The sequence below is a fragment of the Ruditapes philippinarum genome, unplaced genomic scaffold (assembly GCF_026571515.1).
Source record: "Ruditapes philippinarum isolate M1 unplaced genomic scaffold, ASM2657151v2 ctg649_1_1_1_1, whole genome shotgun sequence".
NCBI classification, from domain to species: domain Eukaryota; kingdom Metazoa; phylum Mollusca; class Bivalvia; order Venerida; family Veneridae; genus Ruditapes; species Ruditapes philippinarum.
In genome coordinates, this window is record NW_026852209.1 from 1846 (window position 1) to 146024 (window position 144179).

Here is a 144179-nt window from a genome sequence, read left to right on the forward strand (position 1 = left end):
ATGGTTATTCTCACGTATTTTACAGTTATCACTTTTTTCTTGAATATGCGAAATTTAGCTCGCAACTTCCGAATTAAATACCATTGGTTGCCGACCGCGTTATTGGTTAAAGTCAAAGATTATAAACTCATAACAAGCCTATTGTAAATGTATCTGTGTCGTGTTAGAATTATAATACATATATATCCAGTTTGAGAATCCTTGTTTATTATCAAGAGTTTTCACGTCCCCCAGCCAAGTATAATTTTCAAGGTTGCTCATCTCACGTTATTATATTTAGGATAATGGACCAAACGGCGGGTTAACAGCAACAACTGATTTGATTATACGCGTTAAAGACGTGCAGGATAAACCACCTTTCTTCACTGGTACATATAGAAAAGCTATCAATGGACGTATTACACGTGTATGTAATTCCTTAAAATGTCTTATGTATAACGATGTATTTTAAGACTAGTCTTGCTGTTCTAAATAATTCAGGTGACATAAATTGTGTAAAAAAAACATGCTTGTAAATACATAATTATATTATATATTAAGAAATCCCATTCAGTTCTTTTCGTTAAATGATATACAATATGTATTTCCATGAAAATGTGTATGACGACTCTAGTTGACATAGTTTTCAAAATCTATTATCAATTTCATAATATTATTAATATTGTGGAATGCTTAAAATTGAGTTCATATTAACAGCCCTACTAATAAGGGAATGGCATTGAAAACTGTTATTTCACCGTTCAGCATATTATGTAAATACTTTCCAGCCACTTTCATGGAAAGCTACATGAACTATGATCATTATTTTTAAGTTTGTTTGTTGAAAATAATATTAAAATATAGAATGTGGAGTGAAATAAAAGCAAAACTTCTGAGCGGTAATGTGATAAAATATCTTAATTTTCTGTAAAAATTTGACAATATTATAGGACAGTTGTAATTTTTCAGGGAACTGGTGTAATTCAAGTCAACGCTGTTGATGGTGATTCAGGGATATCTAACGAGATATCTTATTCTGTTCTATGTAAGTCATCAGCTGTTATAATTTTTATGAATTAAGTTTTCATTAGTTTATTGTAGTAATAAACATGAATAACTTTAATGGTTTTATTTATCTTGTTCACGGACAAAATTAAATATTTGATTGCAGAAGTGAAATAAATTGATATAAATGCACTGGTAGAACATAATTTTAACATAAATAGGAGTTTTTTTACCAGTTAGCTACTTTTATGGATTTTTATAAGATTTCCATCCTTCCAAAAACAGCTTTAAGTCATTTTGAATTGTAAAAACAAAATGCAAACATAACAAAATAATACGATAAATTTTATGTTATGTGTTTGTTTTCTATTAAAGCTTTTCATAATTTTACTTTATCATATACACAGATAGCAGTTGTGGAGACTTGTTTGCTATAGACAATCACACCGGTGTCATTTATGCTGCAACGAATGTAGATATAAATACAGGAATAGTCAGCCAACAGTTTGGACTCTGTGTTTTGACCATAGAAGTACGTATATTATAAAACAAAGAATATTTTCTTAGGCATGCACATTTAAAATCAAATAAAAAAACCATTGGTCATGTGATGTCTTGTTTGGAAACATCGAAATCAAGATTTTCATTTGAAAAATTATTTCACGTTTTGTAAATCATCCTAACATGTTTATGTTATAGCCAATTCGCATGGCTTGCTGTACATATTATAATAATGTTGATTTTATTATTGTTCTTCTAGGCAAGTGAAATAGAAATGCCATATCAAAAATATCAAAAACAGTACGGTTATACGACTACACCGACAAATGTTACGTTAATACTGTGGGATGATACAAATAACACACTTCCGAGTGTAGGTCCAACTTGCAATCACACTTGGGCTCAATATACAACTACAAACACATCACCACCTACCAAAAAACCGCTTTCTTGCAAAGGTACTTGTCGCTGAAATAATTGCTATTCGACTTATATCTTGCACAGAAATAAAGTCAAAATTTTAATTATAGTGATAAAGACACGATTACTAGTTTTATTATGAATAAATCTAATCAGAATTGTAACAACCTCCCTGCTTACTTTATGAAGGTACAGTTATCATCAGTATAACAAGTCAATCTATTATAAGGACATCTATAAACTATTCTTTTTTCAAAATGTACATTTAGTATAAAAGTTCCTTTAGTATTATCGCCAAACTTATTTCTGTATTTATTTCTTAGTGCATAAGTGATTGCGTCTTTTTTTTTTTAAATCAATTCCACTCTAATTTTTTTAATTTACATGTAAGATAAAGCTTTGACTCTTGCAGAGGACTGGAACTTTGACAATCCTTGCAATAAAAGCAATGTGCTGAAAGGAGTAACGAAGTTTCCTCACCCTGACTATATCAATAAGTTTTTGATATGTGATGTCTCAGGAAAAACATTTTCGGCACAATGTCCAAAGAATGAGGTAATCATTTCCAATATAAGAAGAACTGTTTTATATTTTATTAATGAAAAAAGAAGTTTTCAGAAGTATGGGAACATTACTAACAAATTTATGCAATCATTTGTTTAAGTATATTTTTTTTGGTATTTTCGATCTATTTAAAATCATAATTTATTTCCGATTTAATGTCTTCCAACAAATATTTTGTTTATTTTTATTCAGGTTTTTCATGCTGATTGCTCTTCGTGTGCATTACCAAACCAAAACTTTTCAAAGTCATGTACGATATCAAACGAGATGTTTAGGAATCCTTGTTCAAAAGAAAATATCATAGCTGGTAAGAGAGAGACGAATTATAAGATAAAACCAATATAAAACAATATAATTTCTTCTGATATAATTTATTGAAATTCACAGTGATTAGGTTTCTGTTCGTTTATTTAATTAAACATAATTAAGCAAATATTTAGTTTCTTTATCGATATCACTCGTATCCTATTAAAGTGAACAATTCAAATATAAAAGCATATTTACTTTACAGGTAATCTTACTTTTCCCCACCCAGACAGCACAAAAAAATATATACGTTGTGATAGTCGAGGAAATGCATGGGAAGAAGAATGTTTCTCCGGCTCCTTCTGGGATCAAACACAGATGATGTGTGTGTTACCTGAAGCTTTCAATCCTTGTCACAGACGTGGCAGCATTGTCCAGACACTTTATCCTCACTACTGTAATCCTCGCTTATATGTCCAGTGTGACAACAACGGCCATCCTTTAGTCCACATGTGTCAGAAGGATTACGTGTTTCTACATTATGATCTTACCTGTTCTCCGCCTGCGTTTCCAGGTACAGAATATCTAAGGTACACGTGTAACTAGGATTTGAAAGAAGTCGCACATGAAAGAAACATTTTCACCACAGAAAGACTTTTGTATTATTAAGATGTATATAAACATATATATAATCATTCCAAAACATGATGTGTTTGTCATTTTTATAAAGGGTAATTGATCAAGACATAAACTTATTGAAATGAAAATTTGAGAACCATTCATGTAATCATTATTTATGAAAGAGCATTTTTATTCCTGTCTTTTGTGAATAGGTCTGAGCCCTTTGAATTTTATATTTTTACGCCGAAATGTCGTTGAATATAGTCATTTATCAAACAGTTAGAATTTAGCTACTTGATAGGGAAAAGGGTTGAAATTATGTGTTGGAAATACCTTTATTAATGATGAAAATATTATCAAATCATCTTTGTCTTCTCATTAACTACAAATTGACAAGTGTGAATTTTCATTTTCTTTTAATAATCAACAGTTAATTCTTCTAAATTTGGATGGCTAAATTCATGTTCATGATTTTTAATCTCAAGAATAAAATACCACGACCAGAAAGATTTGTATCATTCTTTATTTTATTTAAAGATGTTTTAAAGATTTAACATAGACAAACTTGTTCCATAACAAAAAATTGATACAGAAACTAATGGCTAATTAAAGATGCAACCAATTAAGTCTGATACTATCATTGGTGATTGCCTTACGACTCTATGCTGAACTTTATTATTTTTTATTTCATACGATTATATTATGGAAAGCATTACTGAAGTGCTCATAATTTGTAAATCAACCAAGGTGCATCTTTTATTTCAATTTCAACTTCATATTAACTTTTTATCATATCTCTGCTTTATTTAGAGTTTGACAATGTGAGAGCGTGTTTCAACATTGTGCTATTGCTAAGAAGTATTTCATGAGTTTTTTCACTGTTTATTTTATGATCATTGCAATTGTAATAAAATATCTTTGTGCTTACCAACTCTTTAATTAAGTTCAAAGATTTGATAATTGATGCTTCTTATCACGAAGTTTGTGATAAATAGGTTTGTTTGTTTATCTTGTCATCTCTGTTATGTTTCCTGCTTGAACTCTGCATTTCTTTTGTCATAAGAAAAGGTTCATATTACTAATTGTACGTGTGTATTCGTGATTTGAATATATTTGATTAAAATATGAATACTCATTTATCGAGAATATTTAAAAGTATCAAGTATACACTTATAAAGTATCCAAATATAACTGGAATAGATCCTGTTTTCTATAGTCAATCATTGTTTGTGTACAAGGAGAAAACAAAATCGAGTGAATTACTGTGTTAACATATTCAGTGTTTACTTGGCGCCAAATTGTATTATCGTAGTAACGAGTCCTACTATACATCCTTTTAGTACTATCTTCTGTAACATTTAAGCAACGGCCTTAAATTATCCGAAATGCATTGAAAAAGCATAATTATAATATTCTTAGGCTTTATCAGAAAAGCTTACTATTCTGGTAAGAACTGCCATGAAAATATTGATTTAAAATCAGAAGGTTTTACACTTATTTCTTATTAATGGAAAATGTCTTACAAGAATCGTCATCTATCAAAGCTGTAATAACAATGTATTAAAAAAATGAGTCAAAGACAGAAAAAGCCGGGTTGCCTTTATATACCAAATGTCATGAGGTTGTGTGCTATGATTTTTTTCTACCATTTACCATAAATGCCGAAAATTTGTCGAACATTCAACTACGTCGGTAAACAGAAAGTGGATGAGCGGCAGATCTGAAATCGAATACCACAGTATGGGACCACGTTTATGCTGTATACTAACTATCAAGAGGCTGTGATAAGTAGTTGCTGAGAAAAAAGTTACGAAAATTTCCTATCATTTACTATTAATGTCGAAAATAAAACTAAGTCGGTAAATAGAAAGTGGATGAGCGATAGACTTGAAACCGAATCCTACCATGTTAATGTTGTATACCAAATATCAAGACGCTGTGATAATTAGTTGCTGAGAAAACTGTAACGATTTTTTCCCTGCCGTTGACCGCACGCACGCCCGCCCGCCCTTCGCCCAACATTCACCATACTATAACCCGGTTGCACCTGCGCTATCCGGTCGAAAAACAACATATTTGTTCAAGATTATATTTTACTTATATCTGATTTTTGCTTTAATGATATCACTACATAACAATATTTTTTTACAGCATTATTCTCCTCAAAAGAAATGCCAGTCAGTAAAAGCCAACTCCCTACTCCCCCCTTCCCCCCAAAAAAAAAAACAAAAAAAAAAAACTAAAAACCCTAACTGACGCCAGCCATATAATTTAAATTCATTTAAGTAATATCATAAATAACATTTTTTTAAATTAATTTGATTCAAATATTATCAATTCGTAACTAAGATAGTACTAACATATCTTAAACAGTACTAACAGTAAATGTGTATTTCTTTGATAAGCAAATACATGGAAACGGCCAGTTTGTTCATAAAGAAACTTACACCTCTCCCGTTTAACTAACATGCATTCATCTTAATTTACTTGTCATGTAGTCATGCCACTATCACGCCATCTTCTCCTTCTGACACGTCTGCTTGATACATCAGCGTGTCACACAAAATACTTTCTTATGATGTAACTATGAATATTGAAATACGCAGTAACGTCATATTAGATGTTTTGCTTTAAGACGAACAAGAAAAAGCTGAACTGAACCTTGAATTGAGAAAAACTAAAGTATTACAATGAATAAAAAATGACATTTTTTGATGCAGAGAGACAAATGGAGCCTAAATGTCTGACATATAAAACCTTACAGAAAAGTAGTTTTTGCGACAGAATCAATATACACACAGAATATCTAAAGCCCGTCTAAAACGACACAATTAAATTAAAAAAGATTGCGGGCCCAGTTAGTTAAATTAAGCCTGTTCATGGACAGTAATGGTAAAACTGTTGACAATGAGAAGTTAATCTAATACGACTTGAGTCAAAAACATCAGATATATACAAACAAGCTGTAAAATTATAAAACACTTTAACCATCTAGAGTTTTAGCTTCTGATACATATGGAATTTAACTTTACCAGAATTTCATTAAATAATTATTTATGCACAGTTTCTTTTTTTCAAGTAAATTAACTACCGAACAATCTTGATATTCATTTTTTCATACATCAATCATGTACGTTATATTTGCTATCGCGATATGACTTCTTCAATCTCATATTAGTAGTAGGTACTCTTTACCCTCATCGAGATTATTTCCATTTACTCCAAAGTCTGTCCTTTTTAGGAATGTCATATCGTCTTTTGATAATACTTCTAATTGTCCGCAATCAATGAGCAAACCAGTTGTTATTAAACAAAGATTACGTACAATACAAAACACAAATACAAATGCATACATTGCATAAACTATTGAAACAAAACATAACTAACAGAAAAGATATAGAATAGATATTATCATAGTGACATAGTACAGATAACCTCATTTAAATATTTCTTTGCAATAGTATAACTTTGGGACAATAAAAGATCAACAAGGCAAAGGCAACGTTGTCATACACTACATGAGACAGGGAAATAAGACATACGGGTTTAAATAGAAGTAAAATATGCTGTATTTTATTTACAAGATATGAACAGCTCCATGCCTTTTCTTTTACAAAAGTGTAATCCTAATGTTCTGTCAAGAATTAACTTCTAATTAGTAGTAAAAGCCTAATTAGGACTTTGTTACTCCGAACAAGGTCAAAAAGTCTAATCAGGGAAAATAAAAGCTTACTTATTTGGAGCTATAAAGTCTTAATTAAGTTCTTTATTAAAACCCCTTAGGAGGAGCTATTATTTTTAATGAATCATTATGATTTGTTACCAGGACGCTTCCGTATATTCTTAATGCATCATGTTTAAATGAAATGATAAATTTCAGCATAATGCCTAACGCCAACCACCATGATTATAACATACTTTGTAACATTTCAACATAGACATTAATCTCAAATTGCAAAATGTTTTATTTTTTTTTCAATTTTTGTTAGTTTAAACATATTTTATTGCATTCAATACATGTTTACAAATATATCATACAAATAATGAATATATATCAAAATGCAAATGGGTTGGGCAACAAGTTCTTACAACATTAGATAAAGCCCTTCCCAGTCAATTTTTGTTATAGAACTGTATGTAATATACTTTTATTAAACATTTTCAAATAAAATATTTGATAAACAAAACCTCTCTTGCCATGGTAATTTGCATGCTTGAGAATTGTAATTAAATGTTCATTTAAAAATGCGCCCGTGACCGAGTGGTTAAGATCGTTGACACCAAATTAATCTCTTGCTCATCACCGCAGTAGGTTCAAATCCCGGCAGGAACTTTGAATTATGTCATGTAAGTAAGCTAGCTTACAGAACGTCATTGGGTCTACTCCGGTGCCCACTCGTGAATGAAATAATACAAGGAGTGAGCACCTGATGTCTTTCCTTGAAAGTCGCCATATGACCGCTACGGAGTTGGTGGGGTCTAAATTCCATATATGCATTTACCTTTTGTATGTATTCATACATTTCATTTAATCACACGCAAGCTTCGCTCTATATGTGTTAAGTTTAACAAATTAAAAGATAAAGATCTTATTCTCCAAAATTACCGCCAAGTCCGAAAGTCTAAAGCACGCAGCTGAGCGATCAACTAGATTATGACGATATCCGAGTATATGAAGACTATACATTGCATAGTAGTAAAATCAGGTGTCAAGTGCCGTGTGGCAGCCGTAAAAAGTTGCCCCGTACTTAACTTCAATGTTGTTATATTTTCTGGTCCTTCGGGATCATTGATGCCAACACTATAAAGTGTTGAGAATTGAGTACCGCTCAAGCCGGTGCTAGGGGGCGTGAGGGATGTTGCACTTATTCATTATCCCTCATGTACAGACTCAACTAAACCGAGTCTGCAATTCTTATGTTATTTTGTTGTGATTAATGCTTCTGATGGATCACTTTGTTTCCAGAAATTTTTATTCCGTATATCGACATCTCCAAGAAGCAGAACAAAAGATCGTTTATTCGATATGATAAGCTGATTGTGGTCGGTGTACCTTATATCTTTGGCCAAGGTCTGAATAATAAACTGCCACATTTGAATATTGGACATGATGTTACAAATTCTGATTTTGACGTTAATTTTCATGCTATGAAATTAGGTGTGCGGAATATTTCTGGTTTACCATGAAAATTGACTGGAAAAAACGGTTTTTGTGATTCAACAGATTTTGTTGATTATATTAAGTCATTTAGCATTATTGGTTTTGCAGAAACTTGGGCTAAAAATTATGGTGAGTTTTTATAAACTGGTTATACATGTTTTGATGTTATTAGACCTTTAACTAAAAATGCAAAACGAATTTCAGGTGGAATATCTGTTTTTGTAAAAAATATCATATTTCATTATGCAGAAATTAAACATCTAAGATCCTCTAGTCACAATATTTTATGGCTACTTGTTAAATCTAAACATAATATGCTATTTGGTTTTGTTTATATGTTTCCAGAAAATTCGTCCATACATTCGAATGTGCATTGTTTGATATCATCGAAAACGAGCTTGCTATTTTCAAAAGTGACTATCCGGGTCATTCAATTTTTGTTTTAGGTGACTTTAATGCATATACATCCACAAACCCTGATTATATTGCTATGGATGGTGAATATCCATTGTTAAATGATACTTTTTATATTGAAGATACTGTTCCGCTACCTAGAGCTAATTCTGATGGTAAATCTATAAATAATTACGGCCAAAAATTGCTCTAGCTTTGTATTGCTACTGGGATTCGTATATGTAATGGCAGAATCGGTAACGATGCTGGCAAAGGTTGTTGTACATGTTATACTGATTATTCTCCTAGTCTTATTGATTATATTTTGTCTGATATGTCATTATCTGATTTTGTCTTAGATTTTGATGTTGAAAGCCGAATTGAATCTATACACATGCCCGTCTACATTAAAATTAAGTGCTCATCACAATTAGAAGATAATCTTTCTGAACAAGTACTTAGTAATGTCTCTGAAAATCTATATACTAAACTGAAATGGGATGAAAATAATAAACAACAATACATTGAAAAGTTAATTATAGGTCTTGACTCTATGTATGACTATTTTAATACTGCTTTAGATAATAATGATATACATCTAGCTGTACAACGACTAACGGATTGCTTTTACAATGCTGGATCACACATAAATAGAAATAATGTTGTTAATAATCTTAATATAAATCAGAAATGTCAAAATAGTATAATTCTACTTATAAACGACTTCGTACCAATGTACTAAAAATGTTTCTTTAGCAAATATATTTCTTTCTATAACTAGTCAAGATTTAATTACGTTATATTCGACACTTGTTTAACAAAAAATACAGGTTAATTGTTGAACTGTTGGTGCTTCATAAATCATAAATGTATATTCGGACATTCAAAACAATGTACATCAACAGAATGCCGACTCTCATCGCTTTACATTGTACATTGTCTTGAGCCGTAAAATTTGAAATTCTTACGTTGATCTTTTGGAGCACTTTAAATAGAAAGATATGCAAAGTAAACATTTAGATATACATTGAAAATTGAAAATTAAATTGAAAATCTTTTTAAAGCAATTCTTAGCTCAATTTGAGTAAAAGGCGTTGCAACGCTTTTCAATTTTGGCTCATTTGGTACGTTTTCAATAAATATTCTGGAAAAGGGGAGTGAGCGAATGACCTGAAATTTTGCGTACAAGTTATTGGACCTACATCTAAATGTATATTGGACTCGAAAATTTGTTTTTATGTCTGAGACCCTAATGGTGTCCCTTAAAACAAAACATGTGTAATTCTGGGGTACTTAAAACCAGAAAATAGACAAAAGATATGGCCTATATATGAAATATACTCTGTATTAAATTAAAAATTAAAGTGTATTGCAATCTTAAACCCGATTTTAGTTTAAAGTGTTTGAACGCTATTCATGTTAAAGTCATTGTGTGAAATATATTGACTATTCTAGAAAAACGGAGAGAGCACTGGCACTCAATTTATTTGTCCAAACTTACACCAAATTGTTCACAATCCTGTCCTCAGGTGTTTTTCAATAATTTATCAACTGGGAGTAAGTCTATCACGTTCATTTTTGCTAGTTTGTTTCTTTTTTCATTTATTAAATTTTGTCACCAGTATAGAGCCAGGTCAGCTTGCAGTATGACAGGCTCTATGATCCTGATAAGTTAGATAAGTCTATTTAAACTGGTTAATGGTTGTCATTGTCGAAAACATACTCTTCCGACAAAATATGCAAATAATAAATAACATGATTTTAATATAATAATTATTGTGTCATATCATAATATTGTGTTAATCATATTAGCGAAAATAAAATTTAGCATAACTACTTGATAACTTGATGAATTGTACCAAAGTAATGTTGATAAATAAAGATTATGTTTGTTTGTTGCTTTTTTTCCTGTTTTTACGCCGCGTTTAAAACATGTTTTATGTTATATTCCGGTTGTAGATCCCCTTAACTGGCTCTCCTGGATAAATAATTATATAACCAGTAATTATTACCAATTTCTTCGCAAATGACAAACTACTTTTTTCCAAGATTTCTGAATCAGCAATGACCATCAGACTCAATGTTCGATTTGTCTGTTTGCTTAAGTTTTACAGCGGTACTAACACATAACTGCTCATACCGCGCCAAACACTTAAATAAGTAGACCTTAAATAAGTTGAAACAAGTGTGTTAGTAAAATCTTAGAATTCAAGGTAATCGATCAGGGTGTTGGATGGAACTTAGGCAACATGTTCTCTAAGTGAATTGACTCTATGAAATATATCACGACCATGTGTAAGACTATGGCATTCAAGAACGAAATGTTTGACAATAAAATATTCATTGCAAGCTGTACAACTGGAGCATTGTCTCCTGTTAAAAGATAAAAATGTGTCATTCTAGCATGTCCAGTTATGCATAAAAAAGAACAACTTGATTACGACGATTAATGAGAGATAAAAATAATAATTTATCAAGACAAAGATTTATATTATAAAATTTGTTAAATACCCTTTTGCCCAATTTGATCTCTACTCAAGTGAAATTAGTTTACTTATTGAGGGTTTAAAATCATTTTTAGGAAAAAATAAATCTACTGGTTGAGAATTAAAGGATTCTTTAGCCAAAACATATACTTTTTCCTTTTCATTATTCCTACGTGGCTTGGAATCCAACATTATAAGAATGACTCGAAATCGCAAAGTGTTTCTTAATTATAATATCATCAGACCTTAGATGTTTAATCGAAGATAACACGGAGGGTGAATCTAAGAAAACAAATTAATTACCATTATGCTGTGAAATTTATGAAAATGCTAGATCAATAGCTTTCGCTTCTGAACTGAATTAAGATGCATTATCCGGTTTTATCAATACAGAAAGCTGCACTTACATTGCAACCTTTCTTTGAGCTGTCCGTGTAAATTTCTATAAAATGTTCATATTCTGTGAATTTTGAAAAAAAAAATGAGATCTGTTGTCACGGAGAAATGACGTCTCAACCAAAGCATTCCATAAATTACTTATCCGGTTTTCTCTCTTACATTACGTCTTTTTTGTATTTTAAATGTTTAACTGTTCAGGTCAATTTGACAACGAATTTTTTTTATTTTTGTTATGTATACGAAGACACATATTTACGAATTAATGTTTTCAGGTAAAGAAAATACAAAATCACCTTTAAAACATCTGGTAAGAATCTTTAATCAACGAAAATGTTTAAGTGACATTATGCTCATTTTTCCATTGTCAGGTTAAACTGACCTGACTATATAATTCAATATATTGACTGTGATAATGATTGACCAACAGTTGATCCTGGAAATTGGACCTTTGAAAATGGGATACTTTGAAAAATTACGGCAATATCACACTGTATGTATCATTTAACAAAGTATTTTAACAAGTAGAAAGCATCTGTTTCTTTTCTAAACATAAAGCCACAAAATAACATGATTGCGTTATTCGAATGACATGTTGTGTACATCAGCTTAAACTCTCCAAATAGTAATATAAAAAAGGAAGTTAAATAAAACTGTTAGCTTATCAAGTTCCAAAAATGTTTTTGAAATTCGCCCCAATAAATGACCCTGATTAACAAAGTTTTTAAACAAAGTTAGTAGTATCTTAATAAGAAACAAATTTAGTCCACGACATCAAAGGGATCAAAAATAAGTAAAATGCAAACTTTGAGCTGGCTTTGGATTTCGAACTATCTCGAAGATCAAAGTTCTAAATGGTAGGAGTTGTATTTCGATTTTGATCATTTTTAAGAAACATTGTCTTAAGGCTTATTATTCTAAAGTTGAATTTAGTCCTGAATTAGAATTCCAGTAAGCTCTTAGATCGATATTCATTATTTCTTAGCTTACAGTTGCATTTTCAAAACTTCATGTTTAAACCTTAGCTTTGGAACACCAACCAATACTGAGCAATTAGTGTAAAGTTTCTTGCTGAAGGAAACAACGACTTGCCCCTGACGGGGTTTGAACCCATGCGACTAGCGATCATTAGATTACTAGTCCGACGCGTTAACCTCTCGACCATGCCCCACATCAAACCTTAGCTTTTTGATGGTACTTGATATTAAGTTATTTAAACTATAGTTTTAGAGTCCGGGATAAAAAAGGCTTAAATCATGCTTGTATCGAACTATTATAGAACCAGTTCGTACGCCTCGTTTTTTTTTTCAAAACTCTACAAAGTTCTCGACTGATAACTATAAAGGGGGCCTAGATACCCTTTTCAAATCACACACGAAACCTGAACACTGAGACACTCGTAGTACTAAATTATCAACCAAACAAGTGTTTTTGACGACCAATTTTCAGATTTGGCACTCACTTATCTAATGACAAGCTAATACAAAGTTCAATAGGCTTGTCAAGATTTGTAGAGTAAATATAAATTGATAAAATATTTTAGGATCATAATATTGTAAGTGTATGAACAGATCTAAAAAGCTGTATTTGGTGAGTACATTTACGTTTGTGTTCTGTATTAATTTTTTTCAATATTGAGTCACAAATGCTTTTGTTAGTACATTTTTACTGACTCAAATAAATAAAAATCGAAAGAAGTAAAAATACAGTATACAAAATTTGTTTTCTTTGTAAAGTGAAATAATACATATAAAGTTAATCAAAAAATATCCAATGTTTTTTTTATATTAGAACTCAAACTTTTTGTGTTCTATGTGGACATGAGTTCGTAAAAATGCTCATTCTAAAAGTCAACAATTGTAAAACAAACTTTTTAATGTAAATAATTTGCCTCAAAAGGCACACTTTTTTAAATATGACTATTGAATAATCGGTTGGTACATTATTTAAAAAGATTGAAAAACGATAACAGACGTGCAATATTTATTTCTTTTATCAATTGAAAAAAAGATTATATTCTTTCCAAGTTATAAAATAAATAAAATCAAAGTATCATAACAAGATAACTGTGCAAAACAATAGGACTATGATGGCCATGAATAGTTTTACATAATAACTACAGTGACGGCTTGGCCGAGTGGTTAATGCGAACGACTTGTAATTTAAGACTGCTGGTGGCGCGGGTCGGACCATCCGTTGTTTCCGTAAGCAAGAAATTCTTCACTCATTGCTTAGTACTGTTAGTTCCAGGAATATATTCGAGAGTGTTCTAATAAGGTAAGCGTTTCCAACACAATCGAATTGAAATGACTTAAGTATAAACTATGTAAGATTTTTGGCAAGGTTTGTGTGTGTTTTTGTTTTAAGTTCTATTATCCATGATTACGGTACACACCAAAAATATGCAAATTTACAATATATATAATAAAATACACGAACTTATTAAAATAGAAATTTGAAATCCACAAGTTATCATAGTCTAGTGACTGTAAAGAAATTACTTCAACAAATTATTTTTATCAATCTTGTTTAAAATAACTTAACAGTTAAATTCTTCTAAATTTGGATGGCCAAAATAATTCAGATGCTATTCAGGAACAAAAGTCAAGAATAAAATATTCAATAGCAAGACAGGTCTGTATCATTTTGTTTTTATTTGAAGATGTTTTTAAGATTTAACATATACAAACTTACTCTATAACAAAAAAGTACTGACAATGTAAAGACGGTCGAAAATGAAATCTTTTTGCTATTCATTGTTTAAGAAAGTTTACTGCGAACTTTTCAATTTTGATTTAAAATGATCCATGATGCATCAAAAATTAGAAAGGGATAGACTGAAGTGGTCATATTTTGTTAATCAATCAATCTCTTATTTCAATTTCAGTTCATATGTCTTTATTCATACTAAATTTCTTTTTTATCATATCTCTGCTTTATTTCGAGTTTGACAATGTGAGAGCGTGTCGCAACATTGATATTTTATGAGGTTTGTTTGTTTATCTCTATCATTTTATTTTACTTTCTGATTCAACTCGACATTTATTTTGTCATCAGAACGGTTCACATTATCATTTAGTAAAAGAAATGTATACAGGGGTATTCGTGATTTGTATGTATTTCGATTAAATTAGGAATATTTTATCAAGTCCACTTAAAAGTATCAAATATATACTTACAAAGTATCAAAAGACGCCAAGATTTGTGATAAAAAGACTTTAAAATAAACAAAAATTATCTCGATGAATATGTCAAGAGCTCACTGACAATGTATGATTATAGACGGAAGTCGAAAAGAATAGTCGACTTATGGCTTTTGTCCTATCAATTTTTGTCACTCAAATAAAAACACAGGGAGAAAATCATTGTATAAAATCATGCGGGGGCCCTTAAAAGCTTATTAATTAAATATGAAGTAAGATTTTGATCTTTGAATAAATATTTGCGTAATATTTTAAATCGAAAGACATACATTCACTGGTTTCAATCATGGTATAAGATAGGAAGTCCGGACTAAACTTTAAAAAACAAACATATTTATTAATAAGTGCAAAACTTTGACAAAATTCGCAGAACTTGAAAAGGCCTGCGATATGCACAACTGGACTTGCTACTAAACAGCCAATGGTAGGATACCATGTCATCGCGCAACTGCAAAATGCTCCCAATTGGACTGTTATCCCATCGACTCGAATATAAAATGAGCCGCGTCACGACAAAACCAACTTAATAGGTTTGCGACCAGCATGGATCCAGACCAGCTTGCGCGTCTGCGCAGTCTTATCAGGATTTATGTTGTTCGCTATCAGTTACTTCACTTGTTGTAACGATGTTTACAAAAAAGGAAAGTTAAGTTCATGATAAGTTTTATCATTTTAAATTGAATAAATAAGTATAATGCTAATAAATTTCGATCGGTTAAAACACTCTGTTTGTATTCCGTGCTTTGTATGGAAACATGCATGACCAACACTGTTTAATGTATCGTAGACACTGTCAATTTGGGGATGCAATTTATATAAAAAAACGTTATTGGGGACATTTCTCAAATTTTTTTCATTATTCACTTTAACAAAATTAAAAAATTTCACCGCCAAAGATGACTATCACTCTTAAATTTTTTTTGTTTTAGCCCGCCCTTTTTTTTAGCTGTTGAACCCCTCTGATTCAATTACTTTAAAGTGCTTTTTTTTTCCGCACTTCAACCAAAATTGTTAGTTCATCACTGTAAAATATTTAAAACCAAAACCCATTGTATCACTCAAATACGTTTCTAACCCTTTTATTTAAATTTTTTATAAATAAAATTTGAATTATTTTTCCTTCTCTCGTTTAAAAAATTTATTTTTAAAATTTCTATTTAAGAGGGAAATTTTTCAATCCCCGCGTAAACATATATCACCCTTTTACTTAATTTTTGCAAAAAATGGGGAACCCGATTATTTGGAAATTAGTTATAAAAGTTTAATTGCAACACGTGTGTTTAAATAACGTCCTCATCTCTCTTTAAAAGTGGTTTTGTAACACAAATTAAATTTTTTGGTCACACAAATCTGTTGTTAGTGTCCGTACACAGCTATTCCTTTTTTTTAAACTGCACAAACAGTCTTTAAACTGAAAGATTCCCCAAAAAATCAAATTGCCACAGTAAACATCTGGGTTTTACTAAATAAGCAAAACTGCCAGATAGTTGCGCATTTTGGGGTTTCTTAATATGCGTTGTACTGAAAAACTTTACAATTTACTTCTGCCGTCGTTTAAAAAACTTAGTCGATAAAATCAAATCCCAAACACTTGAATTTTTCCATGTCTCCAACCTTTTTCATTTCAGCTCAAACTTTCTTCTCCAACTGGCAAGATCTTGATTCCCAACCAGTTTGGAAACAATTTTAAGTTGTTTTAAATTCATATTTTATGATTTAAGGTATTGTAAAAATAAAATAATCGGTTTACGGGAGGCTGGGCATTGCTTTTCAATAATTCAACTCTAACTATTAAAATTAATTGAATTCGGCCTGTACCCACTGAAGGCAGGCTTAACTGCAGGACAAAGGAGAGACAGTTTTCTTTGGATAAAGATGAGCAAATAGGTCAGCACGCGGGAGGGTAAACCATACGGGGTAAGGAAGAACACCCATGGGGGCTTTAGATAGTGCCCAATTATTTAAACAAATTGGGAGGTTTTTAAGTCCGAAAAAATAAGTTAAAATATTAGGGGAGAGAGGAAGAAAAGGAAAATAAGGCAGGGTTAGAGGTGCTAACCGGACATAACATGGATAAGGTTTATTCAATAACTTTACTTCACCCCTTTTATGTTTTTTTTACCCTTTATTCAAATTTTTCATCCGTCGCCCAATTTGTTTTATACTGTTTGCAATCGTTTTCATTAATTTAAAAATTTAAAAAGATAGAAGGTTTTAAATAAAACCCTTTTGCAGGGATAATTTTTTTAGTAGAAAAAAACCCGAATGAGAAAACACGTCAATAATTTTAAAGGAGCAAAATATTTGGGCTGTCAAAATGTTAATTTGGGTAGGTAGGCCCTTTTAATTAGTTTTTATCTATTACAAAAATTTAATTTCAGATTTGTTTTTTAAAAGAAGCGTTTTCTGTTTTTTGTTTTAAATAATTTTAAACTTTATCCCTTCCCTTTCACCGGCTGTCACACTTTCAAGTTTCGTTTAAAATATAAGGATTACAAAAAAAATGATTCATAGAATCATAGTTCTTGGGTATGCCTTGGGAAAGTTTTTTTGTTTTTTTGTTTTGTTTGTTTAAGATAGGAAAATACAGGGTTTATTACATAGATTTGCATAAAACATATTTACTAAACCTTTTTGAAAAATTTGTTAGATTCATTGTTGGATTCTTTTAGCTTTAGGTTAATGCAAACGCTTGGATCGGCCCTTATCTATAGCTGAATCATCTATCCCCGCAGCTATATTTTCAGCTCAATATGAGAATTTCAGTAAGTTCTGTAATCTTGTTTCAATATAACTTGTGTAGTTTTTATGTCGTTGTGATGAAGTTTAATAATTCATCTGCATACCGGCATTTACTTATGAACATATGAAAAAAAAAGTAAAGTCTTATCATACAACACGATAAGTTGAACCGAGAGTAATTAATTTTACAGTATAATTACACAGATATTAATGAAAGATGCGTATAAAATTGTTGCAAATGTTAGAATTCTTTTTTTTAAATTTATGGTATTGTCAACCGACTAATCTTCCCCTTTCCTTCCCAACAAGGTTTGTTAAAATGAATTAAACTGAATGTATCCAGGAACGCTAGAAAAAGCCAATCAATCATTAGGATGTTACATAAATGAGGGGAAAATTTTCACACCCTCGGGTTTCTAATGATATATGCCTATAAAATTCCAGGTACTTATTAAGAAATAAAAGGGAATAGTTTTAATGAGTTGCCATGCTTTTAACATACTGATTCTTCTTTGTCATAACCCTCTTCTGTGGTCCTCCTGTTTCCATGTTTCATAGTTTAAAAATAGAATATATTACCTATGTCCGCTTAAAAAATGATAATTACAAACAAGTTAAAAAAAAACGATTTTTCAAGTTATAATTGTTTTTCAAATTTTAATATTCGTTTTTATCGACTTTAAATTCATAATGGTGCTTACAGATGGGACTGTTTTTAGGGCTTCACTTATTTTGGGTTTGATGGAAAAAAGCCCCAAACAAAATTAAAACCCGACAGTGACAAAACAAGCATTTATTTCAATTTTGAACCAGAGAAGGGTACAAATGATGTCTGGGTCAATATAACAACAAAAAAAGAGTTAGACAGGGAAACTTTAGTAAGCAAACCGTTTGTTTAGTTTTCAATAATGATAGATATAACAAACTTAGTTTTAGTGCCAAAATAATGTTGTTGTTTTTTTCTTGGAAAAGTCTGAGACTTATGCCTCCTGATTACTGAAAAGGCAGTAAAGGTGTAACTGTGAAATGTGATTCAAAAATGTTTTAAAAGTTTAACACGGTGTTTATTGTTAAAATCATTTCATATAGCATCTTTATAAACATACAGCATTATTCGGTAATTATTCCAGCAAAAACACAAGCTAAGCATTGCCGAAATGCTTAGGTCAGGTATTCCATATGCTTAAAAAAACTAAATACTGTATGCTATGTTATAATCTCACAAAGAAAAATTCTGACAAAAATATCGAATTTTCAAAGTAGAATGTATTTATATCTATAGTTTTATTGTTGTTCCTAGAAGGCAATTTCGGTAGATTTTAAAAACTTCTAATAATTAAAATTGTTTTTATTCAAGTATTTTTAGAATATAGACTTGTGGAGATACGCGCTATTTTTGAAAACAACTTCTAAATACTCGGTTTTGAAAATTCAAAGGAGTATGGTAATACAACTAGTAGAAATAGTCAGAACAAATTATTAACTTTACATAGAAGATTTTCAAAGGATCGACCACTGGTCTGGATTGATCATGCAATTAAAGTTTAGAGTTTGCTTACGAGATTTTTTAAAAGCCTAAAGGGAATTACAAAAAGAAGAACAAATAAAGATATAAAGAAAACAGAATTAAATCTTAATGCAACATGTTTTTACTAAGTCACTTTCTTCTTTCTACTTTAAGGGAAGTACGATAAAGATACAACTTATAATTACTGATGATCAACACAACGAGGTAAGAGTTTTTATGTTCTCTCTCTCTCTCTCTCTCTCTCTCTCTCTCTCTCTCTCTCTCTCTCTCTCTCTCTCTCTCTCTCTCTCTCTTTACAATATTGAAAGATTTGAATCATTTTTTTTATTAATTCAAAACAAATCCAAACATGACAAGACATAAATTCATCTGAAATTATGTCAAAGTGGAAAAATACATTGAAAACGGGAACGATCATTGAAACAAACAGTATATTCTGCTACTTTTGACTTTTGTTAAATTTGTTAGATTGATAACTTTATCATTTACATATGTCACCCGCTTCAAAATTTAAATTATATATTGTTATACTTTCAGATTAAATTTGAACATTTAGTTTATATACTTGATGTTAACGACAATTCACCAGTGTTTCAAAATTTGCCCTACACTTTTGACATAGATGAGGTATAGTATTAAACAAAATTTTCCAATGTGTACCGGAGTATTTTATATTTTTTCAGGACTGGTTATGTTGTTTTAAATATATTTTATAATAAAGAATATATTTAGCAAATGTTAGTTATTAATTTCAATAGCGTAAAGACTGTTTAAGACAAATTTATAGAACATAAGGTTTTTCGCCGTCATATTTGTAATGGTGGTGGTGGTGGTATTTTAAAACATCCGCCTCACGGCAAAAAGACACATTTTATGTACCAGAATCGTATCGTTCATTGGCATGCTGTCAAGCAGAGTTGCCTTCACATTTGTATGGAAATGATAACTTCTGTACATGCCAGAGCAGAGGTACAGTGCGAATGACCGTAGAAAGAGCTTCATGATCAATCACAACAAAAGTGACTGCACCAGTGGGAATCGAACCCTGGTTGCCCGATTCAAAATCTTACGCTTTACCTATTGCGCTAACCGGACTGATTTTTATATCAGTTTATAACTGTTTTACTTTCGCTTTTGATATCGAAATTCGATTTCATTAAATTATATCAATAGCTTCCTTGCAACAAAACGATTGTTTACTCAAACATCAGGGCAACGGACAGAGACAATGGTCAGAATGGAACAGTGACCTTTTTTATGAAGGTAAATAGTCGATTAAGTTCAATTTCGTATGTTAGTATCGTAAAATCGTAAAATATTAAGAAGACCTTTGCAAGAACAGGTGTATTACGGATCACATGTCAAACGTGTGACGCACGCACATATTTCACATTTGGTGTCACCGTTAATCTTCGTGCCGATGTGTTTGTTGTAGCTGTTGATTATGATATAGTGATAAGAAAGTAGTGGTTCTGTAAGTAGAGTTGGTGATGGCTATAAATACTGTTACTGTAACAGTTTAAAGTAAAAGTAGTGTTTTAAGGGAAAGTGTTAGTAATGGTAATTGTAGTGGGTTTATTTCTGAAGCAGTGTGAGTTATGTTATTGGTAAAAATAGTGTAATAACTTGTACTGTTGTTATGATCGTGTCAGTTGTGTTGGAAGTTGCAATGTTAGCCCAGTTATTGATATTGTTACAGCGATAGTTATAATAGTGGTAGTGTAAGTGGTTGTTATGATAATGTAACAGTGGTAAGTAGTGGTCGTCGTTAGCTATTGATACTGTAACAGTGACAGTTGTGTTAGAAATGATAATTGTAACGGTTTTGATATTGTAATAGTAAACCCAAACAAAGGTATCATTATTATAGAAAACGTACATTATCACTACATGTGTAGAAAATAAAACTTGAAATGTAGCTGTATATGAGTAATGAACTTTATTGTGTTGACCAATGATACGTATTGTAGAAAAAAATATTTATCTGTCATTTCTTTTGAGAAACTTGATTCAACTTTTTCCTCAGTTAATTGTACAAGTCTCTATCTTTTTTTTTAATGTAAATGACCGTGTAAACAAAACAGTATCACACCAGTGTGATAAAAAATGTGAAACGTGCCGAATGACCTTGCATCGTTTTGAATATATATGTCGAATTCATTGCAAATTGTTTCTCATACTATTTTGATATATTTTATACGTAATATAATACATCCTTGTAGTTAAAAAGTTTAATATATAAATGTTTCTTTTTTATATTTGCCCTACTGTTAAGTCCAGTGAAATACCTGAGTTAAGAAATTTTTGACGATTTGCCATATACTTTCGTCAATAACGCTTGCTAAATCATTTTTATACATCTATGTAGTTTACGAATAGTAGGTCAATGGTTAAATCAGTTAGCTTTTATAAGTAACAAACTATTAAACAGTGGCGAATGTCGTCACTTCCTTTTTCCAGTTAAGGAATAAACCATTTTTGAAAGGTGATAACAATTATATTGAACATGAAATGAAATGTTTTATCCGAGTTTTATCAAACTATTATATTATTAGAAATAACAAAAATATATATAATAAGAAATAATCGAAATTCTAAACTTATTATTTTTAAGGACTGCATGTTGCTGTTTATCTTTTTATGTACATCTATTTACAATCAACCCACATTAATCAAATTGTTTATTTTTTGTTTTTATTTTTCATTCCATTTCAGCCTAAAACACAGGTAAGAATTTGCTTGTATAGAAAAAATGAAATGAAAAATAATATTTACAAAGTCGTCGTTCTGTTTAGCTAAGTGTCAATTAAGAGCTGTTTTAATCACACAAATAACTTTATTGATGTATGTGCTATAGTTTTTTTTACTTAAAAAATTAATTAAATTATTTTTGGGAAAACATTCTTCTTAAAAGCTGACAGACAGAATGATGAAAATTCAGACGCATTTATCTTTCAGACAGCAGAGTTCAACAATACATTTTCGATGGACTCTACAACTGCGGCTATTTCATTAGTGAAATGTTTATCTTTTGAAAGGAACACTTACTATCATTTTGTGATAACTGCAAAGGTATATTATGATAGATTATAATAATGATAACACAAGTTCTTTAAAGTTGGCGGTCTAGCGGATTGAAGTTGGCGCGAACTTCGTGGCATTGCGAATTTGCAGCATAGTGTTAATGATGGTTAAGTTGGCGGCATGGTGGCATAGTGGCATAAAACTATAAAACTTCTTTCAAAATTATTTTTCTGCTAAAGTATCATTTAAATGGCATGAAAAGTATTTACAACTACTTTAAGGGGCATTTTGTTTTTATGAAATTGCTTTAGAACTTTTGGCCACCATGCAGGCCACGGTCTTCACCAAAGCTTAGAATTTCCTAGGCCGTAAAACTAAGTTAACTTCACGTCGCTAACAACACATGCTATAAAATGTAAAACAAATGATAAAGATTTTTAAAAAATCTTTTTATAATTGTGTTATATTATGTTTAAAAAAATACAAGTATAATTGAAATGGTTCAAAATGATTTTACAACGTTTAAATGTTTTCTCATTTATGCTTTCTGATAAGGTTTTGTTCACAGTAGGTAATCAGAATTTTATGTCATTCGGAAAATGCTGTCTTAAAATAGAAAATTTCGAAACAGGAAGAATGCTCGTCAGTGACATGTTAACGATTGATTTATTTACAATGTCATTCGTGTAGTAAGTCAAATCAGCGCCATGAATCACGAAGAATATGTTGTAGTGTTTTAGTGGTGTCTGATTTCGATTCTACTTGAAAAGCATTCTAAAATATATTTAATGTATGCATACATGTCATAGTAAAATATTATATTCATTGCAATTTATGACATTTTCCGAGGCTATTACACTTACATTCGTTTTAATTTGGTCGGAATGAGATACATGCCTATGATCAATGCATGTACTGTATTATTTCTTGCAAATCCATAATTATAAACTTTACGTATATTGAGATAGATGCAACCATAACAAACTGATTTGACTCACACAAAAAACTTCGGTCTCGTGTGAGTCAGAACCCTCTCATAGTCAGACGATTTCAACATCCAAAGGCAGATTTTGGGGTACTTTTTGTTCTGGGTCGAAATAATGATATCCGTCATAATTATGTTGCAGTTCGGATCGGAATATCCGTTCTGAGAGGGACACACCCAGTGGGCGGTAACGAGGCTTGCTATTGATATTCTCACATAATTATATACGGTCATCACTTTTTATTCCGAAAAATGCGAAATTTAGCCCGCAACATCCGAATTAAATACAATTCGGTTGGCAGCCTTACGTGTTAAATGTCAAAGAGTGTAAACTCATACAAGCCCATTGATTGAAATATTCAGCACTTGAGTTTTAAAACTGCTTTTAAATGTTTGTATAATCCAAGTGTTAGAATAAGAAGATATATATCCAGTTTGAGAAACATAAATAAATAACACATAGGTCTGTGGGTAACAGTAAAGATATCATCCCGAGGAAAATAATGTTACCCGAGGCGCAGCCGAGGGTAACAGTATTTTTACGAGGGATGATAATTTTACTGTTACTGTCCGTTTAGGATAATTATTTAGTGACGCGTCGGTCAAGTCCACTATTACGGTGTAAAACAGTTATTACACTGTATTTGTTATCTGTAGGCAAGCAAAGTAGCGATATAAATTAAAATATCGACAAATTTATCAACTGTCAGCGTAACGCAGTAGGTAAGGATATCGCCTGTTAATTTTCTAGTTAAATATCAATGCAAGACAGTCAGACTTTGATTGTTTTTCTTTTCGCAAAGATTTTTTTTTGTAAAGATTATAAGGGTTGTGTTATTTTCTTATTTCAATCTTTTTTCTTTCTTTCCTTCTTTTCTTCTTTTTTTAATTTTTTTTATATATTTCAATGTTATATTTATATATATAACTAATCAATTTATTTCATAACAATTATTTTCAATTCAGTTCAATATTTTGAAAAACAATACATTAACTTCATTCCGATGATTCCGAGTCCGTCAACACGTCCTCACCCTCCTCCGCCGTGTCAGTTTCCTCGTCACTAGAGTGCAATTCTATTACAATCTTTTCTATTTCGGCATCAACTGCGATGTCTAGCTCCCAGTACTGTTTTTCTATTTTTTGAAATACAGTTCTGCCAAAAGTCAACTGTGATGGATGATAAAGCCTCTTCTGTTTTCTGAAGCAGCGCCGTCATGTTGAAGGTTGTATTTTGTCGCGCAACAGATCCCTTCACACCTGCCCACACAAGCTCTATGGCATTAAGATCAGCATGATATGCTGTAAGTCGTAAAACGTCATGGCCATGACATTTCAACAGGCTGTCAAGTACATACCGGGGCGCTGGTTTGTTACTCTTACATAGCTGCAGTAGCTGGGCCTTCAACATGTTATCTTCAAAAACAATACCATGACGACGTAACCAGTCTTGAATTTCGGCTTTACGGTTGGCTTGAGTAGGACACTTGTCGGTTTGAAGATTATGGTACGGAGCGTTGTCCACTATCAAGACTGACCTTGCTGGCAAATTTGGAACAAGTTTTTCTCTGACCCACTTCAGGAAATTTTCGCCGTTCATTTCACTGTGATAATCTCCGGTAGATGACTTCGATTTAAACAGCAGTGATGATCCTTCAATAAAGCCATTTTCGTTTCCGGCGTGTACCACAATTAAACGATCCCCTTTGTTCAACGGCGATTTAAGTCCAACAAAAGTTGACTGCCAAGATTTCGCAACTGTATGGGAAGTGTGAAGGAATGTCTCGTCTGTATAGACAATGCTTCTGCCTTCATCCCTGTACTTTTTTATTTGTCTCAGGAAGTGAACTCTGGCTGCAACTATATCTGAACGCTCCATTAGTACACTTCTGTTTGACTGTGTCTTTCTCCATACAAAACCTAATTGATGTAGGGTCTTTCGTAGACTCTCTTTTCCGCCCTTGTAGCCGATTTTCTCGTGTAAGGCTTCTTGAAGGGTCTTAATGTTTGGGATGCGTTTCTGTTGCATAAACATTTCTTGCATTGTCCGTCGAATCACACCAAAATCGAAATCATCCAAGATGACTTTGTCTTTTCTAACCTTCCTTTGAGCAGCCGGCTTGCTCATCATATTTTGTATGCGATAAAACGTGGTCTGTGAGACACCGGTCAAGTTTGCAGCCCTTTCCATGGGTGATGACAATGGAATCTGTAATGCACCAGACTGCTTTTCATCTTTACAGACCTGAAATATGGAAACATATGAATGAATATCAAAGATTTAGGCTTACTATGGAAAACCAGCAAAAGAGTATATAAACACACAACATGCCTTTATAACATGATGCAGAATTTTCTTAGACAATTCGTCGTAATTCTGGTAATTACGACCAGAATTCAATGAAGCCATATCTAGCAAGTTAAGCTGGGGCAAACTTACACTGAATACTGAACGGAATGCATAAATATTCAAAAAATGTTTCATCTATAGTTCAGTTGACACGAAATGCTCGTGCACTGTGCAAGTACTATGACTACTATATACAAGACACTACACAGTTTAAAAAGTCATTATTACCACAAATTTACCAGTGTATTTGAATGATTAAATATTAAATATAAAACTACCTTTATATTCCAATTAATTTGCATCTAATGTAAATTAAAAAAAAATATGGAAAGAAAAAAAGAAAAAGTAAAACAACTTTTGGGGCTCGAACTCATGATAAAATTCACGTTTATTCGCATCCCAAGGACTATACTACCTTTGCTATCAAGACATTTCAAATAATACTTCTTATCTTGTATTATATTCGCTTCTAAAAATCCTGTTTTACCTATACAGACAAAGGTTGTAAACCTTTGTATACACAAAAAATGAAACGTCACTCTCATATTATCATAGCGGCACAGTACATACAAACCCATGTGTTATTTATTTTATAATCCCGAACAAATACTGTGATGATCTGAATTTGTCAACTTAATCTAACTGTAACAAAAATAAACCAAGAGTAGCAATAACTAAACTGTCCTTACCTTGCAAGTTTTAAGTGTACTGTAGGCCTACTTGAGAAGCTGTTTTTCTTTTATTATTTAAGCAAGTGATGATATCTACCAGTCATAAACATAAAATAAGCTGTGTTTTATCTAGAAAACAAAACACTAACCCATTTATAAGGTTATGATCTTTGAAATCTGATCCTTCTGTATCCAGAATATAATTTCTTCGCACGGTTTTTGACAAAGTGCATTTACAAAATAACGATGCTATCCTACAGATGTCTGACGGCCAACTCTATCAAATAATCCTTTGTTGCATGCTTTAATCGTCTGCATGTTCCAGTTTGACACAAACTTATTCACATTACAATAACTTCCGTTGAAAACGGATGTTTATTTTTTGACTATTCAACAAAAAGATATTTCATACGCGAAAAGAACTCTAGGGTGCAAAGAACTAAATTTTATGAGAATCATGGTTACTTTGGTGATGCCTTATCGTCGAAAATAAGAATGAATCGAGGGAAAAATGGCGGCCATTTTATTTCATTTTATTTAGAAAAAAGACGACATGACCAGATTTTATACTGTTAAAAATACTGTTACCTATGTAACAGTACAAAATTCTTAGTCACGTGGTACACTTGCATTAACAGTTAGAATAACTGCCAGAGGCCTATGGGAAATTAACATTACGAAAAAAGTGAGGGGTAATAATGTTTATTATCAAGAGTTTTAATGTCCCCAAGCCAAGCATAATTTTCAAGGTTTGCTCATTTTATGTTATTATAAATAGGATGGTGGGCCAAACGGCGGGTTAACATCAACAGCTGATTTGATTATACAAGTTAAAGACGTGCAGAATAAACCACCTTTCTTCACTGGTACATATAGAAAAAATATCGATGGAAGTATTGCACGTGTATGTAATTCTTTAAGATGTGTTATTTATAACGACGTATTTTAAGACTTGTCTTGCTGTTCTAAATAGTTCAGCTGTCATAAATAGTGTAAAAACATCATGCATGTAAATATATATATTATATATTGAGAAATCCCATTCAGTTCAATTCGTTAAATGACATACAATATGTATTTACATTGAAATTTGTATGACGACTCTAGTTGACATAGCTTTCAAAATCTATTATTAATTTCATAGTAATATTAATATTGCAGCATGCTTAAAAGTTGAGTTCATTATAATAGCCTTATAAGGGAATAACATTGAAAACTGTTATTTCACCGTTCATGATAGGATGTGAAATTCTTCCACCCTAATTTCATGGCAAGCTACAAGAGCAATGATCAGTATCATAGGAGTTTGTTTGTTAAAAATATTAAAATATAGAATATTAGAGTGAAATAGAAACAAAACTTAGGCGATAATGTGATGAAATATCTTAATTTTCTGTAAAAAATTGTCAATATTATAGGACAGCTTTAATTTTTTAAGGGAACTGATGTAATTCAAGTCAACGCTGTTGATGGTGATTCAGGGATATCTAACGAGATATCTTATTCTGTTCTATGTAAGTCACCAGCTTTTTAAAATTCTTATAAATTACGCTTTCTATAGTTTATTGTAGTTATAAACATGGATAACTTTAAGTTCATGGTTTTTGTTGTCAATGTATCACCTTGTTCACGGACAAAATAAAATATTTGATTTATTTCAGAAGTGAGATAAATTGATATAAATGCACTGGTGGAACAGAATTTAACATATATAGGAGTTTTTACCAGTTAGTTACTTTTTATGGATTATAATAAGATTTCCTTCCTTCCAAAAACCAGCTTTAAATCATTTTGTATTGTGAAAACAAAATGCAAAAATAACAAAACAATACGTTAAATTTTATGTTATGTGTTTTTTTTCTATTAAAACTGTTCATAATTTTACTTTTTCATATACACAGATAGCAGTTGTGGAGACGTGTTTGCTATAGACAATCACACCGGTGTCATTTATGCTGCAACGAATGTAGATATAAATACAGGACAAGTCAGCCAACAGTTTGGACACTGTGTTTTGACCATAGAAGTACGTATATTATAAAACAAAGAATATTTTCTTAGGCATGCACATTTAAAATCAAATAAAAAAAACATTGGTCATGTCTTGTTTGAAAACATCGAATTTAAGATTTTCATTTGAAACATTGTTTCACGTTTTGTAAATCATCTTAACATGTTTATGTTATAGCCAATTCTCATGGCTTGCTGTACATATTATGTTGATTTTATTATGTTCTTCTAGGCAAGTGAAATAGAAATGCCACACCAAAAACAGTACGGTTACACAACTACATCGACAAATGTTACGTTAATACTGTTGGGTGTTACATACAACACACTTCCGAGTGTCAGTCCAGCCTGCAATAACGCCGGTACTCAATATACAACTACAAACACATCACCCCCTACCAATATACCGCTTTCTTGCAAAGGTACTAAGTCTTGTCGCTAAAATAATTCACATTTCGACTTACATCTTGCACACAAATATCAATATATCACACACGATTACGGGTTTTATTACAAATAAACCTTATGAGAATTGTAACAACCTCCCTGCTTACTTTATGAAGGTACAGTTATCATCAGTATAACACGTCAATCTATTATAAGGATCTATAAACTACTGTATGTGTATTTAAATTCGCGGAAGCAAATTTTCGCGGAAAGGTCCATTTTGGGGGTATATACAAATATTCGCGCTATTTTGAATTCGCGGAGGTGACTGCTGAAAATCATAAATTCGCGTACATCCATCAGGTTAAAAAATAAGCAAAATTACTCTTACACGATTAGGCAAAATGTTTTTCGCAAGCAGCCTTCTTTCATTTTACATTTTACTGTAATCATTGTGGGACTTAACAGTTATTTTCAACACCTGGTGTCAAACAGTACGCTATTGTACAGAACAAAGACATTCAATTTGTCTAGCGGACAGATTATGGCAAACAAAGGAATGTCCGTTAACGTGCATGATTTTTCACAGTTTTAAACAGCACTGAATGCATTATCTTTTCACCGATTTTATTAAAATGTTGACTGAGTAATTGTGTTTTGTTTTCCATGTTTTCATCAGTCAAAATCGTTTGTGTTTGTGTTATTTGTATTGTGTTTTTAGAAAAACAAAATATAATCTGATCAGATGTCAAGACGTTATGACATAGACTATGAAATAAAGAGCATGATGGAATGGTATTGTTCAAACATGTATATACTTATACAAGAATCCGATAATCATATAGATGCGCGAAAATATGGCTATTAAAAAATTATTGGTGTAGAAATATTCGCGCTGAACATTAATTCGCGGATCGAATGTCACCGCGAAGATCGCGAAAATTTGAAGCCCGCGAATATTTCTACACATACAGTATTCTTTTCCAAACAATACCTTTAGTGTTATCGCCAAACTTATTTCTGTATTTATTCTTAGTGCATAAGTGATTGCGTCTTAAAAAATCAATTTACCTCCAAAGAATTCCATAAAGATGAAGCTTTTGGCTCTTGCAGAAGACTGGGGCTTTGACAATCCTTGCAATAAAAGCAGTGTGCTGAAGGGAGTAACGAAGTTTCCTCACCCTGACTCTATTTTTAAGTTTTTGATATGTGATGCCTCGGGAAAAACATTTTCGGCACAATGTCCAAAGGAAGAGGTAATCATTTCCAATATTATAAGAACTGATTAAAATTTATCTTTTTATGAATGAACATAAAAAGTTTTAAGAAGAATGGGAACATTACTAGCAACATTTATGGCAATCATTTGTTTTGGTAGCTCTTATGATATTTTCGATCTATGTGAAATAATAATTTATTTCCGATTTAATGTCTTCAACAATATTTTTTCTATTCAGGTTTTTCATGCTGATTGCTCTTCATGTGCATTACCAAACCAAACTTTTTCAAAGTCTTGTACGATATCTAATGAGATGTTTAGGAAACCTTGTTCAAAAGAAAATATCATAGCTGGTAAGATAAATAGGCGGATTGATAGATGCATGGGTGGATTGGTGGAGAGAGAGGTAGACTACAGTGGAAACGAATTATAACATAAAACCAATATAAAAATCAAAGGGCTACAAGCTCTGTGGTATTTTCTGATTATTGCAACATAAATTGTACTGTATATCTGTATGTATTTTCCTGTATAAGTTTATTTTTATGTACTTTAATTCATCTTGCAGGGTACAGACTGCGTTTAGATATGTTACTATATAACAGCTTTAGTTTGATACATACGGATTTTTGCATGACTAGAGTTGCAACAAAATTCAATATGTTCATTTTTTATGACAGCCACACTTTATCCTTTCATATCGTGGCTACTTCCTTAAAAGACACTTTGAAAAAAAAGTTGCCTCGACTGGGATTTGAATCCCAGGTCCCTCACACCCTGAGCGAGCGCATTACCCCTGCACCACGGGGGTGATAATTTCGGGGTATCTTGTTCACGATAAACCTGTTGTTCAAAACTGATGTAAATAATTTAGCGAAAATCTTTTCCCCAAAACAGTCCGACATGGATATATATATATATAAAAGCATATTTACTTTACAGGTAATCTGACTTTTCCCCACCCAAACAGCACAAATAAATATATACGCTGTGATAGTCGAGGAAATGCATGGGAAGAAGAATGTTTCTCCGGCTCCTTCTGGGATCAAACAAAGATGATTTGTGTGTTACCGGAAGCTTTCAATCCTTGTCACAGGCGTGACAGCATTGTTCAGACACTTTATCCTCACTACTGTAATCCTCGCTTATATGTCCAGTGTGACAACAACGGTCACCCTTTAGTACACATGTGTCAGAAGGATTACGTGTTTCTAAACAATGATCTTACTTGTTCTCCACCTGGATTTCCAGGTACAGAATATCTAAGGTACACGTGTAACTAGGATTTGAAAGAAATCGCATGTGAAAGAAACATTTTCACCACAGAAAGACTTTTGTATTATTCAGATTGATGATTTTTATAATCATATATGATACGATGTATATATGCATATATATAAGCATTCCAAAACATGATGTGTTTGTCATTTTTACAACAAGTAATTGATCAAGACATAAACTAATTGTAATGAAAATTTAAGTATTTTCAAGATCCATTCAGGTACTCATTATTTATCAAAGTGTTTTTATCCCTGTCTTTTGTGAATAGGTCTGGGCCTTTGAATTTTAAAAATTAACACCGAAATGCCCTTATATGTGAATATAGTCATATATCATACAGTTAAAATTTAGCTACTTGATAGGGAAAAGGGTTGAAATTATGTGTTGGAAAATTAACACATTATTTAAGTCAACTTGGTCTGCTTCTGATAACTACAAATTGTCAAGTGTGAATTTTCATTTTTTTAATAAACAACAGTTTAATTATTCGAAATTTGGATGGCTAAATTCATGTTCATGATTTTTAATCTCAAGAATTAAATACCACGGCCAGAAAGATTTGTATCATTGTTTTCGTTATTAAAAGATAAGTTTAAGATTTAACATAGACAAACTTGTACCATTACCAAAAAAAAAACGATACAGAAACTAATGGCTAATTAGAGATGTAACAAATTAAGTCTGATACTATCAATGGTGATTGCCTCATGACTTTATGCTGAACTTTATCATTTTATTTAATAGGATTCTATTATGGATTTGGAATAAGAAAGGCACAAACTTAAGTGCTAATATTTTGTAAATCAACCAAGGCACATCTTTTATTTCAACTTCATATTAATTCTTTATCATTTCTCTGCTTCATATCGAGTTTGACAAATCTATCTGCGTTTTTTTAATTTGATCATGTGAGAGCGTTTCGCAACATTGTGATATTGCTAAGAAGTATTTCAATGAGTGTCTGAGTGTCTTTATTTTATGATCATTGCAATTATAATAAAACATGATTGTGCTTACTACATGTAACTCTTTAATTAAATTCAAAGATTTAATTACTGATGTTTCTTATCACGAAGTTTGTGATAAGGAGGTTTGTTTGTTTATCTTATCATCTTTGTTACGTTTACTGCATTTCTTTTGTCATCAGAAAGGTTCATCTTACTATTTGCACGTGTGTATTCGTGATTTGAATATATTTGATTAAAATAGGAATACTCATTTATCAAGAATATTTAAAAGTATCAAGTATACAAATAGAACTGGAATAGATCCTGTTTTCTATAGCAATATTTTTGTCATTCATTGTTTGTGTACAAGGAGAAAACAAAATCAAGTGAATTACTGTGTCCTGGATGTTAATTAACATATTCAGTGCTTGCTTTGCGCCAAATTGTATTAAAGTTGTAACGAGTCTACTATACTATATCTTCTGTAACATTTAAGCAACGGCCTTAAAATATCTGAAATGCATTGAAAAAGAATGATTAATTCTGAAAGCTTTATCAGAAAAGCTAACTATTCTGGTAAGAACTGCCGCGTCTTAATGCTGTATACCAAATATTGAGCAGTTGCTGAATAAAAAACTGTTATGAAAATTTCCTACCATTGACCATTAATGGCGACAATTTTACTAAGCCGGTAAACAGGAAGTGGATTAGCGCGAATCCCACAGTATGGGACCACATGTAAGCGCTGTATTCCAAATATCAAGAGGCTGTGGTAAGAAGTTGCTGAGAAAACTGTTACGAAAATTTCCTCCCATTCACCATTCATGTCGAAAATTCAACTTAGTCGGTAAACAGGAAGTGGATAAGCAATAGACGTGAAATCGAATCCCAAGGTATGGGACCACGTGTTAATGCTGTATACAAAATATCAATAAACTGTGATAAGTAGTTGCTGTGAAAACTGTTACGAATATATTTTCCCCGACACACCGACCGACATTCATTATTCTATAACCCGGGTTAGCACCTTGGCAACCCGGCCAAAAATGGGTCAAGCACAGATATGCCCTTGTTGCATTTTATACCAAATATTTTTATTTTAATGATATCACTACATTACAATACTTTTACCAATCGCAACTTTTCGGCCCTTTCCATCAGTCAGAACGGGTCATACCTACGCTAAGAAACTAGATATGTAAATAAATAGTAATTTTTGTGCTGAGGGATGTTGACAAATTTGTTTCAAATATATCAAGAAAATGCACACCTATAATAATCTAATTCATAGATACAAAAGGAATCACTACATAATTTGTTTATTTATTATTATGGTTGTAGAAACCAAAAGTACAAAATTCCAACTGTTGACATTTAGTCGCATTTGTTTAAAATTGTACACCAGTGGGCATATTCAAATTAAAAATGGTTGTCAGACATATTTGCAATCATAAATATACCGAAACAGGCTTAAATTTATTTTGGATGTCAATTATATGTACATTCGTTTCTCTTTATGAACCACGTGGTAGAACTACTTTCACTTCGTATTGTTTCCAAGGTTATTTTAGATAATAGCCGAGGACGTTCCGATTGTATTTTCACAAGCATTATTCAACTCAAAGGAATTGTCAGTCAGTAAAAGCCAACCCACCTCCCTAAAAACAACAACAAAACTACCCTGACTGACCTAAGCCATATAATTTAAATTTGTCTGTAAGTCATTACATAAATAACATTTTTTAATTAATTTGATTAAAATATTATCAATTCGTAACTTAAATAGACTTAGTATTAACATAACTGCAATAGTACTAACAGTATATAATTATTTTTGTATTTTTTTGATAAGCAAATATATGGAAACGGCCAGTTTGTTCAGAAAGAAACGTACACGTCTCTTGTTTAACTAACATGCATTCATCTTAATTTACTTGTCATATAGTCATGCCACTATCACGCCATCTTCTCGTTCTGACGCATCTCTTAATACATCGAGCGACTGTTGTATTTTCCGGGAGACATTTGTGTCACATTAATACTTTCTTATGATATAACTATAAATATTGAACTTTGCAGTAACATCATATTAGACTTTTGCTTTAAGAATAAGAAGAAGAAGCTGAACAGGACATTGAATAGAGAAAAGTTTAAGTATTACAATGAATTAACAATGGACATTTTTTTATGCAGCGAGTGAAACGGAGGCATAAATGTCTGACATATAAAACTGTAAAAGAGTAGTTGGTTTTGCGACAAAATGTGTTTCAACAACTAAAATGCAACGAAACACATAATATATAAAGCCCGTCCAAAACGACAGAATAAATAAAGATTGCGGGCTCAGTTAGTTAAATTTAGCCTGTTCACGGACATTTATGGTAAAATTGTTGTCCATGAGAAGTGAATCTAATACGACTTAAGTCAAAAACATCAGATATATACAAACAAGCTGTAAAATTATGAAACACTTTAACCATCTGAAGTTTTAGCTTCTGATAGATATGGAATTTCACTTTACCAGAATTTCATTAAAATATTATTTATGTACAGTTTATTTTTTTTAGTAAATTAAGTCCAGACCCGTCTAGATATTCATATACTTAACTAACATATTTGTTGTGAAAGGCTTTTCAATGTTCGATTGTAAGTCTCTTTTTTCCCCATATCAAATGCAACAGTTTTGTTCATACATCAATCATCTACTTTATATTTGTTATCGCGTTATGACTTCTTCAATCCCATATTATTAGTAGGTACTCTTTACCCTCATCGAGATTATTTCCATTTACTCCAAAGTCTGTCCTTTTCAGGAAAGTCATGGCGTCTTTTGATAATACTTTTAATTGTCCGCAATCAATGAGAAAACCATTTGTTATTAAACATACAATACACACGAATACACATGCTTACATTGCATTGACTATTGATACGAAACATCACTAACAGATATAATCATAGTGACATATAGTACAGATAAACTCATTTAATTTCTTTACAATAGTATAACTTTGGGACAAGTTCCCACGTTGTCATACACAACATGAGAAAAGGAAATAAGACATTCAGTTTTAAATAGAAATAAAAGATGTATTTTATTTTCAAAATATGAACAGCCCCATGCCTTTTCTTTTTACAAAAGCGTAATCCTAATGTTCTGTCAAGAATTAACTTCTAATTAGTAGTAAAAGCCTAATTAGGACTTTGTTACTTCTGACTTGACTATATAATTCAATATATTGACTGTTATAATGATTGACCAACAGTTGATCCTGGAAATTGTTTAGAATGATATCAATTTGCCTAAGATATAAAAGTACTGCCTATGGATATTAACAAAATATTCCTTGGTGCACGTGAAATATTTTTGCGAAGAAATTTATAAAATTTAAAGGAATTATGGCAACAAGTTCTTTTGACTTTTAACTGTTTACTCATTATATACCTTTTGATGGGCATAATATCACTTTAACAGTATTTAGTGGGATTACTCAAATGCCAAGATCTGCTTTATGTTTTTATTACATTTGATGACACGATTGATACATATGGGGGTTAATTACCTTCCATTATATCATATTCATTCTTTAATTACACGCTCTCTTGGACCTTTGAAAATGGTATGCGTTGAAAAATTACGGCAATATCACACTGTACATATCATTTAACAAAGTATTTTATCCAGTAGAAAGCATCTTTGTTTTCTAAACATAAAGTCACAAAATAACATGGTCTTGTCATTCGAATGACATGTTGTGTTCATCAGCTTAAACTTTTTAATGGTATATCGAAACGGAAGTCATTAAACTGTTAGCTTATCAATCCATTTTGAGCACCCCCAGCAATAAATGACATGATCAACAAAGTTTAAACAAGTATTATCCTAATGAGGAGCAACAAGTCACTGACATCAAAGATGAAAAATATGTAAAATGCAAACTTTCACCCGGCTTTGAATTTGAAACAGCTCGAAGATTAAAAGGCAGAATTTTGATTAAGTTGAAAGCAAAATTATCTTAGAATTCCAGCAAGCTCTTAGATCAAAATTCATTATTATTATTTCTAAGCTTACATTTGCATTTTCAAAACTGCGTGTTTAAAACTTAGCTTTGGTTTATCCAAAAATAATTTTAGTTCGATTGTTTAGGACTTTCAAATTTTTGACACACTTTCGAATCCGTGCCTGGAACACCAACAAGTACTGAGTAATGAGTGTAAATTTTCGTGCTAAAGGAAGCAACGACTTGCCCCTGGTGGGGTTTGAACACATGCGGCTAGCGAACATGAGATTACTAGTCCGACGCGTTAAACTCTCGGCCATGCCATCAAACCTTAGCTTTATGATGGTACTTTATATCAAGTTATTTATACTATATTTTTCGAGTCCGAGATTGAAAAAAATATAGGCTTATATCATGCTTGCATCGAACTATTTTAGAACCAGTTCGTAGACTAGGAGTTTTTCTTTTCAAAACTCTACAAAGATCTCGACTGATAACTATAAAGGTGGCCTAGATACCCTTTTCAAATCACGTACGAAAACTGAACAATGAGACACTCGAAGTACTAAATTATCAACCAAACAAGTGTTTTTGACGACCAATTTTCAGATTTGGCCCTCACTTATCTAATGACAAGACAATACAAGTTCAAATAGGCTTGTCAAGATTTGTTAGAGTTAAAATATAAATTTATAAAATATTTTAGGATCATAAATTTTGAGGTTATGAACAGAATCAAAAAGCCCTGTGTTTGGTTGAGTACATTGACGTTATGTGTCTGTATTCCATTTTTTTTTCAATTTATTAAATCACACATGCTTTATTAGTAACATTTTTTAACTATCTCAAATAAACAAAATTCGAAAAGAAGTAAAATACAGTTATACAAAATTTGTTTTCTTTTTTAAAGTGAAAATTAGTAACATAAAAAGTTGATTTAAAAAATATCCAATGGTTTCTGATATTAGAATTATAAGACTTTTTTTGTGTTCTATGTGTGTTCTATTGTGCGACATGAGTTCGAAAAAATGCTTCATCCCTAAAAGTCAAACCAGGTGAAACAAACCTTTTATGTAATAATTTGGCTCAAAGGCTAAATTTTTTTTAAATACAATTTATTGATTATCGGTTGCCGTACATTATTAAAAAATATTGAAAAAAGATAACAGAGGTGCAATATTTATTTCTTTTATCACTTAGAAAAATATATTCTCTCCAAGTTATAAAATGAATAAAATTTAAGAATCTTAACAAGATAATTGTGCAAAACAATAGGACTATGATGACCCTGAATAGTTTTACATAATAATTACAGTGACTGCTTGGCCGAGTGGTAAATGCGTCCGACTTGTAATTTAAGATTGCTGGCGGCGCGGGTCGGGCCAGCCGTTGATTCCGTAAGCAAAGAAAATTTTCACTTATTGTTTAGTACTGTTAGTTCGTTCCAGGAATATATTCGAGAGTGTTCTAATAAGTTAAGCGTTTCCAACACAATCGAACTTGAAATGAAATAAGTATAAACTATGTAAGAATTTTGGCAAGATTTGTGTGTGTTTTTGTTTAAAGTTCCTATTATCCATGATTACGGTACACACCAAAAATATGCAAAATTTACAATATATAATAAAATACACGAACTTATTAAAATAGAAATTTGAAATCCACAAGTTATCATAGTCTAGTGACTGTAAAGAAATTACTTCAACAAATCATTTTATAAATCTTGTTTTAAATAACTTAACAGTTAAATCATTCTATATTTGGATGGCCAAAATGATTCAGATGATATTTCAATAACAAAAGTCAAGAATAAAATATAAAACAGCAAGACAGGTCTGTATCATTCGATGTTTTTAAGATTAAACATAATTATACGAACTTGCTCTATAACAAAAATCGATACAAAAAAGTACTGGCAATGTATAGACGTCGAAAATTAAATCTTATGCTATCAATTGCTTTAAGAGTTTATGCAGAACTTTATCAATTGATTTAACATGACTCCATGATGCATCAAAAATAAGAAAGGGATAGACCGAAGTGGTCATATTTTGTTAATCAATCAAGGCATCTCTTATTTCAATTTTAAATAATATATCTTTTTTCATACTAAATTTATTTTTTATGATGTCTCTGCTTTATTTCGAGTTTAACAATGCGAGAGCCTGTCGCAACATTGTCATTCTATGATAAAGAGGTTTGTTTGTTTATCTCTATCATTTTTGTTAATTTCCTGATTGAACTCGACATTTATTTTGTCATCAGAAAGGTTCACATTATCATTTAGTTAAGGAAATGTATACGTGGGTATTCGTGATTTGTATGTATTTCGATTAGATTAGGAATATTTTATCAAGTACACTTAAAAGTATCAAATATATACCAAAGATTTGTGATAAAAAGACTTTAAAATAAATAGAAATTATCTCGATGACTATGTCAAGAGCTCACTGACAATGCAAGCTTATAGACGGAAGTTGAATAGAAAAGTCAACTTGTGGCTTTTGTCTTATCAATTTTTGTCACTCAAATCAAAACACAGGGAGAAAATCATCGTTATATAACATCATGTATGGGCCCTTAAAAGCTTATTAATTCAATATGAAGTAAGATTTTGATCTTTGAATAAATATTTGCGCAATATTTTAAATCGAAAGACATATATTCACTGGTTTCAATCATGGTATATGAGAGAAAGTCCGGACTAAACTTTAAAAAAAAAATATTAATAAGGGCAAAACTTTGACAAAATTCACAAAACTCGAAAAGGCCTGCGATATGCACAACTGAACCTGCTATAACATGATAGGATATCACGTCATCGCACACCTGCAAAATGCTCCCATCGGACTCTTATCCCGTCGACTCGAAGATAAAATATGTTTCTATTCTAAAAAAAATCGTAAGAATATAAAAAAAATAATGAACGATTATCAAAACAAATAATGTAGCGCACCAAAGATTGGATTTAGTACTTGGTGAAATTTTAACTAAAACTTTTAAAGTTTTACTGTCTGGTTTAATAATGAAAACGGGATAAGATTTGTTTGGGAGTCCAAGTGGGAGCATTTAGGAAATCAAAATGGAAATAAACTTTATCCCGTGTTCAGGACTAAACTGGGCAGTAAAACTTTATAAGTTTATCAAAAATTACATCAAGTACTAAGACAAATATTTGGTTCATTATTGTTTGATATTCTAACGATGTTTACAAAAAAAGAAAAGTTAAGTTAATGATAAGTTTTATCATTTTAAATGAAATGAATTTTTATAATACAGATAAATTTCGATGGGCTTAAGCAAGTACGTGCTTTGTATGGAAACATGCATGAACAACACTGTTTTATGCATCATATACTGTTAATTTGGCATGCGCATTTATATAAAATAACGTTGCGTTTTTTACTTTATGGCACATTTCTCGTTATAAATAATAAATTCACTTTAACAGTTAAAAAATACACCGCAATGAGGACTGTAATACTCTAATTCCTTTTGTTCGAGTAGGTTTCAAGTAGCTGTTGAACATCTGACGCCATCTTCTGAAAGTGCGGCTTTTCCAGCGCTTCAACGAAAGTATATCACATGGATATAATTAAGTGACCGATTGTATCACTCTAATACGGGCTACTAGTATTTATATATTGGTAACTAATTTTGGTGACTTTACCTTCCCGCATTACAAGTATCAATTTATACTTATGATTAAGAGAATAGGCAACTCTTGCAATCCATGCGTACGAATTCATCACCATTTTCACTATTATTATGCATTGAATATGGCACTGATTATTTGGAATCAGTTATAATTTAGTTAATTGCAACACGTGTGCTTAATAACGTCTTATCCTTAAAATGGTTTTAGTTCCACATATTATTGTATGGTACACACACTTTGTTACTCAGTGTCCATACAATGCTATTCTTTTTTGCATGACAGCTTAGAATTGAAGATTACAAAACCATTGCCACAGTAACACATTTGTGGTCGTTACAAAATACAGCATAACTTCATAATGCTCGTTGGGGGTTCTGTACGGTGACACACTGGGGGTTCTGTACGGTGACACAAAGGTGACATGTGTGTGTTTATATTAAACTCGTGGCCACGAGATACTATGTCGTGGCCACGCGTTACTAAGTCGTGGTCACGAGATACTATGTCGTGGCCACGAGTTACTAATCGTGGCCATGAGTTAGCTAAGTCGTGGCCACGAGATACTATGTCTTGGCCACGAGTTACTAAGTCGTAGCCACGAGATAGCTAAGTCGTGGCCACGAGATAGCTATGTCGTGGCCACGAGATAAATAACCAATCAAATTACATCATTTATATGAATTTGCCTAATTAACTAGACATGTGTTTTTGTAGAAGGATGTCCCTACTTCAAGAGCCTCTAAAAGTTCCTTTTATACAACTTATTGACTGGTCAATAATTTTACATTTAGCGTCACTATGACCCAGATTTTTGACCCAATGACCTCGAAATTATTATATGTCATCTACTGATCAGGTGCAATAATCTTCCTGGGTTATATAAGCCATGGCTTATCCCTTCTAAATTATTCATCAGACAAGAATTTACCTTATAGGCTATGTACTGTCCATGGGCAATGTCCCTTCCAAAAAAATAAACCAGGACTTATTCCTTCTCATGTTATCGTATAAACAAGGTTAACAGGCAGTAGTACGTACAAACTGACCAATTCGATCACAAAATTGTCCCAACAAAGAGCTATAGCCAAAATTAATGTCTGATGGGCCTTGGAAGGTGACTTTCTAATATGATCCTAAAGACACGTTCAAAGAGAATATCTTCAGTATTTTCTAAGATAAATGTTGAATGTAAAAGTAAGTTATAAAGTTAAAAAAAATTCATAATATAAATTTAGTGTATTCTGATTGGTTAATTATTTCATGGCCACGACTTAGCTATCTCGTGGCCACGACATAGTATCTCGTGGCCATGGCATAGCTATCTCGTGGCCACGACTTAGTAACTCGTGGCCACGACATAGTATCTCGTGGCCACGACATAGTATCTCGTGGCCACGACTTAGCTATCTCGTGGCCACGACTTAGTAACTCGTGGCCACGACATAGTATCTCGTGGCCACGACATAGTATCTCGTGGCCACGACTTAGTAACTCGTGGTCACGACTTAGAGATAATCAAAAACACACACATGTCACCTTTGTGGCACCGTTGTTCTGAATATGCGGGCAGTTAAACTTGCATTTACTCCTGTCGTCCACTTACTTGGTAAATAAAACTAAGTCTCCAAAACTTGAATTTTCCAAATCTGCCGACCTATTCAGTGTCAGTTAACATTCTTCTTTACTAAGCTTCTTCTCCAACTGTCAGATCTGGATCCGACCAGTCTGGAACAAAATTAAGTGTTTATACAGGTTATAATTGTCTTGTCGGGAATGTTAAAATGATGTTCATCGGTTACAGGAGGTATCGCATTGTCTTTTCGATAATTTAACTTTAAGCTACATAGTCATCGAATTGAGGCCTGTATCTCACTGAAGCAGGCTTACTGCAGACAAAGGAGAAAATTGTCTTGACTAAAGAGTGAGCAAAAGGTCAGGATGGAAGGGTAACCAAACGGGTAGGGACACACCCATGGGACTGAGGTAGTGGTAATTATCAAATAAATGGGAGTTAAATTCCAACCATAAGTTAAAAAATTGTAGGGATGGGAGATGTGTTGAAGGAAAATAAGGAAGGAGAAGGGGTAATGGGGCTAACCGGACATACATCGAATAATGTTAATTCAATGACTTTACTTCACACTTTCGTGTTGTCAAAGTTTTATTCATGTAATCATGCTGTTGCAATCGTTTTCTCACTGTCGCAATCGTTTTCATAATAAAACTTAAATGATTACACTAAATGACAAACATGCACGTTTTCCTTTCCTGTATTCCAACGTGGCTTTGCGTCCAACATAATTATACTAACTTAGGTCTTTACAATATCATGAAAAAGGAGTTTCTAAATTATAAAAGTTTGTTTTTTTCTTTTTAAATCTACAAGGTGTTTGACTGATAACTATAAGGTGGGCAAGATAACGTACGAAAAATGAGCAATGAGACACTCGTAGTGCAAAATTATCAATCAAACAAGTGTTTTTGACGACCAAATTTTAGATTTGGCTATCACTAATTTAATGACAAGCCAATACAAGTACAAACGGGCTTCTAAATATAACTTGTTAAAAAACTTAGGATCATAATATTTTAATTGTTCGAACAGATCTAAAAAGCTGTGTTTGGTGAGTACTTTCACGTTATATGTTCTCTATTCATTTTTTCAACATTTAGTCACAAATGCTTTTGTTAGTACATTTTTAACTGTCTCAAATAAATAAATTCAAACAAGTAAAACGCAGTATACAAAATTTGTTTTCTTTGTTAAGTAAAACATACATAAAAAGTTGATTAAAAATATCCAATGTTTCTTGATATTAGAATATAAACTTTTTGTGTTCTATGTGGACATGAGTTCGTAAAAATGCTCTCTTAAAAGTCAACATGTAAAACAACCATATATGTAATAATTTGCCCAAAAGGCACATTTTTTTTAAATAAGGCTATTGATAATCGTTGAACATTTAAAAAAAAAAGATTGAAAATAATAAAATTTAATTTTATTTCTTTTAAAATTTAAAAAAAATTTTTTTTTGCAATTTAAAAATAAAAAAATTTAATTCTTAAAAGAAAATTGGTGAAAAAAATAGACACTGAGGCCCCTAAACGTTTTACAAAAAATACAAGGGCGTTTTCCCCGAGGGGTTTGCCCCCGATTTTGAAATATAAAATTTTTGGCGGGCGGGTAAAAAACCGTAAAAGGGCCCCTTGTTTCCAAAAACAGAAATTTTTTACTCATTGATATATTTTAGTTGGGAATATATTGGGGGTTTTTAAATAATTTAGATTTTCCAAAAAATCGATTGAAAATTGATATTTGAAATTTGAAATCCAAAATTATCTTTTTATAATGATTTTTCTGACTGAAAAAATTTTTCAAAAAATCATCAAATCTTTTTTTTAACTAATTAACATTTTAAATTTCTAAATTTGGATGCCAAAAAAAATTAAATAAATTTTCAATAAATAAAAAAATAAAAAAATTAAAATAGAAAAAAGGTTTGATCATTTTTTTTTTTTGAAAGGGGTTTTTAAATTTAACTATAAAAATTGCTCTTTAAACAAAATTCAATATAAAAAGTACTGAAATAAAAATTTAAATTTTTGCTGTCTTTGTTTTAAGATTTTATGCGTTTTTATTTTTGATTAAATACCCAAAAGGCATCAAAATAAGAAAGTTTAAAAAACTAAAGGGGTTCAATTTTTTAAATCAATCTCTCTTCTTAATTTATTCAATATCTTTTTATACAAATTTTTTTTTAATATTTCTGTTTTATTTGATTGAAAATGTGGAGCGTTCGCAACATTGGGCTTTAGAAAAGGGGTTTGTTTGTTTATCCATATTTTTTTTTGTTTCCCTATTGAACTGACTTTTTTTTGTCATAAAAAGGTTCCCTTTATTTTTAAAATGAGAAAATGTATAGTTCTAGATTTTTGATTTGAATATATTTGTTTAAATTTTTAAATATCTTCAATACACTTAAAAGAAAATTTGCTTTTCAAAATTAAAAGGAACCGGATTCGTGATAAAAGATTTTAAAATGAATAAAAATTTTCTATAAATATGAAAAGAGCTCATAACAATGAAAGATTAAGGGGAAGCAAAAGTAAAATTTAGGGCTTTTCTGAATAAAATTTGTCACTCAAACAAAGCAAGGGGAAAAATCATCGTTTTTAAAATCATTTTTTGGACTCTTAAGTCTCATTAATCAAACATAAAATAAATTTTATTTTGTAAAAATTTTTTTTAATTTTTTTAAATATCACATAATTCACGGGTTTAAATCAAGAAATTTGAGGGGAAGTCTGATTTAATTAAAAAAAACAAAACTTTATCGAAAAGGAAAAACTCTAAAAAATCAAAAATCGAAAAGGCCTCGTTGCACAATTGATTTGCTTCTACTGGTAGAAAAGTCTACTTTTTGGCCCCCTGAAAAAATGCCCCCAATGGGAATGTTATCCGGCTGAAGATAAGATTTTATATTCTAAAGAATGGAAAATAAAAAACAAAAGAAAAAAATATAAAAAAAAAAAAAGTGCCGCCCCAAAAGAGGGTTTGTATTATTAATTTTAAAATCGTTTAATGTTTTACTGTCGGGAAGGAAAATTTGATTGAGTTTAGAGGGGGGGCATTAGGAAAATTAAACCCGTTAAGGCCCCCACAGACGTAATTTTGAATACAAACCCAAATTAAATAAGATGCCAACAAAAACTTAAGTAAAGGAGTCAAATTTCAATGAAAAAACCAAAAAGAATTTTTCTAAAAATTTAACCTTTTTTAACACTTCGTGATTTTAATTTTGGGAAACATTAGTCCAAAAAATTGTTTTTTAAAAAGTTTTAAAAAGTTTCCTATACTTTTTTTTTTGCTATTCGCCTAATGTCTTTTGATAAAACCCCCCCGCCCCTTTGGCTATGAGGGAAAATCGATTCCATATATCGTGAATTACAGGTCATACTGGCCCTACTTTCGAAACAATGACAATACCCTACATCTTTTTGATATCTAAAAATTTGGCCTTTTTATAAAAAAAATGTCCCAATGTACGTAACATAAAAAATTGAAAAATAAATAAAAAAGTAGCGGAAATGCACGACACGGGGGCGATTTAAAAAAGAGTTGCTAAAATTTCCATAAAGTGTGAAAAAATTTTTTTCTGCCCTAACTGATTATATAAATTTAGGGTTAACTTTTTACAATTCAAAGGGTTATTTCATTAACCTCGTTTTCTAACAATGTGAAGTAAAAAAAAAAAAAGACAACATTTTTTTTGTAAAAGCCTATTAATGCTTGGTAAGGGTCCCTGCAAATTTTAAACCATTTAGTTGTCTAAGGATGATTATTTTATAAAAAAAGTGTTAAAAAATTTCCAGTGAAAAAAAATTTTTCGCCCAATAAAACGCACTACTAAAAACTGGGAAAAAGTATAAATTTTTGCTTCCCGGGGAATGATTTATGCGTTAATGATATTTAAAAAAAGAAGTCAAGAAAGGCCCAAAATAATGATCGGTAATACCTTTTTTTTTATAAAAAATTTGAAGCATCATAAAATTTTGGGTTTGCAAAAATATATAATATCCGTTCTTATTTGTACATTTACCATGACTTTAATAGACTGTCAAAAAGCTCATTTTTTTGTTTTTTTATTTATATTTTAACAGAATTTTCATACACGATACAACAGGCAGAGTGACACTTGTAAAACAATAAAATGCTGATGATAATAATAATAAACTTCAAAAAGGAAACAATTTAATTAATACCCAGCTAGCGGTGCGCAAATGCGTTCCATTCCCCCCACTAGTGCCTCAAATTTTACACGATAGTCACGTGACATGTGCGACAATACCAGACGGATCGTAATCAGCGTTAAGAATTTGAAGAAATTTCGGCTATAAACTGATATTAATCAGCAGCTTTTAATGGTCAGATGTCACTGGGTCATAAAATGTTGTTAGAGTATGTTACCACAACTTGTGACGCCTCTCTGGTGCGATATTTGTGTATTAAATGCAATTATTTAGCGTGAAACGTAGGGGTCCGAGAGAGAACAGCCGATTTATGACACTTGTTGATGCGGGTCGGACTAACTTTGAATCGGCATAACTTTTTATAATCAAGCAATTAACATGCGGTTTTAAAAGCACATGAAAGGAAATTCATTTTACGGAGGGAACAGTGTCACGGGATTTTTGTTTGCTTAATCAGGGAGACTTAATTATCTTTAATTACGTAATATGTATGGTGAAAAAAGCCGCATAAAATGGTTTGACGTTACGTAATATTTTTTTGAGAAAAGATAGAAAAAATTTATGACACGGTTTACCCCAGATAATATAAGTATGGATTATTTTCAAAAGTTTTGATGACAAAAAAAATTAAAATGGATTAAATATGACGTTTTAAATTTTAGGATTTTATTCAAAATCAATCATTTACAAAGGCATTTTTTTTTAAATATGTTATTTTTTTATGATGATCAACGACATTTAATGCCACAAAGATTAAATAAATAACAATTATTACTAAAATAACTTGTTTAAATGACATATTTGTGAGTACCACGGAAAGTGTCTGTTTTCACCTTAATGTGTGAAGGCTACTATTTCTTGATTTCGTAAGATGTAAGGGATAGGACATGTTCTATTTTGAAAATCTTGTCGTACAGATTTCTGCAGACCTCCCACAATGACAAGTAACATGTTGCCAAATTATCTCCAGATAATGGGTGTAATGAATGAAATTCCAGAACAATTAGGGCTAAAAAGTAAACATAGTAGTAAGATTGGGTAAAATGATGTTGAAAAACTCTTCAGGAGACCCAAATTTGTGGGTATGTTCGAATCCCAAATTTTTCCGAAAATGATTATGTCATGGTATTGAACTGTTCTCTAATCAGGGGAGGTAGTTTGTCGGCGGCCGGATAGCTCAGTCAGTAGAACCGCAGTACTGTATTCCGAGATTCCCAGGTTTGAGTCTCGGTCAGGCTGTACATTAAAATAAAATTAATATTTTTTATTTAAAAAAAATGAAGGTGTTTCAATCATTACTCATGGAGAAAAAAATATGTAGTGAGTAAAGTATGTAAGGATCAATTGGGAGGGAACTTTTTTTGAGGGAAACTTGAGATGATTCCTACAAAAAATAAAGAATTATCGTCTAATGCAAGTGTTGTATTGCTTTGAAAATTGTGCATCTTATCTCTAATTAGTGTTGTACATCCAATCTTACCGTTTGTTAAAGCCTTTATCAGGACTAAACTAGGCAGTAAAACTTTAATCATTTTTTAAAATTTATATCAAGTACTAAGGCCAATTTTTTGGTGCTCTACATTATTTTTTGATATTCTAACGATGTTTACAAAAAAGTAAAGTTAAGTTCATGATAAGTTTTATCATTTTAAATGAAATGAATTATTATTATTCAAGTAAATTTCATAACAAATATCAATTTATACTAATACTTTAGAAAATTGGCAACTCCTGCAATCCATGCATACGCATTCATCATCATTTTCTCTGTAATTATGCATTGAATATGGCACTGATTATTTGGAACTAGTTATAATTAAGTTAATTACAACAGGTGTGCTTAATAACGTCTTATCCCCCTTAAAATATTTTTGTTCCACAAATTATTTTAGGGTACACACCCTTTGTTACGCATTGTCCATACACTGCTATTCTTTTTTTATAAAATGCACGACAGTCTAAAACTGAAGATTCAAAAATCATTGCCACAGTAACACATCGGTGGTTGTAATTTAATAGAGCAAAACTGCATAATGCGCATTGGGGTTCTTAATATGCGTGTACTGAAATTTACATTTACTTCTGCAGTCCACTTAGTTATTTGATAAAATCAAATCTCCAAATAGATAAAATACAAAATCCCTAAAGAAAGCCCAACACGGCAAAATTGAAAATGTTGCAGGCTCGGTTTGATTGAGCCTGTTCATGGACGGTACTGGAAAGTGCAAGTTACCGCCCACGCCCCCTAGCCACCGCTTAAGCAGAATTCAACATTTAAACATGAATTAGTAAAAATTTTGAATTTAGATACATCCGCAGATGTGTTCATACGGCGGTTATCATGGAACCTTCAAATGTGACACTTCCGTGCCATTTCCCCATGAAAAGCGGCGTATGGTCCCCAAGTAAATAAAAAGCGTGTGCCCTAAACGAAGAAAACAATGGGCGGAACTAAATAAAATGGAATTTTGAAAGGGGATCAGAGGTTATGAAGCCTGCGTATCACAGATAAGACGTCAAAAGACAAATTTAAAAAGCAGGCAACATATCCTAAGGGTGATTCAACATCATTCAAGTAGGAATAGTGGAACCACCCAACTAGAAAATGCCGAAAAGTTGAAACTAAAAATACCACAAGCACAACAATAATGTCGTGCTGAACGATCTTCAACACTTGAATTTTCCATGTCTGCCAACCTTTTCAGTTTCAGCTCAAACTTCTTCTCCAACTGGCAGATCTTGATCCAACCAGTTTGGAAGACAATGAAGTGTATTTATTCATTTTATGATTGTCGGGTATGTAAAAATGATGTTTATCGGTTAAGGGTGGTCTGGCATTGTCTTTCAATAATTCAACTCTAAGCTATAAAGTTATTGAATTGCGGCCTGTATCTCACTGAAGCAGGCTTACTGAAGACAAAGGAGAATATTGTCTTGGATAAATAGTGAGCAAAAAGGTCAGCACGGGAGGGTAACCATACGGGTAAGAGAACATCCGTGGGGCCGAGGTAGTGCCAATTATCAAACAAATGGGAGTTCAAGTCCAACCATAACTTAAAAAATGTAGGGGTGAGAGAGGGGAAGAAGGAAAATAAGGATAGAGGGGCTAACCGGACCTACATTGGATAAGATTTATTCCATAACTTTACTTCACCCTTTCGTGTTGTCTATGTTTTATTCATTGTTTATCATGCTGCAATCGTTTTCACAATAAAACTTAAATGATATAGAGTTAAGAATCAGTTTTGGGCAGGTATATTTACTTAGAAGTAAACCGGAAAATGGGAATACACGTCAATGATTTTGAAAAAGCAGCACATACATTCGGGCTGTGCCTTATGTTATTGGGATAGGTAGGCCTTTTTTAAAATTCATTTTTTATCAATAACATATAATTCAAATTGAAATACAGATTCATTTTTTAAATGAAACCGTTTTGTTCTTTTTTGTGATTTAAAATAATATAATCCGTTTGAATTTCCATTCATTGTACGGCTTGTCACAAAACTTTCCAGTTACGTTAAAAAGTCATAAGGAATGTACAAAATAATTGATTTAAATAGATTCCCATAGTACTTGATAATGCTTGAAAAGTGTTTTGTTGGTTGTTGGGTTGTTTTTTGGGTTTGGGTTTGGTTGAAGGGCATATGGCAAAATACAAGTTTTATTAAACATAATGCATAAAAAAATACTTACTAAAAAATTTGGAAAAAATTTTTAGATTTTATGTTGCGAATTTTTTTAGCTTTTTGGGTTTTGCAAAAAGCTGGAAACGCCCTTAAAAATAGCTGAATCTATCCCAAACAGCTCAATTCCCAAAAACAAAATGAGAAAATTTTAGTAATTCCCCGTAATTTTGTTTCAATTTAATTGTGTAGGTTTTTTTTCCCTGTAAATAACCTTGGAAATTTTTAAAAGGGCTCCCCCTGGGGGTTTAAAAAACCCCCCAAAAAACATAGGCCAAATTTGAAAATTCCCCTTTCAAAAAATGAGGGCCCCGGGGCACTTTTAGGCAGAAATATATGCAAAGATAGTTAAGAAATATGCTTTGAAATAATTGAAAATCGTATTTATTATGATTTTCTTAGTCCGATTTAAGTGAAAAGCGTTTAAACGCTTTTCATTGTTGGTCATTTATTTACAATGTGAATATCTATTCTGGAATGATCTGAAATTTTGTACAAAGATTAGAGGTCTATGGTACATTTATAAGGGAAAAAAATCAGTCCCATCATATCCAAAAACTTCAGTGGAGTCCCTTTAATATTTCATCTGCATACCGACATTTATTAATGGACATATAAAAATAGTAATTTCTTATCATACAACATGATATGTTGAACCGAGAGTAATTAATTTTTCAGTATAAGTAGCTGAGACATTAATAAGATATGCGTAGAAACAATGTTGTAATGCGCATTAAAATGAGTTGAACTGAATGTATCCAGGCATTAGATGTTACATTAGATGGATGGGAAAATTCACACCCTCGGATTTGGGTTCCTTTTCCTCTATCTATCCTATTAATTTCAGTAATAATAAAGATGCGTGAGATATAATGAGTTGTATGATTAAACAGTACCGACTTAACTTTTCATGGTCTTCCTGTCCATGTTCATATGCTTAGAATTGATATATACGATGTCGATTAAAAATGATAAGCTACAAACAAATAAACGATTTTCATTGTATTTCATTTTTATTATGTTAAATATTTGGTTGATCGGATTAGTTCTAATGTCTCACAGATGGAACTGTTTGTAGACTTCACATAATGGATTCTGATGGAAATGACCACATCAAAGTTAAACCGGACAGTGACAATACACGCATTTATTTCAGTTTTGAACCAGATAAAGTTTCAAATGATGTCTGGGTCAATATAACAACAAAAAAAGAGTTAGACAGGGAAACTTTAGTAAGCAAACCGTTTGTTTAGTTTTCAATAATGATATTCATTACAAACTTAGTTCTAGCGCCGAACCAAAATAATGTGGTTATTTGTTTTCTTGGAAAAGTCTGAGACGTATTCCTCCTGATTACTGAAAAGGCAGTAAGGGTGTTACTTTGAAATGTGATTCAAAAATGTATTAAAAGTTTAACACGGTGTTTATTGTTAAAAGCATTTCATAGAGCATCTTCATAAACATACAGCATTATTCGGTCAACTATTCCAACAAAAACACAAGCTAAGTATTGCCGAAATGCTTAGGTCAGATAATTCCATTTGCTTAAAAAACTAAATACTATATGCTATGTTATAATCTCGCAAAGAAAAATTCTGACAAAAATATCGAATTTTCAAAGTAGAATGTATCTATATCTATAGTTTTATTGTTGTCTTTGAAGGCATTTTGGTAGATTAAAACTACTAATAATTAATTGTTTTATTAAAGTATTTTAATAGATGTGACAGCATTTTTGAAAGCAACTTTAAATACTCGGTTTTGAAATTTCAAAGGAGTATGGTAATACACTAGTAGAAATAGGCAGAACAAATTATTAACTTTACATAGACCATTTCAAAGGATGACTGGTGATCATGCAATTAAAAGAGTTTTGCTTACCGGGATTTTAAAGCTTAAAGGAAATACAAATATAAGAACAAATGAAGATACAGAATAATTAAATCTTAATGCATCATGTTTTTACTAAGACACTTTCTTCTTTCTCTTTTTAGGGAAGTACGATAAAGATACAACTTATAATTACTGATGATCAACACAACGATGTAAGAGTTTTTAGGTCCCCCCTCTCCCTCTCTCTCTCTCTCTCTCTCTCTCTCTCTCTCTCTTCTCTCCTCTCTCTCTCCCTCTCTCTCTCTCTCTCTCTCTCTCTCTCTCTCTCTCTCTCTCTCTCTCTCTCTCTCTCTATTTATTTACACTTATATAAAATTTGAATCATTTTTTTTAAATTTAAAACAAATCCAAACATGACCAGACATGAATTCATCTGAAATTATGTCAAAGTGGAAAATACATTGAAAACGGGAACGAACATTGAAACAAGCAGTATATTCTGCTACTTTTGACTTTTGTTAAATTTGTTAGATTGATAACTTTATCATTTACAAATGTCAGCCGCTTCAAAATTTATTGGTATACTTTCAGATTAAATATGAACATTTAGTTTATATACTTGATGTTAACGACAATTCACCAGTGTTTCAAAACTTGCCCTACACTTTTGACATAGATGAGGTATAGTATTAAACAAAATTGTCCAATGTTTACCGGAGTATTTTATATATTTACAGGTTATGTTGTTTTAAATATATTTTGTAATAAAGAACATATTTAACAATTATTAGTAATTAATTTCAATAGCGTAAAGAATGTATAAGACAAATTTATAGAACATTAGGTTTTTCGCCGTCATATTTGTAATGGTGGTGGTATTTTTAAACATCCGCCTCACGGCAAAAAGACACATTTTATGTACCAGAATCGCATCGTTCATTGGCATGCTGTCAAGCAGTGTAACAGTAATAGTTGCCTTCACATTTGTATGGAAATGAATAACTTCTGTACATGCCAGAGCAGAGGTACAGGTGGCGAATGACCGTTGAAAGAGCTTCATGATCAATCACAACAAAAGTGAACTGCACCAGTGGGAATCGAACCCTGGTTGCCCCGATTCACAATCTTACGCTTTACCTATTGCGCTAACGGGACTGATCTTTATAACTGTTTTACTTTCGCTTTTTGATATCGAAATTCGATTTCATTTAATTATATCAATAGCTTCCTTGCAACAAAACGATTGTTTACTCAAACATCAGGGCAACGGACAGAGAACAATGGTCAGAATGGAACAGTGACCTTTTTTTATGAAGGTAAATAGTCGATTAAGTTCAATTTCGTATGTTAGTATCGTAAAATATTAAGACGACCTTTGTAAGAACAGATATATTAACGGATCAAATGTAATACGTGTGACACACGCATATATTTCACATTTGGTGTGACCGTTAATCTTCGTGCCGATGTGTTTGTTGTAGCTGTTGATTATGATAAAGTGATTATGAAAGTAGTGGTTCTGTAAGTAGAGTTGGTGATGGCTATAAATACTGTTACTGTAACAGTTTAAAGTGAAAGTAGAGTTTTGGGGGAAAGAGTTAGTGATGGTAATTGTAGTGGGTTAAATTCTGAAGCAGTGTGAGTTACGTTATTGGTGAAGGTTATGATTGTGTCAGTTGTATTGGAAGTTGCAATGTTAGCCCAGTTATTGATATTGTTACAACGATAGTTATAATAGTGGTAGTGTAAGTGTTATGATAATGTAACAGTGGTAAGTAGTGGTCGTCGTTAGCTATTTATACGGTAACAGTGACAGTTGTGTTAGAAATGATAATTGTAACGGTTTTGATATTGTAGTAGTGGTTCTGGTATAGTAAACCCAAACAAAGGTATCATTATTATAGAAAACGTTCATTATCACTACATGTGTAAAAAATAAAACTTGAAATGTAGCTGTATATGAGTAATGAACTTTATTGTGTTTGACCAATGATACGAATTGTAGAATAAATATTTATCTGTCATTTCTTCTGAGAAATTTGATTCAACTTTTTCCTCAGTTTATTGTACAAGTCTCTATCTTTTTTTAATGTAAATGACCGTGTAAACAAAACAGTATCACACCAGTATGATAAAAAATGTGAAACGTGCCGAATGTGCTTCCACAGACCTTGCATCGTTTTGAATATGAATTCATTGCAAATTGTTTCTCATACTATTTGGATATATTTTATACATAATATAATACATCATTGTAGTTAGAAAGTTGAATATATAAATGTTATTTTTTATATTTGCCCTACTGTTAAGCTCAGTGAAATACCTAAGTTAAGAATTTTTTGACGATTTGCCATATACTTTCGTCAATAACGCTTTTTAAATCATTTTTATGCATTTATGTAGTTTACGAATAGTAGGTCAATGGTTAAATCAGTTAGCTTTTATAAGTAACAAAATATTAAACAGTGGCGAATGTCGTCACTTCCTTTTTCCAGTTTCGGAATAAACCATTTTTAAAAGGTGATAACAATTATATTGAACATTAAATGAAATGTTTTATCGAGTTTTATCAAACCATTATATCAATAGAAATAAAATAATATAATTCAAAAACAAAAAAATATATATATATATTAAGAAATAATTGAAATTCTAAACGTATTATTTTAAGGACTGCATGTTGCTGTTTATCTTTTTTTATGTACATCTATTTACAATCAACTCACATGTAAAAAGCAAAATAATCAAATTGTTTAATTTGTGTTTTTATTTTTCATTCCATTTCAGCCAAAAACACAGGTAAGAATTTGCTTGTATAGAAATAAATGAAATGAAAAATAATATTTACAAAGTCGTTCTATCGTTCTATAGCCTTTGTTTAGCTAAGTGTCAATAAAGAGCTGTTTTGATCACACAAATAACTTTATTGATGTATGTGCGATAGATAGTTTTTTTACTTAAAAAATTAATGAAATTATTTTTGGGAAAACATTCTTCTTAAAAGCTGACAGACAGAATGATGAAAATTCAGACGCATTTATCTTTCAGACAGCGGAGTTCAATAATACATTTTCGATGGACTCTACAACTGCGGCTATTTCATTAGTGAAATGTTTATCGTATGAACGGAACACTTACTATCATTTTGTGATAACTGCAAAGGTATATTATGATAGATTATAATAATTATAACACAAGTTCTTAAAAATTGGCTGTCTGGCGGCTTGAAGTTGGCGCGAACTTCGTGACATTGCGAATTTGCAGCATAGCGCCGTAAAGTTGGCGGCATGGTGGCATAAAACTATAAAACTTCTTTCAAAGTAAACTTTTTTTGCTAACGTTTCATTTAAATGGCAAGAAAAGTATTTATAACTGCATTAAGAGCCGTTTTGTCTTCATTTTCATGAAACTGCTTTAGAAGTTTTGGCCACCAGGCCGCCGTCTTCACCAAAGCATAGAATCAAATAGTTTCAAAGTGATTTTTTGTCTGCTTATGTATCATTAAAATGTCTAAAACGGTTGAATAGGACTTTGCTTTTTTTCAAATTTGAAATATAATAAGTGAACATAAATTTGAGGTGAAGTTCGCACCGATAGGCGGCCAGGCCGTCATATCGCTAGCTTTATGGCGCTAGTTCGTAACTCCGGCAAGGTTTAAAATTTCCTAGACCGTAAAGCTGTTAACTTCACGTCGCTAACAACACATGCTATGAAATGGAAAACAAATGATAAAGATTTTTTAAAATCTTTTTAAAATTGTGTTATATTATCTTTTAAAAAGATACAGGTATAATTGGAATGCTTCAAAATGCTTTGACGACGTTTAAATATTTTCTTATTAATGTTTTCTGATAGGCTTTTGTTCACAGAAGGTAATCAGAATTTTATCTCATTCGGAAAATGCTGTATTAAAATAGAACATTTCGAAACAGGATTGATTTATTTACAATTTTATTTGTGTAGTAAGTCAAATCACCGCCACGAAACACGAGGACTATTTTGTAGTGGTGTCAGATTTCAATTCTACTTGAAAAGCATTCTAAAATATATACCTTGTATGCATACAAGTCATTGTAAAACATTAGGCATTGTAATTTATGATAAAATTTCCAAGACTATTTTACTTACATTCGTTTAGATTTGGTCGAAATGAGATACATGCCTAAGATCAATGCATGTACGTTATGATTTCTTGCAAATCCATAGTTATACACTTTTTGTGTCGCCTTGAAAAAGGCGACATATAGGGGTTACTTTTGTCGGCGGCGTCGTTGTCGTTGTCGGCGTCGTTGTCGGCGTCGTTGTCGGCGTCGTTGTCGGTTTCGTCGTCGGCGTCGTTGTCGGTGTCGGCGTCCCCTAAAGCTTGTCCGGAGCATAAGTCAGTCATTATAAGTCTAATTGACTTCAAACTTGGTATGCATGCTTCTCATAATGACCTGAAGTGCAGTGCACAAGAACCGGTACTCTGTGCTTCTTATTTTTTGAGTTATTGCCCTTTGTTTATTTTCATACTTTTTTTGTCCGGGCCATTTCTCCTTAACTATAAAATCTATGGACTTGAAACTTCATAGGATGATAGATCTCATTAAGAAGAAGTGCAGTGCACAAGAACTGGTACTCTGCATTTCTCATTTTTTTAGTTATTGCCCTTTGTTAATTTTCATACTTTATTTTTATCCAGGCCATTTCTCCTAAAGTATAAAAGCTATGGACTTGAGACTTTATAGGATGATAGATCTCATTAAGAAGAAGTGCAGTGCTCAAGAACTGGTACTCTGCATTTCTTACTTTTCGAGTTATTGCCCATTGTTAATTTTCATACTCTATTTTTGTCCAGGCCATTTCTCATAAATTAAAAACAGCCCTTTAAAACTTGAAACTTTAATTTGGATGAAAAAATTTTTAAATTTATTAAAAATGGGGTTTCCCCAGAAAAATGCGAAACTGCATTTCCCTTTTTTTTTGAAAATTATTGCCCCCTTTGGGAAATTTTCAATTCTTTTTTTTTTGTCCAGGGCCCCTTTTTCAAAAAAATTAAAAAAAGCTTTTTGACTTGAAAATTAAAAAAAGAAAAGATAGATTTTATTGATAAGAAATGCCCCTGCAGAAAAAAATGGGGTGAAACTTGGGGATTGTTTTAAATTTTATTTAAAATTTTTTTTAAAATTGGGGATAAAAAGCAAACCTAAAACATGAATTTGGTTAAAAACAAAAAACTTCGGGGCCCCGTTTAGTTAGAAACCTCTCATTTTAGACCCAAAATTTTAACATCTTTAAAACAGATTCTGAGGTAAATTTTTGTTTGGTTCGAAAAAAATTTAGTTCCCGGGCCCTAAACTGCAAGGGTTTTGGGTCGGGAAAAAAATTCGTTTCCGGAAAGGGGGCACCCCAAATGGGCGGGAAGAGGCCCTTTTCCTTTTGGGATTCTCACTTAAATTTTTAAAGATCATCCTTTTTTTTTCGAAAAATTCGAAATTTTGCTAAAAACCCCCTGAATTAAATAAATTTTGGTTTCGCCCCCGTGGGTTTTATTCAAAAAAATTTTTAAAATCTTACAAGGGCCCCTTGATTGAAATATTTTTAGCACTGGAGTTTTAAAAATGGGTTTTTTTAAAAAATTTTGTAAAATCCAAGTTTTAAGAAATTTGTAAAAAAATATATCCCAGTTTTTAGAAACATTTTTTTGAAATTTTAAGAAATTTTTTTAAAAGTACCCAGCCAAGCATTTAAATTTTTTAAGGTTTTTTCTTTTTTCAAATTTTTTTATTTAATTTTGGGTGGTGGACAAACGGCGGGTAAAAAAGCAAAAACCCATTTGATTATACACGTTAAAGACGTGGGGAGGGAAAAAACCCAAACCCTTTTTTTTTACTGGTAAAATATTTGAAAAAACCCATCAAAGGAAAAATTGCAAAATGATGTAAATTCTTTAACAATGTCTAATTTATAACGATTTTAATTTAAGACTATGTCTTGCTGTTCTAAATAGTTAAGCTGACATAAATAGTGTAAAGAAATCATACATGCAAATACATTTTTTATATATCAAGAAAGCCCATTCAGTTCTATTCGTATAATGACATACAATATGTATTTACGTTGAAATTTGTATGACGGCTCTAGTTGATATAGTTTTCAAATCTATTATTAATTTCTTAGTATTATTAATATTGCAGCATGTTTAAAACTGAGTTCATAATAACAGCCCTACTAATAAGAAATGGCATTGAAAACTGTTATTTCACCGTTCAGGATATAATGTGTAATCCTTCCACTGTACTTTCATGGCAAGGTACAAGAACAATGATCAGTATTCATAAGTGTGTTTGTTGAAAATAATATCAAATTAAAGAATAAGCGAGTGAAATAAAAACAAAACTTAGGCGATAATGTGATAAAATATCCTAATATTAAGTACTGTAAATATTTGACAATATTAAAGGAAAGTTTTAATATTTAAGGGAACTGGTGTAATTCAAGTCACCGCTGTTGATGGTGATTCAGGGATCCCAAACGAGATATCTTATTCTGTTCTATGTAAGTCATCAGCTTCTATAATTTTTATAAATTAAGTTTTCCTAGTTTATTTTAGTTATAAACATGGATAACTTTGATGGTTTTATTTATCATGTATTATCTTGTTCACGGACAAAATTAAATATTTGATTTATTGCAGAAGTGAAATATATTGATATAAATGCACTGGTGGAACATAATTTTAACATAAATAGGAGTGTGTTTTTTTACCAGTAAGCTACTTTTATGGATTTTTATAAGATTTCCATCCTTCCAAAAAAGCTTTAAGTCATTTTGTATTGTGAAAACAAAATGCAAAAATAACAAAGCAATACGATAAATTTTATGTTATGTGTTTTTTTATTACTGTAACATATACACAGATAGCAGTTGTGGAGACTTGTTTGCTATAGACAATCACACCGGTGTCATTTATGCTGCAACGAATGTAGATATAAATACAGAAAAAGTCAGCCAACAGTTTGGACACTGTGTTTTGACCATAGAAGTACGTATATTATAAAACAAAAAATATTTTCTTAGGCATGCACATTTAAAATCAAATAAAAAAAACATGGGTCATGTCAGGTTTGAAAACATCGAATTTAAGATTTTCGTTTGAAACATTGTTTCACGTTTTGTAAATCATCTTAACATGTTTATGTTATAGCCAATTCTCATCGCTTGCTATACATATTATAATAATGTTGATTTTATTAGGCAAGTGAAATAGAAATGCCGTACCAAAAACAGTACGGTAACACGAATACACCGACAAATGTTACGTTAATACTGTGGGATGATACAAACAACACACTTCCGAGTGTAGGTCCAGCTTGCAATCACACTTGGGCTCAATATACAACTACAAACACATCACCACCTACCAAAATACCGCTTTCTTGCAAAGGTACTTGTCGCTGAAATAATTGCAATTCGACTTATATCTTGCACAGAAATAAAGTCAAAATTTTTAATTATAGTGATAAAGACACGATCACGAATTTTATCATGAATGAATATAATCAGAATAGTAACAACCATCCTGCTTACTTTATGATGGTAGTATTATCATCATTATAATAAGTCACCAAATTTCAGTCCATTTTAAGGACATCTATAAACTATTCGTTTTCAAAAAATACTTTCTAGTGTTATCGCTTATTTTTGTATTTATTTCTTAGTGCATAAGTGATTGCGTCTTTTAAAAAAATCAATTCCAATCTGATTTTTTTTAAATTTAAATGTTAGATAAAGCATTGACTCTTACAGAGGACTGGGACTTTGATAATCCTTGCAATAAAAGCAATGTGCTGAAGGGAGTAACGAAGTTTCCTCACCCTGACTCTATCTATAAGTTTTTGATATGTGATGTCTCGGGAAAAACATTTTCGGCACAATGTCCAAAGAATGAGGTAATTATTTCCAATATTAGAAGAACTGTTTTATCTTTTATAAATAAAAAAGTGTTCAGAAGTATGGGAACATTACTAACAAATTTTATGGCTATCATTTGTTTTGGTATTTCTTTGGTACGATCTATTTAAAATCATAATTTATTTCAGATTTAATGTCTTCAACAAATATTTTGTTTATTTTTATTCAGGTTTTTCATGCTGATTGCTCTTTGTGTGCATTACCAAACCAAACCTTTTCAAAGTTATGTACGATATCAAACAAGATGTTTAGGAATCCTTGTTCAAAAGAAAATATCATAGCTGGTAAGAGAGAGACGAATTATAAGATAAAACCAATATAAAACAATAAAATTTCTTCTGATATAATTTATTGAAATTTACAGTGATTAGGTTATTATTGTTCGTTTATCTAATTAAACATAATTAAGCAAATATCTAGTTTCTTTATCGATATCATTCGTATCCTATTAACGTGAACAATTGAAATATAAAAGCATATTTACTTTACAGGTAATCTGACTTTTCCCCACCCAGACAGCACAAATAAATATATACGTTGTGATAGTCGAGGAAATGCATGGGAAGAAGAATGTTTCTCCGGCTCCTTCTGGGATCAAACACAGATGATTTGTGTGTTACCTGAAGCTTTCAATCCTTGTCACAACGTGGCAGCATTGTCCAGACACTTTATCCTCACTACTGTAATCCTCGCTTATACGTCCAGTGTGATAACAACGGTCATCCTTTAGTTCACATGTGTCAGAAGGATTACGTGTTTCTACATTATGATTTACTTGTTCTCCACCTGCGTTTCCAGGTACAAAATATCTAAGGTACACATGTAACTAGGCTTGAAAGAAGTCGCATATTAAAAAAACATTTTCACCACAGAAATTCTTTTGTTTTATTCAGATTGATGATTTTTACTATATATTATACGATGTAAATATGCATATATATATAAGCATTCCAAAACATGATGTGTTTGTTTATTTTTAGCTCGCCTATACAAAGTATATGGAGAGCTGTCCTACACGCCCGGCGTCGGCGTCCGCGTCCAAATTTCAGATTAAAGTTTTGGTGCAGTAAAATATTTTTCACTATAACTTTGTCATTTCTTAAGGTATCAACTTCAAACTTTAAATATATGTTCCTTATCCTCAACTACATCTTTCTGACAAGGTTCATAACTCTAGCACCATTTTTCTTTTCAGATTTATCTTCCCTTGAACTTAGAATTTTCCTTAAAAATACTTTTTTTACTGTAACCTCTTTACTACTTAAGAGATCAACCCCATACTTCAAATATAGGTACCTTATCACCATCCACATCTTATGTGACAAGGTTCATAACTCTTAGCAACAATATTTTCAGTTTTATCTCACCTTAAACTTAGAATTTTCCTTAAAAAATACTATTTTTACTGTAACTTCTTTTATTTCTTAAGTGATCAACATATGTACCTTATCATCATCCCAATCTTGAAGCAATATTTACAGATTATCTCTCTTTGAACATAAGATTTTCTAAGAAATATTATAACTTCTTTATTTTTTCAAACTTCCAATTTATATTTCTTATCATTATACACGTTGTGTGACAAGCTTCATAACTTTAGCGTGACTTTTCTTTCATAGTTTTGTCCTCCTTACTGCGTCCAGTATTTTATTAGTCGAGCTTCGTGAATATGTCTGGGCCCTTTGAATTTTATATATTAACGCCGAAATGTCCTTATTTGTAAATATAGTCATATATCATGCAGTTAAAATTTAGCTATTTGATTTGAAAAAGGGTTGAAATTATGTGTTGGAAAATGCCTTTACTAATGATGAACATACGTATTATCAAGTCAATTTTGTCTGCTTCTGTCATTAACTACAAATAGACAAGTGTGAATTTTCATTTTTTTAATAATCAACAGTTCATCCTTCTAAATTTGGATGGCCAAATTCATATTCATGATTTTTAATCTTAAGAATAAATTGAAATAACACGACCAGAAAGACTTGTAGCATTTTTTATTTTATTTCAAGATGTCTTAAAGATTTAACACAGATAAACTTGTTCCATAACAAAAATCGATACAGAAACTAATGGCTATTTAAAGATGTAACCAATTAAGACTGATACTATCATTGGTGATTGCCTTACGACTTTATGCTGAACTTTATTTTATTTTATAAGATTCTATTATGGATTAGGAATAAGAAAAGCATTACTGAAGAGCTAATTATTTGTAAATCAACCAAGGTGCATCTTTTATTTCAATTTCAACTTCATATTAACTTTTTATCATATCTCTGCTTTATTTCGAGTTTGACAATGTGAGAGCGTGTCACAACATTGTGATATTGCTAAGAAGTATTTCAATGAGTTTTTCGCTGTTTATTTTATGATCATTGCAATTATAATAAAATATGTTTGCGCTTACCAACTCTAATTGAATTCCAAGATTTGAGAATCACGAAGTTTGTGATAAAGAGGTTTGTTTGTTTATCTTATCATCTCTGTTATGTTTCCTGCTTGACCTCTGCATTTCTTTTGTCATAAGAAAATGTTCATATTACTATTTGTACGTGTGTATTCGTGATTTGGATATATTTGAATAAAATAGGACTACTCATTTATCGACAATATCTAAAAGTATCAAGTATACACTTATAAAGTATCCAAATATAACTGGAATAGATCCTATTTTGTATAGCAATATTTTTAGTCATTCATTGTTTGTGTACAAGGAGAAAACAAAATCGAATGAATTACTGTTTTCACATATTCATTGTTTACTTGGCGCCAAATTGTATTATCGTAGTAACGAGTCCTCCTATACATCCTTTAAGTACTATCTTCTGTAACATTTAATCAACGGCCTTAAATTATCCGAAATGCATTGAAAAAGCATAATAAATATCTTAGGCTTTATCAGTAAAGCTAACTATTCTTTACATTTATTTCTTATTAATGGAAAATGTCTTACAAGAATCGTCATCTATCAAAACTGTAATAACAATGTATTAAAAAAATGAGTCAAAAACAGAAAAAGCCGGGTTGCCTTTGTATACCAAATATCATGAGGTTGTGTGTTTTCATTTTGTTCTACCATTTACCATAAATGCCGAAAATTTGTCGAAAATTTAATTACGTCGGTAAACAGAAAGTGGATGAGCGACAGATCTGAAATCGAATACCACAGTATGGGACCACGTGTTTATGCTGTATACTAACTATCAAGAGACTGTGATAAGTAGTTGCTGAGAAAAAAGTTACGAAAATTTCCTATCATTCAACATTAATGTCGAAAATAAAACTAAGTCGTTACGAAAATTTCCTATCATTCACCATTAATGTCGAAAATATAACTAAGTCGGTAAATAGAAAGTGGATGAGCGATAGACCTGAAATCGAATCCTACCGTAAGGGACCGCATGTTAATGTTGTATTTCAAATATCAAGAGACTGTGATAAGTAGTTGCTGAGAAAACTGTTACGATTTTTTCCCGCCGTTGACCGCACGCACGCCCGCCCTTCGCCCAACATTCACCATACTATAACCCGGGTTTGCACCTGCATAACCACGTTGAGAAACAACATATTTGTTCAAGATTATATTTTACTTATATCTGATTTTTGCTTTAATGATATCACTACATAACAATATTTTTACAGCATTATTCTAAGAAATGTCAGTCAGTAAAAGCCAACCCCCTATCCCCCCAAAAAACAACTAAAAACCCTAACTGACGCCAGCCGTATGATTTAAATTCATCTGTAAGTCATATCATAAATAACATTTTTTTAATTAATTTGATTCAAATATTATCAATTCGTAACTTAGATAGTACTAACATAACTTAAACATGTGAATTTCTTTGATAAGGAAATATATGGAAACGGCCAGTTTGTTCATAAAGAAACTTACACCTCTCCCGTTTAACTAACATGCATTCATCTTAATTTACTTGTCATGTAGTCATGCCACTATCACGCCATCTTCTCGTTCTGACACGTCTGCTTGATACATCGAGCAACTGTTGTATTTTTCCGGGAGACATTTGTCACATTAATACTTTCTTATAATATAACTATGAATATTGAACTTTGCAGTAACATCATATTAGATGTTTGCTTTAAGAATAAGAAGAAGAAGCTCAACCTAACCTTGAATAGAGAAACCCTGAAGTATTACAATGAATTAACAATGGACATTTTTGATGTAGAGTCAAACGGAGGTGTTTATCTCGTTCTATAAATGCAGCATTTTATTTACAAAATATGAACAGCTCCATGCCTTTACTTTCTACAAAAGCATAATCCTAATGTTCTGTCAAGAATTAACATCTAATTAGTAGTAAAAGCCTAATTAGGACTTTGTTACTCCTAACAAGGAGGTCAAAAAGCCTAATCAGGGAAAATAAAAGCTTACTTTTTTGGAGCTATAGTCTTTATTAAGTTCTTTTTTTAAATCCATATATGCATTTACCTTTTGTATTTATTCATACATATGATTTAATCACAGCAAGTTTCGCTGTTTATGTGGTATTTCGATTTATCAGCAAGAGCTGAATTGCATCTGTTGATATTTGTGGGATGTTTTGTCGATCAAACTTTCATTTTACTCAAGTCTTCCCGACTAATCATTTATACGTTAAAAGATTTTCATTACCGAACTCCAGCGAGACATGTAAACATTGATGTCTAACAAATTGATTGCGGTACTGTCTGGAGATTTTTGCATTGCAGCTATAGTTTGTGAATGCGTATGTATTGACGGCGTGTGATGTTCTCAAAAATTGATATTAAAGACTTACATTTCTATCTCATCATCTGGTTTCCTAGAGGTATAATTGTTTCATCAATATGAAATCAATGTAGATACAACAAAGATCAAACGTTTCATTTTTTAAGATTTAAGTAAGCACGAACTTCCATTTGCTTGCTTCGTAAACTATGAACATTTTGTTTTAAGGGGATTTGTACTGCAAAATGTTTTAATAATAATAAGCAAATAATCAAAGCTCATTAAGTGTTTTTAAAGATGATAAAATGATAAAAAGCAAATTATGCTTACAAAATGTATATGATAATAGAAAAATCTGTTTACTTGTCCAAATGCTACATGCTGACAGCTTTTTGTGTGCTTAATGTCAGTGTTTTACAAAACAATTTAGTAATACCTTTGTGTAAATTTCTTTTAAAGACCAACACTTGCAACTAAAGTTGAGCTTAACGAACAGTATATGATAAAATAATCAGAAACTAAATATATTAATAATTTATGTAATAATATATATTCATGATAACCATTATAATACTGGACGTTTGAAACGTCGCTTTTCATTATACACGGCTGCTGTGGATTTATAAAGAAATCTCGCTTTATTCCTCTAAAAATGATGCTTGGTGTATTATAAATTCGTTATAAATATTTAAGACAGGTCATATGGCCGTATATAAACGGTTGTTTGCAATATAGACCTCGCCTGGCGGCACGGGTTATATTTACAAACAACCGTTTATGTAGGGCCATATTACCAGTCAAAAATCTTTATAACTAATATTATAAAGGAGTCAGCAGCACTCAAACACTTTCATTACTTTGATTATTTTTAAACTAGAATTTAGTATCCTATATATAGAATATATAAAACAACTACGTCCTCCAATCTTTGATTATTTCGAGAAATTATATAAGCAGTGAGAATTACTAGAGGATTTGAAGAACATGTTTTGGTTCATTCCCTACATACACTATGGTTACACGCAACAATCATTGCACCCCAAGAACATGTTCGTGAAGAAAACACAAACCATAATGGATTTCTTTTCAATTAACACTGTTAATGTTCTTTGCATAATGTTGTCTGGGCATCTTGCATACTTATTGTCTGTAAGATACAAATCGAATGATGAATCTAAGTTGCAGGTTTACAAGAGCACCCCATAGGGATGGCGATATACACCCGAATGCAAGTTTGTATTAAGAAAATAAAATATAAAGTAATCAAAACTAATTTTTAAACAGAGAGGATACCTATTTATAACATTTGTCCAAAACATGTTTTATTTCAGTTATCAATATTAAGATCTATATTGATACATGCTAAAGAGCTATGCCCTAAATGTCTCATAAGTACTTAGTGACAATTATATATGGCACAGCTCTTGCTGTGGTTTACAGAACACAGCCCTTAAAAAGCTAATTTTGAAGCACAGAGTGGTTATGGTGATTATATATCTCCATGCCATTGCCACGGGGTATATATTAACTGGCTGAAAACAACAATAATGTTGATTTTAAAATGATAAAAATTCAAAGAAACATATAAATAATATTATACCAGAAATTCAAAAGTACAGATTATTATGCCTAAACAAATAATCAAAAAAATCAAAATGCAATGCTTACGAATAATTTTCTTTTTATTACTTCCCTTTACATTTATAACATCAACACACAAACATCCATCACAAAACTGATAATTATAATTTAAAAAAAATGATGATACATGCTAAAAATCAATGCTCTGCATGTTGTATGTTGGAGGAAAAGACTTTTGAAACATGTATACTATATAAATCTGTGTACATGTAAACTGTGCCAGACCCACCCATCCTCCCACCAACCCACTGGGCACAGTCATTTTTTAATATCAGTGAAATGATTTTTGGTATAATTTCAGGGTTCTTCTTTGTAATGATACATGCCAAATAACTGAGATCTGGTAACTTTACATAAGAATACATATATGAAAATAAGTTTTTTTATCTATGTGACTCCAGGGGCAGGGCCAATATTGTCCCCAGGTGTATGATTTATATAAATTTTGTAGATGTCAACAAGGAATGCATCATGCAAAGTCTCTAAGCTTTAACATAAATATAATCTTTTTGGGCATATCAAAATGTGTTCTTAGCTTCTTTAAAATTCTGCGATTCAAAATGCAATTGTAGACATGGGCTAAACTTATTATACTAGTACAGTGTAACTTCCGAATTCCAGAAATTCTAAAATCCAGAAACTTCTGAAATCCATACATTTTTCAGAGTCCCGAAATTTCTCCTTCTGTTTTCTATGTAATAAATACTTCTGAATTACGGAACTTCTAAATTCTGAATTCCGAACCATTTTCTCGTATCAATTCAAATTTACTTCCAAAATCCGTAAATTGAAAAAGGGGTGAATGAATATTATACTTATGAGACTTTAAAAAAGTCAATGTCTTCCAATTTACAGTAACTTTTTTATATTGACACCTTTTAGAATCACAACCTGTCAAGCATGTCAAACACTTGATTAAAGTTTGAAAGTGGTATAATGTGATGGATATGAAAAAAATATTACAGGTTAATAGCAGGCAGGTACTATATAAAATGTACTAAAGGATAAATTGTGATTATTAACATTATGCTTTTGTATCAACCAATTTTGTTATAAGTGACAATGATACTTAAAGTCACTTTTGTAAAGTCCTATGATTTTGCCATTTTTTGAATCTAATCATCTTCATATACTTTTCAACATGTCTTACTTAAACAATTGATGTTTAATGTTTCTCGTTTTAATTGATGTTTAATGTTTCTAGTTGTTCAGATAATTCCGAACTTCTGAATTCCGGAAACTTCTAATTCCGAACTTTTTGGCTAGTCCCACAGGTGTTCGGTTTTCAGCAGTTACACTGTATATCTTCCCTATAACCATATATGTTGTTTTAATGTATAATAAGAGAGGTACAACCACTTCACACTCATACCAGTCTTTCAATTTGAGAGAGACTGCTAGCAATAGAAAAAGTTACCTTAAAAAATTGACATTTAATATGCCTCATTTACAATTTAAGTAACACAAGTTAAAATTAATAAGATTGTCTTATTTCAAAATAATTGAATAATATAAACATCTCCTCAATTTTTATAATCTTAAAAGGAAATAATCTAATAAAAAATGAAGTTTGATAAAAAAACAATTATAAAGTAATAGATTTAAGAAAATAAAGGGAGGTAAATACATATTTATTGGGATGAAACATATTAATAAACTCATACATTGTAATCTCCCTTTGTAATATATACACTTATATAAGGATTTTGAATGAGTCAGTGTGACGTTGACCTTGACCTAAGGTAGTTAAAAACTGCGCTCTGCACATCTAATCAGTTTATATAAATATTTCTGCCAAATAGATTTAATTTCATACTATGGGTTTAAAAGAAACAGAGAAAACACAAAATTTTGATATTGATACAAAATAACTAAGTGTGACCTTGACCTTGACGTGAAGAGGGTCAAACCTGCACTCTGCACATGGTCTCATTATGGTAAACATTTATGCAAAGTAGTTTTAATTTCTTTCCACCAGTTCAAAAGATACAGACTGGACATGAAAACTCCTATATAAGTCTATATAAATCAATTAATCCCCAGGGCGGGGCAACTTTGATCTTATGAAATCTTGACTTGTGTTCTGCACACGATCTAATTATAATTAATATTCCTGCATAAAAGTTTGAATTTCTCTTCATCAGTTCAAAAGATACAGAGCGGACACAAAATTTTAATATTGAACAAAATGACTAAAAGTGACCGCAGAAAGATCAAACATGTGCTCTGCACATCGTCTCGTTATGGTTAACATTTCTGCCAAGTAGTTTCAATTTCCTTCCACCGGTTTAAAAAATACAGACCAGAAAAGAAAACCTGCTAACAGACGGAGGGACAAACATACAACCAGGTGCATTAACAATATACGCCAAAATTCTTTCAGGCGTATATTATTTTAAAAGGTTTTTTCTAGTGACAATGATGTACATGATTTGTTTGTGTTTTATGGCATTTATGAGTAAAGTCATTTATGAGTAAAGTTAAGGTCTGTCTTATTACCTAGATGATTGTTATGTTCAAGTTTGAAGACAATCCATTCAAAAACTAGAACTCCGAGAGACAGATGTGTCGCCTTGTGAACTGTATAGCTGTCACTTAAGTGATGGACTCTTAAGCACTCCACGTCAGGTCAATGAAAAAAGCTTACATACCAAATTTGCAGTCAATCAACATATAATGACCAAGTTATGCTCTGGACAAGCCTATTAAGTAAGAAAATAAACAAACAAAGGGCAATAACTCAAAAATCATCAGGTGCAATGTACAAGTTCTTGTGCACTGAACTTCTTCTCAATGAGATATATCATCCTATGAAGTTTCAAGTTCATAGCTCTTATAGTTTAGGAGAAATGGCCGAGACAAAAAAAGTATGAAAATTAACAAAGGGCCATAACTCGAAAATTAAGGAGAGCAGGATAACTATTCTTGTGCACTGCACTCTGGGTCATTAAAAGAAGCATGCATACCAAGTTTGGATTCAATCCCACATACAGTGACTGAGTTATGCACTGGACAAGCCTAAGGGGACGCCACCGACACCGACAACGCCGCCAAAAGTAATCCCTATATGTTGTCATTTTCAAGGCAACAAAATAACAAAATAATAGCCACTAGTAGCAAAAATCAGATAAAAATAAGCAAAATTTAGACATTTAACCCTAAAGGCCAAGGTCATTATGAATGAAGGTCAAGTTTTGTCTGATCTACTTGGAGGTTTTGTCCCAAGGGTTGTTGTGGCCAAGTATGAAGACAATACACCAACAACGTAAAAAGTTAAGATCAAGGTTAAAGTTTGTGAAAAGAGGACAGAATGACGGACCAAGCGGCAACTATTTGCTATGTCTTTTGAGAGCATATAAATATCAAAATACTTTGACTATTTGCAATCCTTGTGTGACTGAATAACAGTGTTTTTGGTTAATTTTAAAGCATAAAATATGCTGATATCAGTCATAACTAGAAGGGTTTTTTTGTCACAAAAACATGTCTCCCAAAACTATATATGGTCTCTGAGACATGTGAAGTTTCATTGAAATCTCACCAGCAGCTTGTGAAAGCAAGACAATATTTTTTTCTATTTATAGCTCTGGCAGCACTGCAGAACATGTCAGCGATATGCACAATTACAGATAGTAATGATCACTCTTGTGAAGTTTCATTCAAATCCCACCAGTAGCTTGGGGAAGATTATTTATAGCCCTGGCAGCCAGAATGTGCAGCGAAGCAAACATGTTGGCCATATGCACAACTAGGCGTGGTACTGATAATTCCTGTTTAAGTTTAAAAATCCAACCAGTAGTTTGACCTGTAAAGGCCAGATAAAAATTTTCTATTTTTTTAGCTCACCTGAGCACAAAGTGCTCAAGGGTGAGCTTTTGTCATCACTCTGCGTCCGTCGTGCGTCCTTCAAAAAATGGCGTCAAACTTTTCAAACAACATCTCCTCCTAAACCACATGGTCAATTGCAACCAAACTTTACAGAAATGATCCTTAGGTGGACCCCTTTCAAAGTTGTTCAAAAATTTAAATTCCATTAAAAACTCTGGTTGCCATGGCAACCAATAGGAAAAACTTAATTTTTTTTTAAAAACCCTAAGAGCTAGAGCTTAGATATTTAGCATGAAACATCTTCTAATGAGTGTCTACCAAGTTTGTTCAAATAAAAGCCCTAGGGTCAAAATTGGCCCCGCCCCAGGGGGTCATTGATTTTCCCTATATGCATATAGTAAAAACTTAAAAAAACTTCTTTTAAAGAACTCAAAGAGCTAGAGCTAAGATATTTAGCATGAAACATTTTCTAATGGGTGTCTACCAAGTTTGTTCAAATAAAAGCCCTGGGGTCAAAATTGGCCCCACCCCGGGGTTCATAGATTTTCCTTATATGTGTATAGCAAAAACTTAAAAAATCTTCTTTGAAAAAACCCATATAGCTGGAGTTTAGATATTAAGCATGAAACATCTTCTAGTGAGTGTCTACAAAGTTTGTTCAAATAAAAGCCCTGGGATCAAAATTGGCCCTGCCCCGGGGGTCATTGATTTTCCTTATATGTGTATAGCGAAAACTTAAACATCTTCTTTGAAAAAACCCAAATAGCTAGAGTTTAGATATAAAGCATGAAACATCTTCTAGTGAGTGTCTACCAAGTTTGTTCAAATAAAAGCCCTTGGATCAAAATTGGTCCGCCCCAGGGGGTCTTTGATTTTCCCTGTATGCATATATTAAAGACTTAAAAATCTTCTTTTAAAGAACCCAAAGAGCTAGAGCTAAGATATTTAGCATGAAACATCTTCTAGTGAGTGTCTACCAAGTTTGTTTAAATAAAAGCCCTAGGGTTAAAATTGGCCCCGCCCCAGGGGGTCATTGATTTTCCCTATAGTCATATAGTAAAAACTTAAAAAATCTTCTTTTAAAGAACCCAAAGAGCTAGAGCTAAGATATTTAGCACGGAACATTTTCTAATGGGTGTCTACCAAGTTTGTTCAAATAAAAGCCCTGGGGTCAAAATTGGCCCCGTCCCAGGGGGTCATTGATTTTCCTTATATGTGTATAGCAAAAACTTAAAAAATCTTCTTTGAAAAAACCCAAATAGCTGGAGTTTAGATATTAAGCATGAAACATCTTCTAGTGAGTGTCTACCAAGTTTGTTCAAATAAAAGCCCTAGGGTCAAAATTGGCCCCGCCCCAGGGGGTCATTGATTTTCCCTATATGCATATATATACAGTAAAAACTTAAAAAATCTTCTTTTAAAGAACTCAAAGAGCTAGAGCTAAGATATTTAGCATGAAACATGTTCTAATGGGTGTCTACCAAGTTTGTTCAAATAAAAGCCCTGGGGTCAAAATTGGCCCCGCCCCGGGGGTCAGTGATTTTCCTTATATGTGTATAGCAAAAACTTAAAAAATCTTTTTTTGAAAAAACCCAAATAGCTGGAGTTTAGATATTAAGCATGAAACATCTTCTAGTGAGTGTCTACAAAGTTTGTTCAAATAAAAGCCCTGGGGTCAAAATTGGCCCCGCCATGGGTATCATTGATTTTCCATATATGTGTATAGCAAAAACTTAAAAATCTTCTTTGAAAAAAACCCAAATAGCTAGAGTTTAGATATTAAGCATGAAACATCTTCTAGTGAGTGTCTACCAAGTTTGTTTAAATAAAAGCCCTAGGGTCAAAATTGGCCCCGCCCCAGGGGGTCATTGATTTTCCCTATATGCATATATATACAGTAAAAACTTAAAAAATCTTCTTTTAAAGAACTCAAAGAGCTAGAGCTAAGATATTTAGCATGAAACATGTTCTAATGGGTGTCTACCAAGTTTGTTCAAATAAAAGCCCTGGGGTCAAAATTGGCCCCGCCCCGGGGGTCAGTGATTTTCCTTATATGTGTATAGCAAAAACTTAAAAAATCTTTTTTTGAAAAAACCCAAATAGCTGGAGTTTAGATATTAAGCATGAAACATCTTCTAGTGAGTGTCTACAAAGTTTGTTCAAATAAAAGCCCTGGGGTCAAAATTGGCCCCGCCATGGGTATCATTGATTTTCCATATATGTGTATAGCAAAAACTTAAAAATCTTCTTTGAAAAAACCCATATAGCTAGAGTTTAGATATTAAGCATGAAACATCTTCTAGTAAGTGTCTACGAAGTTTGTTCAAATAAAAGCCCTGGGGACAAAATTGGCCCCGCCCCAGGGGTGTCATTGTTTTTAACTATATGTGTATAGTAAAAACTTAAAAAATCTTCTTTTAGAGCTTAGATGTTTAGCATGAAACATCTTCTTATTGGTGTCTACCAAGTTTGTTCAAATAAAAGCCCCTGGATTAAAATTGGCCCTGACGGGGGGAGGGGAGGGGGGGGAATAGATCATTGTTTTTCATTAAATGTGTGTAGTAAAAACTTAACATTGTGAAACATCTTCTAATGGGTGTCTTCTAAGTTTGTTCAAATAAAAGCCCTGGGGTTTAAACTGGCCCCGCTCCGGGTGCCTTTATACAGGTGAGCGACCTCAGGGCCATCATGGCCCTCTTGTGTAGCTATGGTGGTCATTTTGTACAGAAAAGCGGAACGTGCCGGTATTGTGCACAACTAGGGATAGTACTGATCACTCCTGTAAAGTTTGGTTGAAATCCCACCAGTAGTTTTACCTATGAAAGCCGGACAAGATTTTTCTATTTTTAGCTCTGGTGGCCATTTTGTGCAGTAAAGCGGAATGTGCTGGTGATGTGCACAACTAGGGACGGTACTGTTCACTCACTTGGTTGAAATCCCATCAGTAGTATGATCTGTGAAGGCCGAACAAGCGTAATGCGGATGGATGGACAGACAGACGGCAAAGGCAAAAACAAAATGTCTCCCAAAAAGTATGGGAGACATAATTATCACCTTACTTTAATATGCTGTTATACACAAGTAAGAATCCCTGTCTAAGTGCAGCAGACAGACAAGTCTTGAAGGTAATATAAATTTCACCTTTTCAATTTTATTGCTCAGGAAAATGTTTTTTACCAAAGCTGGTATCATCAAATACACCAAAAAGCTCTTCATTATCTTTACAAGGAAACACTTTTGTGGGTTCTCCATCATATCTGTTATCTATGGTGTATTTCTTTGAAAGACATTATTGATATTACAGGTCCAAAATAAATTTGCAACATACTTCTAAGGGAATATTATACGAAAGTGCTACTCTGATGGGTTGCATTCCTCAAATAATTGTAGCATGAATCCACAAGCGTTTCTGGATAACTGAAATCAAAGCATTATCAATATTGAAACAAAAACATGACAGTGAAACAGGCAACAGGAATTCTTATCACCCAGATTTTTTGCAAATAATGATTGTGTCTTTCATCAAGTACATATAAAATGTCTAAAGGACAGTGTTTGACTATTCTCAGTACTTTATAAAACAACATGCATCACAATTGATAATGTAGGTAATGACAAAAAATAAGATTCCACTCAACAAGAGGGCCCTGATAGCTTTGGGTTGCTCACCTGCTATACATTGCTAGAATATATCAATTTTTTTCAAAGCAAATGAAAATAATTAGGACCAATTGGGTGTAAATTAATACCTAATTACAAAAGTAGTTTTCTAAAATTTATGTAGTTCTAATCTGCTTAGAAATGCTAAAATTTGCCAAAGTTCTTTGTTCTTTTTTTGTTATGCTTCATTAAACTGGTATCACAATAATTGCCTTTTACCACTGTTTGATCAGACAATAATAAAAGTTAAATAACTATTAAAGGCCCAATTAGCCTTGAGAAATACTAAAAATTTATTTTTCAAAAGCTTTTTATTGTTTGTGTCAGTTTCAGTTTCCTCAAGAGTACAGTACTCGTTGGTTATATAGCTGAGTCAAGTTTTGGCAATTAGTATAGCTATAGTGATTTAATACATAATAATAATGTATTTTGAATGGAAGACAAATTTTCACTAAATTGTTTGATTTTGCTATGTCTCTTTACAACTTGTTTGTAGGATTGACTTAATTTATTTTAGTGTATGAAAATGTCAGTAGCCATTTCCCACTACCAGGGAAGGATGTGACTGATTGTATAGTGACATTATTATCTGACTTACGAGTTAGTTTTTGCTTTTCTTTTTTTTGGTTGGGTTTAACGTCGCACCAACACATTATATGTCATATTTCGAGCTTTACTGTGCACATTTGTACATTATTTCAGGCACAAACAGGCACCTGAGTAGAACCACCGATGTTCCTTAAGCTAACCGGATCACATGAAGAATCCGAAGTCACTGATGCAGCTCAAACTTAGGTGGCGATAGGCAAGTGATTTGCAGTGAATAACCTTAACCACTCAGCCACGGACACCCCTTCTCTTTAAGTTTTATGGGGGTTGCGTTCATTGAACGCCGCCTTTCCTTGTTGATCTTGTTTATCATATTTTATAAGTTAGACATAATTATTTAAATAAATAAATAGATCAACACATTCTTATATTATTTCAATTTAAATAGAAATATTCTTTTAAGCATTACGAGTTACATGTTGTGGTATTAGGATAAATTATAAGTATTGTTTGAGTTAAATATAATCATTGTATAATTATTTATTATCAATACCGTGTCATCAAAAATGAGAAAAAATGTGCAGCCTGACCGGACTTCGAACCCTGGACCCTTGGAATACCCTTCAGCTACTCTACCGACTGAGCTATCAGGCAGCGTACAGTGATTTCTTTCACTGTAATTTACAGCCGAATAAAGGCTGTTTCCCCTAGCCCTAAATAGGTTTATTTTCCCCTAAAAATGCTATAATTTTCCCCTAAAATGCCTCGTGCTCTTCCTTACCAGAACCATGACTTAACAGCATCTGACTTTGTTGTTGGAATTTGATTTCAGCTTTTCTCCCTTTTTTGATTTATCAACTATATTTTCTCCTTCAGAAAACCACAGGTTGTTTTGAAAATTGGAAAAAAATCACTGGCGTACACATCTTCACCCTAATAGTGAACAGTTCTGATCTGTGACAAATATAAACTGATTAAGACTTACTTGGCCTTGACAAATAAGTAAGCAAACGTTCCAACACTTTTCGTTCCTGTTTTCCTTCTGGTACAAGCTTTTCATTTACAAATGCAAGTAACATAATGCAGCCCTTCAAAAACTGTTGACCAGTTCCTATGAAAAAGTGTACATGCTCATCTGCTTTATCTTTATGAAATTGTACTGTACCATGAGCATTGCTAAATGACTTGCACATACTAGCATCTGCATTTTCAATTTTCACTGGACATGAAGTCAGCGGACGTGTACCTATACCATCCACTACACACTTAACATAAAATTCTATATCTTTACATAGAGGTTCGATCTCCAAAAAGTCAATAAAAATTTGTTTATGATTCGTCTTGGGTCTTTTCGCTGCAGTTGGTAAGTCTCCAATAATAGTGTGTTTCTTCGGCACTGTAAAGTTTTAGTTTGTTTTTACCTAACTGTCAATGCTCTATTAATCAGGTAATCACTGGTAATGAAGACGTAACGGTCGACTTTTAGTATCCGATAATACGGTTACTTTCGTTTACTGCAACTCTTCAAAATGGAAGGTAGGGCGCACAAAAATGCTGACTAATAGAGATTTATTTTTTGCAATAAGTGCGACGGGGATCCTTGCAAAGGTATATTACCACTAATTTTGTCCAGCTGTGAAATTAGTGTCAATATTTTATGGAATGGTTTAAAAACGAATTTTGGAAGGTGTTTATATTAACAATCTAAATGGAATCAGTATTTTTTTTATTAAATGTTAGAGGATTAGGAAATAAACAAAAAAGACAACAACTTTTTGAATGGTTAGACACTCAACCATGTTCTATATATATGTTTTTAAGAGACACATTGTAATAATTATTATTCCGAAATCTGGAAGGTGAATCATGTTTAAGTGGAAATAAAACAAAGAACAATATAACTAAATATATCTGCAGTGTAAGTTTGTGTCGCAAACTACTTTTACAGGGTTTGAGCAAACATTTTCAAAATGGACATGTATGCCGTTTAGATGGTTTCAAGATGTGCAAGACACATTTTTTGTCGCTCTATAATTTACTTTTCGATATTTAAGTCTACTTAAGGTAATAAAGTGGGTCATAGTGTTTGTTGGTTCTAGTTACATTTAAAGGCACACTCATTGCAGGCTCACATGTTAAATTGTTTACAAGTATGAAAATTATTTTAGAAACTAACACTGCATTGTTTTCTTAAGAAAATGAACTGATTCATAAGTGTCTAGGATAATTTCTCAATTGGATATTTGCATTTTAAAAAAGTATATGTCAGTTTGGACCATGTGACACACCAAGATGCCAAACATGTGCGGTCATACACGTCACAATTACATTCTCCTAACAACTAGAGGCCAAAACATTTCTCAAAGACACATGAATTGTAACACAACAAATGTTATTTATCTTATCTCTTGCAAAGTGTGCAACAAACAATATGTCGGCGAAACTAAGCTTCCATGAAGCAAACGAATGAACTCACACCGCTCTGACTGGAGAACACGCAAATTTAACAGATCCCCTGTATATATTTACAGAGATATTTCTATCACCTCACACAGTTAACGTGACGGAGAGTACAGGCTGAAAGTCTACAGACAACTTACCGCTCAGACGAATTAAGCCATCAGAAACTTCTGCGGTTCATCGGATGCGCTAGCATTCCTCCCGGTTGATCAAGTAGCGAACGGCATGCAAGCCCTTTAGGAAGCTACCCAGAAAGAACGACAAGACTTGTAAATTACTTTGAGAGCACTTATGTAACAGGCTCCTACAGGTCAGTTTAAATACACGCATCATGCGGTTACTATTTTAGTAATGATATTATTAAACATTTTATAGGTTCTGACAAATTAATCAAACAGGTCCTGTTTTTGTTTGGGGACCGCCTGGGCTCCTTGCCACTGGTTCTTGTTGCTGGGTCGTATGGGGGTTGCGTTCATTGAACGCCGCCTTTCCTTGTTGATCTTGTTTATCATATTCTATTTATCAAAGATTAAAATGTTATACCAATTAGCTTTTTGTATATTTGCATTATTGCTTACATTTATAACATCGCTTTATACAATTACATTAAACATTAAAATATGATTATAATTAACAAATTACCGCATGAGCATTTTGTGAAAAATGGCTGTTTTCATTGAAAAGTGTCCCGTTAAAAGTTGAAATTGCTATGCAACTATAAAAATGCTTCAATACAAATCAAACTTGGCACACATGTTGACTGGAACATTGCCTTTGTAACGGCATTCTTAATCTTAAATTTCATGTTACCATGTCAAAAAATCACTACTTTGCTTTGATTTTTTCCCATCAAATTTGATTTCTAGGTACTGCAACTTCTTAATTATGATGTGTCAAAGGCTTTTCAACGTTGGTTACACGTTACCTTATGATCGACCTGCGGTGATTTTAGCATCTCACAAGTCCTACATTTTCTTGGCGATGAGAGGGGCGGTAGCCCCCTTCAAACCCTAAGCAGAAGAGGGTACATACCCCTCTGGCACAACCCTGATATATTTTTTGATAGTGGGCAGCACCGAAAAAAGTCATCACTTTTTTTACAACATTTTTCAAACAAAAACAAGTGTTTGGGGCCTAAATAATGCATTTTTTTACCATTTCAGACATCAAGGGGGGGGGGGGGGGCTAAAAGGCGTGTATATTTGGTAATTGGTTAAACAGGTCAGTAGTTGGAGCAGGGGACACACTGCGATTTAGAAGGACGCCACCCTGATTTCACCCACAGACCTTAAACATCAGAAAAGTCTCCTTCAAGATCGTCAGAGGACAAACAACATGTTTGAATCATGGAACATCTAGTGGGCCACAACAGCCCGTCTCTATTGACTGTCATCGCGTGTCTTCAGAAAGATGCAGCTATGTCAGAGGCAGCCCTTCTTATTATTTTAAGATACGAAGAAGGACAACCTGAATCTAAAGGAATAAGAAAATAAGCTGTCAATCACCAGGAGAGTGCAAACAACATGAAAGGGGCAAGAACACAATGGCACAGTTTTTAATTGCCATGGGTCAGTGTATTCTTCTGACAAAATAGACAGATAAATGAATAATCAGATATATCTATGTTGTACTCAAGTCTGTAAATGAGCTGACAATAATAATATGAAAACTAAATCCTGAAACGATTATGTGCTTATTCCTAGATTTATGTTTGTTGTTTGTAAATTTAGGCTATATATCAGTTTCATTGCTATACGATTTGTATGCAGATTTGCAGCTAAGTTTGAACTTTGAACTTTGCTTTAAAATAAAGAACGAAATGAAAACGAAAAGTGTTGGCTTACTCATATGCTGAATGTTTCTGAATATGGTATAAGTGCATTCTAGCTCATACATACACGCTTGTGCCAATTAAATAAATGTATACGTTTACAACTTGAATATGTGCAATGAAAAGAAAATGTAACAAGACACGTTATAACATCTAGGAATTATAATTTTAGGTTATTTATACTTCTTTCCATCATTTCCTTTATACTTTATTTATCTTAACCTAGTATGGGAGTAATGCATTCATATTTACGTCTACGCATATTGCACATATGCAGACAGTTCTCCCCTAAAAAGAAAGAGAACAGTCAGGGAAGGAACTGGTAAGGGAGAGAATAGTCTGACTACCCTAACAATGCAGGTTATGTATCATCTATATTATACATGTGATATTTTAAACCAAATCAAAAAAGGTATAATGTTTATTAAGAAAGTTACCACATTATTTTAAGTAGACTGAATTGTTGTTACAACGTGGATGCATTGTTTCTGAACATCGTGTCAATATATCGATATTGCATTTTCTTTACTTAAACATGTAAAATATGATACTTAGAAATGAAAAGTACAAATATGATTTCTTTGAATGACAAGTAACGCAATTTATCATTTTTTTCTCTCCATTCGGTTTTTAAGTAAAATATAACCGTTGTTGCTATTTATCTGTGATAAAACGTGAATAATGTTTGAGTGACTACATCAAGTCTGGAAATATTCCCTCTAAATGCATACACTAGAATATATCAACATAATCAAACTTTCGACTGATACTGTTCGTCGTAAACATTGAATTAATTAACCATAAACAGGATTGTATTGCTTTGGCATTGAGACTTTGTCTGCGGAAACTGAAAAACAAGACTTGCATATCTTCCATTGCATATTTATTGGTAATTTAGTATTTAAATCTGCAATCAGTTTGATTGCGCTATGTTATAGATACATACAGAAACTTATCACTCGGAAACATCAGTAATTCCAGTAATTGATTTTTATAGATAATGTGAGCGATTTTGTTTCTGATTCTCTTTTTTTCTAAAATATTAAAACTGAATACATTTTAATAATGGTTTTGGAGAAGTCGTGTAGTTTATTCTGAAAGTGCCATTCTAGGAAACCCCTTGAACACAGTATTTTGTTGATTATTTTAGTTTTGTTTATTATTTCATTTCTTTCGAAGAGAAAACGAGAATATGTAACAACAACAAAAAGTTAAAATTTGACATTTTATAAGGTAAAGAAACTACTGTTATGACATCAAAAAATGAAAAGATTTTTACTTAAAGATTTGTAATAATACAAAATATTCACAATGTTTTATTCGCATTGTTAATGAGTATATTAGGCTAGATTAGGCAAATCGAAGTTTTAATCTTGTTTGTAATTTTGGCTGCGAAAGTGCTTACATGTTTTATTCGCTGTATAAAGCGCTACTCTTACCTTATCATATTTTCATAAAGTATTTTTTAATATCTGAAATGCACCTATGACATATTAATTTATTTTACTTGATTAAAATGCTGATAAATGGGGATATTTAGTTTCACACAAAAATTTGTAACGATTTGTCAAGTCTATTATTTTAGATACAACAAGAATAGTGCCTGTTTTCAGCAACGATTTTGTTGACTTTGATTGTGTTGAACAAAGAGAAAACAAAATCGAGTGATGTACTGTGTCCAAGATGTTAATTCACATATTCAGTGATAACTTGGCGCCAAATCTTCTCGTAACGAGACCCACGTAATTCTTAAAATACTATCTTCTGTAATATTTAAGCACTGGTCTTAAACAATCCAAAAATGCATTAGAGAAAGCATGATAATTTACTTAAAGTTTTAACAAAGAGCGACTTTAAACAAGCAAATCATTATCATTTTCTAGAAAGAACTGCCATGAAATATTGGTTTAATCATGATTGTTGACCAGGAGATTGTGCATTTATCTCGTATTAATGGAAAATGTTTCACAGAATGTTCCATCAAGTATCGTCATCTATAAAAATACCTCCAATAGAAACAATAATATAATCAAAATTATATTTTACTAATATCTGATATTTTTTCTTTGATGATATCACTACATGACGATATTTTTCATAAGCATTATGCATCCCAAAAAAAACAACGCCAATTAGTAAATGACAAAAAAAAGAAACATCCCTAATTGACACAAGTAATACAATATTGATAATTGTGTAAGCTAATACACAGATAACATTTTAAATATTATTTAAATATTATTAATTCGTATTCAAGAGATTCGCATTGAGACATTTACAATGTAATTTCTAATTTTCTAATGGAATATTTATATATAACAATTGAATGAGGTACCATCCTAAAATTTAAATTCAATATCACTAACAGTAAATATGTATTTCTTTGATATGCGAATATAGGAACGGCCTAGTTGTTTATAAAGAAACCTACACATCTAAAGCCCCCGTTTAACTAACAGACATTTATCTTAATTTTCTTGTCATATGTCATGCCACTATCACGCCAACTGCTCGTTCTGAGACGCCTCTTTGACATATCAAACAACTGTTGTATTTCCTGGGAGGTATTTGCGTCACACAAATACTTTCTTAAATAAGTTTTACTGTAGACTTGATTTTGCTTTTGGCAGAACTATGAATAATAAGCGTCGCAATGCAATTATATAAGGTGTTTTGTTTCAGGAAACATTATGTCTCAGAAATGAACATTTCTCTCCTTTTTTGAAATTATAATGGGACACAAAAAATAAAAAGCTTTAGAGAAATGAAAATGTAAACATACTGGGGCTAGCTAGCTATGCCTGTGAAAAGACAGTTTCAGAAACAACTGTATAATGCACAATTTGCAAAACTAATATCTTCAATGTTTTTTTTAATAAACAACAAACAAACAAAAACAATTTTATATACAATAATATTTTGTTAAAGAAAGGAAAAAATCTTCTCGACTCCATAATTATAGTAATAAAGTGACATTTTTCTTTCTCTTTCTTCCTATTTCTTTTATTCTTTTGACTATTTTTTCAATACACATGTTCTAATCATTGATTCTTTTTCATTGTCAATTTTAAATCCCCTTCCGCGTAGGAATGGCCTCCGTCTGTCATTCCGTAAGTCTGTCTGTCCGTCCGTCCGTATATAACACTTTCGTGTCCGCTCCATATTTTTTAAACCGCTGAATTGTTTTTTAATAAATTGTCACAAGTGATCACCATAATGAGACAATGTGCAGAGCGCAAAAATTGGGTTATTACCCCCAAGGTCAATGTCACACATAAAGGTCAAATGTTAAAAGTGTTCATTTTCTTATAAAAATCCGCTGAAAGTTTTTTTAAATAACTTGACACAAGTGATCACCATAATGAGACGATGTGCAGAGCGCAATAATTGGGTTGCTTCCCCTAAGGCCAAAGTCACACTTAAAGGTCAAATGTAAAAAGTCTACATTCGTGCCCGCTTCATAACTTTTAAACTGCTGAAGTTTTTTTTAAATCACTTGGCACAAGTGATCACCATAATGAGACGATGTTGAGAGCACAATAATTGGGTCGCTACCCCCAAGGTCAAGGTCACACTTAAAGGTCAATTGTTAAACAGTCTACATTTCGTATCTGTCCATAACATTTAAACAACTGCAATGTTTTTAAGATAATTTGGCAGTAATGATCACCATTATGACACCATTGGCAGAGCACAATAATCTAGTCACAACCCTGAAGGTCAGGGTCACACTCAAAGGTTCAATGTAGAAACATCTTTTTTCAGTCCGCTCTATAATTAGTTGACAATTCAAAAGTTTTAAAATTACTTGGCACAAATAATCCCTACCATGACACAATCTGCAGAGCTCAACATCCAGTTGGTACCCCCAGGTCAAGGTTATATGTTCTCCATAACTTTTTGACTTTATGGAAGATTTCAAATAACTTGGCACAAATATCACCATCGTGAGATTATGTTCTCATGATATGCATGGCACAACATCAAGGTCATGGTTGGTAAAAGTTCAAGAATAACACATTCATGTTCACTGCGGAAGGGGATTTAGCTGTCCTTCAGACTGCCTTGTCTAAATACTTATTAAATAGACCAAACGTTAAACTAAGCAATGTATTATTCTTAAATTAAGTTTTTATTTGTGCTTATTCCCCAAATCGAACAGTTATAAATCTTGAATTAAGTTCATGAATATTTATTGTAAATATAGTATTTATACGTAAGAAAGCAACCAGAAGTCGAATTTTTTTATTATAGTTCAGTTTTTAAATAACATATTTTGTAATCATTGATATTAATGCAAAAGCTATAATAGCCTAAAGTCACATATATTGTAACAAGAGCACAATAATTCAAAGAAGTAATATAAACAAAAGTAGTCATAAAGAAACACAACGCACTACGTACAATGTTTTTTTAAAAAAAATAGTTACTAAGATTTTGGGATAAAGAAACGTGTTAATTAAATTATATAATGTACTAAACTTTTCAAGAATATAATAGGCAGACATTTGGGTCACAAGGATTTTCTTTGAATTAACAGGTCATATGTGTTAAATAAGTGTTGTTTGTTTTTAATTAAGGTAACATGTAAACTGATTTGATGAGAAGCTAAATATAAAATCTTTTCGTTTTTTCATAGATACGACCATAAATACGAGTACTGTCAGTAAAAATTAATTTCTCACCACAGACACACTGTACTCAAAAAACATAAAATAATATGAAATTTGAAGTCATGTGATGACTATGGTACATGTATTATCGTTCTCATTATATGATACTTGGTAAGGGTGAAAAGCCATCTTAAAGATCTATGTAAGGTACAATAATTTCTTAGAAGAGACATGAATTATAAAGCAGCAAGTGAACTGGTAGCTTGGTGTTTTGTTCATTTTCATTCATTAATAAAAGCACAAAGCTGTACAGTATATACTGTTGTCAAATGTTGTCTTAAGTGTCAATGAATTTTTATTTGTATACTTCTCATTTTATTTTTCATAGTCCCTAATTTACACTTGTTATATAAGGATTAATTCAAAAGTGATATTCTAAATTCATAACGCCTAGTTTTAAATAATCTCAAATCATCATACAAAACAATGTTAACTTTTATATTTCGCATTTCATTTACATATTGTCACAATTATCAGTAAAAATGCCATTATAAATTTTTATTCTTTAGAATGTATTAATAATGTATTTATAATTATCCCATTTTATTTCATGCTTTTGAGTGGATTACTGATTTATCCGTGAAATTATTTTTGATAAATATAATTTCACACTTTTCAATGACGAGACTACTTTTTAAAGATTTCCCCCATGTGGTACTTCAATTTTATTTTTGCTGGCAATTCTTACATTGTCAGGGCTGTTTCGAGAAAAGCAAAGCTGAAATTGTTTAAAAACTTAAATTTCAATAGTTATATAAAGAAATAAACTTCAATTCATTCAAATTACCAATCACCAAATATCATCTCTAAATTTGTTGTATCATTTTTACAGTATCCTTCCACACGCAAAACTGATTTTGATGACATTTGGGCATATTTAAGAATCCTACGAGCAATAACTGCCTAATGCTATATGAAAAATTGAAAAGCAATGAAAGTCATCAGCCCAAATAATAAGTTAACAACCCAACGTTCGTAAGACAGCCTTTCAACAATTCCAGGTTTCCTTATTCCTAGCTGCTTTTTGAATGTTTACGCATCTGTAAAACAATTATTAATTGTCTGTAACAATCCTCAAACAAGTTTCCTTTCTTATAAAAAGATGTATGTCTAACAAATCAAAATGATATCCCTCTGAATCAAACACAATTATTTTCTTCCAATGAAATACACAACTTTTAAAAATGGCGACCGCTGATAATATACTCAAAGCCTGGTCTTATATAAATTCGCCTAAGTAACATAAAGTCGGATGGTGTGACTTTTTCTTTTACGAGAATTGTTTGTTTTTATTTTTAAAACATGTTTTTGATAAAATAAAATAATTCACCGCCATTTTACGTTGATTGTTGAACTTATTTTCAGCTCAAGACTTCTTGTATTTATGAAAAATTCGTTCGACTAAAAGCAAGACTACCAAGGTGTAAAACAGATTTAAATATCAAAGTTGATATTGAGAATATTTCGTTTTAAACTTGTTTTTTAGGATATTTTAAATTCATTACTAGTTTTGTATAATCTCAAATCATACCAAACAATGTTAACTTTTATATTTCACATTTTATTTACATATTGCATAATTATCAGTAAAATGCCATTACAAATTCTTATTTTTTAAATATATGTAAAAATGTATTTATGATTAATCCCATTTAATCAACTTTCGGTACTGATTTGACGATAAATATTCTATATAATAATATCATTATAGAATTTATCTAAAGTTCGATTCCATGACCAATCAACAATTATGCAATGACTTGAAAATAAATCTTGCTTCTTATATTCACCTTCATCTGGATAGAAATTGGTCACAGGAAAGTCAGAGTAACAAAATATAACAAATACTCCAGATACTCACAATATTCGGTGAGAAAATGAGTTCTTTGATGCGCAAAGACGGCTCACGAGAACGAAAAATTGCTATGACAGTAGTAGTCAAATGATCAATGCGTTTTTATTTATTTTATTTATCATAAAATTAGTATCTTAAACATAAAAAGCCTAGTGCACAAAATTTATGAACCGATTTAATAAAGTACATGTGAATTATAGTCATTCCCATGCTTAAAGAAATACTTGATTAAAAAAGATCAAAATGATTTATTTAGTTCTTTAAACTTGACTTTTCTTTTCGATTCGAAAAGTGTGATGACTACTTTACATTTACTTAACAAAAACGTTAACGTATAAAATCGATAGTGCTTTAATAGCGGGAAGTCTTTTTTAACAGTGTTAATCAAAATGTTAAAATACAAGTCGATTTTTGCAAATAAACTAATTTTGTAATATTCTGTTCTGTAATATCTACAAACTGAACTTAAGTATGAAGCAAAATAACCAAGATTTCTTATTAATTCAACCAATAGTTTTACAGCATTTCAATCAGTCTATTATTGACAGTTTTCTTTGACAGCCTTTTATTATTCCAAACTTCATTATATAAATGTCACTTGTAAAGAAATATAATGTCAGAAAAGATGAAACTGAACATTTATTTTGTATTAAAATAAATTACTAATGGAAAAGACATTACATCTTATAGCAGTCTGAAACTTCAATATAAAAGTCGAAATTATTTTTCTCTTTTAATTCTTCCAATCGTTAATATAACTAAACAAAAAAGCAGAAGAAAGAATAAGTTTGTTTTATTGCTTGAATGAAATTAATGAAAATTACTATTCTGGCATTTAGTTCCGTATATTTTGTGTCTTATTTAACTTCATTAGATCTTATCTTTTAATGGCATTTTACATATTATTAACATAACATTTTAAACCTTCATACTTTGATCATATACGCATGAAAAATATAATAAATATAAGTTTACTTGATTATAATAAAAATTATTATGTTATAAAAAGACCTTATTTAAGAATTTGTTAATATGATTCTCATAATATATATGATGGATGTAAGAACAATCAATATTGAAATTGTCCATCAACTTCAGTTTAATCTTCAGCATGTTTCTCGTGTGTAATGTTTATTCAATACCTCTCTCTCTCTCTCTCGTCGCTACATTAACAAATCTGTAAAAACTCAATTTGTGTAAACCTCTTAGGATTTCGATGAATTAAAATTAAAAAAACAACAAACAAATCATGTTAATATCAAATATATGAATAACATCATTATTGTCATTTTATGTAATAAATCGTTTATCTTTGTCACTTAATTTTTTTTCACATGTTTATCACACAACTTTATCATTCGATTAAAACATCTTACCAGCAAAAGGTATGAAGGATGTCCGGGCAACATAAAGCACGTGTTGTTAATCGAAAGGAAGTCAATTATTCTAATGTTTTTGGTACAGTTCCGTGCGTTTGCAATTCTGACTGCAATGTCCAACAGACAGGAATGAAAATTTAAAGACAGGGGAAGCATATTAAAAAACTGCCATTACTTTGCTTATTGAGAGTTCTTTAAATATAGAAATTGTACCCATTTTAGCACACATTTGCATGAAAAAATTCGGGCTTCTTTTACTTAATTCTTAAAAGTTTGTTTTATATCATATTGATGAAACAATTATACATGATGATATACAGATGTAAGACTTTGTAATGTTATACCAACTTTTGAAATAATGTTACGTCGTCAATTCATACAATTAATTGACACTTTAACTGAAGCTGCACGAATCTCTCTCTCCAGACAGTAACCCAATCAAATTTGTAAGACATCAATATATTCAAGTCTCGCGAGAATTCGGTAATGAAAATCTTTTAACGTATAAATGATTAGTTCGGAAGGCTTCGGTAAAATGAAAGTTTGATCAGCAAAATATCACACAAATATCAATTCTTGCTGATATATGTTTATCAAAAAAGCGCTAAAAGCAAGCAAAATTTCGTATGATTAAACGAAATATATATGCCAAAGGCACGATCTTTGAGTAAGCATATATGTTAAAGTACAATCATAATGTTGATCTTATCTTTTTAAGAACATAACCTGAAGTGAGTTTGAATGAGCAGATTTCTTTAGGATCTTGTTCATACATTTTTATGCACTATAAACGTGGACAGTTGATAATTGTAAAAAAGTATAGCAATCTTGTTCGAAGGATGTGTAATATGTCACGTGCCTCTAACAAAATTTCAGAAAATGATGTATATTGTGTAGCGTATTCAAATTGATCAATTCAAATTTCAAATTGATTATAACCGCCCGACCAATCAGACAGGTTGAAAAATAGTAATTTTGGCCCAACTCATTGTACGTGCCATATACTGAAAATTATTTTCAGATTGAAGTAGGCGGGAAAACGCGAAATTAAACAACATTGTTTTAAGCTATGCAAGTATACGTGTACCCATATGTTACCAGGATTGGATAGTTATTACTTTCTTCATAGTTATCATAGGCATTGAATACGTTTCAAAACACAATATTCTTTTCAAGATTGATAACAAGTTTTATGATTTAGTGAGTACATTTTAGATAAGAATATTACATTATACAGTATGATGTTTGTAAATAATGCATTTTATATTCAGTGGCTCGGGCTCAAAGGCTTAGAAAAAGAACTCGTTTAGTAAAGTACAAATGAGTTTTACATTTTAGGCAAGCATTAAAAGATACTATCGAACCACCATTTAAACCCTGACAAGAGTCTACAGGCTTATGGCTTTGATAGTGGATGATGTAAAATATTTACTTTATTTAATGGAATAATGCTTAAAAACATTTGTATCAACGAAATATCTGCAAAGAAATAGCATGTGTTTCATGGAATAAGAACAAAAGTAAAGATTTTTATCGAAATGTAGCAAATACTTAAATAAACAAATGTACTTATAGGAAAGGCGGATATTATTTACAGAAAAGATACCACAACAAATATAATTTTGACAATTGTTCGGTCCATTTGTAGTTGATGATAACTATTTAGGATCAATGTTATCTTTAACCATTTGACGCATATACATCAAGTAACTGTAAGTGTTTTATTTAGTTAGTTCAACGATATAGAATTTAAAGTTCTAAAATAGAGGAAACAGAATGCTTTAAGAACGCCCCAAAACGGAAAATATAAAAATTGCGCAGGCTAGGTGTGATCATGAACGTACTGGAAAGTACCTGTCTAAGACCTGTCTATGTGTTTATAAAATATACTTTTCAATACCTGTTCAATCAGCTTTAAGGCTTATATGAATTTAGCAGGTCAAACATGTCCTCTTACCAGTAGTATAATCATGAACAGGAATTTCCGATGACATACTAAGAAAATCATCTAGCTGGTTTCTAAAAGTTAATCTAGGCATGCTGTAGCATCTCACCTTTTGCAGATGTGCATCATTGTATGTATCCAATTTACTTATATATGTTGGAAATCGGTTTAATATGTTAGAAAGAAGAGATGAAAATATCATTTATAATTGCTATTTATCTTTCCTTGTGTGCTAAACACGCCTTCTAGAGTTTGTATTGGTCATTTTTGCTTGTATCCATAAAACGATATTCATGTGAAACAAAACGTTTGTTTTGATATCTTTTGTTGGATATAAAAAGCTCATTTAGGTCGGAAACCTAACACACCTTATTGTTTTTGTCTATCAAAATAAATCGTCTGTGAAATATACTTCAAGGAAGGCAAAATGTCAATGATGTTTGGTATAATTAAATTATAAATGTATAAATATTACAAGCTTTAACATTAACTTATGCGTTGAAATTTGCTGATTTTTTTCTTTTTTGAAATAAAATGCGAGTTTCTTGTCTGTGTTTGTATGTTCTCCTGTTCTAGAAAATAAATCATATGAAAATTCTTAATAAAAACTTAAATTTTCAAATTATCTATTAAATTAACTATGTTTATTGTTATATTTTGACGTTTGAATATTTGATCCGAATAAGGTTTTTAGTAAACGTAATTTTCTCTACGATGAACGTATCCAGTATGTTTAGGCAACACTTGAACAGAGATATATATGGTACAATGACATTCCATATGACACTTTTATAAAGATGTATTCTATTAGTGAAACAAAATAAGGAAGACATGTTTTTTTTGACGTATTTCAGTGTATGAATGTTTTGTTGATTGGATAATTATACTTTGATGCAAATTGTTCAAAATATGTTGAGAGCAAAAAACATTTGAGGATAGTGCTTAAGGTACTGCAATACTGCAAGGGCTATAGCAATATCTGATTTGCCTTTACCTGCATTGTTCAGAAAAAGGTATACTATGTTCTTAGATCTATTTATTCATTGTTTCGCAGAATGCACCATCAAATGTCAGTAGAATCAGAATCTATAGGCTAACTTTACAGTATAAAAAGCAATAATGCATCATGTAACACTCGTTTGCACCACTTGGAACTACAAATCATTGTTTTTATTCTGAGACAGGAAATCCTGGTGATCGTATTAATATTGTAGTGTAGTTAATCCATCATGTTGTGTTTAATGATAGTCATTTTACAGCAAATAATTGATTTAAGGTTCTAGCGTATAACACGATCCCCGAAGACGCTTTGCTAAATTTCAATTTGTTATACCTTCCTGAAATTTTGAAATGAAAGATATTAACCGTTTCAAAGCTTAGTTGGAGAGGTTTGAATGAAATGAGAATTTGATCGATATGCTATTCCAGACACAACAACATGACAGGTGGACTCCAGCTGGGCTATCACAAATATTCAGCAACATGGATTTATAATGATTCTTTTTGTGAATAGGACTGTGTCTATGTCATGAGTTGTGGCGTTTATTATAAACACCTTTGAATTAGAGCACAATTTAAAATATACGATAATTATTTCGAACGAAAACGTTCTGTGTCCTATTTCATAATTATCACAAAGTAGTTTTTGCTTCACATTTACAAAAACAATTAGTTCTTATTACAAACAGGAATAGAATAACATTTCAGGCCACATTTATTACGGTTTGCGTAGACAACAGCATTTATTTATGTTCATGTGGAGCAACAACAAACCTGACAGAGATGTATATGACAGATGAATTTTGAAAACATCTTTCAAAGATTTATCTTTATAATGTAAATTCAATAATATATTTATTTAAAATTGACATTCAATGTATGCTGATATATTTAAGTCCTACTAATGAGAATTGGTCCATAATGAAAGGTCTGTAATACAATAAGTATTTTTGTTGATAGTATTTAGGTGCATACAGGAAAACAAATCCTAAAATAATTATATATGGAAAGAAATTGTTTTGAACAAAATATTATAATTATTAATCATATAAATGTTCATTTTAAATTACTATGAACTATAAAAACATTTTATTTTAAAAAATACCCAAACTAACAATTGCTATTGGCGTCTTTCCCAAGATGGACATTGTGCCGACTGTAGAGCAATTCACAATAAGATGAAGACCTTGATGACAAAATGTAATTTGGTTCAAGAAATGACAATAATAGGGACGTGAAAATACATATTTAAATACATGCATATGTGTATAAGGATAATTAAATACGATATAAACTTTATATTAATGTTACAACATCAAATAACTATACCTTGAAATGTGAATATGTTTCAGAGATATGTTTCTAACGATTTGACCTGGTAATAATTATTATAAATAGATGAAGACACATAACCCATATGTTGCTTTGCGAACATAATTTATCACTTTGCATTATTTTGTAGTATTGACTAGCATTTTCAACGTAGAATGTTTTGATGATAAACTGTTACTTTGAAAACACTAATCACTGTGTGAATGCACATAACATTTTCATTGTCTTAAAAAATAACTCGTACGTTATGCTTAAACATCGTGATTTTCATACATTCCAAATTCTTGCATGCACTCTATCTTTCGTTGTATTTGTGATTCAAGAAAAAAAAACGTTTAATCTGCTCAAAGGACAAAGTGCAGAAATAATTTATCTCCATGTGCTTAATCAAGTTCGATTAAAAAGATAAAATTTAGACATATGATATTGCTGAGACAAAAAGTTATTTATAAAAATCATAAAATATAATTATGTTTCGGAAATGTGTGTATTTTGCATTATTTGTTAAAACACAAATTTCATGGTTCATTATGATTTATTTGTTTCATTAAATTGTTCACATTAATTTGTTTTACAAATTTACGACATGAAATGTAGATTTTCCTATCAAAATTTGGTGAATATTTGAATATTGATATACATTTAAATAAATGTTAATAAAAGTAAATTGTATTGAATCAAAATTATAACAGAATAAAAACAATACCCGTATTAGTCAGATTGCTTACAAAATTGTTTTCCATGCTTAATTAATAAAAAATCTTCATGAATTTGAAAACAGATACAGTCTACAACATAGAAATAGACTTGCATTTGCAATTCATAGGCAATAAAGCTAAAACATCGTTTGCTTTGCATGTGCTTTGGCAATTAGAACAGTTACAGTTACTATTGACATTTTGCTACCTATAAGGCTAATCATTTCACATTCAGTAGAAAAAAATATCTAAAGCAAAATTACATTTAGGTAAGAATCATTTTAATTACTTTCCTCTTACGAGCGTACTATTTATTTGCCTAAATAAACATTAAAGTTTACTGGTAGAAAAATGTAAGATTTGTAATATCATAAACTATTATAAACATAAGATTAGTCAAATAGTAACGCACTACAAAAACATTTTTTAAATATTACACAAATTGAATGAGGAAAATGCAAAAATTAACATAAAAATATTATTTACAGCTCTAAATAGTTTTTTAAATAATATATTCGTCTTTCAGACCCATCTTTTTAAACACAGTAATATTTAAATGAGATCCTTATATCTCAATTTCTTTAATCCATAAACTAATAAAGAATTATTCTAAATAACTTTCAACAAAAAAATCTGAATTTAAATGATCTCTTCAAAAGATTGTATTTGTAATTAAATAAAACAATCATTTGGTGTATGGTATCGCAAATTACAAAGTCGCGTAAGTAGAGCGCAACAATTGAATCGGTAAATATATTGGCATTGCAAAAAAGAACAACAAACAACAACAACATCAAGTTTATTGATTGAGATATCCGTTGATTTTTTGTATAACAATTCAATTTATAAAGTAAGATGTTATACAAGAATCAATAATGTTTTGCGGTCAGTCATTTATTGTTAAAACGATCCATTGTCCTATATGCATGATCAAAGAGAGTATGTTTTCGGGGTTTTATAGTAGTGATTAAGTAATAAAATTTAAGAAAATAGAGTAACTGATTTGTTGTTGTTGTCATCTGTTAGTCAAAACTGAGTCCTAAAATAATGCATTGATGATTTTATTTTATTTTGAATTAAATTCAGGTACTACTTTTAGTATATCTTTTAAATGATATTATAGAATTAATCTGAATTCAAAATTTAATTAGACCAATCGACACATATGCAAGCATTTGAAAAATAATCGGTTTGCCATTTATCTTCACCTTTTTGGAAATTTAAGAAAATTAGAAGAAAAAAGAACGCGTCGTGTTTATACATGGTATTTTTTTTTCTTTATACATATCGTCAATTTTAGCGTTCACATTTTAATACTTTTCAAAAATGCATATATGGAAGCAATTAAAAAAAGACAACATGAACATTACCTTGAAAGATTTGTAACATAGAATGTCAATCCAATGCACTTATATATTGTACGTAAACAGAATAAAATGTTCCGAAACAAAATAGTCAGCTGCTTTTCAATAGGGTTGGTAAAGATTTCTCGCATGCCTTACTCGCTTTCATTAAAATATACTGATCAATTTATTTCATTTTAGGTAGTTTGTAATCATATTTAGTCGCATACAGCAAATATATAGCGTTATACACTTTAATATAACAAAACATCAAACATTTTTGATGCATAAAAATCATGAACCAGGTGAAGAAAGAAGATTAATGAAAGTCATAGTAATACTTATTCTTAAAGTAATATTTCAATAAAACAATGTATTTTGTTCTTAAACAAATACCTTTTCTATTTAGTATGATCATTGTTTTACATTTACTCAATGTGTATGTTTCCTTCCTAAATATTTACGTTGTTTGCTATTGTAATTTGTTTTGTTTAACAGTAGAAACTATTCAAAATATATTGTTTTCGGCGGACAAGTTCAAACTGTCTTAAACAATAAATTCAAAATTTGTAATTTACGGCACAACTTACCTTTTGCTTGTGCCAATGTTTCAACTTTAAGACAAAGTCTCTGGATGATAAGTGGTTAATAAATGACCATACTTATGTTGGACATTGTCTTAGAAGTAATTCTTTATTTATCTACCTTATCTATTCATATTGCCTTGGATTAACGGCACAACAAACCGTCGGCTTGTATCAAGGTTTTAACTGTAAGACAAAGAGTGTGGATAATAATTGGCCATATTTATTTTGGACACTGTCTTTATTTATTTATCTATTTATTTATTTATGTATTTACATATATTGCCTCGGCCAATCTCATTTTAATAAACCTATTGATTGCTGAAATTAATTTCATCATTCGTCATTTACCAACGCACCGTGCTGTGTAGAATCATCTCTGTAAAGATAAGCATCTTTCTAATTTGTACTTGTTTGGTAGTAAATTTCTGCTTATTGTTTTTTGTCCAAAGTGGTTTTAGAGTTGTCCCGAACGATGGACTATATGATTGGATAGTTCTTCAGTTGCAGAAAGACCAACTGAACAATAATAAACAAAGTGTAAACTTACAAGTTTCAATGTTTCCTCGATTCTTGTATTAGCGGAAGATAGTAACAAAAAAGGAAATTATCAACATTCTTCTGCAATATCTATGAACTGGTTTTAAATCTAAGCAAATAATTTAAAACTCAAATTCAATCTCTTTTTGACAGTTTTCTTTGACAAGTTTTGTTATTACAAAAGTCATTATTAGATTGTCACTAGCAAAGAAATATGTCAGAAAAAATAAAACTGAACATGTTTTGTATCAAAGTCAATAAAATTACGAAATAAAACAATAGGCGGAAATGGAAATAAAATAAGTTTGTTTTATTGCATATAATATATTTTCTTAAATTAAATTCTTCATGACGTATTTAGCTTCTATAGATCTTTTTAATTTGAACTTGACATTTTAATCGTATTTTACATAATATAACAATTTAATCCTATAATCAATATACGAGTAAGTTTACTTGATTAAGATAATATATTATGTACCAAAAAGTCCCTATTTAATATATTTGTTCAATGTGTTCTAACAACAAATGATGAATGTGAGGGTTTTCAATCTAGAAATTGTCCATCGACTTTGGTTCAATCTACAGCATGTTACTTATGTGAAAACTGTTATTCAATACAACTCTATCCAGTCGCTTCATTAACAAATCTGTTTAACTTCACTTTGTTATCCTCTAGGGAATTCAATAATGAATTATAATTTTATAAAAAAAACCACTCAGCTTTGATTAATATAGAAGGTTTATGTGTAATGTGAGATTGAAAATAGAACACCCCAAGCAATGATAACAGTTATAATCATACTGTAATAGCAACTTTTTAAGTAACACTATTGTCCATTTATGTTATGAATCGTTTATCTTAAACTGTCAAATGTCTTGATCTTTTGTTTATTATTTGTCAACCTGCAACTAAATGTTTTGTATTATTCCATTTGAAACTTCTTACAAGAAAAGGTTACGGAAATGTCCCAACAGCATAATGCAAAGAACATAAACACTTGTTGTAAATAAAAATGAATACCATTTAACCATTTATGTTTTTTTCTTCTTGAGAAATTCTGAACAAGCAAGGACTATTGTATGTAAACATAATGTACGGAGCAAGTTCTTCGAATTCTTATAATTCTGACTACATAATTTGTTTCATAAATTTTCTTTAAATGTAAAAAAATGAATGCATAGATGTAGTCGTATTATATTGCTCAAGTACAAATTCTATATATTGAACTTTCATTTTCGGGTGTGTGTTTTGTTTTACTGCAAATCAAGGCACTGTAAGTTTGTTGTTTTTTTAATATTATATGTTTTCCAAATCTTTATCTATTAATTCTTTGCTGTTAGGCAGTATCTTATCTTGATGAAACAGATATACCTTTCGGAATCGAGAAAGTTAGACTTTAATTTTAATATCAAATTTTGAAAACGTTCGATGTCGTCAATACATACAAATAAATGAAATTGACTTTAACTCCATGTATATTCTCTAGACGGTACATCAATCATTCTGTTATACATCAAGTTATTCATGTCTCGAGGGAATTCCATAATGAAAATCTTTTAATGTATAAATGATAAGTCGGGAAGGCTTAAGTAAATGAAAATTTGATCGATAAAATATCCCACAAAAATCACGATGCTAATATCAAAAGATCGTTGAATAGCGAAATGTACGTGTTACAGAGAATACATATAGCTTTGATCTCTACTTTTGTAAAGTCCATACCCCGTCGTAAGTTTAAATAAGCCGATTTCTTTCAGGATTTTGTTCATACACATTTCTTTGCCAAACACTTATAATTGTAATAAGTATAGCAATCATTTTCGAAGAATGTGTTAACTGTCAAGAACTGTCAAGTGTCTCTTACAAAATGTCTGGACTCCGTTTAATAGAAAGTCCTAAGTTTGAAATCAGTTTTAAGACAATTTTGCATTTCAAGGAAAATGTCTTAAGTTAGGACTCCTATGTTATGCCTCTTAATTTCTGAATGGCAATGCTGATTTGTATTTTCAGATTGCGAATATAAGGGTCTGTCATTGTATTTTTTTACTTTTCTCAGGAAGATGCATACATGTATATTCTTCAGTATTTGAGTGAAGATAAAAATGTTTATTGAAACGGCCTTAAGTTGGTCCTAAAGTTGGTTTTATGTCCTAAGACTTAGGATACACATAAGACTTTCTATGAAACACAGTAGAGAGCATGACCTTTTTGCTGTGTACTATATTCAAATTGATCAATGCAAAATTTGTCTTTAAAGTTAATTTTCCGATCTATCTAAAAGGTTAATAAATAGCATTTAATTTGGTAAAATTCATTGCACTTGAACATTGGCGGAAAAGACATATGTTTCAAAGAATAAGCAGAAAAGTAAAGGTTCCTTATCAGTATGTAGCAAATACTTAAATTTACAAATAAATTGATAGGACATGTGAAAATAGGTTACAGAATTGTTTTCACAGAATATAATTTGATTCTTTTATATTAAAATTTTAAGTATTTTAAAAATTTTTTACGGACAGTGTTATTTTTAATATTTTGCCGCAAATACACCAAATTATTACAACATATATTCCTAAGTAAAAAAGAAAACCGTGTTTTGTTGATTTTGTTCAATAGTTATATAAGATCTTCAAGTTCTACCTGAAGACCTGTCTATGTGTTAACAAACTATATTTTTAATACCGATTCAATCAGTCTCTCGAACGATTCATCATAAGTAATAATGTCTGTTAAGCAAGTCAAACATGTCCTCGTATTAATAGTATAATCAAGAACATGAAATGTCGAAGACATACTTCCTACATTAATCAGCTGCTTAGTTAACGAAATCAAGACATGTTTTGTTGTAGGCTAACGCTCGGATAACAGTATTTTCTTCGGGATGATATTTTTACTGTTACTCAAAAACAAGCGTTACTAATACTAATTTTTAACATTTCCTTGTCTTCTAAAACGATATTGACGTGAAGTTGAATGTTTGTTTAAAAACATTATTGTTAGATATAAAAAGTTAATTAAGGTTAGATACCTGAACACCGTATTCCTTTTGTCTATCAAAATAAATTATCTGTGAAATATACTAGACATTAATATAACCAAAGGGCAAACAATAAAAGATGGTTTTATAGAGTTTCTCTTTACTTACTTGAAAATTTTTCACAGTCTTCAATTAATTCTACTTCCATATCAAAGATTATATTTGTATTTAACGCGGTACACGATACAATTACGATGATTTATTTAATATATCAATCTTAAAACTTCTAACAGAAATTAACATGCTGACATCTGCTGCTGTTGTTTTAATACGAACTCAAGATGCTTGTCTGTGTTTATATGTTCTTCTACACTAGAAAATTAAATTATGACAGTTTTCAATAAACATTTTTAATCTCGATTTTTCCTTATTAGTTTCAAAACGTATCTGTTAAATTAAGAACACTTATTCGTTATACGTTGATACTTGAATATTTGATAGAATTTGCGAAAGACAATATTCTCTCCAGTGGTTTGATATGTGAAGGCAACTCTTAGAACGAGATATAACCGTAACCATGACATGTCATATGACAAGTTAATTAAGTTTTATGTTATTGGTGAAACAAAACAAAGAAGAAATGTTTGCCGACGTTTTCCAAAGTGTATGAATGTTTCGTTTTTTTCTGGAAATGATACTTTGCTGCAATGTATAGCATAGTGCTTAAGGTACTACCAATGCTATGGCAATAAGTGAGTTGTCCTTCATTGCTCAGAAAAAGTTAAAGCAAGTTCTTAATTCTATTTTTTTTATAGTTTCACAGAATGCGTCATCAAATATGAGTAAAAGCAGAATCTATTAGCCGTACTTGACAGTACGATCGTATAATAGCAATAATGTTGCATTATGTAACAGTTGCTTGTATCATTCGGATCTACAAACCATTGCTTTTATTCTGAGACAGGAAATCCTGGTGTTCATGTTGATATTGTAGAGTGTAATTAATCAATCATGTTGTGTTAAATGTCAGTCTCTTAACAGCAAACAATTTATGTGAAGCCTTAGCTTATAACACGATCCCCGTAGACGCTACGTCATCAAAATATGTTAAACTCCATTTTTTATACCTTGCTGGAATTTTGAAACGAAAGATATTAATCGTTACAAAGCTTAGTTGAAAAGATTAAATGAAATGAAAATTTGATCGATATGCTATTCCAGAAAGATGGAGATCAAGCATGTAAACAAAAATACTCAATTACATGGATTTATAACGATCCTTTATGTGAATAGAAGCGTGTCTATAACATGAATTATTGTATTTCTTATAAACAGCTGCTGCCTTAGATCATAATTTAAAATATATGATAATTATTTTGAAAGAAAACGTTGTGTATCTCCTTTCTAATTACAAAGTGGATGTTGCTTTATTTTTCCACAAACAATTAGTTTTTGTTGCAAACAGGGATAGTACAACATTTTCGGTCACAATTTTTAGGCTTTGCATAGACAAGGCATCTATTTATATTCATGTGAAGCAAGAAACCTAACATAGATGTCTATGACAGATGTTTTTTTGTAATACTTATCAAACAAATTATTATATTCATATAACCAAGACTACAGCTGTTTGTAAATTCGCTACTTGTACAAAGGTAAAAAGAAGATATAATATTCAATGTACGCTGATCTATTTAAGTCCTACTAGAGAGAACTGAAACGTCTGTAAAACATTAAATTCTTTTGTTGAAAGTAGTTAGTATCAAACAGGACATCACACCATGAAATAATTATATATGGATTTGCTGATATGTGTGGGATACACGAGCGGATAAAATAAATCGTATTATTATAAGTCATATTAGTGATCATTTTAAATCACTTTGAATTATAACAAAATTTTTGACAAGAAATATTTTTTGGGTTTTGTCCAATGTTTGAAATAGTCATGGAAATTGTGAAGACCTTGATGATAAATATGTAATTTGTTACAATTAAGAAGGGTTATGAAGTAAATGGTGATACAACCGATTTTTAGCCTATCAAATAACGATACCTTGAAACAAAGTTACGGTTTTTATGATTTCACATGATAATAATACACAAAAGCTACATATTTCTTTGCAGTTGTCATATAGAACATAATTATATAGTTTTATTATAATAGTTCGAGTCTTACAATTTTAAACGTAAAAAGTCTGTGACTATGAAAACATTTATCTTTTGCTATGAGTTTTTATGCACATACCATATTCATTATCATGAAAACTAACTTGAAGGTGTTGTATGTTAACAATTATTTAATCTATTTAGTCTTTAGGTTTAATCTATTTCGCCTTTAGGATCAACACAATGTTAAAGTGGTTTCCATACTTTCCATACTCCTGCGTGTATTTTCTATCTTCCCTGGATTTAAGACGTAAGAGCAAATAACGTTTAATCTGCTCAAAATGCAGAAATAATTTATATGCATGTGCTTAATCAAAATCGATTGTAAAGATAACATTTAGAAACATGATATTGCTTAGACAAAAAAAGCTATTATAAATATCATCAAATATAATTTAGTTCCTAAATGTGTGTATTTTGCATTACTTGTTAAAATACCAATTTCACGGTTCATAATGATTAATATGTTTCATTAAATTGTTCGCATTAATTTGACGTACAAATTTACGACATAGAATATAGTTTTTCCATCACAATAATTGGTGAATATTTGAATATTGACATACATTAAAATAAATATTCGTAAAGGTCAGTTTTATTGAATCGAAATCATAGCAGATTAAAACAATATTCTCCGTATTATTCAGATTGCTTGCATAATTGTTTTCCATGAAATTATGAAAATATGCAAAACTATCTTCATGAATTCGACAACAGATATGTCTTATACCATGGCAACCGAGAAATAGACTTGGATTTGCAACTGTGGTCAGAGTATCATATGCTTAATCTGCAATATTATCTATTACTTTAAAATTAAAGGCATATTAGGCCCTAAAATGTTAATAAGTTTTGTGTGTGTATGTTTGTCTGTCTGTGTCTGTCTGTCTGTCAACTTTAGGGTCCAACAAAATACTCATAGTCAATAAAGCTTTATCACATATTGCTTTGTCTGCGCTTTCGCAATTAGTACGGTTGAAGTTTTTGTTTACATATTGCTTTTATTTATTGCACATTCAATTTCTTAATCATTCATGACAACATAACACGTAAATGGAAGTGAACACATTAAAAAAACGTCATTATTTGTTTTCATATGTATTGTTATCTTAAATGATAATCAGATATCTTAATTCCCCTTATATTCATTTCAGGTAATCCTTAAAGTTATATGATCTACGGCGCCCTGTGCATGATAAAATGAAATAAACGTACACAATAAATCGTAGCATATCTGAATTGTTTAAGGTAGGTGTAACAGAAAACCGTATATTATAACTTTAGTGTTCGGTGTCAAAACAAATGAAGTAATTTGATTTCTTGATTGTATCAATGTAATGGTATTTATGGACGACATATCAATTGTTTATTGCCTTAAATTAGGAGACATTTGATGCACTTTATCAGAGTTTATGTACCGATTAAAAAGAAGTATTGAATTGACTAGTAATTTATTTTTACACTTTTTACAATTTTTCTCTCATTGTTGTTTTTTTTTTGATAATTATCTTTTGAATGATAGTATGTGTCATTTTTAGTGTGTTCCATCTGACGATATTCAGTCACTATATAACATTTCATTTTCATTAAAAATTACTTGTTCTTTTTCTTTTCCGATTATTATTATACTGCAAATATGTGAAAAATATATGAAAAGAGTTATTTATTTTAACGATTACTATGACAATGAGATTACTAATAAAATTGTCAACCGCATGACTACTTTCATATTACTGTTATGTTTCTATATTATTGGTATCAGATTCTATTTGTAAGGAAATTATTTTCATCATCACAGCCAGTCAAACTAAAAGCATGTTTAATGTATTACCGATAAGTTGGGAGAAGGTATTTCGCATTCAAGTCCGCTCCCTTGTGTTATATGTTGTTAAATTTTATTGTCAAACCATTTAATCTATATTAGGTGGGTTCAAATAATTTGCTCGTATTTCAATTCAAATTGATAATAATTTGTGTTACACTTTATTATTTGAGTAATCAGTTTACATGTTTTTTAATTAGTAACTATGAGCGGATAATATTTTAGCTAACATAACATGTTTTTAAAGCAAAACCACATATTGGTCAGAAATCAATTACATAGGCAAGTGTAGGCCTACTGGCTAAAATATCTGTCCCACGACCCTTAATTTAAGGGTTCGAGCCCTACTTTGATGACGTATGATTTGGTGAGTTTTACAAAGCTGACTCTAGAGTAGTTAAAATAAGGTACACGTATAACCTTTATTCGAAATCAAGCTGAAATGAATAATGTAACAACTTTTAAACACATTTATCTATTTAAATAGACATTGTCTATGATTGAAGGCTTCGTAAATCATTTTTGATCCTAGATTTAATAATTTTGAAGTATTCCTCAACAGTTGGATATATGTTATTTAAGTCATGGCTTAAACTTTTTAAATTTTAACTATTGTTATGCTTCGTTTAATCATATAAAAGTGTTATACTCTGAGTATCAATACATAACAAACACTTTTATTTGTATAACTTATTTGACTATCAATATATTTCGCAATACATGCAAATGATCTAACATGTTTACTATTCATAGATTGCCAAAAGCAAAACGCATCTTTACAGCAATACTAATACGTGTTACGTAAACTCTTATTTGTTCGATATTTCAAAGAATCGTATGCGATTGAAAGGGTGGCGTAATAGTGGCATATCATATGACAAGCAAATTAAGATAGATACTTTAATAGGTTCTTTAATTAATGATATGGCCGTTGCTTTACATATTTACTGTTAGCTTTGTTGAATTCTAAGTCTTGAGACAATATTAGCTTTCAGTAATATCCAACTGTAGTTGTATTTATTGAAAATTTCTCTTCTCTCTAAGCGACTTAGATATGAACTAAACAATTCAAATTGAATGCCTTTGGTCAATTTTTGATAGTTTAGTGAGGTCATTTATAAAAATGATTACCATCCCTAAATTTAATTTACAGTGAGATGCAGAATGCTTGAGAAAATATTTAAAAACATAAAGTTTTAACACAAAAGCAAATACAAATCCATTCATGGAGACCAATTCACAATATTTAATGTTTCATGGCATGTTCGATTCTAAAAAATAATATTTGTAGCTTGTTTAACATCGATCGTTAAAAAAGCTTTAAGTAAATGATCATGATTTTCTCTAATACTTGGTTTTATTTTAGACCAGCCATTAAGTGATATAGAAGATAATAGGTTGAAGATGAGATCGTTTGCATGGTAAGTTTCAATAATGACAAAATGTGGCGCCAAGTAAACACTTTATATGAGAAACGAGCAGTTCAAATTACACCATTGGCACAATGCATCACTCAATTGTTTTTTTTCTTTTTATACAACAAGCATATTGAAGTTAAAACATTTCATGTTGAATCAATATCTCTTCAAAGTGTATTAAAATAAGCTTAACAAATTTGCTTCATATTCTTACTGCATGGGCATTTCAATCATGCAATATTAACAAATTTGCAGTTGCACTGTACTTCAAAGCTAAAAGAGAATTGTTCAAGTTATTTCGAATACATAACCGTGACAGTCTTCGAAGCAAAACGACTAGATCAAAGTTACTCTTAGTACAGAATATAAAACAGGTTTGATACAGAAAATAAAACATACTGGTGCTGTTGAAGCCAGGTTTTCAAACGAGACTTAAAACTGCAATTAGCATGTTAATCTAGTTATACATTTGTATGCACATCAAAATAGAACACCTTTTTGTAAAGACTTTTTATACTTAATTTCTTTACAGTAAAATAAATTATTTTTGAACAATAAAAGCAATAGATTTGGTCACGGAAAAGTGTGCATCAAATGCCCATTTAATTATTTTATCTTTCTGTTACATATTGTTATTTGTTTTCGATGAGTGTGTCTTTAAAAATATCAATGAAAACAATATTATCTTCCAAATATTTTCTACTGGTTCCAGTCTTACAATTATCTTTTCTAAAATGATATCATACAAATAAGCCATTATATCTCTTCATAACCAAACTGAATTAAAATTATTTTACGTTAATCATATTAAAGAATAGAACCGAACGATTTGGTAACATACTCAATAAAATGTTCAACAATTTACTGAACATAATAACAACAATTCGTTATACTTTTGAGTTTTGTGCTACTTGTTTGAAAGCATCACATTAATGAAACAAAAAAGTACCCAACACATCAACAGGATTGAAAAATAAACCAAAAAGTAAATAAATGATAAAATAACCTCATAGTTCCTATTATGGCTAGTTGTTCTCGCCCAACCTAATTTGAAACAATTTTCCTTAACATCGTTTTAATGTTTCCAATTACAGACGGTTAATGTAAATATTCAAGTTGCATTAACGTGTCAATAAGGTTTAACTTTTGAGATACTTATGTTACAATAGTGGTATAACAGCTTAGAGAGCTTGTCCAAATTTACAAATTAGAATATGTTAATTCATTCTTTCCCTCATTTTAACCGTTTCTTTTTTTATAAATAAATAAATAAATTGCAAAATATTTCTTAAAGGTAGAATAAATAAAAAAATATAATCTGCAGTTCTTTTGATAAATAATGTACACACCTTTCTAACAAATTGAGTTGTCCTTCTAAAACATTGCAATTAAAATGCGTATATACTATTGGCAAATATTAAATCTAAGTAATAAACACAAAAATATGACTGAATTTATATGAACACTACTTACATGAAGTAAATACAATACACTTTCTGAATTATCAATTGTTAAAATTATTTTTTTAGATATTCATTCAAATGTCGGTCAGTATCAAAATACCTCATGTATTAAAGTTTAAAAAAATCTCGATTTGATTATTTCTCTTAGGAAATTAGTTGTTTGATGCGCCAAGGTGGCTCCTGAAAACGAGAACCTGCCATGATAATCGCATAGAATAATGAAGATAAGCATGATACATGCGCTTTTATTTTTCCTTTGACATGAAACCAACATGTTTATGTCACACATCAAAAGGGCCTATGCACAAAGTTCATGAACAATGTTAATAAAGTAGATTTAAACGAAAATTTCAAGCATTCGTATTCTTTGTTGCAATTATTCATTGTGATGAAAATCAATTATCTTAAAATTAAAAAAATGTGTTACAAAATGTAAACAAACAAGATGCTAAAGTCTCTTAGATTCTTTTCAAAGCAAAATACAGTTACACAAATGTAACTGATACAATTTTGGCTATCTACAAACTCGTTTAAGGGCATAATAACCACACAATGTTGTTAATCTGTCTTTTTGCTTATCTTCAGTTCAATGAAGATACTAAAAACTTTCTTTGACAATCTTTTGTAAAATTTTCAAAGTTTATTTTAAGAAAGTTTTAAGTGTATCAGAAAGACTATAACTACTATACATTTGTTTGTATAAGGATCCAGTACTGATGGGAATGTCATTGTATGTTTTTTATCGGTCAGTATCTCCTATTAAAATTTTAAACCAAAAACATATCACTTGCAAACAAATGGCCAGGACAACAGAATAAGTTTGTCTTATGGCCCTACTCAACCACATTATGCAAAGACGGTTAACAAATGTTGTTAACCTAGAACAAATCCTTAATGTGTTTTTGTCGTGAATGTTCTTCACGAGAAAGGATTGTTATATGTTGTGGGTGTATAGGATTATTGGATAAGATTCTTGAAATCCTCTTATAATTCTACCAACATGATTTGTGTCCTCAATCATCTTGGAATGTAGATTATGGAGGCATTTGCATTGCCGTGAGATATATCATCAAAGTCCAATTGCAAAATATTGAACGCTCATTTTAGTTATGGAGGCAATTTAAGTTCTTTAGAAAAATATTAGCTTTTATCCATTTCAATAGGTTCATTGAATCATTTCCTGTTTACCATTACCAAAATGTTTGTGCTTACAATATTTTCTTACTAAGGATTCTTTTCGGTTTAAACTTATGCAGTCTTCACCAAATGCAAAAAATAAGTTTAATTGTAAATAAATGAATATTCGGCTAGATTCATACAGATATTCTAGCATGAATGTATTAATGTTTTAGTTTTAGTGGTTTTTTTTAAGTTTAAACATATTTTATTTCTCAGAATATATATTCATGTTATAATTCACAATATACAGATGCAATTCAAATATTCTTAAAAAAACAGGATTAGAATAAAAGACAACATGTCTTATGAAATTCTTCTCCTAAGTGAGTAATTGACATGTAATAGGCGCTTAAATAATTACATATTTTATAATCTGAGACGAATATAATATAGAAAAAAAAAATTCTTGAAAACAATATATATTAGAGAAAAAGAAAACACAGAAATTGATATGTATTCAAATGCTTTAAGGGAAAACATTGTATATGTTCCATTTATTTAGGCTGAATATATCAAATAGCTTGAATTAACATTCAAATAAAAATATTATCATACAAAAGCTAGAATAGTATTTGAAAAGAACACAGAAAGGTGAAAAGGTAGTGAAGAAGGAGAAAGATAAATAATGAGGTATAAAAGTATAGGAAATAATGTTTAAGTGTTTGGGTGTTAAATGGAATCTTTTTGTCTCTTGGATGTAAGTGTGTACTCGTGTGAAAAAAATTATGTCATGAGTATGGTCAGAAAGGTCTGGGTTGCCTAAAAGTAGAACATTTAAATTCAATGTCAAAGTTATTTTTAAATTTCGAAGTAATTTTGTCGAGCTGTTGTCAAATTGTGTACATTCGAAGAAGAAATGAAAAGTTATTTTCTATTTGGCCGCAAAGACATAAAGGTGATGCAGTTTATGTTTTTCAAAAAACAAATGGTAGTTTAGAGAACTACACTTTGTTCGAAGTCTTGTATGAAGAATTTGAAGTTTTCTTTCACCAGACAAGTAATACTTAGGCGTTGTGACGTATGTTTTTCTTTAAAATTTTGTTTAAATGATGTGATAGTTGGAAGGTTACGGACGTCGTGTGGAAGATTATTCCATTCCCTTATTGCAGTCGGAAAAAAAGAGTTAAAATAAAGTGTAGTTCTTGCATATATTCCCGGGATATTGTCAATATTTCTTAGGTTGTAAACCTATTATTAGTTGATGTTGGGAGAATTGAGAAAAGATAATCTGGAGCTAGTCCGTTTTGAATTTTAAAAAGTAAGATCATTCTATGTATATATCGTCTTTCTTCGAGAGATTCCCAGTTTATTTCATTTGAAAGATTTTCGAGTGAAACAAGTCTTGTACATCTGGAAGCAATACGAGCACATTCGTTTTGGATTTTGTTAAGTTCGTCTAATTCAAAAATTTGTAGCATTTCCCCATATAACATCAGCATATTCAAGTAATGGACGAATGAAAGAAGTGTAGATTGTCTCTAGTGATTTTCTATCTAGGCGAAATTTAAGTTTTCTCATAATATTTACCCTATTCCATGCTTTATTTGTTATATAATCTATATGTGAGTGCCATGTGCAGTTATTCGAAATTAAAACTCCAAGATGTTTGTGGTCGGAAACTTCAGTAATAGTCTGATTATTCATTTGTAGTTCTGGGTGTTGATTTGGATATCTCTTTTGTAGAGACTAATAAAGACTCAGATTTAGAAGGATTAAATGAAACAAGCCATGTATCTGCCCATAATGAAATTCTGTCTATATCCGACTGTAATGTGATAGCAGCTGTTTGTGGATTTTCAACAACAAGATAAAGACCAGTATCATCGGCGAATAAATTGATACAAGATTGTGATATCTTTTAACAATATCGTTAATAAATATGAGAAAGAGGAGAGGACCAAGAATTGAGCCTTGGGGGACACCAGCTGAAAGGTAACCAATAGACGATTTAGAATTAGAAAGGACAACACGTTGTTGTCTATCTTTTTAAATATTCGAGAAACCAAGTATAGACCTTTCCAGAAATTCCAGCATGTTTCAATTTAGTAAGTAAACCCTTGTTTGCCAAACCTTGTCGAAAGCTTTACTAATGTCAAAGAAAATAACTCGTACTTCTAGACCGTTATCAAGGGCTTTGCAAAGAGTATCGTAAATAGACACTAATTGTTTGACTGTTGAATCGCCTGGTATAAATCCTGATTGAACTGGAGCAAGGAAGTTATTATTTTGCAAATGGTTAAGAGATGTTTGAATATAAGTCTTTCAAATACTTTCTCCATGGTGTTTAGAAGTGAAATAGGACGATAGTTACTAGGCAAGGATGGATCACCTTTTTTTGAAAATTACAGTTACATTAGCTTCTTTCCAAGAAGATGGTATGCTACAACTTTGGAGAGAGTAGTTGAATAGGTTACATAAGGGGACAGAAAGTTCTTGAGAAGCTTCTTTAAGAAAATGTATTACTGATTCCATCAGGACCAGATGCTTTATCGGTTTTAAGAGATTTAAGGACAGATTGTGTTTCGTCTGGAGTAAGAACAAGTTCAGATAATATATTTCCATCCAATGGAGGACCAAGATCGGGGACATCTTTATCTGAGTTGTCGACTTGTGTCTGCTGAAGAAAATATTCATTTAGGAGATTTGCCTTCTCTTCGTCAGAAAAATGTAATTTGTTTGTGTTGCTCTCAAGTGGGGGCATTGTTTGACTGGTTGTAGATGAAATGAATGTTTTAAAGTTTTCCACCAATCCTTAGATGATAATGATTGTTCTTTTAGTTTATTTGCCATATTACAGTAATAATTTGATTTTGTTTCCCTGATCAGTAACGTAGTTTTATTTCTAAATTGTCTGAATTTTTGCCAATGAGTTGTTGTTTGTTTAAGTTTAGCTTTTTTATATAATCGTTTTCTTATTCGAAATATGACTTCGTATAGTTACTTGTCATCCACGGAACATCGGAAGGGCGAATATATATCATCTTATTAGGAAATACAATCTTTGGCAATATCTAATAGTTTATCTGTCATTTTGTTAGTATATATATTTATGTCAGTATCAAAGCAATTGTTCCAGTTAGTAATTTGTATATCATTTCTTAACTTTTCATAATCACCACGCTTATATTCCCAAATAAATCTTTGAAAAGATTTTTGTTTATACTTTTTAAATTTCAAAAAACAATAAATTGGAATGTGATATCGCGAATCTTGATCTAGGAAATGTTCACCAACACCAGAATGAAGAATGTTTTCTTTGTTGGTTACGAATATCAAGTCATAATTGACTCAGAATTTTCAGTAAAATGTGTGGGTTCTTCGATTAGTTGAGCCAAACTAAATTGTTGTGTAAGTGCTGAAATTTTTCTATTTGATAAATTGTTTAAGGCATTATAGTTAAAATCCCCTGTTATAATTATATTTGTTATATTAGTATCAACAGCAAGAGCAATTGAGTCTTCAATAAGACCGTTGTAAATTGCATCCGAGTTTGGTGCGCGATAAAAAACTCCAAAAAGAATATGTTTGTTGTTTTCGAGAATAAGTTCAATCCAGATATTTTCAAGAAAGTTAAGTTCAAGATCACGTCTTCTGGTGTAATGTAAGTTATTTTTGATATATACTATAACTCCTCCATAAGTATTTTGTACGCGATCTTTACGTTCGGGACTAAAATATGATGTAAGAGCGAGATCTTCGGTAGGTATATTCGGACAAAGCCATGTTTCAGAGAAAGCCAGTATATCAAAGTCACGAAGTTCTGAATAAATTAAGTCAAGTTTATTACGAATGCTTTGGACGTTTAAGTGGACGAACGAAAGGTGATGTTGAATATTAGTAAAATCGGACTGAGATTGGTCTGAGCATGTTGAAAACAATGATTCGGGGCCAGGGTTTTTATGGACATCACCGGCCATCAAATAAGTAAGTATAGCCACAAACAAAAGACAGTTATAAATAAGGTCTCTATAAATGCATATGTAAATTTTATGTTTAATTCAAGTTTGTCAAGATTTGGAATTACATTCTTATAAGGAAGTTTAATTAACCTATGTTTGTTGGCAGCAGCCAATAAACCATACTGTAATGACAAAGTTGATATAGGGCAGAAAAAATGTATATAGACATAACAACAAATGAGTGAATAGAGGAAAACAAAACCCATAATACCTGTATGGACAAGTGACAGCAGTATAATATTTATAGTTGACTATGTTATAGATGATAAGAGTATCAGGATTATGGATTTCTGCCGTCAGGACCATTACAAAGGTTAGACACGTTGAGAAGAATGTACACATTATTTATCTGTTTATCATTATATGAAGATCTTGAGACTATGATTTTGAGATAAATGAGTTGAAGAAGAGATTGTGAGTAGATGAAGTAAAAAGGAAGATAGCATATTTGGAAGTATATTTGAGAGAGAAAAAATGAACTTTGAGAATAGATGTGAAAAATGTAAATTGGTATAATAATATGAAGATATGATGGAATTGATGAGATAATAAGATATATTTGAACATATTTGATAATTGATTAAATACTTTTCTTAAAACAGTGTGTTTTCTATATCAGAATTATTTTTGAGGCATGAAAAAACAAACAAACAAAAAATGGAACATGTGTGATAGAAATATCATTTTGCTGAAAGCAAGGAAATGATTATAATGTTAATGTTTGGAGACACATACACATCAATATTTGAATCATGAATCATTACATAAGAAAAAAAAAATTATTATTATTATTAACTTAACATGTCAAAATATACACAGTTACTTTTTAACATATATATTATACATAAATTATATATCTAATATAAGAAAAAGAAATATGTTGCCTTAACATGATACAGTATATACAGTTCATCTTTGTACATATTTAGAACAATTATTAAATATGGAAATATAAACATTTATTATATTGTATGATACAAAGTAACATATCAGTAAAGGTACATCGGCAAAAACTAGACTTACAGCCAGACATATGTGTTCGAATCATGTCAGAAATAAATGAATTAATTCACACGTAATTGCAAGGCGTCAATGCTGTAATATTTCGTATAACTAGAGTACAATAACATTTATAGTTGCATCAATCGTATATACTAGGCTTCAAGGCTATAATATTAAGAACAAGCAATTATCATAGTATTGCAAGCAATCCATAAGTCCCCTACCGGTAAGAACCCCATCAACATTCTGAAGGGCCATTGGCCATTCACTTATGTTTCAATTTTTCTCTATTTTAAGTAAACTTGTTGGAAAAGTTCTTTAAAAGTGATCACAGGAAACAGTTTTTTATGAACAGACAGACAGACGGACTGAAGGACACTCTAAAGTTAATATTTGAAAATCCCTGTTACCAAATATAACATTTTAAAAGCAGGAGGAGATAACTCTTGAATTTAAAGATGCAATTTCATAAAAATTTTCAGCTCTTTTGACTTATCACAAATATTGTTATATTTGCCATGTTTTAAGCCTATTTGTTGCCAAGGCAACTGATATTTTTTCAAAATAGGATGAACAGATAAGACATGCATAATCTCAACACTGCTATCCTACCCATATGTCAAGTTTCATAAAATATTTCAAGTAACTTTTTGAGATATCACTGGATTCAGTTTATGTGTAAAATTTGCCATATTTTCAGTCTATGTGTTGCCATAGCAACCAGAATTTTCAACATAGGAAGAAAAGAAAAGACGTGCATAATCTCAACACTGCCATCTACCCATATGTCAAGTTTCATAAAAATTTCCAGGACTTTTTGCTTTATCACTGGATCCAGTTTATGTGTAAAATTTGCCATATTTTCAGCCTATTTGTTGCCATAGCAACTAGAACTTTCAACATAGGAAGAAAAGAAAAAGATGTGCATAATTCCAAGACTGCCATCTACCCATATGTCAAGTTTTCATAAAAAAATTTCCAGTATTTTTGCGTTATCCTGGATCCAGTTAATGTGTAAAATTGCCATATTTTTAGCCTATTTGTTGCCATAGCAACCAGAATTTTCAACATAGGAAGAAAAGAAAAAGACGTGCATAATCTCCATACTGCCATCTATCCATATACCAAGTTTCATAAAAATATTTTCAGTACTTTTCAAGTTATCGCGGGATCCAGTTTTGTGGACGGACGGACTGACGGACTGACAGACAGACGGACGGACAGACGGACGGACAGACGGACGGAGGGTAAACCTAAAGTCCCCTCCGGTAAACCGGTAGGGGACTAATAACGAAAGTAAACTTATATCAAAAATGCGCCAGCGATAACTAGTTTTCAATGGTATCATACAAGCCGTATTTAGTATAATTAATGCAAAAATACACTAAAAATGTATCATTGATTACAAGGTTCAAGGCTATCATATTTAGTGTAATGAGAGAAAACTTACATTTGAAATGTATCTTTGATTACATGGTTTCAGGGCTGTCATAATTAATATAATGAAAGAAAACTTACATAAAAAACAAATCAGCGATGACTTGTGTAACTAATTATATGAAATAAGTAAAGTTCAGCTTTTTATACAATTATAACAATAATACAGTATTTTAAAAATAGGAACTGTTATATTTATGGTACTAGATATCAAAATAGTACATCAGCCAAAACAGGCTGCTAAACCTGTATTTAAGCAAGGAACGTACTCGAAAATAAAATAAAATGATAACGATTATTCTATTATAATAAATGAGTGCTGAGCGATAATGTATAACAAGAGTAAACTTTAGTAGGCTAAATATAGAAAGCATGTCGTCACATTATATCAGTAGGCAGTTAAGCATTCAGGTTATATAGTAAAGAGTAAAAGAAATAGAATAACATAGTTACAACAAGGTACTACTTAATAATACACACAGTCACTTACATAAGTTAACATCATAGTAAACTATGTTACATGAAATAAGTAAAAAGTTTTTATTAATGTTTAAAAAAGGATGACATATAAATCTGGGAAAAAGCCCGTTAATTTTCCCTAATTTTCCTTCTTGCGCAATTTAAATTCAAAACTTTTCCATCACTTTAAAGGGGAAATCCGATTTTTCATAGATATATTGGGTAAATAATGTTTTGGAACTTAAACGTTAATAAGGAATATTATTGTTGTTTATGAATGCAGTTTACAAACCTAAGATTAAGTTGTTCTAAAAAAAATCAAATTTACGTAGTATTTAAAATAAATAAGATTTCCAAGTAAGAGTACAGTTTTGTCGAAGATCAGCTTCTTGTACACGGTTAAGTTAATTAATTTACAACTTTCATTCTTGTTTACACTTATGTTGGGTTTTTTCCAACAGGAAATAACCAAATGGCATTTGTATCACCACTATCATGTAAATCTTCACAATGAATAACGCAGAATTTATGATATGATAGTTTTAACAACTTTGCTTCAAACATTGATAAATATTTCGCTTTGGGAACGATGCGCGCTGGAGAACAACTCAATACGAGGTTTTGCGTGATAGCACCATGTCGCATGACACCTTAATTAAGATAAATATTTTGGGGTTACCAATAAATAAGACTTTGCCATATTTTCATAGGCAGTATTTTTGTCATTGAAAATGATTTAAACAAAATGACCTGCATGTATATTTTCATACAAATATTATATTACAATACAATTTACTTAAAAAGATATCATTAAAAAAACAAATGTGAGACATAAGCGCTGATATGTTTCACACTAAAAGAGTAACTGCAGTCACTGTTACATTTGTATTAATTAATGCAATTGTAACTACATTCTTGAAAAATAATCTTCTTAAAGTTTTTATAAGCTTCTATTTTTTTTCTCAAATAAAGTCTAAAAACACAATCACTCACTTTTTTGTTTGCATACTTTTATCTATTTCCTTTTGCCTACTTTTATTTATTTACCATATTATAATATAAATTTGTATGAATCGTATTATCAAATTCACAATCAAGGACACTTTTATACCGACATTTACAAATACAGATAAAAACAATTTTTTATGTTAACTGATTAATTACCGAGCTGATTTGCAGAATCCCTTTGAAACAAAGGAAGCTAAGCAAAAGCGTTTTAAAGTCTAAAATCGAATCACCTATTGTCATTGGAAAAGAAGCTATGATAAGTTATACAATGTTTATAAGTATAATGTATTTGAAAAGGTATCTCATTAAAGAAGTCACAACGATCAGTATTTAAAGAATTTGTTTTGTGTTTTATATTATTTTCAATCTTATCTTTTGTATCATAATTTAAATAAATGTTATTGTTTTTTATATTAATCTTAAGTTTTATAGATGACGTACTAAACAAGTATTAAATGAAACAAATTGGGTTATATTGTTGTTGTCTTTGCTATTTTACTTGTTAAACGTACATTGTATCTACTTCATTTATCGACATGGACTTGGTCTCCAATTTCAAAATATAGGATATTGCAAAAATTGCCAGATACTGTTTCCTTTATCATGAATTTCTTTTGCCACCTTTTCTAGTTATTCATAACTATCGTATAAACTTAGGTGGGAAAACAAAATTTAAAACCTTAAACGTGTGTCTATCAAAATCGTCTGTTAAATGTTTTTGACATTTAGATACTCAAAGAAATATGACAGCACCAATAATAATTGACAATTCATATATACTATTACACATATACACGCCTTTTAATGCCTTTTTAACCCCCCCCCCCTTTTTTGTCTCAAATGGTAAAAAATGCCTTATTTAGGCCCTCGACACTTGTTTATGTTTGAGAAATGTTGATTAAAAAAGTGACCACTTTTTTTGGCGCGCCCCCTTTCCAAAAGATACATCAGGGGGGTTCGAGAAGGGGGATGTGCCCTGATTGGGGGGGTTTGAAGGGGGCGGCAGTCCCCCTCATCGTCAAGAAAATTTTTGACTTGTGAGAGGTTAAAAATAATCCAAGATCAATCATAAAGTAACGTGTTACCAACGCTGAAAAGCCCTTGACTCTATCTTAATCTATTGAGAAGTTGCAGCACTGAAATCAACTTTGATGGAAAAACTCAACACAAAATAGTGATTTTTGGCAATATTGAGATGTCCCCTCGTTGCCATGGTAACAGGAAATTAAAGACTGAGCACGTTGTTACAAAGTCAATGGTCCAGTCAACATTTGTGCCAAGTTTGTTTAGTATTGAAGCAGTTTTTATAGTTTTATAGCAATTTGAACTTTTTAATGAAAACGGTCATTTTTTACAAAATGCTCATGCCGTAACGGGTTAAAAACGATAACAAGGCATGGTTTGTAATTGAAACAGATAAAGAAAGGTTTAAAGAGTTTCTGTTTACTTTCTAAATAAAACTTAATAAAATGAATGAATAATTGTCTTATAGTTTCATGAATTTTTCTTGTTAAATTCTTATTTATATTTCAAAACTCAAATTTGTATTTCTAAAGAACAGAATATAAAATATCAATGATTGATGGGATATCTAAATTTCTACCAGTTTTACCGGACATAAAAGCGTTGGTAATGCATTTGATATAAAATGTATGTGTTGACACGTATCCAATAAAAGATGTGTATCAGTGTTTGTATGTTCTCGTGCTTTCAAGAAATATCGAATATAAGAGCAAGAAAAATGTTCATGAACAAAGACACGATGAAAAAATTATGTTTTGTTCCTTATGTTATTTCATTACGTATTCATTGTCTTGTTTTAGAATTGGTATCATGATTTTACCCTTGACTATTGTATAAACACAACTCCATTCACGAAACGCAACATTCTCTACGAGGAACGCCTCCAATGGTTTGATATGTCAAGGCAACACTTTGAACGAGATATTACCGTGACAATGACATGCCATATGACAAGTAAATTAAGATAAATGTTATGGGTGAAACAAAGAAGAAATATGTTTCCGACTTTCTTTGTCGTCGCAAAACTAACTCGTTTATTTCGAACGATAATGTCTTGAATAGATTTGGCCAAAGTCAATAAGGGAGGCTTTTTAAGGAGTAAGAATGTTATGCCGATAAGAAAAGATTCTTTCATGCAAATATGTCAAAATATGTTCAGAGCAATGAATATATGCTAACACTATAGTTTCATAGAGCTTTTTTCAATACTAATGCTATGACATTATTTGAAATGCTTTTACCTCAACTATTCATAATGTCACAGAATGCATCATCAAATGTGAGCAAAGCTGAGCATGTTACTTGTAATGAAAAGCATTATAGCAACAACGTTACATCATGTAATGAAAATAGAGAAAAGGGGAATCTCTAAAGAGCGCTCAAAACCACAAAATTGTAAATTTTGCAGCTTGATTTGATTGAGCCTGTTCATGGACGGTATTGGAAAGTGCAAGTTACCGTTTGCGCTCCCTATTACCGGCTTAGCAGAATTCAACATTTAAACATGAAAAACTCTCTTCTGTATCATTCGGAACTATAAATCATTCCTTTCGTTCTGTGCGAGGAAATCCTGGTGATCATATTAATATTCTATACTAGGCTTAAACAAAATGAAAATTTTATTGACATGTTTTTCCAGATACAACAACAGAGAAGATGGAGTACCAGCTGGGACAACAAAAATACCCCATGATTTGTAATGAGTTTTGTGAAAGGGTTACGGTTTACTTACATGAATTCCAGCATTCCTGACAAAGAGATCTTGAGTTGGAGCGCATTGCAAAACATACGACAATTACTTTGAACGAATAATAACATTTGTCTCATTTTACAATTTAAAGTGATTGTGCTATACTATTCGTTAAATTTAAAGCTGCATGCCTCCAGATGAACATCAATATTTCAAGAAAATCAAACTTGATAAAATTGAACTAAGAGTTTAAGAAAAGTAAAACGAATCAAGTTACAATTTATATGCGATAAATGGCTGTTTTTGCAGTATTTATCAACAATTTTCTACAGCGAGACTAACGCAGTAAGGGCTATTTTTGAATATTTCGACCTTTTTCTGGTAGTGTCATTTGTGATGCGTAAATTATTTATTTTTGTTCACTTCACAACATTTTCCTTTTAGAAACACCTTTAAAAGTTTCGTAAAAATAGGCATGCTGTTGCAAGCAGGCATAGAAAAATACTTTCCACCACATTACTCGCGTAGACAAATGCATAAATTTATTCTCATGTGGAGCAACAAACCTAACAGAGAGGTCAAAGACAGGTTTGTATCATTTTTATCGTCTGTTCCCATTGAAAATAGAGTGGAACCAAAATGAGCTAAAGCCTTTAATTATTCATCAATCAACATATAATTCATTCATTTATTCATAAATTAAGTCTAGAAATAAAAATTTGCATTAATGAATACACTGATTTTTCATTGACCAAATAATGATATTATTTATTGAAAATTTAGGCCATAAACTATCTATTGCCATAAAGAAAAACATATAAATTTTACCTTTTTATTCTTTAACTACCTGAAACTACCTGAAAAGGAATATCTATGCAACATACAACAACATGAAAAAAGGGTACACGCAAATAATGCAAACTGTTTAATTTGAGGCCTCATACGGCCTAAAATTCCAGAAAGAGTAGAAGAAAAAAATATTAATGCCTTAGGAATAATATTCTTTTCGTAAAATAAATGTTGCTGAATAGGTCTTGAAATTTTATTTTTTATTTGTGATAGAAATATATCTTCATTTCTCGTACTTTACCTTGTTATATTCATAGATAACAAGCCCAAAGAAATGAGCTAATATTTGTATTCGTGTCTCCAAACCTTAAGCAGAAAAAAAACTCATTTATATTTGCATTGAACCGAGAAGAAAATTCCATTATATCTGAAAATGTCCAGTCTCATAAGATTTATGAACGTGATATATTTACAGAAAGGCCAAAATGTCCGGGATTGTTGCGTTATTTTGATCGTTAACCCTACAGTGTGTTGTAAGAAAAAAATACTTAATTGATCTAAATTTTACTTTTTAAATTTATATCTAATTCATTACTGAAAAATTCATACCTAAATACATGAAGTGAACTGTGAATACAATCAATAAAACGCACTGACAGAAATGTCTCGTCTTTTACACGTTTAACATTATGATAGTTTTTCAATCGAAAACTGAAATTTTATGGAGAATACAGTAATTTTGTTATGAAACAGTAAAACATAAAATATTTGATAAAGTTTTCTTAATCTTGTTCTATGATATATTATAATGCCACTTTAATAATAGAAACGAAAAACATCAATTTTAACCATGTTAGCCAACACAACCATATGAAGGAAAATCTTTCCACAGAAAAAAAATAAAATGAACACAGTAGCACTAAATCGTTTTGATTTAGCACCAGAGCAATTATTTCAATGGAATCACTATATTTTAGACAGTGACGGTTAACAAATTTATTTTTTTAACAAGTTGTTTTGATGAAATATGCTTCAAATGAATAACGTTATCATTTCCTAAATCTCACAATTTTATGAGATAGAGTTTTTAAGATTGATTTAAAATCATGTTGTTTATCGCATTTGTCAACTAGCATTTGATATAACTCATAATTTCTTTTACAAGAAAAAGTGTTTTATTGATCAATATTCGTTTATTTAGGATAATAGCTCCATGCATTTAATAATCGTGCGAACAGAAACGAAATAATCTTATAATTGAAATTTTTCTCTAAAAATAACGTTCAACATTCATTTTTAGATATAAATTTTCACTACACATGCCTTTTAATAATGCACAATAATTCTAGGAAAGCAATGTGACGAAAAGGCTGAGACGAGTAATACTATACCCGTATAAACACAAATCAAAATCATGAATTGAAAATTGCGACCTTTTGTTTACATATCTACACTGCTGTATTGGAATATCTTATCTGAGAAGTGTTGTTTTTTTTTGTCACATCAAAATCTTTCATTTATCTTTTTCATCAGTGATCTGACATATTCTCATTCTTGTTACATTCAGACAGTCGTGATTGTTAAATAAAGGGGAAAAAGTTATTGGAATCTAATCGACAAACGTCATAGATCGGTCTCTGATATTGAAAATGTCACAGCATAGCACAAAAGTTCATTGGTATATGAAGAAGTACAGATGGACTTTAGTGCTGCGATTGTTTATCATTGTTTATATGAAATGAACCCGGGCTTGATTAGATAAACAAACATCAAATTCGAAGCTGTTACTTCACCTACAATGGATTAAGTTTGTGTCGGTGTGATGACCTACACCTCCACTAAAGTTACGCTTCTAATATAATATATGAAAATCAAAGACAAATTTGAATATTCTTCCCAAAAACAAATTTAACGGTAAAATTTCACCTACACTTACTCGAATCTTTGCTAAAATTAGTTACTTTAATTTAAATTGGTTTTTGAAACTATCACATCTTTAAGTGTAGGGAAGACCGTGGCAAAGCGAAACACTTTCGATATTTTATATTATTTTGAATGTGATCGGCTCGGTTTTGATTTTTTTTCAGTACACAATACCATATGTATTCTTCAATTCGGAATAATTATATAAAACATTGAGCAGCCTGATTGAGATTGTTTTCTAGAATATTAAAGTGTTTCACTTTGCCCCGTTTGGATCAAAGTGTAACAATGCGTGGACCAAAGTTAAACAGTAACTATAATAAAAACAAAACTGATAACTTATCAACGTGAGAAAGTTGCAATTAATTTGATAATTGAATTTGTAACTATGATATTACATTCGATATTTTTACTTTTGCCCTTCCTCTGCGTGTAAGTCCTTTTTTCTTCTTTTTTAAATATTTACAATCCAAAGCTAAAACTTTGAGAAATTTAGAAGACAATAAAAATGCAATATTTCGGAGAAATTATACATTTATTTCCTTTTGAAAACTTTTAAATAGTTAAATTGTTTGTATTGATATGACTGTTGTTATCTTCATTAGTATCTGATATGTATATTCTTCTAATATAAGAAACTAACCTGTTTCTTTAAGAATTCACCATTATACATCGCCAAATTTTTATGTGTAATAAAAAGCCTAAAACAAAACTATGTTTTTCCAAGCAGGCACACAAACTTTGAAACAGCGTTGATAAATGGTCAGAATTCAACATTAAAATAACGTTGGATTCATATTCGGATTTAAAAGTTTTAAAAGCGTTGGAGTTTCAACGTTGGACCAACGTTGAAGTTTCAACGTCGAACCAACGTTGACGTTTCAACGTTGAATTAACGTTGAAGTGTCAAAGTTTAAGACCAACGTTGTAGTTTCAACACCATAGTAACACTTCAAGCAGCCGAAAAGATGTTACAACGTTGATATTTGGTCGTGGGGTTTTATTAACGTTGGTCAAATGTCATGTATCTACTAGAAACAAATAGCTAGGTTACTTTTACATCAAAACCTTAATTCCCCGTTGCATTCACCAAGGTCCGGCATGTTGTTTTCAACTTCTCCAGGAAAGTCTACCCAAATTGTACACTTAGTTATGCTTTAACATCGAAATGAAGTTGTTTGAGTAAGAATCACCACATTTGAATGTATATATTTTCTATGTTTACCAGTGGACCAGACAGGTCCGTGAGGCATATATAAAAAGATGTGTAACAAACAATCATATATGTACAATGGTTACATAAAACACGTGAGATGAATTCTTACAAAATATTTGAAACCATTTGACAGAATATATAGCTAACAATTGTGTGATGTTTATTTCAATACTTTAAAAACGGTCAAGCAATTGCTGATAATGTATCAGGATTAAGAGATGTTTGGCTATTTCTGTAAATGTTAATAATTTTATTTCATTACTCAGATCATATTGACAACCTGAGACATAATGTTAAAAAATAAACTCACTCTCTTTTTAACGAACTTAATATTTACTTAAAATTAACTAAGATTGTCTTTGCACCGTTAAAATAAAGAGACTGGCGGGTTAGAGCTGAAAAAAATGAACCTACATTGTAACCTTAACAACATGTTAGATGAATGACATATTGTTTTAATTTGCCCTGTTTATTTTAATTAAAGAAAAGTGGTGAATTATTAAGTATACAATGTTATAAGTATCTGTATCCTACTTATATGTTTCAATTTATTGATCTTTCAAATACCACAGGTGTTTGGTCTTGGTTTATTGCTACCCCCCCCCACCCACACACACAAACATTTATACCCCTGCCAAGTAATGGGTGTTTTAGAATATCAAATGAATAATGTGTGATGAGCAGAAAGTCTTACGGTTAAGTCATATACTTAGAAATGAAACTTATATGTGAAAGTCATATTTAGTTAATAAGAATTGTTATATCAGGCTTCAATGTTGATTGCCTGCTAGCATTTTCCCTCCCCGCCTCCAGTTCGTTCTGGCGCATACTTTAAATGCCTAATTATAGCATCCTGTATTATTACCTCAGTTAGGTTTGCATGACTATCTCTTATAGGCTCTACAGTGAAAAAGAAAATAGTTTTGTTGTTTTATGATTCATAGCATTTAAAAATAAGAAAATTTACATTTTGAGCACAATGTCCGTATTGTTTAAAAAATTCTATTACTGAAAAAAATCTTGTAAACAAAATATTAAATTTGCAATAAGTTATTCCATCAGTTCATTACAGTTGTAATAAACCAACACTATATAGTATCGTATTAATAACATACCAAATAAAATAGTTTAAATCAATTTTTTAATTGTACCTACAGTTTACACTATCATAAGTATAATATTACCTTATACTTGTATAACGCCAAATGATCTCACGTTGCAAATTTATGACAATATAGAGAAATATGTTTTTTTTACAAATGATGACATCACCTTTCAAAGACATTGCATAATAGTGTTATATGATGTTTATTTTTTATCAAATGGCTTTATTACAACCTGCACATTAGATTATGCGAAAGATACAAGCTTAAGTTTGCAGGCATAGTATAGAATTTTTAAAACCATAATTACATAGAGTATTTTATAATTTATGATTTAAAAAAAAAAAATAACGCCTGACCTATAATGGATTGAAAGAGTTGGGTTAACTTTTCTAAATAGACCTTTCTATCTTAAACAGAAACGTAAACGTAAACAGAAACATACTTCGTAATAGCAGTCAATCTTAGGGGTTTTCTCAAACGTAGTAAAGCTTGTATTAATTACTCAACAAAATCACAAGGTTTCGTATTTTCTAAACTGACATTCGCATAAAAAGAGTTGCAGCAATTTTCTTCGTCGCACCGAAGAAGCACATATATTAACGACTCGGGGAAGTAGAACTCTAGAATGGCGCTAAATTGAACTAATCGACCTGTATTGCTTGATCTCCCCTTTAGCATAATCAACTAAAACTCTATATTTCTGAATAAACGTGTTAATCTTTCAGCATTTTCTTTTCGAACATAACGTCTGTTAATTTGCTGTGATGTATATGGGGTCATAAGGGGATGTCGATTAGGATAAATTTTATCTCCTAGTAGAACACATTCCCCTGGAAATGGAAGTATGTCGCTGCCAATGTCTAGCATAAGATTAAACTGCTGAACATCATTCAGATGACCGGGAACTCCTGACATCACCATCTGAATCCACAATAACTTGCGAATTGATAGCGTGGAAGTGACGGTATCAAGAATAGAATTGTTCTTGTGGCTCATGCATTGGTCGCAATATTTCGTGTGATGCTCCATCTATTGCAACAACTGTGTTGATACTAAGTTATATCAAGTGATATGAAGTTACAGTATGTTTTCATGTTAATTTACATACTGATATCAGAAATGATTCAATATAATACAAATTATATTTCTAGTCACTCCTCAACATATCAGGTCACAAAACAATGTCCTTTGTGTGTCAATTCTTTACACCCCACCAAGATTCGTCTGTCTGGTTTCCGTATACAGCAAAAATGCATGCAAAAATCTTGAAAAACTATGTTTTATTGTTTAAGGTGCATTGCAACGTCGACGGAAAGTTTATTTTTCAAAGGAAGAAACCTTATTAATTCTAAGGGCATATGAGCTCACTCATGTAGCTAGACCAACGTTATAACTGATATCAAGGCTGTCAAATAACCATCAGTTGGAGTACTAAAACAATTGAAAGAACGAGTATCTTATAAGTTTGGTCGACTTCTTACGGCAATATTGATACCATTGAGGATGCTGTTTTAGCAATGCTGAGAGGAATAAAAACGCATGCTAGTATCTAAGCTAAGAAATATTTTCTGTAATGAAGATCAATTAACAAAATTTCAAAATTAAGGATTTTACAAGACAACATTTACGTTAAAGCGGATATGATTTATATAAGCGGCCGTGTGATAAGTTTATATATTATACTCTTTTTGAAGCGAAACTTAATTGAAAAAAACAAACAAACAAACAACAACTGCACATTGTCTTGCGACAAAATCGTGCTGTTGATGATTGACACTCCTTTTGTATAAAGTGTAATATTTTCATTATTAAACTTGATGTATATATGTACAGGACACATGTGCAAGGTATACGGGACTTGTTTCTCCACCAACCGAAGTTAACACCAGGCAATAGAGCTATCAAAGGGAGCTCCTACTTCAACAGATCAGTGAGTCCGACGATGATGATGTTGGATAGAGAAGCTCCACAGCCTGCGGGCGGTCAACATCAGCAAAACTTGCAGGTTGACAACAATTACGAGGAGAGGGCAGGTCCAGGCCGAAGTCAACACCCAGTGCCGGCTGTTTCAAATGTTGCAGCCGGTCAACGTAATCGGCCGGTTCATCGCAGGAGGAATAGGCGCTCCCTTGTAGATCAAATTAGAGAAAATCAGGCTGTCTACAGGAGAGTCCTGACAAAACAGTTCAAAAAATACTCCGTGAACTTGGCGTAAGCAGTGACAGCAGTGATGACAATTATGTTTAGTTCCACGTACTCACACATAACTTTAAAAATGGTTATTTTGGTTATCTCTGTTGAAAAATTAACATGACAATAAAGTATATGAAATAAGAAATTTGTTTTGTTTTTAAGTCTATATAAACATTTTGGTTATATTATATCTATTATTGTGTTGGTCGTTTATAGAAATAATATAGCAAACATAATCCTGTACAAAAAACGCTGTATTTCAGTTTAAGCGTATTGATCTTTATAATTATCTTATTTTCCACATAATTATATGTTTTGAGAAAATCCCAAATTTTATTCAGTATTACGGAGTCCGTTTACGAAGTCCGTTTAAGATAGAAAGGTCTAATAGGAACTTTCCTTTTTCACCTTCAGATTCATTTTGGCTACCAGGCTGTTGTGAAGCTTTCCGTCAGAAAACAAATCAAAAGTTAATGTAATTATCATTTGTGTGAAAAAGGAATTTTAAAGTTTTGACACTGCATCAGAGACACAGACAATAAACATTTCAATAATCTGTATAATAAAATTTAAAATCCTTCCTAATTAAGGTGTTAAAAATAAACAACTCATAACAATTCATAACTGACCATACCTTAATATATAATGATTACATGTTCATATACAATGTCAAGATTATCCAATTAAAATCAACATTATAAACGTTATTGCCGTAAGCCATATAATTCATTTTCTAAAGAAATCTGTTAATCTTATAATATATTCAATGATGAATAGCAAAACAATTAAAGTTCAACAGCATCAATGATGCTTTAAAAAAAGTATACGTACCTTTGCCTTTCGTGTGTGGTCAATCGCATTCACTCCACCAATTTTAGACAGAGACAGCTTCTTCAAATAAAAGTTTCAATTGAAATAACAACTTCGCCACTCCAATAATTTAATAATAAAATCAATGCAAAACATGTCAAAATGTTTTTCTTATAAGGTTTATTTTATGAAATGTTTTTTATTTTCTTACAAAGTAGTATGTTTTATGAAACTGAAATGTTGTTAAAAAGGACAAAGAATAAACTTCAGTTTACAAGTTCATGTCAATTTTACTATGACAGATTATGTTAAAGGTTTGTAGTCAAATATTTACATACCAGGCTAGAAAATTTTTCACTGGCCTGTATTTCCTCCTCGAAGTCTTTAAAGTCATCTAAGGAATAAATTGTTTCCTCTGCATTCCTTCTGACTAGTTTGATACATCTGTGGACCGTCCATCCCTTATAGAAGTCAGCAAGTACAAAACTCTCTTTTGAAAACCTAAAAATTCAAATTTGCGTTTAAAGTTAAATATCAATAACAAAGGCAAATGTAAGTCATTGTTAAATTTGATAACATGCATATCCTTAGAAGAATCTCTTGTTTGTTTTTATTTAAAACATTAAATTTAGTCACAAAAAAGGGAAAAATAGAACCTATAAAAAGTGCAAAACGGCAAAATTGAAAATGTGACTCGGTTCGATTGAGCCAGTTTATGGATATTACTGGAAACAAGGTACTGTCTACAACCCCTAGCACTGGCTTAAGTAGAATTCAACATTTAAACATGGTAATAGTGAAATTTACAAACCTCCGCACGACGGTCGTTAGGGAATTTTCAATGACACACATTAGTGTCAGATACATGTATGATATTCAAGTTATAAATTTATTGGAAGAAGGGGAAAGAATGCAAAAAATATGATAAACAAGATCAACAAGAAAAGGGGGCGTTCAATGAAAGCAACCCCCATACGATCCAGCAACAAGAACCAATGGCAAGGAGCCCAGGCGGACCCCAAACAAAAACAGGACAGGGCACAAAACAGAACACTGACAGGCAAATCACTACAATGATAAAAAAAAACCATTACAGATTTTATGCAAAGATGTACTTACGAGATGCAGACATTGGAAATGAGATGTTTCTATCTCTTGATTGAATGGACTTTTACACATGGAACAGCTGCTGCAAAATGGGATCTCTTTATACATTTGACGTGCTTCTGCTTCTCTATCTAGAATAGTGTCGAAGTGTTGACGACATCCTCCATGTACTGTCACGAAAGGACCTTGACTGCCATGATCTGTCAGAGCCATATTGGAAAGGACTTACATTTCTTGACCTTGACCGCCATTATCAAACCGAGCCATGCAGAGGACTATCACATGGGTTTCTACTAGCCCTGTTTGGTTTATCACAAACTTTTCCTCAAGATACATCTTAAAAAAATATGTAAAATGCATTCCTGTACTAACGCCTCAAAATGCTAGTTTAACTACCAATATTATGTACATTGTTTTATCTTATTAATAATTACAATTTATCTGATTTAAGGTTATTGACAATGGTAAAATTAGCTCAGTAGGAATGGCTATTACATGAATGACTCTGAAAGTGTAAAAGTAACAATTTGCATTGTGTTTAGAGGGCTCAACGTAAATTCGGTCCAGTGCCGCACTAAGGTGTATTTACAAGAAAACTGCATAAATGTTCTCACAAATAAATATGATATTCAGATTATTCAACCAATAAGTTTATACTTAAACATGTTAGCTAGATATGTTTACCTGAATCTTTATTTTAGCCAACTCGTCATTGCTGTAGGTGGCTGAGGTAGATTTACTGAAATAGAAATAATTTTTTTCTAAGGTATATATCTTGTTCAATAAAAAAAGTCACTATCACTTTACCAATCAGTTTTAAAATATTTTAATATGTTGTATACTATTGAAAATATGCCAAAACTTTAAAAGATTTAAATAAAAGAATATGGCACTTTGGAAAATTCAGAAATATCAGTAGTCTTTTTGTTTAAGCCTTTTTTCACAACATTCATATTATTTTTTGTAAACACAGACTTGTTAAAAGAAACATAGAGAATATATATCAGCTGTATCATCAAGATATTTTTTTCTGATATAAAGACTTTTTTAAACATGCATGTACATTGTATTGCAAGAAACTTTTTTCTGTTTTAATTTTTGTTACTGTTTGCTTCAAATAAGTTACCTGCTTTGTTTTCTCTTGGGCCTTGTTTGAACCCTCTTTCTTTCTCTTTATCTTGCGTCAATTTGGCACTTGAACAAGACCTCGGTTCATCTATTTCTAAGAGTCGACATCATACAAGATAATATTATTTAAAAAGAATTATATGCATTAAATTCAATAAGTTGGTTAATGTCATATTCAAATGTGTTTCAGGTAATAAATTACCTGTATATTGTTTTATTCATGAACAAAAATCACATTGTAAAATGTAGGTGCAAGAATTATAAACATTATCATATTATTTATTTCATCTAAGAATAACCTGTCAAAAATGAATCTATAACCAACTTAATTTCATGTAAACAGCATTTAAATCATTATTTAAGAACTTTTTTTTCACAGATATTTGGATGCAATTATCTTTTAATTTATTATTCCTTATTACTACCTGATATAAAGTTTTATGAAACTAAAGGCCCATTATCCCTCAGAAATTACTTTTATTTTTATTTTTCAAAAGCCTTTTGTTTTTGGTGTCCGGTATTATTTTCAAAAAGTGACTCAATTACTTGAGCCAGCTTTTTCTTCCGTTGCTTTTTGAAAATAACAAAAGTTATAGTGTATGGAAGACAAAATACTACTTTGTTTATATTTTTGTTTTATAATACATTTGTTACTTTTGTGACCAATAATTTCACATTCACGACTACTTTCTTCAGGTAATATGCATCTAACATGGTATTAAACCATTAACTAAACATTATAAAACTTATATTTGCCCTTTAAACAAAAAGAAATACTTATTAGTTTCTCAGGCATAATGTGTCTTTAAGGTTGGATAAGGATCGTATAAAATTGACTTGTAATTTATTTTTACACTTTTAACAGTTTATCTCTCACTGTCGTTTCTTTTTGATAATTAACTTTTTGGATGATAGTGTGAGAATTTTCAGACGTTATATAACAGTTCACTTCCATTAAAACGGTTGTCTTTAATTTGTCCTTCAATATGTATGTTACTTTATGAATAAGCGGGCCGATTCAATATTCGCTTATCAAAAAATACAACTTTTCTATTAACTTTATTAAATTCTATGTCTTTGGCCAATATAAGTTTGTAGTTCTATTCAACTGTAGTTCTATTCATATAAAATTAAAATGCTTTCCTCTTTAAGCGACTCCCTAGATATGAAAAAAATATTTCATATTGAATATGTTTCGCCAATTTGGGATAGTTTTGCAAGATAATTTGTAAAATTGTCATCCCTTGTACTAATTCAAAGTGAGATGCAGAATTCTAAGGCAAATATTTAAAAAGTTAAAATAGAGAAAATAAGAATTCCTAAAGAAAGCACCAAACGGCAAAATTGAAAATGTTGCAGACTCGGTTTGATTGAGCCTGTTCATGGATGGTACTGTCAAGTACAAACTACTGTCCACTCCCCCTAGCGCCGGCTTCAGCAGAATTCAACATTTAACATGAACTGGTACAATTTTGAATTTTGAAACATCCGCAGATGTGCTCATCTGGCGGTTATCATGGAACCTTCAATGCGATACGTAGGTGCCATTCCATGAAAAGTGGCATATGGTCCCCAAGTAAAAAATGCGTGTGCCCTAAACGAGAAAACAATGGGCAGAACTAAAAAAATGAAACTTTGAAAAGGATCAGAGGTTATGAAGCCTGCATATCACAGATTGGACCCTAAGGGTTATTCAACAGTATTCAAATGAGGAATATTGGAACCACCTAACAAGATAATAGCCGAATAGAAATAACTAAATTACCACAAGCACAACAATAATGTCGGGCTGAACGATCTTTAAGTCACGAAAGCAAAACCAATTTATTCATGCGAGACAAATGCACAATATTCCAATATTCTGAGGTCCAAATTATGATACAATCAATGTTTTATGACATGTTTTGTTTGTGTATTAGCTTGTTTAACATCGATCTTTTAAAAAAGCTTTAAGTAAATGATCATGATTTAGACGAGGCATTAAGTGATATAGAAGATAATAGGTAGAAGAAGGGATCGTTTTTAAGTTTAAATAATGACAAAATGCGGCGCCAAGTAACTTAATAATTATGGGAATCCAGAAATTCAAATTACACCATGGGCACAATGTAGCACTCGATTTTGTTTTCTTTTTATACAACAAACATAATTGCCTCAAATTTCCTTAATATCGTTTAATGTTTCCAATTACAGACGGTTAATGTAAATTGTCAAGTTGCATTAACATGTCAATAATGTTAAACTTTTCAATTTGTTTTATTGAGATACTTAAGAGAGCTTGTCAAAATTTTACAAATTGGTATGTTGTATCAATTAATTTCAAGAAAGTAAATAAATCCTTTCCCTCATTGGAATCGTTTTTGTTTATATAAATGATAAAAAAAAATAGATAAATAAATAAATAAAGAAAATAAATAATGAAATTGATTTTGCATTGAATATGCAGAATAAGCAATATTTCTTAAATGTCGAATTAGTAAAAAAAAATACCCCCGCAGCTCTTACAAGTTAATGTATAGTTAATATTAAGTAATGTATGACTGGATTTAAATGAACACTACTTACATGAAAGAAAACATGATACATTTACTGAATTAACAATTGATATAATTATTCATTTAGATAGTCATTCAAAAGTAAATCAGCATCAAAATATCTCATGTTTCAAAATGTAAATAAATCTCGATTTGCAAAATTGTCTGACCAAATGAGCTGTTTGATGCGCCAAGACGGCTCCTGAAAACGGGAACCTGTCATAGCTATGACATAGAGTAGTGAAGATAAGCATGGCACATGACATTGTGCTTTTATTTTTCCTTTGCCATAAAACCAATATGTTTATGTCAAACATCAAAAGAGCCTTTGCACTAAAATCATGAACAATGTTAATAAAGTAGATTTAAATAAGCTAAATCAGGCATTCGTATTCTTTGTTGCAATTATTCATTGATAAAGAAAGCAATTATCTTTTCAATTTAATTTGATATTTTTTACTCAACGAAAGATTTTGTTTTGTGACATTCGGCCGTACCTCAGTGAAGTACCTTTAAGTCTTCATTACATTTATCCGTTTCAAAGTTTTATAATAATAACATTTGATGACTGTAATTACATGTAGGAGCACCCAAGCTTGAAATGTGTGCATCGATCTGGTTCAACAACATGTCACATATGACTGCTGCCTCTCTCTGTAGTTGAAATATGAAACCAATCTGCTAAAGATCACTTTATATTAACCTCTGGGGAATTCGATGATTAGATATATTTTTCTAAGATTTATCAGATAGGTTTACGTAAAGTATATGAAAACCCACGAAACTATAACAATTTAAGTCCAGGCAGATAAACTAAAGCATTTTAACTGTAATTTTATGCTTTGAGGAAAACTCGTTATAAAATTAAATTTTTGCGTGGATGGGCACTTATTTTGAATTGAAAAATGATAAACCAACTTAAAATTGGTTTATAAAGTTTAATGTACGATAATCATTTTCTTTATTCATATTCAGCATGAAGTTTCTATTTTTTTTTTTTTTTGAAAAATCAAACTATTCAGATATATTGCGTTTGATTAAACAAGTTCTTGGTGATCGTGAATTATTCTATTGGTTCTTTTTTAAAGAGACCATCATATATAAGTATTCATTTTCAAATATCGTTTGTCGTTTAATGTAACATGTCATATCTAAACTTGGTTGGTAACCATCTACAAACCTGCAGTTTGTATTATCTACACTGTAACATATCCTTGTTAAACTTCATACCTCCTCAACCACTTTCGAAATTCAAACTTATTCAGGTGATTTTGAAGGTACTATACTTACAGCCGTTTGAACATATCTGAGGATATGAAATACAAATTAAATATTTCTTCATATTAATAATTCTAATATTGAATTTTGTCTAGGTTTGTGCTTAAGGTGTCGATGGTAGCTTTCACATTTCACTCCATATTAGATTTCGCATTTGTCTAATTCCATTATGTAAAAATAGTTGTTGCTAACCTAGAACAAATCCTTAATGCATTTTTGACGTGAATGTTCTTCACGAGAGTTGATTGTTATATTTTGTGGGTGTATAGGATTATTGGATTAGATTCTTTAAATCCTCTTATAATTCCCGAAACATGATTTGTTTCCTTAATTATCTTATAATGTAGATTATGAAGGCATTTGCATTGTAGGATATATCATCAATGTCCAGTTTCTAAATAAAGAACACCCATTTTAGTTATGGAAGCAATTTGAGTTCTTTAAATATAATGATTAGCTTTTCTCCATTTCAATAGTTTCATTGAATCATTCACATTTCCTGTTTACCTGCACCAAAATGTTATGAGTTTTGCAATATTTTCTCACTCGGGATACTTTTCGTTTAAAATTTTTGCAGTTTTCACCAAATGCAAAAAAGAGAAGTCTAATTGTAAATAATTTGATATAAGGCTAAATTCATACAATTGTTCTAGCATGAATGTATTACTTTTCACAAAAAAGGATGCACATATAAATCTGGAATAAAAAGACAGTATAATTAATATTACTCATATTATTTTCCTCTCCTGAGCAATGTTAAATATCAATACTTTCCTGTCATCTTAAGGTTCCGTGATTTTACATGGAAATATTAGGTTAATAATATTTTGGTACTAAAACGTTAATAAGGAATGATATCGTTGTTTATGAATGCAGTTTACAACATAAGATTAAGATATTCTAAAGTAAACAAATTTACGTAGTATTTATAGTTTATTAGACTTCCAGGTAACAGTACAGTTTTGTCGTAGATCATCTTCTTGTACACGGTTAAGTTAATTATGTACAACTTTAATTCTTGCTTACATTTATGTTGTTGTTTTTCAACAGGAAATAACCAAATGACTATCGTATCACCACTATCATGTAAATCGTCACAATGAATAACGCAGAATTTATGATAGTTTTAACTACTTTGCTTCAAACATTGATGAATATTTCGCTTTGGGACCGATGCCCGCTGCGCAGTTTGTCAGGAGAACAACTCAATACGAGGTTTTTGCGTGACAGCACCATGTCGCATGACACCTTAATTAAGATAAATGTTTAGGGGTTACCAATAAATAAGAGTTTGCCATATTTTCTTAGGCAGTGTTTTTGTCAATGAAAATGATTTAAACAAAATGATCTGCGTGTATATTTGTAAACAAATATTATATTACTATACGATTTAATTAAAAAGATTTCATTAAAAGAAACAAATGTGAGACAAAAGCGCTTATATGTTTCACACTAAAGAGTTAACTGCAGTTGCTGTTACACTTGTATTTGTTAATACAATTGTAACATACATTTTTGCAACATTGTCTTCTTAAAGTATACTTAAGTTTTTTTTATAATTTTGTATTTATTTCACAATAAAGTATAAAAAGCACAATCACTCACTTTTTTGTCTGCATACTTTTATTTATTTATCTTTGCATACTTTTTAATTCCCTTTGCATACTTTCATTTATTTACCCTACTATAATCCAAATATGTTTAATGTGTGAAATATTGTGATAAGTTGCCAGATACCGTTCAAATTATAATGAATTTCTTTTGCCGTTTTTTTTCTAGTTATTCATAATTATTTTATAATCTTAGGTCGAAAAACAAAATTAAAAACCTTAAACTTGTGTCTATTAAATGTAAAATTGTCTGTTAAATGCTTTTGACATTTAGATATTCAGAGAAGTATGACAGCGCCAATAATAACTGACAATGCGTGGATACTATTAATTAAAAACGGAAACGCATTGTTGTAATTTAAACAGATGAAGAAATGTTTATAGAGTTTCTCTTTACTTACTAAATAAAACTTAATTAAATAAATGAAAACATTTAAAGTTTCATAATTTTTGCTTGTTAAATTCTTATTTATATTTTTCAAAACTCATATTTGTATTTCTAAGTAATAGAATATAAGATGATTTATGTGATATTTAAATTCTACCAGCTTTAACAGGAATAAAAGCGTTGATAATGCATTTGATTTTATTTTAAATGTATGTGTTCATAAAAATCAAATAAAAGATGTGTATCAGTGTTTGTATGTTCTCCTGCTTCAATAAATATCAAATATAAAAGCAAGAAAAAAAGTCTTCAAGAACAAAAACACCATTAAAAATTACTTATTGTTACTTATGTTATCTCAGTATGTATTCATGATCTTGTTTAAGAATTAGTATTTTTAGAATCATATTTTTACCCTTGATTATTGTATAAAGCGAAACGCAACATTCTCTATGAGTAACGCCGGTTTGATATGTCAAGGCAACACTTAGAACGAGATATTACCGTGACAATGACATGCCATATGACAAGTAAATTAAGATAAATGTTATGGGTGAAACAAAGAAGAAATGTTTTTCCCGACTTTTTTTGTCGTCGCAAAACTAACTCGTTTATTTCGAACGATAATGTCTTGCAAATATTTGGAACACGTCAATACGAAAGTTTTTTAAAAGTGTATAAAGGTTTTGCCGACAAGAAATGATACTTTGATGCAAAATTTCAAAAAGTCTTCGAAGCAATGAATATATGAAAACACCATAATGCCATAGTGCGTTTTTACAACTACAACTATGTTGGTTTTTACCACCATTGATCAAGAGAATTTTCCGATATACTAAGTCATCAATTTCAAATATTCATTATCTCAAAGAATGCATCATCAAATGTCAAAGCAGAGTCAGTGAGTCGTACTGAAAAGTATTATAGCAATAAAGTTGCATCATGTTACACTTGCCTGTATCATTCGGAACTACAAATCATTGCTTTTTTCTGAGACAAGAAATCCTGATGAGCATGTTGATATTTTAGAGTGTAGTTAATCAATCATGTTGTGCTTAATGACTCCTCTACCCAGTACCCTATTTAACTCCATTCTTGTTATTTCCATAGTTTGTATATCCTCTCGGAAAATGAAACAATATAAACGTTTCGTCAAAACATCGCTTAATCTGAAGCTTAAATCATAAAATAAGATTGAATCGTATCTCTCATATTTATGCCAGAAACAAGCAAATCACGGAATATTGGGAAGTCGAGTTGTGACATCATAAATACTCAATGACAATGATTTGTAATGATTCTTGTTTGTAAAAAGGTTACGTGCGTGTTACTTACATTAATTATTGCTTTCCTTATAAAGAGCTCTTAAATTGGAACTCATTGTAAAACATACGATAGATACTATGAACGAATAATAACATGTGTCTCATTTTACAATTCTAAGTGATTTTGTTATACTATTATGTAAATTGTTAAAGCTGCACCATCAATATTTCAAGAAAATCAGACTTGATTAAATTTTAACTAAGGTTTTAAGAAAAGTAAAACAATTCAAGTAACAATTTACATGTATATGTTGTGTGTGATTAATGGCTGATTTTGCAGTATTATAGTACAATAATTCCCATTACAGGTTTTTCATCACTCGCGAAGACTTATCTGACTCACTCACAGCAAAAACTGCAAGACAAATGCATTCTGTAAAATCTTTCAATAATAAGATTTCTATATGTAACAAAAAGCAACAATTAATGCTTGTGAGTTTGATCATTTAAAAATATTAATAGATAAAGTCTAGATGAAAAAAAATCATTAATGAATGTACTGATCTTTTATTGACTAAAAATATGACCATGAATTGTGAATATATTGCCATAGCGACAAACCTTATAAAGTTAACTATTATATTCTTAGACTACATGAAAAGAAACATCTATGCAACATACAACAACATGGAAAACGTAAACGCGCAAATTATTCAGTGCAAACTACGAGCACGTATGTAATTCGAAGCTCAAAAGTCCTAATAATCCAGTAGGAGAAGAAAAAATATAAATGTCTTAGGTATAATATTCTTTTCTTAAAATAATGAGCTTGTTACTACGGAAAAAGGTTAATGAATGTGGCTGAATTGGCATGAAATTTTACTTATATTTATATGTGCGACAAACAAATTTATCTACATTTCTCGTACTTATCCTTCTCAGATTAATAAATAACAAGCGCAAAAAAATGAGCTGATATTTGTATTCATGTCACCAGACAAAACGTCAATTTACCTTAAACAGAAAATAAACTAATTTATAATTGCATTGAACCGAGAAGAAAATTCCATTATATCTGAAAATGTCCAGTCTCATAAGATTTATGATCGTGATATATTTACAGAAAGGCCATAATGTCTTGAGATGTTAAACGTTATTTTTGATGTCGTTAATCCTCCAATTTTGTAAGAAATACTTAACTTATGATCTTAGGGTTTAATGTGTATACGCTCAACATCTATTCATTACTGAAATTTACCCAAATACGCAACATATATGCCCACATTACTAACCATCGTGTTCTTACAACTGGACCTTTGTGTGTGTGAGAGTGGTGTGAGAGTTTTAGAGCGATGTTCAGACGACCACAATAGTTTAAGTGTGATACCAACTTTACAAGAATGAACATTGTTGAGTAGAACAATAGTAAAAAGAATAGATAAACAATATTAACAAAGAGTATATATAAAATTTTTGAAATCATGTCCTTTTCATGTCGCGAAGGGATATAAGGTGGTGCGTATCGACTGTGTAGGATGAATAGGACACACGCACCCACACCCAACTTGGTCAATATGTAGATTTTCTATGAAATTAGGCCTACGACGAGAGTTGCAGGCGGCGCAGAAAAATATGAGTTTGCCAACAAAGATAGAGATGAAAATAAACAGCACAAAAAAAATGAAGCGAGCGATGTATAATACTCTTAATGTATTTTGAATATCTATTCAGCTAGCGCTAGTCAGTTCTCAAGAGAAAGTGTTAACATATGAATGTGATAATAATGAACATATCTGAAAACACCAATCTCCATCAAATATTACTTACACAAATTCTAACATATGAAGATACTTTTTTTAGAGACTGAGAATACATACATAATGCTACATGAGAGTTTACCTTCCAATAGTAGATTTATCAGCTTTTTTTCTATGCACAATGCCAAAGTACAGTGTCGAATCTTACTATATCACAATACAATTTTTAAGAAAATACAATAGTCTTTTAAATGTCCCAACAAATGCCGCCTTTAGAGTATAGAGCGAAAAATTTATTATCTCAACATATATTGAGGTTTGATAAAAGAACAATAATTAACTTGATTTTCAAGTTCCTTGATGTACACAGTCATACAGGACCTCTGACAATGAAGAAAAAGAAATAAACTACTCACGCAAAAATTCCAATAATTATAGAGTCTCAGGCGCATAAAATATCGTTTTTGCTAATCTCAACATTCGATTTAGATATATAATCCACAGCGACTCGTTTCAACTGAACTGTCTCAACCGATCTTGTGTGTAAATATCAATGCAATTCATATCACCAATTACACATAAGAAACATATATAGATACAAAAGACAATACTGTCTCTCGTTTCAATACTGTCGGAGAACGTAGTTTCATACTACTGATCATCCAAGCGAAAAACAATGTGGAGATCAAAACATTACAAGTGTAAGAACACTTCTCAGTTTCTATAGAGTCATCGACTAATGCCGAGCTCTCTAGTCACTTGTTTGTATTTATATCTCAACACTCGCTCCTTCGGAAAAATCTTTTGATAAATGTGTATCGTTTTATTGTATTTGTGTTATTCTCTCACTGTTCACCATAACGAACAATTAGTACAATGTACCATTTATCATATTCTCTCATCCAGCTAATTACATTGAAGATAAATTTCTTTACCCATTCTCGTATTACAAAGTTCGATGACAATCGTATTGTCATTAATAATATATCAATCGCCATGTGTATGCTTTATTTTTGCCAATCAAAAAGGTGAAAAATCTCGACAGTAATCGACTCGAGCTCATCTAATTTATAAAGACAAAGTAACAGAAGAGCTCAAAATTCTGATCAATCTAGTTCATGTGTATATTCAAAGACGTTTCAGAGATTGCATCTTTCCGTTCTCGACCTGTTTACTTCATGTACATCATCTAGAAAATCAGGACTCCCGACATACAGATGATAGATAACAACAATATTCAATCAAGAGATCATAGTTGCTTAAACCTTCCTTAACAAGGCTACTTTACCTCCATTAGTTTCGTACTTGAGACGTGAGTATCTGTACTGAAACTTTAGGCCAAAACACCATCTACTCAAGTAATCTAAACGACCTTCTTAGCTCTCATGTGATGATGTAAAATCAGAAGTACGAGGAATGTCTATAAGATCTCTACATAGCAAAGAGCAAACCTAATTTATATTTGCGTATTTTTTGATGCTTTTTACAACACTTTACTATATACCAAGGAATCTTGCAAATATCATTAGTAAGCGTTTCTTCATATCATCGGATCTCTTATATATTTACCCTATATTATAAAATTTGATCAGCGTTGTATTCATTGTCAGTACTAACACTTTAATATTTTCATAATACACATAATTGATTCTATGTCCAAACATAATAATCCAATGCTATTTAACATCTGCGCTAGGCTAGATTGTGCCAAATATTTCTTTATCAAAATATATAGTGAGACCTTGACATCTTAATATATCATATTAAAGCCCATAATATTCCGACGCAAACAGAATATAAATAATATATAGCATAAAAACCATACACACGATTATAAAATCCGAGTTCATTATATTTATTTTCAACATTAAAACTCTATTGACTCTAATGATGTTGCGTACAAAACTATACCAACAATAGTCTTTCATCTTACCTTACGGATAAAATGACGAAAAGAGTATAACGAGTTTAATAGTCCCACCAAACGTCTTGTTTGTGCAACAAATCATTAGCACCACATGGTATGCTATATTGAGAGTAAAATTATCTATTAGTTGGATGTTGAATACTATTTGCTATCGAGACAATTTCAGATTCCTCTCACGCCAGCTAAATGGCTATCAAGAAAAATGAATAATCCAAAATATATATAATTGCAACGTAGCCTAATTCCTTGCTAAAAATATCACTATTTATGCTCTTCGTAAGGCGTACGTTTGTAAACGACTTTTATAGTTAGATTCGTAATCACAAGTTACTGATTGGTATTATGTCATATTAAGACTGTACGTATTTTCTCTAACTACATTGTATTTGTAGTACCTTAGTATCGGCGATATTAAGCAAAAGAAAACATTAGACGGTCGCCTAGTAATGGATCAACTCATTTTAGATAATATTTGACCACCCTAGAATGCAAAATGCAGTATAAATTTACATTAATACTATGTTGCTCATTCATAGTTTGAGTATAAAGAAACTTTTATTTCCTTGTATTGTAAGTGAGAATAGAGTAAAAACATATTATTACCATATATGTCTTAATATTATATTATACAGACAGCGAAACTGAGTCGATACTTACTAATGTTGTCTTAACTATCTTGTGAGAGGTCGAGAGTATGCGTTCCTTTACATTTTAATTGTTTACAAGAACTATCATACCCTGTTATATAATATCTTTAGAAAAATCTCCATATATACTTTTAGGTTCTGCGGTATATTTTAATGGTACCCTTCATACTCCCATTGAAGTTAAAACGATCATGAAAGGAGTTCAATATTAATTTTTGCCTATATGTCTATTTGTGATCACCTATGTATATTTAGATCGTACATAGAGATAATATTAATTTATTAACCATAACATGTTCAGATCTTTCAATCAGACCGTGTTGAGCTACTACACAGTTTAGAGTTCCTTATGAGTGCCCATACGGGGGCTCATACCTTAAAAATTATTAACTACCTAGGTATTGAATCATCTTGTTTTAACTGAATTTACACATTAACATCATTACCAAGTTGGCGTTTGGCGACTAGTCGTTCTTAAAGATCGATTTAAAAATATTAGAACGACATTATATCATGTATGATGATTCACCACTCCACCTCTCTCTCTCCAACCCATCCCCCCCACCCTCCCCCCTCACACCCCCCCACCCTCCCCCTCCCCCCACCCCTTACTCCACACACCTCCCCTTTTTCTCTCACACACCCACCCTTACCCCCACCTCCCCCCCACACACTCCTCCCTCTCCTCCTCCCACCTCCTCGCGCTATTCGCCTCCTCCCCCGCGTCTTATTCTTTTTACCTCTTCTCTTTACCTTTAGTGGTTTCGTACAAACCCGGAATTATAAACAGTATTGGAAACAACTCTGTTGTGATAGAAATTTCTGAGAGTTCTCCATTCAAAAGTTGAGAGATTGTTGTTCTTAAGATTTTTACATTACCTATTAGATTAAACTTGCTGCACAATCCTTCGCAAGATGATTATTATTAGCTCGGATTGTCATTAATGTCGATTCATAATAAAGCTGTCTAATATAGACAGACCCTTAATTAAAAGTTCATTTAATCGCACAGACTAAAGCGCACTATATGCGATTATGATTAGGCAAGCCCTAAGTCTTAAAATTAACGATAAAATCTAAGTGAAGACATCACCTGGCGAGACCCTTGCCCGCACTAGCAAATACCAAATTAAGGAAAACGAACAATCTAAAAAGTACCCAAAAAACATGCACTCCAAACTCAAAACAAGTTTGGACGACATTTAAAATAATCGATGCTAAAATTTTCTTCAATAAAAAAAATTAAGTAGGGTTATATTATAGAAAGTTGTTTAGAACCTTTCTATTTATAGCGTAATACGTGAAAGATATCGTTTAAAAAAAAATCTTTTTTCTGTTTCTGTCGCAAATATTGTTCAGAAAATGACACCATTTGTCAATTTTAGTACAGGAACTACCTAAATAATTCTTAAGGTATGAGCCCCTAATGGGGCACTAAAGGAACTATTAAAATTGGACAACATAAGTTCCAGTATTGATACCTTAAAAGACCACAAGAATGCAAAATTTAAACAAAGTTTACCGTATGGTTATGAGATTTATGGAAATTCTTTTTCTAAAGTAAAAACTTGCTATTAGAAGGGCTCTTTTCAGAAATAAGAAACTTTATTTATTCTATTATAATCATTATGAAATAATGTTTTCCATAAAATTTTTCAGAAACAATATAGCATTCAGCTAAAGCAAAAGCCCAGCAAATATTTTTCTTACTCAAAATGTTTGAAATATGTTATATAAATGTTACCCTGACATCCACTCCCATTTAAGTAGTGTGTTTGATCATTTTTTCTACTGGAGGCCTTATTCAAAATATCCCCAAAATTTACTCAAATCATAGTCTTGCTGTTCTTATCAAAGTTGCATAAAGTTTCATTAAAAGGATGATGGATGCGCTTGTCAAATTTAAAATACTTTACTCATCTAAGTCTTTCTAATCCTTTATTAGACTTTGAAAATATCATATACCATATTTATAAAAAAAATTTGGCACAATTTAGCCAATAAATACCAATAATAATTTTATATAATTAAAATAACACATTTTTCTTATCAAGAGTGATCTCGAGAAAAACGACAAATATGTTCAAGAAACAAAAAAAAGAAAAAAAAAGTTGCCTGCTTCTGGCTTAAACCCGCCGCCCCTCAGTTTACAAGTGCAGTTGCACAAGTTAGTTCTGAGCCTATATCGAGTACTCTTCAAGTGCGAGGTACTCCATTAGGTGCCGTTCATACCTAAATTGTAAATTTCATATCTATTGTTAAAGCCGAAGATCGCTCCTTTTCATCAAGCTATTTTCTTTTGTTTTAATTTGGTGGCGATCCCAAGCCGATTTAAACACAAGCAAACTACCTCACACTATATCATGTAATGTACATATACGGCTTAATCTTATAGTTTTAGCCTTCAAGTCATTACTGATATCTCACAAAAGATTTTATATTTTTGCACTTGGTTAACGATATCTGCTTGCTTAATATATAATTCCATTACTTTTACGAATAACCAAATAGTGAGAAATAGTCTCTTGTATATGTTATTGTTAAAATTGTCATTCACTCAGTAACAGCTGCAGCGAATTTAAACGCCATTTAGATTAGTAGCAAAATTACAACTATGATTCGGTCTCTTTTTTGTAAGAACGTGAGGACATTAAATGAAAAAGATGGGTTCCTCTTAGCAATTTTTGTTACAAAGAGCATTGACATTTGAAATTTTAATTTGATTATACTCCTACACAGCTTGAAAAAACTATATTATATTTGACTAGTACGTCGCAAAATATCTGCTTTATAATTGTTGCGGAATTGTCCATTTTTAAAATTCAGTATTTTACTCAACAATGATATACTCTATTTCATTTCTAGACTCATTGCTCCGATTTCATCCTTTATAATCAATTTCTTGAAGTTGCGATTTATTAGATAAGCATGCTGATTTTTGGGTGGGAAAAAAGACAAATGTTGCTATCATTCGAGTTGTTCCTTTAAAATTCATTCATTTCGTGCGCATATATTTTACAAACTGTTTAAATAATATAATAATGCTTTAATTCATAACGTTATCTTAGAGGCATCCAGCTTACCGCTATTGCCTATTTTCCGCTGTCACCTATTAATCACGCTTAGCGAGAGTCTGAAGCATCTTCAGTCGAAGTGTGTTGCAATCATCATCATTATTATAATTGATACGTCCTTTCCTAATGTTAAGATTACCGTCATTAACTACAATATGTATAATTATGAGACGAATAAATGTAAAACTGCAACGTGGGACATTGTTCTGTTTCAACTTATCCATATCCATTTCACCAGACCTGCCAAAACATATTTTGACATGTAAATAGATTACAATTCAGTTTCTAGACCGAATAATTACCCACAGTTCCTGAACCTGTCAAATGCCTGATATCGTTTGAATCAAAAGTATATAATGCTTTCCTGTGCTGCCCAGTCATCTGTACTATTGTACAGCTAATATTCTAAGTTTTATTGGTAACGTCAATTTCTAGCACCAACCGCCCAAAATACTACACTAAGCTGTACACCCGCTGCTCTTGTTTTGTCAAAAGTTATAATATACAATACAACAGCATATTCCATAATACTGAATATTGAACAACAAGGTAGAAAATAATATATAGCCATTAATGTACAACACTTTGTTTCATGTTCAGAAAATTGAACAGTATCAATTCCTAATATTTTGAAACACTATAATACAATAAATTGTTTACATCTACATATTTTTTCTGGAAAAAAACTTTTATCAATTCCTGTCAATATACACATGTAATTAAGTGTTTGGTTACATACAATGATAAACTTTTTTAAATTAAAATGATGCTCGGTTTTCATTAAGTATGATAAAATAGAAAGATTATAGTCTTTCTTATGCCAATAAAACATATATTGTTGTCTGATACTACACTATTATTTTGGGCAAGTAAGAAAAACATGATATTCATTTTCAATTCGTTTTATGAAATTAGAAGCCAATGGTCTTAGTACTGAAGTTTTACAATGGTTTAGGTCATATCTGTCTTATAGGCAACAACTTGTTGATGTATCTAGTACTTTTTCCTCATGTAAAAGGGTAACTTGTGGTGTTATCCCAAGGGTCTATCTTGCGGACCATTATATTTTTTAAATTTATTAAATGATTATGCGGCTGTTGTTAAAAATAAACTTCTTCTTTATGCAGATGATTCTGTTTATTCTTGTTGCAGGTAAAAATGGGTCACCTTTTTGAAAAAAAACGACAGATGAACTACATTCTGTCAGTCAATGTTTAATTGACAATAAAATTTCCCTTCACTTAGGCAAAACAGAGACAATATTATTGTATTATATTATTTGAAACATAATGTTAAAAACAGGTTTATCTCTTCATGTCAGTTGTAAAGGGATTGATATACAGTCAACTTCTAATGTCAAATATTTAGGTGATACACTTGATCAGTCTCTCTCCGGTGAAGCAATGACAAGTTCTATTATTAAAAAGGCCAATGCAAGGTTACAGTTTCTGTATAGAAAACGTGAATTTCTCACATTTCACACTAAAAAACTTCTGGTTATGGCCCTCATCCAATGTCATTTTGATTATGCATGTTGTTTCTGGTTTCCCGGGGTTACTAAATATCGGAAGGATAAACTCCAAGTCAAACAAAATAAATTAATAAGATTTGTTCTGAATCTTGGTTATAGGTCACATACTGATAATGAACACTTGAAATTTTTAATTGGTTGCCTGTCCAGAAAAGAGTCGATAAAATTATACTCTGTAATGTTTTGTAAAATAAAACATGGACTTGTCCCTGAATATATGGGAGAAAACTGATTTCTATTAGATTCTGTTCATACTTGCAGGACCAGGTCAAGTGAAAATGGATGTTATATGCTACTTTAGGGCAAAAGTTCCGGATCAAAGTCTTTTGCTTACAATGGATGTGTATTGTGGAAAATAAACTACCTTCTTCTTTTAGGATAGAATCAAAATTGTACAATTTTAAATTATCTGTTAAAAAAACATTAACTTAATGGGTAATTATCTCTTATCTATGGTTCATTTCTTATACATTGTTAATTTGTTTTTATTGTTTTATCATGTATTGGATATGTTTTGCCATGTTATTGCTGAATAAATCTATCTATTTCTATTTTCAATAACTAAACGGCATCTATTAACAAAGGGATATGGAGATATTCTATCTGATGTCTCAATACCGTAATGACACCCAATTTCTATGTTTAACCTATAATTTGAGAATCAAAAACACGCCAGTGATTTCCTAAAAAGAAATGGCCAATTTACTTATATGTTCAACGTTCAATAAAGATTTAAATGTAGTATATAATTATGTCTTATCTCGTACAGGAATGGATGTCGTCAGACCAATCTTGTACCAAACAGTCAGCGTACGTTTAAAAATATATAAACATATTAAAGTCTCACGTATTTTAACTCATCAAAACATAACCATACCATGATTTGTATAAAAGTTCGCGTGCGTGTGTAACCCAGGTTAACATATACAAGTCATAGTTGACTACAATAATTGTCTTTCTTTATATTATGGAATACATATATTTATATTTAATTTAACAAAACTGTCTGTTAAAAAAGGGTCCAACTTTCCTTTTGCCTTTTTCTATGAAACCACAGTTACTACATTTTGACGTTAACAAAATGAAAAACAAATGATTGATTCCAATTTGCTCAAATAACTGATCCTTTGTCCAGAATTCATTGTTTTATGGATGTAAAAGTCAAACCGAAAATAAACTGTACTTTTACAGCGACATTTACAAATACAGATATATACAAATAAGTATTTGAAAAGGGAAACTATAAATAAATATTTGATTGACTAAACTTAGGTTGCGAATTTTCTGATAAATTCTTCAGACTTCCCTTTACATAAAGACTATTTAAGAGCTGTAAGTTATAACATTATGTAATATTTGTTTGTTTTGCATGTAAAATCGAAATAAATTTCACAATGTGAACCCCAGTTGTAATATTTTCACGAGTAACGTAGTCACGATTAAAAATATAAGAGGTGGTGTTCACAAAAACTTCTATTTATTTCATACGTTTTAGTTTTAAGTTCGATGTCTACTGAAAAGTATGTTATAAAAATCGTTTCACTTATAATCATTTGTTTCAGATAAATGATCATTTACTTGACTTGCAAACTATATATCCGAGTAATTTATTTCAAGAGGTTCTTAAGATGTGTTTGACAAATATACGTTTTCAAAGAAGCATTTGGAAAACGGTAGGAAAGAAGTTGATCTCTAAAGGTGTTTTGTTGGAACGTTTTACAAAAAGTTTGTTCTATCAGAGAACATAAAATATATTTTGAGCTATATTCCTCCATTAAGTTAAAGATGTTGTTCACTGTTTCCCCTATAGATTCTCAGTTCTTCAAACTAAATTATATGCAATAACGTCTGTTCTTCGTTTTTGTTAAATATTTTATACAGTTCATTTGTAAAGGGATTTATTGTCAATTACACAAAACATGACAATTCCAAAGGCAATAACTTTTTTGTCAGATACAGATTCTGAGAAATAAATTTCCATCGGCCTTTCATTATTTTATCAATTTACAATTTGATTTGATTTAAATGGTATCTCTTCTCTTGTGTTCAATGAATAATCCTTCGAAGATCATCATCAATTATTCACTTCACTGTCTATATGCAATTGTCATTAAAAGATGAACTTTGTGTGGGTCATATATTTGAATATAGAAAAATATCAACGACTAAAGATGGACAGATAGAAGAAAAAAATACTTTTAACATGATGACTATCAAATAGATTCATACGAACTTTTTGACACGAAAATACTTGAAGAACTACGTCTATATAATTATAGAGATAACACTTATTCTGTTATACAAAACAAATTGATTAAAGTGACATTCTGCTCATTGTTTTGAGGACAAGATTAGCTACAAATCTAAAACAATTGACTATCATGATTGTCATTTAATGAGAAATATTAAGGATGATGAAAATATATAACACTGACCCACTCTTTTTATCAATTGAAAGTAAACGGTACATTTCGAAGCATTTTCATAGATTTTTCGTGAGTCACATTGGTTATAGGTTAAACACATAACTAAACTATAAAGTTGAATACAATTTTGGCAAAAGATATTTTGACCTTGACGTAAACACCCACTATTTACAATTATATGTGCATAATGTTACTTAAATACATGTTTTGCGATAAGCAGAATCAATAGATTTGAAAAACAGTATATAAATATAGTTCTAATTTACTTCAATAAAGTTTCTCTTAACATCTATTCATTTCATTTTTATTTGCTTTTTCATATGTTTACCTGTATTCGATATGTAACGATAAAAAATCAGTGTTTTATGACATCCAGAATTACAATACGCTTCAACAGAACAAATGCATTTATATTGTATTTGATATCTTATAACTTAGTTCATAAGTAGAAAAAAGCAATGTAAAATAACAGAAATTGTATGTTAAAACACCTTAAAGAAGAAAACTTTTCATTTCGATAGATATTTATCAAATCAATATAATCGTTAAAGATGTTTATATTTGAGACTGGGTGGTATTTGACTCCTAAGATTCAGCATTTGATTCGCAAAACGGTAAAGAACGCCTTCAGTTCGCTGACATGTCATGAACATTTAGAACGAGGTATTATCGTGACAATGACGTGACATATGACAAGAAATTATTGGCATAACAAGGCATTTTTTTGTTGGGAAACAGACTTTTATACCTTTAAATGCGATGCCAATATTTTAACAACAAAAAATCAGGAATATTTTTTACTATGCAAAAAACAAATTAATAAAA

General features: G+C 31.1%; 2 protein-coding genes across 3 annotated transcripts; both read left to right on the top strand.

Annotated features, from left to right (window-relative positions):
* Positions 1-295: 295 nt before the first annotated feature.
* On the top strand, positions 296-59952 carry LOC132752379 (cadherin-24-like; the record flags this gene model as incomplete). Of its 2 annotated transcripts, none has more annotated exon segments than XM_060742707.1 (7): positions 296-406; positions 949-1024; positions 1392-1516; positions 28518-28707; positions 58837-58979; positions 59171-59285; positions 59493-59952. In XM_060742707.1, coding segments are annotated over 7 exon segments (999 nt in total), but the record flags the coding sequence as incomplete, so codon positions are not given.
* Positions 29749-32021, top strand: LOC132752360 (uncharacterized). The gene is made up of 3 exons (XM_060742677.1): positions 29749-29928; positions 30130-30244; positions 30834-32021. The coding sequence occupies exons 1-3, from the start codon at positions 29764-29766 to the stop codon at positions 31172-31174; spliced, it is 621 nt and encodes a 206-aa protein (XP_060598660.1). The 5' UTR covers positions 29749-29763; the 3' UTR covers positions 31175-32021.
* Positions 59953-144179: the final 84227 nt, after the last annotated feature.

Excerpts from the sequence above, each read along its gene's own strand:
- LOC132752360 (XM_060742677.1), top strand. The coding sequence starts at position 29,764 with ATGAAGCTTTTGGCTCTTGCAGAAGACTGGGGCTTTGACAATCCTTGC. Across the intron at positions 29,929-30,129 it reads CACAATGTCCAAAGGAAGAG|GTTTTTCATGCTGATTGCTC; the intron begins GTAATCATTTCC and ends TTTTCTATTCAG. Across the intron at positions 30,245-30,833 it reads AAAAGAAAATATCATAGCTG|GTAATCTGACTTTTCCCCAC; the intron begins GTAAGATAAATA and ends TTTACTTTACAG.